The 129489-nt window shown below is 41.0% G+C and overlaps 1 protein-coding gene and 1 long non-coding RNA gene across 2 annotated transcripts; one reads left to right on the forward strand and one right to left on the reverse strand.

Annotated features, from left to right (window-relative positions):
- Window positions 1-3799: 3799 nt before the first annotated feature.
- Window positions 3800-117996, reverse strand: trabd2a (TraB domain containing 2A). Its single transcript, XM_015977009.3, has 7 exons — window positions 117764-117996; window positions 116252-116812; window positions 48236-48382; window positions 47658-47832; window positions 11532-11622; window positions 6272-6544; window positions 3800-4135 (listed from the first exon to the last, which is right to left on the reverse strand). The coding sequence occupies exons 1-7, from the start codon at window positions 117866-117868 to the stop codon at window positions 3943-3945; spliced, it is 1545 nt and encodes a 514-aa protein (XP_015832495.1). The 5' UTR covers window positions 117869-117996; the 3' UTR covers window positions 3800-3942.
- On the forward strand, window positions 101659-108067 carry LOC139070475 (uncharacterized). Its single transcript, XR_011520965.1, has 3 exons — window positions 101659-101754; window positions 103271-103430; window positions 107878-108067. It is a non-coding gene; the product is annotated as an uncharacterized lncRNA (long non-coding RNA).
- Window positions 117997-129489: the final 11493 nt, after the last annotated feature.

Consider the following 129489-nt stretch of genomic DNA (forward strand, 5'->3'; position numbering starts at 1 on the left):
CTGTCTCTGCTCTAGAACCTCACCGGAACCACCCGAACTCTGACCTTCCTCTCCACCTCCACCGTACAAAAATAAACCTTTTTACTTACCTTCTGTCTCTGTGTATGATTCTGCATGTCATGGGACAAAAAGTTACAACCCAACATGACAGAATGGGTGAATGACTGATTGTGTTGTAAAGTGCCTTGGGGGGTTCCAGGACTCTAGAAGGCACCATTTCAAATACAGGCCTTTTTTTTACCATTTAGTAAGAGATTAAGTTTATCTTAATGAATCTATAACTAACTCAACAGGTAAACTAGTAGCAGCACATCCCATGTCAGAGAGAGTAAAATATTATCAGCAGAGGGAGAATGTTTAGTGGTTAGCAGCAGTGTACCAGCCAATGCCACCCTCCATGAGGCTACCACAGCTCAGCAGAACACCATTGTAGCTTCTTCTAGGGAGAAAAACAATAAATAGCAAGAATTAATGCAATTACGAGAGAAATTGTAGAAGAAAGCAGTAGTGTGTGGAAAGTGGTCAGTATGTTCTCCAGCAGTCTAAGCCTATAGCAGCATAACTACAGAGATAACCTAGCCTTTTTAGATGGAGGCATGTTGGCGGCAGGGCAAGGGAGAGCTCTCTTTGCCGACTGCACACTCCACCTCCCTCTACTCCCCCACTTGTCCAGATCTGGGCTAACATCCTATTTTAACCATTGGCCCTATCAAATGAAAATGTTTCAAGCCTAATCTTAAAAGTTGACAAGGTGTCAGCCTCACGGACTAATGCTGGGAGCTGGTTCCACAATAGAGGAGCCTGATAGCTAAAAGATCTGCTTCCCATTCTATTTTAAGATATTCTGGGAGCCACCAGTAAACCTGCAGTCTGAGAGTGAAGTGCTCTGTTAGGAACATATGGAACAATCAGATCAGTGATGTATGATGTAGCTTGACTATTAAGAGCTTTATATGTGAGAAGGAGGATCTTAAAACGTATTCTGAATTTAACAGGCAGATGCTTCCAATCTTACTGTGTTTAAAACTCACCTGAAGACTCACTTTTTTAACTGTTTAACATGGGATGTGAATGACATGTCATGGTCAAAGACAACACCAAGGTTCCTTACTTTGTTCTCAGAGACTAATTTAATGCCATTGAGATCAGGTGATTGACTAAGCAGTTTTCTTTTCTGAAGTTCTGGTCCAAAGCTGAGAACTTCAGTCGTCTCTTGATTTAAAAGCAACAAGATTACAGTCATCCAATTTTTTATGTCTTCAATACAAGACTGTAATCTACTTAGGTTTATCAGGGTTTATGAATAAATATAACTGAGTATCATCAGCAAAACAGTGGAAGTTTATCCCATGCTGTCTAAAGCCTGCCACACACGACATGCAGACAGGGGGCTGCCATCTTGGAATCATGTGATCAGAGAACTCGCTTTGATTGGCCACTAGAATAGCCCAGCTCAGCCAGCAGCTCACATAGTGCGCATACGGTGAGTTTCTACCCCCCGTGAGGCGGAAAATATTTGACTGGTCAGATTTTCGGCTCAGCGTCTCATGAGGCGGAAAACTCTGTGAAAATCAGGCACACACAGCGAGCAATATGCTGAGCAAACGGTCATTCGAGGCCGTTTGCTCAGCAGATTGCTCTTGTATGCGGCAAGCTTAATGATTTTACCAATTGGAAGCATATGGTAAAAGGAATTGGCCCAAGCACTGAACTCTGTGGTACTCCACAAGTAACCCTAGAGTATAAAGATTTGCCATGTACATTAACAAAATTAAATCTGTCAGACAGGTAGGATTTAAACCAGCATAGTGTAGTTCCTTTGATCCCTACAATGTGGTCAAAGCCTTTCTAAAGGAACAATAATGTGATCGACTGTCTCAAAAGCAGCACTGAGATATAACAAGACTAGGACAGACACAAGATTCTTATTTGATGCCGTCAGTATATAATTTGTAACATATAACTTCATTTGAATCATTACTTTTAATTAAATTCAAAGTACAACACATGTGCAATCCAGGGCGTAAGGTAAAGCAGATTAGAAAATAGCTCTTTTAGCCTTATTCGCTTGCATTGATTTATCCGTTCTTCCAGAGACCCATGAGCCGACCAGAAAAGAAGACTTAGGCTCTCTACAGCAGCTTTAACAAACCATTCCTATAAAAACGTATGGAAGCCCATTTTTTACCACTCTGATAAAATAAATAAATAAAACAAGTATTTAACATTTATGAGATACAAGATTTTCTTTTTTTTTATCAGTGGCAGAAATGGGACTTTATACAGGGAGAGATTCATATGGTTGCCTGCATTAAAAATATTTCCCACTACAGGTTAAGCTATAGAATTATTTGTAAAATAAAAAACTGGTTTGTGGAATTTATAAAGGTGTCGTTTTTAAATCTGTGTTCCATAAATATGATGTAAAATTGTAACTGGAGCTGATTTAAGATGACAACAACACATTTTGGTCTTAAGTCTTGTCTCAGCTATTCTCTAAACAGAGGATATAACAGCAAGAGAGCCAAAAACTCCTCATCATAGCAAAAAATTCCAATGTGTACCTTCCTAAATAAAAAGGGAAGAAGTTGACTGCAAAACCTAAAAAAACTAAAAACATAAATAAAAATATGAACCTTTATAAATATTTTATTATCAATGCTACATTCATCATTCATGCCATAAATGAAAAATAAATGACCTAAAATACTAAGCTGTACACTGACTACCTTAAAAATCTTTCTGTATTTAAAACCATCTTTTTGGCTATTACCAAAATATTTTTAAAAATACACATTTGAATATTGTAATACAAAAATGGCATTTATAAAAAACCACTAAATGATCCATGTGGTTTACAGAAAACTAAGATAGTTAAATAATTTAAACAAGCAACCTTGTAGTGAAAAATACACAATAATAATGAAAAATAAAATTCAGAAATAAAACACGAGATGATAACACTGATTAAAAAAAAAGAGTTAAATACAATCAAATGTTCCAATCAGAACTTTAATTACAGTTAAACACCCGACTCGGACTACGGTGGTTAATTCCTCTTTCTTCCAAAAATATGCTGCGTGTCTATTTATATATTTATATAAACAACAATGCATTTGATAATTATACATTTTACAATTCTAAAATACATCTATAACATTTTTAACAGTATTTACAATTTCCCCAATTTTCCCAATGCAGCATAAAAACGTTGTTTATAAATGAAATAATAAATTACGTTTTGAAATACGTTCCTGTTTGGAATAAAAGGATGTAAGGACTGAGAGACAATCACACACACGCACGCACGCACGCACACACACACAATCTGATTCAAGTTGTTGTTTTAAAATTTTTTTTTATCAACATTGGTTTTAGTAAAACTTATGTTTGCTTTCACTGGAAAAAGAACATTTTGAAGTGTGTTTTTAGGAAGATTTTGGAAATTTTAGCTTCAGTGTCAAAAGCTTCCATGCAGCCACGCGACCTGATTACACAGAAGTTTTACATTTTACTACAGATGCAACTGAACTAGCCATTAGCTTGATTTCTATGAGCAGAGGAATTTCAGGAAGTGTTAGATGAGATTACATTTTAGATTTTTACACAAAAACACACTTCAAAATGGTAAAAATAGCCCAACAACAGAACAAAACATGTCTTTTTTTCCTTTCCTTATTTCTCCTATTATTTTGTGTGTTCATCAAACTCAAACCTACGTGTTCCAACAAGATATGTTGGTTTATTATTGCTCATCAAGGCCTCCGTTCACTTTCACTTCCAACAACAAACTTTATTCAAACAAACATTCCTGAAATAAACAATCCAACAGAATGTCTCCACAAGTTTTGAAGCCCCTCTTCAGGTTTCACAGAATGATGTAAAACTATCATCTGTCTGAGTTTAAAGTTAAAAGACTGACTTGTCCCAAACTATTTCCTGCTAGAGGACTGCAGTCCTGATGTGTGGGATCACGTTTAACAATGTGGGGAGGAAGATGAGTAAAACTGGTGAGGAAGAGATGTGTGCCGCAGACGTGGTGGGATGATGGTTGTGGACTTTATTTGGAGGCTGCACTGTGATGTAACCGTTGATGATGCGAACCAGCGGGGGAGGCGGAGATTGCACCATAGAGCTAAAAGAGGAAATGAGGAAAAAGTGTGAAAATTACAACTTTGTAACAAAATTCATTAGAAGAAACAACACATGCTATAGAGAAAGTACTGAGCAAAAGTTTTAATCCACCCTTTATTTCTTTGTGCTTTGTAGAAGCTCAAGCTTTTTAGACTTAGCTTGAGTTTTGACTCATTTCCTGTCCAGTCCTTGCATTTGATCATAGCAACATTAAAAATGAGGAAGACGGAGGACAAAATAGTCTAAATTATTTAAAGCAGAGATGGACATGTCTTAAATAAAGTGGGAAAAAAAATTCCAGGACTATTGATCAAGACAGCCTAAATATTTGCCCGGGCCCTCCTTGCCACATATAATAAGGAAGGACTTTATCATGTAATTAAATGTGAATAAAGTGGATACATTTAAATGTACCTGAGAATGTAAAAATAAAATGATCTAAAAAATGTTGTATTAATATGATGGGTTAGGGTTACCAAAAAGTCTAGTGTGTAGTACATTGTGTGCCTGCCAATTTTCTCTGATTATATATTTGGTGTTACAGAAATGCTATAGGACCACACTGATCCAGAAACAACAGTTGAATATTTAAAACAGTCTTTAACCAGACTTTTAATTTTCTCACTTTCTAAATTTAATTCACAGTGACGTCATGGATCTTTTCCAAGGGTTACTGGCTGACGGCCACACACCACACTACTTTGGACATAACTGACATTTAAAAAGAAAATTGTGCTAAACCACGTGACTGAAGCAGAAAGACAACTCTTATGAAGTGACTCTATGTAAACTAAAGCACCTGTGTGGCCATGCATTAAGTATAACCCAGAATCATGGCACTGCTTTGGCTTCTCTGGACTTGGCCGCCCTTCCAGACATTAAAACACACAAAGACATCCAGCCAGTGCACTCCGTAGCATGATCACCCAAACAGTCTGTTTCCTTTCTGTTTAAAACAGCGCCTTGCAGAAAGACAGAAAACATTTCTGCAGACATAATGTACACAAACGATCACAAACCTCCTCTGTTCTCTTTAGGAACAAATTACTTGGGTGGATTTTCATTTCCATCACTAATTAGAAATTATGCACATTTCATAAAAAAAACTTGCATGTTCACTCAGAGGCTAAAGGTCTTATATGAATAAAATCTGCTGTCAGATAATAGGAGCCGAAAGACCCACAGTTTGCTGAAGGTCTTATACGCTTCCTCTGACTTGGAAGGACTTTGAGGTACCTCAGTTCTTTTGGGCTGTAAAGCAATTTGGAGTCCTCTCACTGAAGAAGGCCCTATACAAGATTAGGTCATTTACATCCTAGGCTTCCATCCTGTGATAAATGATGGTAAATTGAAGAATTAAATGATTTCCTTCAAAACTCAATGAGAAAATGACCCATAATAAGTCTTTCTCCCACATGTTCTTTCAGTGTGACTTTTACATGCTCCTCTCTTTTGCTCCTCCTCAGGTTGTTCTAATCTACAATTCCACTTCATGTACCACAAATGAAACTGGAAGCCCTGAATTGCCCATAGGTGGGAATGAATGTGAGCTATTTATTGTCCTTGAGACAGCCCATTAAATGCTGAGACATCCTGATCAAGCAAAATGATTTTCATAAGTGAAAATAGACTGTAGAAGATGGAAGAACAAAGTCCTTTAGTCATCCTGACAACTCTTCTTCCTCTAAAGGTGGGCAGTTACCAAGAAAACAAAATCTCGCTGTTACAAAATACAGAGAGACATTTATATCAAGGCACTGGCCTTCCTTTTGTCTAAAAGGTGAGCTTGTTTTGTTATTCACCTGGCTCCTGCCTCGAGCTATTGTAAGAGCAAAGCTGGATTCTTAGTGGGATTTATCAGGTTGCTATTTTCAAACCCATCAGTTAGAACAGCTAGGAGCTAGTCTGGACTCATACTGCAATGCAAAATGGAAAAGTGTGTGTGTTACAACTGCAAGAGGAGTTTGGTGATTTGATATGGTGACTGTTTGAGCCTCAGGCGACCCACCAGGAAGTGTCAGTTTTAATCCAGAGCCAAGCAAATGATAAGCATTTCAAGTTACCCCTCCTTTGTCTTTATCATGTTCTTCAATGTTATTTATGAATTTCGGCAAGATCTCGCATCTCGTTTTCTTACCTCTCCTCTATGCGCACCCAGAGGTCATTAAAGTGTCGGTTCCGTTGTTTCTTCTGCTTATTTCGCCTCTTTTTTTTCAGCATTTTCCTTTGAGCTTTCTCCAGCAGATCCAAGCTATCTGGTGGAAGGAGCATGTGTGGTAAAAGATCCTCCTCCTGGCGATGCCCCTCATCCTCAGCCTTGTGTGGGAGCTCATGGAGGAAAGGCTCCAGGAGAGGGGATTCATCGTGGTGGTCCTCCAACACTGGAGAAGCAGGTCTGGAAGATAATCTCCTGGAGGACACATGAAAGGAGATGATTCCAAACGAGAAATAAAAGTGGAACTGCTTCCAGGGGGGAAGTTCATGTAACAAGTCTAAATGTGTTTATTACATGTTGTCAAATGAACATGAATGGTGCACCATTGTTCATATTGTTATTTATACAATTGTTGGTGAGGTGAGGCAGCTTGCCAAACTGATATCCAAATCCATAAAATGTTCATATCCTTCGTAAAATAGTGCATGTCGACCATCTAATGGAATACTCTACTGGAAAAGGGAACTAAAGGTGGTTTACTTGTTCATGATATCGCTTCACCTCTCATCAGAAATCCGTCTTTAGTTCTAAATGAATGGTTGAGAGTTGTGGTTTGAAAACTCGAATGAGGCCAAATTTCTACACTTGACAATAAGGTTCGATTTGGTAGTTGTGCATATTTATAATGATGGTAATAACTCAATCTGGAATGCTTCAGATAGCAAATCTATACTAAATATATAGAGGAACAGATCTAGTTTCTGGTCCGGCCTGGTCCCGCCCACGTATGGTTCACATCTGGGTAGCCTGGTTTTTTCCATGTTTTTCAACCCTCATTCCCAGGCGGGCTGCTTCGGGATGAACTGACCCAACACACCAACTGCTGACTGATTGCCCGGTTCAAATTCACATCTACCATAAGGAAAAGCCTCCGATTGGTGAGTCAAAATTAGCATGTGCAATTCATTATCATTCTGAATACTGAAGAGTAAACATCTCCTCTGACTTAAGCCGTCTCTCTGACTGAGATGTGCTGTGCCCACACACACACACACGCACACACACACGCACACACACACAAACACGCGTGTGTGCGCATGCAAGTACAGACACAGCGGTTTGGAAGCAATATCAGTCTCCACAAGCAACACTACTCATGTCCGCCATTCTTTAACTTTTGCCCCGCCCACAAGCTCGAAGATTTCCGCATTCCCAAGAAGTGTGTGTGAACAAACTATATCGGTGCAGGACCCGGACTGACACCACCCAGCCGGGACCAGACTGAGCCGGGCCAGATGTGGAAGTGGCTTTATTGTGAAAAGGTACTGATATTAAATGTAGCAATTCTTAAAAAATATATAGATCAGTGATACTCACTCCTGGTCCTGGAGGGCCGGTATCCAGCATGTTTTTGTTCTAGCTCTGCTTCAACACACCTGATTTCAATCAGCAGGTGACTAAAGCCGGGCGTACACTGTGTGACTTTTTTTACTTCTTTTGAGCCGATTTTCCAGTCGTGCGAGAATCCACGACATCAGGGCGAGTTTTGCGCTGAGCGGTCGTGTAGTGTACAGGGGGTTACGAGAGGCGATTAACACCACGTGACCAGCTGCCGATCAGCAGTCGTGAGGTCGCACGGACTTCTGGCGTGTTTAAAATTTCGCTCATCCCTCGTGAGGGTATCGCACTGTTGAAGCGGCGCTGCGAGCAGCTGTGACCCAAAATGTATCAGAACCGCTCACGGCGCATGCGCAATCCTGCATCAACACCACTCGCCCGCTATTTCCCTAATAATCGTTTTAATTTCTACACGTTTTTTTACTCACAAAGATTGTCAAGAAAGCGTGTTTGTCGTGTTCGTGTCAAATTAAACTGATCACAAAACACAGATTTACTTTCTTTATTTCGTTTTCCTCATCCAACCCCCATAAATCCCTGTGTCCTCCTGCAGCGCTCCTGAAGGACAACAGGCAAAACAAGACCAAAATGTCTGACGTGTTGTGTAAAAACTGCTATTTTTAACATATTTTTAGGTCCGACGTGTTGCTACCAGACGTACAGTGTGAGCAGTCAGGTCGCATCCGAGAACTGGGTCGTGCAGTGTGAGCGCCTGGCTCGTGAGATCTGCCCTGCGATGAAGTCGTACAGTTTGAGCTGAAGCTGAGTGCTACGAGTGAAAAAGTCACACAGTGTACGCCCGGCTTAACAGGCTTCTGAAGAGCCTGAAGAGCTGCTGCACAGGTGACAACCACCGAATTGGGTGTGTTGAAGTAGAGAAACAAGGAAAACATGCTGGATACCGGCTCTCCAGGACCAGGAGTGAGTACCACTGATATAGACCATAATAGCAAATCTCAAGATCTTCTTTTTTTGTTGTCTAAATTTCAAGGCCCTTTAATAAACACTATTTTAGGGATTAAAAAGTCCTGAAAATGGTTGGTTCATGTAACCATAACATCTCTTACAGTTTTTCTCAATTGTTTACACACATTTTCTGGTACTTGAGACACAATGACCACAACATGTAACCAATTCACCAACCTCCTTAACCAATTCTGCTAAACTACAAGCACAATTCCTGCTTTGAACTCAAATTGCAAATCTAAAACACACTTTTTTCAAAACACTACACACAATTCTCTGCTGTGGGCACAATGTTCATTCAGAAAATATCTTGCTTTCACAAGGAACACACTGCTATTCAAACATGCACACTGACTCATCACAAGGGCAAACACCCGTCACACAGTTTTACAATCAGCAATCAGAGCTTTAGCATAAAAGGGCAACATGTGAGCTCTTCTGTTTTGGAGCAATGGATGTCAACATTAGAAACAGAGACAGAGCCTGAGGAGTGAGAGTAAGGGAACATCACAATGTGTGCAGCGCTTAGCTACCATGGCATCATCCATCACCATGCTACACTTGGCCCCTACAACTCCGCTCATCTAATCACATTCCTGGACACCCTACACAACACACTCATTCCACCAGACCAGGTAGATGGTCCAGAACAGCCCAGGTACGTTGTCATTCAGGACAACGTAAGTTTCTACCGGGCTGCTGTGGTTTGTAACTGGTTCACTGGCCACCCACGCTTTTTAGTTGTTTATCTCCCTCCATATTCTCCATTCCTCAATCCCACTGAGGAATTTTTTTCTGCCTGGAGATGGAAGGTGTATGACCGACAGCCACAAACCCGTATACCTCTTCTCCAAGCTATGGAGGATGCATGTGGAGATATAGCAGCTGATTCTTTTCATGGCTGGAATCGCCATGCTAGGAGATATTTCCCCCGCTGCTTGGCCAGGGACAACAATGTATGTGATGTGGATGAGGTGCTGTGGCCAGACCGCAACAGAAGAGAGGATGCAGCATAGTTTTCTTTTTTACTGTAACTGTATACAGTAAATTCTTCTGTTGTATGTTGTTTGTGTGTGCAACTTTGTGTTGGTTGGGAATGGGATATACATTGTGTACAATGTTTTGTGGGAAAAATAAAATAATTTTAACCATGTATTTGTGTGTTCAGTGTAAAAACAATATTCTGAAATATTTTACAACACATGTATGTATATACTGTCTGTAGTAGGTGTAACACTGAACCAAAAAGGCTTTAGTCATTATGATGAATGGAGAAGTGCTTTCCATTCATCATAGTGTTTTACATTGAGCACATAAGTGTTCTGCTGGTTCTTATAAATATCTATTCATATGATGGTTTGTGTGTCATTTGACAACAAAATCACATTGTGAGGAGAAATAACATTGTTTTGACTGTGAAGTTTCATTTTGCAGGTTTTGTCCATTGTGTGTGTTTTTTTGGATTTGTGTGTAGAGTTCTGAGAATATGAGGCATGCTTTCAGAAAATGGGTGAAAACAATTGAGAAAAACTGTAATAGGTTTGATCAGTAGTTTGTGAAATGTTGCTTCTGATTCTTTGACTAGAATGTACTTTAAAGACACATCGATACAACAAAATGACTTTAAAATTTAACATTTCTGTCATGTATTCTCCCTTTTCCTGGAACCTGCTGGAGAAGCTTAAAAACAGACACACCCTTCCAGGAAGGAAGTTCTCTTTTTCTAACATTTACATCAGCCTGGCAACCCATGGGTTAGCTGCTGCTGATATTTTATGTGCTCTTATTTTGTAGTTTTGACTTTTAACTGTTTATGTTGGTTTATCTGTTTTATTTTCTCTCTGTACAGCACCTCGGTGGCATGTTTCGTGCGTGTTAGGTGCTTAATGAATGAAGGTGCAAAATCAGATAAAGCCTCAACAAAAGAGGAGGAAGTTCCTGAATGGAGGAGACAAGACCAGTTCCAGCTGATGTTAATTATACGTCACAAAAAAAAACAGATGCCAACCAAATGTTGAATGTTGATCAGCAAGATTCAGTTTCAAGCTCTGATTGTGTTAACCCTTAAAAAGTGTAAATATACAGTAAATGCCAGCTCACAATGCCATATCCAACCATGGGTTAGTGTGTGAAAGGTGATTCACTCCTTCCTTCGCTCACCAACAGGAACAAGAACACAGATCACAACCAAGATAGCCACCCGCGGCGTTTCATGGTCCATCGGCTGTCCTACATGCTCCTCAGCGGGAGGTATGGCCCATACTTAAGTTAGTCTTTTCAGCACTACTTCATTGGTGGCCATCTGGGATTTTCTCTCCACTTATCAGCTGTTCTATCTGTAATATGGAAGCAGTCCAAGATGTGTAAAAATGAAAGGCGTCACGAGACATTTTGTTTGCTGAAACTGAAAAATGTAAACATGAGATCTGGTTTAGAGATAGTCCATTGTACCAGCATCTGTTAGAAAAAAACAGATGGTATCTTGGATCTCAGTTGTTGGATTTAAATAGAATTTTTTGCTGTTTAACATTAACATCCAGAAAAGTGTTTGACAAATGCACCAAAATATCAGATCTTCGAGGATCTTGAGGTGAATGGATCAAAGCAAATGTCACCCTTGCCTGGCAGTGTTGACGTCCAACTAAAGGATCTAGAGCAGGGCTACTCAATTCCCGGCGTCGAGTGTTGGCATCCAGCACGTTTTGGTTTTAACCCTGCTTCCACACACCTGATTTCAGTCAGTGGGTGATTAACATGATTCTGCTGAGCCTGATGGGTTGCTGCACAGGTGATTCAACCCCTGAATCTAATCGAGGCCCGGAACTGAATAGCTCTGATCTAGAGCGTGTGTTTTAAGACATTTCATCAGTGAAATTACCTTCTTATGGGCTGTCCTGCAGGGGTGTGCTCCACATCGTAACCTTGGCGACGAAGGACATCGATGACTGTGTTGTTGCCAAGAAAATGACCTGCAGCCAAGAAAATTTAAACGGATGAGTCCCATTCTCCATTTCTAATGAGAATCTGTTACAAGGTAATGGAAACAGGACATTTAATATTAATCCAAAATAGCATCACAGGGATGGAAACAAAGGGGGACAAGGACATTGTTTCCTTTTTATATTGGTGTTTAAAACTTGGTTGTACTTGTTTCTCTGTTTGATGAGTTCAGCATGAGCCGGTCTGACCACGTTCGGGTTAAAACGCAACAAAAAAAATTCTAAACTTCTTCATCTATTTGACTTTATCACCTATTTCCCTGATTACCTTTCATCCATCCCTATCATATTAAGCCTTTATTCCCCTCTTTCTATTAGGATCTCTCCATTTTCTCCTCTTTACTTGTCTTTCACTTCCCCTCTACTCCACTTTCCGCTCTTTCTCGATGTGACCCTCTCAGTTAGGTGAAGTGGGGGCATTGAGGCTTCAGGTTGCCATGTCAAGAGGTCTCCATTCTTCCTCTCATTCTGACAAAGGGGAGCAGAGGCCCATTGTTTGGGCCTGCTCAGCCATGGCACCAGAGAGCTGTGTAAACAATGAGCCCCGGCACTTTAATCTGGCCCAAAGCTGTCGATAAAAGGAGGTTCGCCTACAAGCTCTGTGGACTCTGAGATGCTGCTCTGTGACTCGGACAAAATGCTGGCTGGATTAATGTCAGAATATGCAACAGGAATAGAAAATGGTCCCTGAATGAACCTCTAGCACCTGCACAATCAGCACCTCATGTACAAAACATGGCTCAGCTGCCTCCTTTTTTATTTAAATGTTGCTGTTTTGACTACTACTACTTTGACACTCTTGCTTCTTTTTGAAACTTTTATTCTTAAACCACACTTGGAATCTTTTTGTTTTGGGTAAGGCGAAGCAAAAAAAAAAAAAACTGTAAATAATCCAGAACCCCAAAACTATTTGTACATGAAGGAAAGCAGAAGGACGATCTTTATACCGTTAGAAACAGCTCTGCATGATTTATGCACATTTACATTGAGGGATTAAGGTGGGATAAATGGAGCTGTTCTGCACAATGTAGAGTTGCAGAGAGGTGGGAGGACTTTGAAACTTCAAAGAGAGACAGAAGTGCACACACACACACACTCACACACACACACACAAACACACATACATTCGTGTGCGTGCCAAAGTGGAACTATCATGGCCTTTTAAGGTCTTAGAGAAAGTTAAATATATTCCATAAAATTATTAATAACAACAATCACCACCACAGCAACAACAACCCATAATAATAATAATAATAATAATAATAATAATAAAGATAAATGACATTTTAAAAAATAAAATAAAAAGCATATGAAATAATTAATGATCAGTTTTTTTTTTACTTAAAATTTAAGCTGTACTTTGCATACCCTGCTTCAGTAACATGTTTAGCAGATGTTTTGTGGCTGGTACCTCACTTTAGGTTTCAATAAACTTTATTAACAAAAACAATGAAACTTTATTTTGATAAAAGAAACAGTGAGAAAAATTTGAGTTTGAAGTCTGAACTGAAAAAAAAAATCTGAAGAAATTATTGAAATTTGTTTATAAATGGGATAAAAATATTTGTTGCGCAGTTGGGTGAAACTTTTCTGGTTGTTTGCACTGGTCAGCACTGCTCTTAATGTAAATAATATTTATCATTTCATTAATAACTTGCAAAAAAAAAAAAGAACCTGCTTGCCAATCTACATCTCAACTACAGCTTCTGTTCCATTTATGGAGTAATGTAAACATATTAATCCTCTAAATTTGTCCAAGAGGTTTCACATCTATGCTCAATATCCACTGTGTCCTCTAAGTTTCACAGAGGGGAACGAGATGGTGGAGAATGGCCTGAAAGCCTTCATTCCGTCACGAAATTGTTGGATGTTGTAGCAGGTCCCAAAATGCAGGTAAATCCAGGAGGCAGCCAGGATGGTTCAAAAATCCAAAAGTGTATTTTAAAGAAGTGGTGTGGAGCAGGAACAAGAACATAAATACACGAGGAAGCAAGCAGGTTTCTCAATGACAAGGAACCTCACCTTGATGCCTTGGTCTAACCCTAACCCTAGTAAGGCTGAATGAATAAATCTAAGGGCACAACACATCTAGAATACAAGGGTCAAGGGTGAAGGACACACGAGGAGAAACTAAATGGATGCTGCAGGAGGCCAGGGAGAGGGGATATGGAAAGGACACAGGACATGACACATTCACTATGAACTCAGCATTTAGGAAAATCAAAGATTAGCTTGTGAGTTGCTTAGAGACGCCTCCTTTAAAATATTTTAACCAATTTTCCAAAGACAGATTTCATAAAGCACATAACTTTTACCTATAAACAAAATGCAACAGAACAGAAAATGATTTAAAAAAAAAAAAAATATATATATATATATATATATATATATATATATATATATATACATGCATTGACCCTAATGCTGAGGACAACCAAGTGTCTGGGGTAAAACAAACAAACAAACTAGCAAATAAACAGTTTTTTTTTACTAGTAATTTTCTTAGGTTACTATAAATGTTCCTAGCCCAGTCCAAAGGTGCTTTAAAGGTCCAGTTTAAGAAGCAGTTATGACAAGATAAACCTTTGGGGAATTCTTGGTAGAAAGGAATGTCCTGGCCCTAAAAGCATAGAGCACGTTCCACAACAAATAAAACTCCAGACTGACACATCTTTGTGCGTAAAGATGGTGGAACCATGCAAACTTACGGAAAGAAACCCAGCATTCAAGAAAGAGCAGCCTGTCTGGCTTAGCTTAGACAGCTGGGTTTACACATCGAAAAGTTGATCTTACACAAGCGTTGAATTTAATTTGCTTCTGGCAACATCTGGTAGCCAGTAGAGGCAACCCTTTTCTGAAACATCTGTAGATATGTAATATTCATGCTATAATGTCTGTGAGAAGACCATTGCTTTATTTGAAGTGAGAGATAATATTATTCTGTGGGTAGATCACTTAGATTCTCATGTTGAAAATGTTTAACACCACATGACAAGAGAAAATGTTTTAACAGTGGAAGAGAAACAACCAAGTGCCAATCAGATAACTTGTGTTTCTCAAAATGTCCCTAAAATATAGCTAGAGAAAACTTTAGTGCTTTGATTGGAAGATATAATAAAAAAAATCCGTTGTTTGCATTTATTATTTTAACTTGTTTTGATATTACAATCAGATATTGAAAGAAGCAGAAATCAGAAATTCAAGAAGCAGACAGGCAAAAAGAGGTTGTTTTATTTAGCAAAGGAAAGGGTTTCCAAGCACTAAGCCTTGTTGAACACCTAAAGTGACAAAACTGAAGCGAATCTCTTCAAGCAGGTTAGGGCTGGGCGATATACCGATATTTTTAAAATACCAATATAATTTTTAAACCAGATACAAGATGACTTCAAATCTTTGTACCGATATAACTGGTCAAACTGCTATGCTAGCGATTAGCCGCTATGTTAGCGATTAGCCACTATGCTAGCAATTAGCCGCTACGCTAGTGACATGTTGCTTTGTTTCTAAGTGGCTATTACATGTATTCTCACAAGTTTGCTCAATCTGAGAGCCTCTGGGTAAATGTGCTGCTCTGAACATTGCATTTGGCGTCGTGGTTTTTAATTATTTAGGGACGTTCAACGCCAACAGAGTTCTGTTTATCCATCCTGCTTGTGCGGAAAGATGAGCCAAACCCCTCCCTCCCCTGTGTAATCAGGAAACATCTACTGATAGCCAGAGTGGCGAAATGACCTCAAACGTATTGTAAGGGTTTGAATAGTAAACTATAGAGTTAATGTTTTATTTTGAAGGCGAGCTCAATGAGTGAGAAATGTTGTTCCAGTTCCATTTTTTTTTCCGCTCTTGTTTGCTATGCTAGTAAATACTCTGTTACGAGCAATTTTGTTGAAAAAGTGAAGTGTTTGTAAGGCATGGGTTACGGCGAAAGTAGCCTGAAAATAATAATCATGAAAGAGCAACCAGAGACTCTGAGTCATTACAGTATAATCGCTGATATGAGTAAATACTGTTAGACTCCAGCCATGTTTGCCCTGATAACAAAAAACTCCACGGTGCATGACCCATGTGATCTTCAGTAGATGCAATTACATCATCATTTTTTTTCCTCTGGACAAGAAATAAACAATATGGCCCACCTCTAGATGAAATTTGAATAATTTTACATTGATTATAATATATAATTAAAAAGTGCCTGTGGGGCATTTGATACACCTCTAGCTCTCAACTGTGTGTGTGTGTATTAGCAGACAGCTGTACCAGTGTGTCTAAAGCTCAAACTGGTAGAGAATAGGCATAAAGGTTAAAGTTTGACAAGAACTAATTCATTCTTATGCATTTAATCTACTGATTTATGTATATAATTTCTCAAGACAGCTTGAAGTGAGTTAACTTGTAAATCATTTATGGGGGTAAATATCGAGATATATATCGTATATCAAAATTCAGCTAAAAGATATCGAGATATAAGTGTTGGTCCATATCACCCAGCCCTAAAGCAGATCCAGAGTCAGCTATAATTAAAACCAAGAGTGCATCACACAGGAAAAAAAAACTTTTTAATCAGACAATAAAGATCAATTGAAATAGTCTTACTGTTTGTTCAAAATATGTTCAGGACTTACATATTAATCAAAATGCTGTTTCCCTTCTTTGTAGTACAGGTAAAGAAAATTAAAGTGAATAAATATAAAAAGTAAATAAGGATTTAAAAGTTTTAAGGTATCAACAAAGAAGTATAAGAATGAGCATAAAAGTCAAATGTCAGTGGCACAAGGGGGCAGTGAATAAAGTGTTGAGGTGCACCTAGTGCAGTAAACCCCAACTCCCTTTTCCAAAGGCTGTTATGTGGCATGTTTTAGTTATTTTCATAACCCAACACACTTGATTCTCCTGTTCCTCAGCACATCAAGCTCTGCAGAAGCTTGTTAATCACCTGCTGATTAAAATCAGGTGTGCTGAAGCAGAGAACACAGCTAACTTACTGGACACCACCTCTCGGGGGAAGGGAGTTGGGGATCACTGATCTAGACCAAATTGTAAAAAGTGAAAAAAGCTTCCGTTAGAAGCAGATTTGGTATTTGGTCTTTTTTTAGTGGCAGCTGGTGATTACAAGATTACAGTTTATTCATTAAGTTTAAAACTCAATTTAGTGACCCTCAAATTAAGACGTTTTCACCTTTTCCATAGAACTATTTTAACTTGATAAAAAACGCCTGCCATTTCTCCAGCTCTGTGAACACCAGATGAAAAGCGCTGTGGTTCTTGATCTTAAAACAACATCAAGTCACCATCATTAGAGCTGAGATTATTAGAACACATGGTACGCTTTAAATGGTGTTCCATTTCCATACACTTGAATATTTACATTGCAGCTTGTAACCAAGGCCAAAGCAGCAGTTCTCATAACATTACAGCATGCTGGATAAACAAACGCCATAGTCAGCACCAAGGAATCTCTGCCCAATAAAGCCTTTTCTTGCTGTTTATAATGTGCCCTGCTTGTGAGCTGGCCCTGGCAACCCATCATAACCACCACACTTTTGTTGAGGATAACAGAGGGATGTCCAGCATCATTATAGACATTTCCTAATAGTTTTAGGTAGAAACTTAATTTTTGAAAAATTCTAGGAAAAAGAAACATGATCATTGATAACATTCGGCTGTTAAAATAATTTCCCAGACTAAAGTAGACACATGCCTAGAATTCTACATTTCTAGGATGAAGAAAAAAAAATCACATTGTCTGCTAACAGTCATGTAAAACCGCGCTGTCATCAACTGTCAAGCAGGTTCAACCAACCATAAAAGCGACAGTCATGGCAAAGACAAATACGAAGAAAAATAAAAGGTCGTTCACAGGCATGAATAAAAAACAGCCCTTCTGGATTTTTCCAAGCAATGCCAGCTGTGTCTGGGAATAGGAGCTCTGCTTATGAGACCGTTTTTCCTATCTGTGGTTTAGTCATAAAATGATATGTCCTTGATGGACAAAAAATTCCTCCCTAATATTAAATCTAAAGCTCACCACTAATCAAGTGTCTGCATCTTTTTTGGAAAGCATGTGATGTTGTAGAAAACAGCCTTAAATGAGATCTAATATAGTTTATAATTGCTAGCAGGCCATTTTAGTGGGCCAATATTTAAGCAGAGCCTTTCACTCTTTTTTCACCATGAATGTACTGGTAATATAGCCAATACATCAGAATGTGCTAGTTTAAAACATATCATACATGCAAGGGCATTGTTTTTCTTTGTTGTTTGTGTTCCTATTTAAAAAAAACTTATTTTACTTTTTCTGTTACGTTTAAGTAGCCTGATGACTTTTGTTCCTTAACCCTCCTTTAGTTTTACTCTCATTATAAATAAAAGTGATTTTGCGGTATACTGGTATTTATTCACAAAAACTCATAAGTTAGTGTTTATTAGTGAGTTAATAGTTCCACATTGGTGTTTAGATGAGGAATAAACAATGGTCATTAGCCTGTTTGCATGGTTACTGAAACAAAAAAGTGAGGTTGTTTAGATCGTTTCTAAACTAGATATTGGATCCAAAATATTGACACCACAAAAAATATCGATATTTAGAACAAAATAATGAAAATAAAAAGTTAATCAGCAAAATCAAATGATAAAATGCCTAGAATGAATGTTTATTTTATTTTGTTAATAAATTGTTTAAAATAATGCGTAGGGATTTAAGAACATTTCGATACACTGAAATCTCTTAATATTCCGTGAGATATGATTCGATAGGATATGATTCTGATATTTTTAAAAGATAGATTTGAAAGATATTTTTAAATAAAATTTTTACAGAGGATTCAGATAGATGCAAACATTTGCTATATTCATTTTGGGTGGTGCAATTGAAACCCTGACTGCTAGGTGGAGGCAGTTTTTACCGTCTGACGGAACAAGATCTCGTGATGACACTGGATGAGTTTTCGGAATAAAATCCGGTATTAAAGGTGTATGTTTTTTATTGGTCAGTCTGAGTTTTTCATGCAGGCAGAACATGAAAATATTGTTCTACCCCATTTCCTGCATTAGCTTCTGATAGAAAATAAATGGTGAAACTCAAGGATTTGAAAAGCCTGACGGAACTACGTCACACTGTCACTTAACATTTATGGACTCACCCATTTTGACTTGCGACGGGATATGTGGTTGTTGTTTTAGCATCCAGGAAACAGCAGAGAAAGTTTTGACTAGTTGAAGCTAACCTTTAGCATTAGCAACTCCACCACACAGCTGAACTCCTTCAGGTGTGTGATATTCGTGGAGAAAAGACAAATGGGGTCAGTGTTAAGAATTGTGTTACAGTTAGCCAATCCAAGGCGAGATGTCCAAATATCAAGAATTAAGACTCCAAAACTCGCCACGTTTAGCTCAACTATGACCTTTCAGTTCTAACTCCTGAAACAGGTGCACCAAAGTTTTTTTTCCCCAAATGCACAACTTACAAGGTAATCATTCCTGCTAGAGACCACTGCAAATGTACTAGAAACATGAGTATGGTTGATCATTAGAAATAGCTAATATCGTCTGGCTTTTACTATTGCAAAATATCATACCGTCTCCCCAGCGTTGTGACATATATCACCAGATTATTGCCAATCCACAACACTAATAATAAGGTTTTGATAGAAAATGTTAGGATTAGTTGGTGTTTCCTGTACATGTTTAATGCATTTAAACCAACTAAAAACTGCACAAACCTCTAGACACAGGCACATCTCTAACATGGCCGAAGACCCAAAACATGAATGCAGCTAAAAATCTTTTGAATGACTCAAAAACCACAATTCAATTACTGCAAAGAAGCAGTTAATGTTATGTTATCTTCTACTTATCTTCCATATGTGCAAAGTAGCTAACTTGTGGTCTTTAGATGGTATTTAATGTTAATACATGTATGTCCCAAAAGGCACCATGATTCTTTACCACTGGAGGGAAAATCTTTCTTGAAAGTTAGCACTGCTGCCAAGAGTGGATTCAGAATGATGTAACAGTATGTTGTCATGTTGATTTAACTTTAATGGGGCTGGGTAACATGTCAGAAGCTAAATCTACAATATGTTTGTCTCGGTGAGTCCACATAGAAGTCCAGGATTTCAGCTTTGGTTCTCAGGAAAAACAAAAACAAAACAACTGGTCAATAAAAAAATATTAAAACCCAAAGTATGTTCAAACACCTGCATTTCTATGACTCAGAAGTTTGAAGCAGACTGAACTTAATGGACAATTTTCTTGTTTAGCAATACTATAGAAGCATTTGTTTAAAAAACGTATCAAGGAAATTTTAAAAAAGTCTAAATTCATTTAATAAGCAGGAAAAAAGACAACACACACACACACACACACACACACACATGCTCTAATGTCTAACAGAAAAACAAGGAAAAACCAAAACAACAAAGGAATGTAAAAGCTTTTTTCCTTTGTTTTAAGACAGACAGAAGCTAGAAAGATAAAGTTGATCCTATCTTTTTATCTATGTTGTCCAAAGTCTACGCAAAACAAGACGGCTTTAAGTTTGGCATACATCTTGTCCTTGGTGTCTGAAACTCTAGCCAATGAAGTGCTGTCTTTATAATCCTAACCATCAGAATTTGTTTTATTAAAAACAAAATGTGTCTGTGTTTGATTAGAGAACAAAGTTACTCAATTACCATCGACAGGTTTCCTAAGAGCAGACTGAGCAAATGTGGCTTTGAATTTTTGCCAAGGATAAATGAGACACAGGACACATAAGACGTCTGTGGCACAAGGTTGTTTTCTTAAAAGAAACCAACACTTAAAATTTGTGGTGGCACACACCAATTTGGAGCCACGTTAGGGATTACATCCGTCAGCCTGCACTACGCTATTTTTTCTGAGCGTGGCCTTCACTTTTTCCTTTTACTACCAGTAATTCATGTCGACTGAGTAACTCTTTCACAGCAATCAAAAAAATTTAAGGTTGAGATTTCAGTAATTGTGGGCAGATTTCGCAAAATAAGTTGGGATCTCTGCCAACTTTGCATGTTGCTGCAATGAAAGACTTGTTTTTTTCTCACTGACTGTTATTGAGTGAAAGCAAGTGCAACATGTTTTATACGCAGCTTAAGAGGGGAGGGTCGGTAATTACCCACCTGCCTGCATTCATTCAAACATAAAGGGTAGATTTGTAAGTAGGCATGAAGTGGAAATGTTTAGGCTAAGCCACCTAAACTTGCACAGACAAACTCTAATAGGGGTAGTTATTTCCAGCACTTAAATCAGTATTTCTAATTCAAGTACAAAGTGTCCTTGTCTGTAGTCATTTTCTAGGTGTGAGTCTGGCTTTACTAACACAGAAAAAGGGTAAAAATTAGAGAGCAACCTGATAGTAAATGATGGGAATGTGTGATGATCAGCCAAACAGAAACAGAGGCACGTCTGAAAGAGACAAGTTTAAAGATGTTTTCACATTGCAGTGTCCAAATTTGACATAGGATGTCATTCTTAATTGATTTTACATATTGCACCTTTAAGGAGTATTGCTTCAGTCGGGATTACACAATTTATGTTAGGGTCTCTAGGTGGAGAGGTCTGGCGGGTCAGACGTGGCCCACGGGCTGCCGGTTGAGGTTCACTGCTCTAGGGACTCCACACAAAATGGTCCGCTGAGCTGAGACAACCTTCTTTAATGGTTTTGTTTACATCATAGTGTCACCTTTCATTACCATAAATAATCAATATGCTTTCAGTTTACATGTGTATACATTTGTAAAATGTGATGTATGCACAGGGGATAATTCAAGACTTACATCCTGCAGGATGATTAATGGGGCAGAAATGTAGAATAACATTATTACTGCTGTATATAATTGTTTTTGGCTTTCCATGCATGTGTGTCTTTTCTTATCAGCAATCGTGTCTGCTGGATAATTCCCCATCTTTGGCCCAAATAAAACATGAACATTTATGAACAGACACAATGTAAAGGACAAATCTTAGGACTTCGAGCCAAAAGGTCTCTTTTCCGTACATCAGATAACAAAATGAAACACAGTCCTGAGTGAAACATGAAGAACAGATTGTCACTGCAGTTTTGAAAACCATATTCTTTTAAAGGGTGAGTTCTGAAGGTTTGGAAGAGTTTAAAAAATCACGGACATTTTTGTCTCTGCTGTTGACATACTGTGGTCTTAAGAATGTCCTCCTTTAGAATAACACCAAAACTCTGCAAGACTTGGATCTCGCTGAGAGTTCCTGCTTAGCCTTTTAACCGTCTCAGTCCAGGAAAAAGGATAGCAATGGGAGTCTGATGCCCTCTCACTTTTTAAAAAGCATTCCTCACTGTTGTTCCACCCAACCCATGTGGCTTAGAGTGAATTTTGTGCCTGTTTAGTTTGAGTAATCTGCAAGAGATCTTGTTGTTTTTTCTCATGGCCTGAATACAATCTGTGCTATTGGAGAGTTTTAAGTAAAAGCAGATCCACCGGATTGAGTCTTTTAAGTTCCTACTGGCTCTGTTTTGACTGTCATCCTATCTCTCTTTACTGCACGGTCAACAATATCCTCCTGACAGATTTTTGTAACACGGAACTAACAAGCTAACCTATTTTTGCACTTATTACTAATAAAAGTATTAAGAAAAACACAGAATTTCTTCAAATGATTTAATGATTGGAGGAGAAAATACAGTTTTGGTCTGAGGTTTAAATGTTCTCTTCATAAGTTTATCACTAATTTGAATAATTATTTCTCAGAGATTTTTTAAATCCCACACAGGGTCAGTTATAAACATATATCTCAATTAATATGTGACTGAATGTCTCTCAGGAAGTTGCTTCATCTTGAATTTTTCTTCTGTTGTATCTTGGACTAAAATTCTAAACATTTTCTTGGCATAATTAGCCTTTCTAAGGGTGTGGAACACTGAAAAACAATAGTTTAATAAATATTTCTGAAAATAATCGATCACTCTGTGTTTTTCATGCAGGCTGAACATGAAAATAGTCTCCTACACCTATCTCCTGCATTAGCTTCTGAGAGAAAATAAGACGGTGAAACTAGGACTTGAAAAGCCTGACTACTACTGACTATGTCACACTGTCTCTTAAAGTTTATGCACTCACTCATCTTGACTCACGACGGGAAAGGCTGTTGTTGGTTTATTGTTCAGGAAACGACAGAGAATGTCATAGTAGAAGCTAACCGTTAGCATTAGAAACTCCACCACACAGCAGAACTCCTTCAGGCTTTTGTTATGGAGACAAGACATCACTGTTGCAAAGCAAACAAAGCAAACAGTCAGTGGTGGAGGTGTTATCCAATCCAAGGCAAGATGTCCAAATAACAGGAAAAAAGACTCCAGATCCTGTCGTCTGAAGCTCTCCTCTTATCTGGCAATCTGTAAGTTCCTAAAATGGGTGCACCAGGGCTTTTTTTTTCCCAGAGTACAATTTACAAGGCATTCGTTCTACTTGAGACCACAGCAAATGTATTAATTAAACAAGTGTGCCATCATGGGCTCCACTTTTAGGCTTAGTTCACAGCATTGTGGAGCATTCTAAAGGGGTATCCCAGAAGCTTAATATTAGCCTGCTTTATCTGGTCAACAAAAGAAAAAATATTTATTTTGTTGTGTGTTTAAGTCATTGACCCAAATGTGTCCACGTTTCAACCAGCTTACCGATGATTTCGGGGAGTCTTTCATTTACTTTATGCAACACGCCAGTACCACAGCAACATGCAACCACTACCATGCTTGACAACGTCCTTAGGTCTGAAAGCCTCATCTGCCTTATCTTTCAAACATATTTTTGCCATTGGGTCCAAATTGTTCTCAGACAAAAGGGCGTCTGGCAGCTTGTTCTTTTAGACCAGTTTTTCTCAACCCTGGTCCTCAGCGCCCCACTGTCCTGCACATTTTCTATGTTGCCAGTTTTTCCCTGCTGCCACACATCTGACTTAAAAGAATGAGTAATCAACAGGCTCCTGCAGCACTTGATGTCATCCTAAGGAGGCAATGCAAATATGTGAACCAGGTGTGCTGTAGCGGAGACATGGAAAGCATGCAGGACAGGGGGGCACAGAGGGCCAGGGTTGAGAAACCCTGATAGGCAGATATGAACTTGAGATTATCTCTATTGGTGGTGAAGAAGACCTCCATCTTGGAAAACCCCTCCCACCCACTGCATTCCACTGTGGGGGGATGTGGACAGCTCCTTCAGTGGCAGACTGAGACATCCCAGATGTAAAACAGCACACAACCGTAGGTCATTCATCCTCTTTGTAATAAGTGTATAACTCCTCAGGTACACTGGCATTATCCTGGTATACAGTAACATCAGTGCAGTATTAAGTATGTGTTCAATACGTGTGCAATTCCAGATGTACATTAGTACATGTGTCCCTTATGATGCATAGTTATGGAAACATGTTTCCTTTTATTTGTTGTTTTTAGTGGTTAAAGGTTACAATAATAGCTTACTGCATTTGTGTGTTTATCCGTAATCCTATTAGCTTTTTCTTCCTTTTCTCTAAGTGTATGTGCTGCTGTAAGTGAATTTACCCACTGTGGAATCAATAAAGTCTGTTCTATTGGAATATGAGTTTCTTTCTTGGTTGGCATCCTCCCAATTCATGGTGATGCTATACTGGCTTCACTATAGACAGAGACACTGGTGCAGCATGTTCCAGCGATATAGTCTTGAGCTATCCCAGCCAAATACTTTTGGTCTGAAGGCGACATTTGTGGTCGTCTTCCATACTTTGGCCACAACTTTTCCAAACTGTGTGAATCTAAAATTTGTCGTAGGTCTTTGCTGACCCTTAGACTTTCCTCTTTGAGTATTGGTCAATCCAATGAATATCGTCAAACAAGTGTTTTTTTTTTGTCCTCCCATGGTCTAGCTTGAATACTTCTCCGTGTGACAATAAAAACTAAGGCCAACAACACAAATACTTACACACAGAGTACCACAATACTCCCTGCCGCAATAAAACAAAAAAGTACACTATTCAATAGCCCCACAGCAGGAGGAAAAAAATGGAGACTAAACCACAAATCATAGAAGTTGTGTTTTCTCTTGTCTGTTCATATCTTCATCCCCCCGTGGGCAGCGCATTGATCGTCCTCGTGTTTCATCTCCCAAAATGAAAGGGGACGGCTTCTTCATAACAATTCCCATTTCAAATCATCTATACATGCACCTCTGCTCGCAAGTTAAAGATATAATTTACCTTTCCTTTTCTCTTTCATATAGCAGTGGAGTGTTTCTGGACCAAATGAAAGTTAAGCCCCCAGGCAGACACATAAAGAGTCTTTTCCAGGTGGATAAGGAAATACTGCTGGGTTTGAATGAGGTCAAGGGTGAAGAGTTCAACTCTTTCAATAAATCACAGCAAGCTGTTGTGACAACTGAGGGGAGCGTGGGGTATATGAAATATGTCTTTGGAGAACAGAGAGTGGGGCCTCTGACCAAACGAGCAGAAGAAAAGGAACATGTTTGGGTGCTTTTCACTGAGCGGCGCAACAGGCAGTTAGTTATGTGAAGTGGCTGACAGGTTTATCTTCCTTTTATCCCCCTATAAAGAGGGATGGGGCGTACAGATGACCCATTACAGATACCCCTTACATCTTATCTTTCTGCTAGAAAGTTTGTCGTGGTTGTTATATACTATCTATCTATCTATCTATCTATCTATCTATCTATCTATCTATATATATAGTGTGTGTGTGTGTGTGTGTGTGTGTGTGTGTGTGTGTGTGTGTGTGTGTGTGTGTGTGTGTGTGTGTGTGTGTGTGTGTGTGTGTGTGTCTGGTCTGTATGTTAATGGTGTTGGATGACATGTGTGTACTCGTGTCAGCGACTACCCCAAACAGTTGTAAACTGGCTGTTTATGAGGGTGATGCTGTGGAAAAGCAGCACATTTTTTACTTCCACACCATCTGGTAAAAAAGAAAAAGTGAGAGGGAAGGAACTGTATTGATGTGGTGCTTTGGTGTGAAAACACTCAGGAGGGATTTGGGCCAAGTTTAGCCTTTAGATTTAGGACGGAATTTTAGCCTCAGGTAATAAATTTTAACTGAGCCTTTGATTTAACATCCCAGGGGTTTAAAAAAGTTAGTTAATGCACAAATATTCACATGCATGGTGTTATTTCTTCTGATTAGTCTTTACTAACTACATTTTTTCACGGGAGTACCAAAGTAATTGAGAAAGGTTTCATAAATGTAAAGTGCAGTATCTTTTTTAGTTGTAAATTATAATTAAAACATGACAGATTTTTTTACATCACATCATTCAAAATTTGAAAGTAGCTGAGGGGGGTCAGAAATGTCGCCAGATTTGTCGCTAGGTGCTGTTTTGAAAAAAAGTCGTTAAGGGGGTCTGAAAAGTCATTAGAAATGGCGACAAAGTCGCTAAGTTGGCAACACTAGTCGTGAAGCACCATTTTAGGGGTCTGAAGAGGATCATCAGGAACAGCATTTCATAGTTAAATGACTGTTGAAAGAATGTTTTACCTTACTTATCCCAACAAATCAGAACAGTGGTTTATTGGATAAAAATAGCACAATAAAGGTCATTTCGTTGCTGCTTTGTGAGTTAGAAGTGAACACGAGTGTATAACCAGATTTAGATCTTCTTGGATGCATTTTTAAATCCTAACTAGTTGACCCAGTTTCACTGCCAATCATTTATGTCTTTATCTCACATCTAATTAATGTTTTGCTGAAATATTCTCTGTATTCTGCATTTTTGCAACAATCAAGTTCTCTGCCTTGCTTCCAAACACTTCAGGTTGTTTGTAGAATTTCTATTCTAATAATTTGCACAAATAAATCCTAAATGATTGCATCATCTGATATATCTCCTATCTGTGATTTCTGTGTAATGTTCATGACTCAACGAAAAAGACCACGAGGCACCAACAAAGGTCTGACCACACAAGATTCTGGCAAAGCAAATAAACAAAAACAGAGGTGTTTAAGTGCTGGAAGACTGATTATTGACTGAGAACAGCTGAGCTGATGGACTGATGCAGGACAGGTGTGATCTAAATTGGCTGAGAAAACAATGAGCTGTAGCACATAACAAACTGATAACAGGATAAAACCACATGACATAACAACAAATGAGCATCATGGAAAATATGTTATTATTTACTGTAAAATGCCAGAGAAATAGTTATTGTGTGGATGTTCTGCAAACATGTTATATATTTATTTTTCCCTGTTTACAGTTAATAAGAGACTATCAATTGGCTTATGAATCAGGAGATTACAGATAGGAAAGGGTATTGAGATGGGAGCTGAAAAGGTCCAATCCAAGCTTCTAGCATTTCTTTTACCAGGCCATGTCATTAAAATCCCACGTTAAACAGGTTTCTAGGATTTCCTTTATCCATCTTTGGAATATTGCTAAGATTAGAAGCATCCTTTCCAGGAGTGATGCTGAAAAACTAGTTCATGCATTTATTACATCAAGACTGGATTACTATAATTCATTAATCTCAGGAAGTCCACAGAATGTAGTTAAAAGTCTTCAGCTTGTCCAAAATGCTGCAGCCAGAGTTCTGATGAGAATTAAAAAGAGAGATCATATCTCTCCTGTCTTAGCTTCCGTACATTGGCTACCTGTTAAATTCAGAATAGATTTTAAGATCCTTCTTCTCACATATAAAGCTCTTAATAATCAAGCTCCATCATAAATCAGTGATTTGATTGTTCCATACGTTCCTAACCGAGCACTTAGCTCTCAGACTGCAGGTTTACTGGTGGTTCGCAGAATATCTAAAATTAGGATGGGAGGCAGATCTTTTAGCTATCAGGCTCCTCTCTTGAGGAACCAACACCCAGCTTTAGTCCATGAGGCAGACACCTTGTCTACTTTCAAGACTAGGCTTAAAACATTTTTATTTGATAGGGCCTATGGTTAAGATCTGATGTTAGCCCAGATCTGAACAAGTGGGGGAGTAGAGGGAGGTGGAGTGTACAGTCGGTAAAGACTGCTCTGCCTCCTACATGCCTCCATCTAAAAGGCTAGGTTATCCAGAGCTATCTCTGTAGTTATGCTGCTATAGGCTTAGACTGCTGGAGGACATACTGACCACTTTCCACACAGTTCTCGATCCCCAGTGAGTCGTGGTGGATGGTTGCTTATACTGAGCCAGGATCCTCTGGAGGTTTCTTCCTCTTAAAAGGGAGTTTTCCTCTCCACTGTCGCTAAATGCTTGCTTAGTTTGAGGATTGCTGTAAAGTCACTGACACTAGTCAGTGACTTGATGCATTTTGCTGGGTTCCTTATATAGGAAACTTTTTAATGATTGGCTTAATGAACTGACCTGTATTGGAATGTTTACTATGTGAAGTGGCTTGAGACGACTCTTGTCATGATTTGGCGCTACATAAATAAACTTGAATTGAAAACTGAATAGCTGTTATACATTTAACAGTTTGTAGGTCTATAGCTAAAAAATAACCTAACTATGTATTCAGTTTGGAAGAACAATTACTATGTGAGTTGTTCAAGCACATGGTTGACCAGAAAATACATCGATCTGGGGGTATTCCAGAAAGCGAGTTTAGAACAGCTGGGATCTCCCGATAAATCCCTGCTTGACTAGCCCCTTGCCTCCTGGTTTACCTGGCTCCACAAACAATTCTCAGGTGAATTCAATCCCCTCTAATTCAAGTGAGGAGCGGGAAGCGAGGCTCATGCTCGTTCATAGGCAACCCCTGTTAATCGATGCTAAATAAATGAGAATGGAAGGAAAGGACAGAGCCTCGTTCTTCATTCAGACGGAGCAATAATTATTCATTCATGTCCATGAGAAGAAGAAGAAGAAAATATAATTTCTATAGCGCCTCTCAAGATAAAAATCACGAGGCGCTTCACAAAAAACAAAAAAAAAACAAAATTTAAATATAAAAAAGCATTTAGAAAATGTTTCAAAATATATTTAAAATGAGCAAAAATAGAAAATTGGGATTTAAAAGAAAAAAAATGTTAAGAAAGAGAGAGAGTGAATAGGAAAGAGGGAAATCAGTGGATCCTGGGGAAGGTGGAATAGGTGGGGAGAGCAGAATAAAGAGAGAGTGGTGAAGAAGGTCATACAAAAACCAGCTTGAACAAGTGAGTCTTCAGCTGCTTTTTGAAGGAGACCACTGAGTCCATTGATCTCAGGCTCAGGGGCAGACAGTTCCAGAGTCTGGGGGCCACAGCAGCAAATGATCTGTCACCTTTGGTCTTTAGCCTGGTGCGCTGCACAACCAGTAGGCTTTGATCACTGGACCTCAGGGACCTGCTGGGGGTGTAAGGACTAAGAAGATCACCAATGTAAGATGGTGCTTGTCCATGTAAGGCCCTATAGACCAGAACCAGGATCTTGAAATGAACCCTGAAGTTGACTGGCAGCCAGTGAAGCTGGAGGAGAAGCGGGGTGATGTGGGTGTATTTGGAGGACTTGGTCAGAAGCCGAGCACAGGTATTCTGAACCACCTGTAGACGGTTCAGGGAGGTTCTGCTCAGACACGTGAAAAGAGAGTTACAGTAGTCTAAGTGTGAGGAAATGAAGGTGTGGATAACTGTCTCAAGTTCAGAGTGGGACAGAATGGGACTCAGCTTAGCAATGTTCCTGAGATGGAAGAAAAAAGAGCAAACAAGAGAACTGACATGAGAATCCAGGGTGAGAACTGAGAATCCAGGGTGAGAACTGGGTCAAAGGTCACGCCAAGATTCCTGACAGAAGGTTTGGTGTGGGAAGCAAGCTGACCAAGAGAGTCTCTGACTTTGGGAACCAGCTATTCTGGGGCACAGATGAGGATCTCAGTCTTATCTTCATTCAGCTGAAGAAAGCTCCCAGCCATTCATGTTTTGATAGAGTCTAAGCAGGTGTGTAACAGCTGCAGCTTAGACATCTCATGGGGCTTAAAAGAGATGTACAGTTGGATGTCATCTGCATAAAGATGGTATGAGATTCCTTTGAAGGAGCTCAGGATGTGCTGAAGAGGAAGCAGACAGAGGAGGAAGAGAAGAGGCCACAGCACAGAACCTTGTGGGACACCATGAGTAAGAGAGGTGCTGGAGGACCTAAACTTGGAGACGGCCACAGAAAAGGAGCGCTCAGAGAGATAAGAGGAGAACCACTCCAGAGCAGATCCTGATAGGCCTATCCAGTCTCTCAGCCTATCCAGTAGCAGGTGATGGTCAACAGTGTCAAAGGCTGCAGTCAGGTCCAGCAGGACCAGAACAGAACAGTCCCCTGCATCACTGTGAGTCAGAAGGTCATTAGAGACCCTAAGAAGAGTTGTTTCAGTGTAATGAGCTCTACGAAAACCTGACTGGAAGCTATGTTATGTTCATCAAGAGCAGCTGTGAGTTGTTTAGCCACAACCTTTCCCAAGATCTTGGACATGAACGGAAGTTTAGAGATGGGTCTGAAGCTGCTATGGAGAGGGGGTCGAGACTCGGTTTTTTAAGAAGCGGGTGGATTACAGTGTTCTTAAAGTAAGCAGGGACCTGACCAGAAAGCAGAGAAGCATTAATTATAGAGAGAACGCTGGGACCGATGGACTGAAAAGCACTTTTAAACAAAGATGAGGGTAAGATGTCGAGGGGACATGCAGAGGTCTTCATAGAGTTAACTAGTTTGGTTAACTCAGGCAAAGAAACAGGAGCAAAGCTATCTAGGATGATGGGCCTGGTTGGAGTCAGGAGAGGCAGCGATAAGGCTGAAGGAGAGCTGCTAGATCTTACCTTATTGACTTTGTCCACAAAGAAACACAGAAAGTTCTCACAGTCTGCAACAGAGTGGATGGAGGCTGTAGGAGAGGCAGGAGAGACGATGCTGCTGATGGTGTTAAACAGCACCTTGGGGTTCCTTTTGCTTTGGGACACCAGGTTGGAGAAATAGGAAACCCTGGCGTCTCTGACTGCAGAGATAAAGGATGACAGAAGATCCTTTAGGTGCAGCAGATGGACGTGGAGTGGGTTTTCCTCCACAAACGCCCAATTTTTCTGCATTGGCGCTTCAGGCTGCGAAGGCTGTCATAAAACCAGGGAGTAGGGTTCACTGCAGGAACTGATCTGGTTCTGACAGGACAAATATTGTCCAGAATGGAGAGGCAGTGCTTGTTAAACTGAGAAGTTAAGGAATCTGGGTCGTTATCAGAAGAACAGGGTGGATCAAAAGCAGCAGAAAAATTGCTAGCTGTGCTCTCATTAAGAAAACGAGAACTAACCATACGGCGAGCAGGAGGTGGGGACGCAGAAACTGACAAGTTAAAGAAAATGCAATGGTGATCTGAAATATGAACGTCCTCAGGACAAACACTGTCAGCATTTAGACTCAGGGTAAAAACAAGGTCTAGAGTTTCCCCCCTGGTGTGTGTGGGGCCAGAAACATGCTGGGTAAAGCTGAAGGAGTCCATAAGACTGGAGAAATTCATGGCAAAGTGATCAGAAGGATCATCAACATGGATGTTGAAATCACCAACAATCACCAGTCTGGACAGCTTCACAGTGGAGGATAGAAAGTCACTAAACTCCTGAAGGAAAGAACTGTTTTGACCAGGTGGACGATAAACCACAGCACAGTAGAACAGGTCCTTACGCCCGACTTTAATCAGCGGCAGTTCAAAGGAAGCAAAGTGACCAGAGGTTGTAGAGCTACATGGAAGATGGTCTTTGAAAACAACAGCTAGGCCTCCACCACGACCAGAACCCCGGGGCTGGCTAAGAAAAGATTAACCACTCGGGCAGAGTTCAATCAGACCAGAATAATCAGATGTTTGCTTCCAAACCACGGTCAGAAACAGAAAATCCACGTTTTTAGAGAGAATTAAATCATTGAGCAGGAAGGACTTATTGCTAACAGAGCGGGTATTTAATAGAGCCATGCTGAGTGAGGTGGTGGAATCAGAAACTACAGAAACAGCTGGAGTTAGTGGACCTAAATTAGCAGGGTTAGATCCACGGTGTTTATAAAAACCACTTATGGAGGGAACAGGAGGAGAAACAACTGAGGAATGAGGATAAACAGACCTTAAAAAACTTGGACGGATGAACCGCGTCCCAACGCGGCCTGGCGGGAATGCGGAAGTGGCGCTCAAGTCACCAAACAAAGGACAAGAAGCTAGAAGATTGCGCCGATGTTTACTAGATAAACCACACTTTAAGAGAAGTCTTATTCTCACCTGGATTCCTGCTCGTTTACCTCTTTTCCTCCGACGTTTTCCCGGGACGGACAAACATTGCTGGAGGCGGGGAGCTCGGGACCGTCGATTGGTTCCGGGCCAGTGCGCTGCCACTCAGGTAAACAAACAGGATGGTACGTCCTCGGTGCGTCTTGGGCGATCGTGAACGAACGGAAGGACAAAAGAGTCTGGCGATCATAGGAGGTGGTAGCAGGGACATTACTGAAGAGGGTCACAGACAGGAGCAAGGTGGAAAAGAGGAGGTTAGTGGAGAAAAGTTTGAAAAAGTGGCCAGTGACTGCGGCTAAGCCAAGCACAGGCGCCATCTTGTTACCGACCGGAAGCGAGAGGACTACAAAGATATCAGAGCTAACATAGAGATCATGAGCTGTTTGAATACAGCTGTGTAGCCGGCGCTATTTAGTTAGTGCAGACTAAAGCTGATATATAATTATACTTATTAATAATGCTGACATCAGGAGCAACATCAGTGGAATGAAACGCTCCTGGCTGCAAATAAAGATTAATTACAACAATGTTAAGATGTAAATCCAATTAGGGCTCATGTTTACAAGTTTAAACTCCACATTTATTAATAATGTAGCCATCAAGAACAAAGCTGTAGCTGCTCCTATGGCTGTGGGCCAGTGGTGGCACTAAGTCACCACCTCGTATTTGCCAGCCACCAACAAGAAAAAGGTGAAGTCACTTGCCTCGTCTAATCAAAATCACAAAGCGTCAGTAAGCCTAGTTGATAGCAGGGCTGCAATTAACGACTATTTTAATAGTCACATACTATTGAAACGATTAGTCGACTAATCGGATAATTATTCAAATGCTCTTCAATTTAGCATGAGATCACTTTAATTATGTGAAAAATGATAATAAACACAAGAAAGATGGGTACTTCAATGGAAAATGCATATTTTATTGAACTTTGCTGCTGATGAACCAATTCATACTAAAAGTGAATGAAAACGCCCTGTCTAACACCAATTAGGCACAGTGTTCAGTCAGTAGACATAAATGCATAGATAAAATTAAAATACTTTAGTTAGGCACAGTCGGGCATAACATTAAATCTCTCTTTTTTAAAGCGAAAATACGTTTAAAAAATGTACAATGTACATCCAAAACAAAACGTATTGGCTTTCGTGTTATTTCAATCTTACCGAGGTGAGTCACTCTGTTTCATTCAACTGTCCGACGTGCTTTCTCTTTAAGTGTTCATGCATTACCAAGGTGCTGCCGTGACATGCAAGGACTGCTTTACAAATAATGCAGGTAATCTTTTTATTCGCCGAATCCAGGCTGAGTTGGACACTGCCATTTCTGTTAGTTGGCCTCAGCAGAGAAGCTATTGTGCATGTGTAACTCTCGGCAGAGATTGTAATGAAGTGAGATGCCTCACTCGGTCAGAAAAAATACGTCTGGCGACAACGTCAACAGTGACATTCATTGTCGACTATTGCGATTGTCAATATTCGTCAACAACATAGACGAATCGTTGCAGCCCTAGTTGCTGGCCTGCCACGAAGCAGTTTTGTTCTTCAGCATGTGTTACCATGGTGACTGGGAGGGCTTTCAGGCTAGCCATGTATACAGGACTGACTTAGGGGAGGTTACAAAGGCAATCTCACAAGAAAGCCTGGTTTTGGGAAAATCTTGTTTTCTGGAATACCCCCTGGTCTGAGAGAGCCCTGTGTACGTTATCATTTGTGAGTCAAACTGGACACTTGTTAATTATCAGTTAAATCAATTATTTAATACTATAATTTATGCTATATATATATATATATATAACATTGTTAATTTTAGTTTATGATTTTTGTTAAAAGGATGGACTTATGTGTGGTATGATTAGATTTATTGATTTGGCATATTTTAAAGCACGCTGCATGTTCTTTTGAACTTTTGGATGGTTACTACTGAATGTTTGAAAATGTTTTAATCCATCTGATAAAAATCGTTTTTTGGATGACTAATTTTCTCAAACAATTGGAACAAACAAAAAAGTAAAATAAAAAATGGATTTGGGAAAAATCAAAAAGCTATTTTAAAGTCAAATATTACAATTTACCCAACAGAAAGCTTATCATTTATTTATATTACTCATTTGCAGGTTCAAATCAATTCAATTCAAATTCAATTCAAAAATACTTCATTAATCCCAGAGGGAAATTGATTGCTGTAGTAGCTCAGAATAATAATAATAATCAAGTCGTCAAAGAGTTATTGTATATTACATTGGCTGTTGGCAGGAAGGATCTCCAGTAGCGGTCAGTGTTGCAGCGAAACTGAAGTAGCCTCCGACTGAAGACACTCTTCCGTTGTCGGACAGTCTTGTGAAGAGAATGCTCAGGGTTGTCCATAATTTTATTGATTCTCTGGAGAATCCTTCTTTGCATCATCTCCTCCAGTGGTTCCACAATCGTCCCCAGAACAGAACCAGCCTTTTTTATTAGGCTGTTGAGCCTTTCCAGGTCCCTGCTTCTGATGCTACTACGCCAACAGACGATGGCTGAAGAGATTACACTCTCAACAACAGACTTGTAGAAGATCCGCAGCATCTTGCTACAGACATTGAAGGGCCTAAGCATCCTCAAGAAGTGCAGTCTGCTGTGTCCCTTCTTGTAAACGGCTTCACTGTTCTTTCTCCAGTCCAGTCTGTTGTCCAGGTGAGCTCCAAGGTATTTGTATTCCTCAACCATCTCCACTTCTTCTCCCATGATGGAAACAGTGTTTGACTCCACCCTGTTTCTTCTGAAGTCTAAAATCATCTCCTTTGTTTTGTTCACGTTCAAGGTCAGATGATTGTTTCCACACCATGCCACAAAGCGCTCCACCAGCTCTCTGTACTCAGCTTCCTGTCCATCTCTGATACACCCGACAACTGCAGAGTCATCTGAGTATTTCTGTAGATGACAGGTCTCTGATTTGTACTGGAAGTCGGAGGTGTACAGGGTGAAAAGGGATGGTGAGAGTACAGTCCCCTGTGGTGCTCCAATGTTACTGATCGCCTGGTTTGATGTGCAGTTCTTCAGCCTCACAAACTGTGGTGTTTGTCAGGTAGTCTTTAATCCAGGCGATTGTTGAGGCCCCCACCTGTGTCTTCTGGAGTTTCTGGCAAAGTACATCAGGCTGGATTGTGTTAAATGCACTGGAGAAATGAAAGAACATGACCCTGACAGTGCTGCCTGCTTTGTCTAGATGACAGTGGGTTGGTTGAAGCAGCTGGATGATGGCATCTTCAACTCCAACTCCATGGCGATAAGCAAACTGCATCGAGTCCTGATATGTCCAAGTTTGCTTATTAGGGTGGACCAACAGGAGTCTCTCCAGGACCTTCATGATGTGGGATGTCAGGGCAACTGGTCTGTAGTCGTCACTGACTGATGGGTGAGTTTTCTTTGGAACTGGAACAAGGCAGGATGTCTTCCACAGGACTGGAACCTTCTCCTGGGCCAGGCTGAGGTTGAAGAGGTGCTGCAGAATCCCACAGAGCTGCTCTGCACAGGCCTTCAGTACTCTGGCGCTGACACCATCTGGACCTGCAGCCTTGTTCCTGTTCAGTCTCTCCAGCTGCCTCTTCACCTGACTTTTAGAGACATATAGGTGGGAGGGGGAGTTAAATTGGGCAGCAGCATCTCCTGCTGGAGGATGGGATGTCTGATTGGCTGGGGACAGGCAATGAGGATGCTGGGTTTGTTCCTGAACTGAACCTATTGAAGAACTTGTTCAGTTCATTGGCTGTCTATGCACAGGCTGCCATCTGTGCAATCCTTCCTCTGCTTGAAGCCTGTGATCTTCTTCATCCCTGACCGGACACCTCTGATATTGTTCCTCTGTAGTTTGTTCTCCAGATTCTTCCTGTATGCCTCCTTGCTGTCTCCGATCTTGATCTTCAGTTGCTTCTGTATACTCCTCAATAATTCCCTGTCTCCCTCCTTGAAGGCTTTTTTTCTCTCATTTAGCAGATTCTTCAGTTCACAGGTGATCCAGGGTTTGTTATTAGCAAAGCATCTCACTGTTCTGGTGGGTATGATGTTCCACACAGAAGTTTATATAGTCAGTGACACATCCAGTCATGGCATTGATGTCCTCTTCATATCCTTGGCAGAGAGTAATCCAATCTGTGGTCTCAAGACAACCCTGAAGGGCTTCTTCAGCGTCCTGTGACCATTTTCTCACAGTTATTCTTGTCACAGGTTGCCTCTGAACAAGTGGTTTGTATTCCGAGCAGAGAAAAACAAGATTGTGATCTGATTGTCCCAGAGAAGGTCTTGTTTTGGACATGTATGCATTCTTTACATTTGCATAACACAAATCCAATGTCTTGTTTTCTCTGGTGGAGCAGCTGACAAACTGTTGAAATGTTGGAAGTGTAGCAGAGAGCGAGGCATGATTAAAATCACCAGATATAGCCACAAATGCATTGGGGTGCTGGGTTTGTAAGGTTATGCACATATTTGGTTACATGCATTGAGAGACTTAAGTTCCTGCTTTATTCTCAAGTTCTTTATGTACTACATCTATAATAGCCCACACTTCACAGCTAAAAAAGTGCATCTGTTCTTTCCCGCTGCACCAAACAGCTCATTAACCAAAAAGTATTGACTGTAGAGAATTCCTACCAATCCAAACAGCAGAAGATCCAAAACCAACCCTTAATTGTCTGTGAAACCATTTAAAAAACAGTAACTGTTAGAGGCTGTTGACCACAAAGCCACAAACATTTAAATTTGTGGCTTTGAGCTAAGTTTGAAGAGAATCGTGGTGTGCTAAGCAGATTCAGGGAGCAAAAGCACAAATGTGCTCAGGTTCAGCCCCCGGAGAGACAAAAAAATCATTTTAGGGTGGAAAGAAAACCTTCAGCTAAATGCAAACACGTTATCCAACAGAACCAGAGTATGGCAGATTATGACGGGATCACGGGTGCAGACAGTGAACATAGATTAAATTACTCTGCCAGAGTTCGTTGTAATAATTGTTTTCATATGCCTTTCAAATAGGATGCTTATTCAACATTTTCTTTAATGCTGAGTAATGGGTGTGGAGGGATTTTCAGGAGGTATTTACTTAAAGGACTGCAGTGCACACTCCTTTAAAAATGTTATTTCAGTCAACCATGTCTCCCCTTTAACATTACTAAAGCATGCTGTGTAATATATCATTGAAAAGCCTTACAAGGTAGGCTATAGACTGTATATATTTTCCTACATTTTCTCAAAACAATCCGAGGGAGTCATCAAGGTTGATACCTTCTCCTAAGCAGTCTTTTGTTATGGTTTCTTATAAATAAACTAGATTGGACAACAGGTGCTAAATCATTCTCACGTTCCTGTAAGCAGATCTTATCTTCTCAGATTTACTCCTTCAATTTGTTCACATTTGTCTCTTCTCAGTAGCAGAGCTAAAATACTGCGGATGGCTGTTGTTTACTTGAAGACGGACAGATTTTTTTTTACAACGGTTTCAGAGATTTTGACTGATAAATGGGCAAAAAAATCAGCGATGCATGCCGTGTGCTAGAAAAAAGTCTTGGTATACTGAGAGGTAATTTTTAAAAGTATGTAGCGGCCCAATTAAAGCACTGACTATATTAATAACTATGGGTTACAGTTCTGCAAGGTGTGAAGGAGTGGTATGGGGGTACCGTTGCTGTGGATCTATCAGGTGTTAAAATCAAATCAGCCTACTGATGGCCTGGTGGGTGAAGCTGTTGGCCATCCATGTGGAGCTGGCTGGGAAGCTCTGGTATCTTTATTCCTGGGGGGAGGAGGCCGGATTGGAAAATTAAAGGGTAAGAGGAGTCATCAGCGATGCTGATGGCTCTGCAGGTGAGGCGGGTGTGGTAGAAGTAGGGATGGGTACCTTTGACATTTGAATCGATTCGGTACTAATTCCCGGTACCTAGGAATCTCTACCGGTACTTAACGGTACCAATTTTCGATACTTTTGAGTGTTTATTATTTTAATTCTCTTTTATAATTAAATATATATTTTTCTCAATATATAACAATATTTGATAAATATCACGATAAATAACATTCAACTGTTTGTATTTTAACATCATCCTTGTAGTTTTATAAGCTGATAATTAAACTGAAGCGAGCATCTTTACTGTGAATTAAATTTACTGTGCATCTTCAATCCTTTTGCAGTCCTTTTTCATTTGATTTTTCCTACTGGGAAGTTAGAATTTCCAAGGGTTAAGCAAATAACTGATAACAATGGTGGCAATGGAAGCTAACATATCAAGCTAACGTTATCTTAACAGTTTATTTAGCTGCTGGAGCAGATTTAAACGATGCCTCACACTTAGATCGTTGTCACTGGTTTAATCTTCACCCAATCACCCGTCGCATTTAGTAAAGTGAAGCCAAACTTTAGAGCGCGTTCATGTTCTTCTAGTCAGAAATTCGGAGTTCCGAGGAGAAAGCGAACGCACCATTGGCGAAACGGAAGCTAACATATCAAGCTAACGTTATCTTAAACATTTTATTTACCTACCAGAGCAGATTAAGATGAAGATGTCTCACTTAAGCCCTTTTCAGATAGACATTCTGGAACATTTGTGGACAATTCAATCCAGTTTTTAAGCGGAACTGTGTTTTCAGACACACCAGTTTTGTACCGGAACTTGTCCTTTCGGCTGCGTTCACACAGCAGGGAAAAGTTCCAGATGTCTGACGGCGGCGACGGGGGTGGTGTTGGGGGGTGGGGGGGGGGGGGGGGAATCGGACTCATGTTAAGAAGAAGAAGAAGGAGAAGAAAATATAATTTCTATAGCGCCTCTCAAGATAAAAATCACGAGGTGCTTAAGCATAATTCTGCGCACACGAAGACGCATAAGAGACCTGGATGATGAAGCTCAATGGTTAAAGGAATCACTGAAGCGGTGTAAAGCGCTCCGTCGCGCGTCTAGGCGGTACCGTAGGAGGCGAGCCGCCGTGGTTCGCCGCATGCTACAGCAGCGGGCTAGCTAGGTGCGCACAGCGTCCCCCGGTCCCCTCCTCCTCCCCCTCCCCCTTGTCCGGAACTCTACCTCACCAGTCTGAAGTAGCCACCCTGTCCATAACAAGTCCGGACCTGTTACTAGGGGCTTCGTCCGGATAAATTCCGGAACACGTTATCCGGATGTTTGTATTCAGACACAAAGGTCTTACGGACAGAGTCCGGAACATTTCCGTTTTTCATGGCCTGTCTGAAGGGGGCTTTAGATCGTTGTCGCTGGTTTCATCATCACCCAGTTACCCATCACATTTAGTGAAGTGGACCCAAGCTTTAGCGTTCGTTCTTTCTACCATGCTGCTCTGTTTACAACTGTCTCGCAGCGAGCGATGACATAACGCTCTTGCGCATGCGCAGCTGTCTTGGCAAGTTCTCGTTATGAAGGACGGGTACCGAAACGAGATACCGTTTGAAATGATGTGAATCGGTGCTCGGTCGGTACTATGGAATTCAGTCGGTACCTTAAAAAGTACCGAATTCGGTACCCATCCCTAGGTAGAAGTGCATTAGAAAGGGCAGAGGGGTGATGATGATTTTGCTGGCTGCATCCACTATGCGTTGCAGGGACTTCCTGTTGGAGGCCGTGCAGCCTCCGTACCACACAGAGATGCAGCTGGTGTGAATGCTCTTGATTTTACTCCCAGTAGAATGACATGATGGGGGCGGGGCATGTGTTCTTCTCAATTCATGGAGGAAATAGAGGCTTTCTTGGCCAGTGATGTGTTGTTTTCAGACCAGGAGAGGTCCTCCAAGATGTGCATCCCCAGGAGTTTACTCAAAGTCTGGATATTCCCAGTACATCCTCAAATGTGAGTAGTGCTTCAACATTCTTCTGTTGTTTTCCTTTAGTCCAAGGAGGTTGTTAGCAGTAGCTCAGGCTAGCTCTGGTTTGGGCTAGCGTTTTTTCTGCAGTTAGCATTACTGCAACCATTTTCTTTCAATGTAGCTGGAGTTGAAGTGGTCTGGGATTTGTAGATTTAAAGTGGTGTGTCTATGATGTTTGAAACCTGATTTTCTGAGAACGAACCATTTCTCTGGGCTCTGTGGCCATTACAACATTATTAATTAAGATAAGAAAGTGGGTCAGAGTCAAACAGTAAGGCTAGGTATACACGCAACAGAGGCAAACTACACAGGGCAAATTCCTAATTATCCACAAGTTGTGCCACATAAAATTAAAATATCTAAAAAAAAAAAAACTACTTCTCATATCTGTCATATTTGGGCATTTTGGCAGAGAAGAGATGAACCCAAATAGTTTGATCTGTAATACATGCTTGGTATGTAAATGTTGGGTCACTAAAGAAGTAAACATCAATACTGATATTTTCTGATATTACATTTTAAGGCCAACAGGGTTTTTCCTGTGTTCAAATTTGCGTGGTGGCCGCCTCCAGCTAATTTTGTGCTGCCCCAGGCTGATTTCACTCTGCCCCCAGCTATAGAGCTCCGGACCCCACGTGACTCTCAGTTAGTAGACGCCATTTTGGCAGGTAAAAAAAGGTAAACAAACACATGAACGTGAATGGGATCAGCTTGGATTTTACTTCGTCGGAGTTTACTTCACACTTTAAAACCGAAGAAATCATTTATATAGTCAGAAATTAAATAGACTAAACATCTCTGACCCTTACCGTGTCCCTGGGATACTTTTTAAAAACGCCAGAAGCTGTCGGAGCGGACTTCTTACTGGACCTGGCCGGGGAACCCCTTGGGATTCCCCCGGAGGAGGAGGCTCCGGCGGCTGGGTAGAGGGAAGTCAGGGCCTCTCGACGCTACTGCCCTCGCAACCCGACTCTGGATAAGCGGATGAAAATGGATGGATGGATGGACAAATAACAGATTTACACGTAAGTAGTTTGAATAGAGTGCTGTGCTGTTTGATTGTATGAACTGAACGCCAAGAGAAATCACTAGTTTGATTTTATTTTTCCGTGAATAAAATAAATATGTCAGGCAGGAGCGTCTCAGGATCTGTCTGAGATCTGTCTCGGTGAGACGGATAATAGCAATCCAAAGTGCTTTTTATGTGTGATCTGACACTTGATCAACCATTGCTTAAAAAGTAAATACAGCTTAGCCGGTTAATTGCTGTGATCATAAAACACGTAAACGGCAGCACGCAGAACTCACGAGGCAACGTTTTACGTGATGTTTACTTGTTGCTATGAGTAATAAGACAGAAAAAGCCACGCCAAAATAAGTTTAGGAAGCCCACTAAGAATCGTAATAAAAGCATTTAAAATAAATACCATACACAGTTGAGGAAACGCTGGTTTAAATACCTGATATGAAGCGGTCGCTGCATAAGTGAAATCCTTTACTCTCGGGGTCCCACAGTTTCATTTAAGCCTGGTCACTAGCGCGTTTTATTACAATGATCCAACGTTTGCGGCGCTCCGGATCTTGGGGAATCCTGTAGAAGGATCTTCCCTTGACTTGTCCCCATCTGTTCTGGCATCCTGGGGCACAACAGGAATCGACCATATTTCCCGTGTGAGATTTATGACAACAAATAGTCTAGCTGCGGGCTTCTGCCTGCCAAAATGGTGCCGTTTCGATTTGAACATGCTGGGAGAAGTGACGTCAACTCCCGGAGCTCTATATGGATGTTTTTTTAACTGCAGTTGCAGCATTGCACCACTAAGGGCATTGTATCAGCAGCGGTGCACCGAAAATCGCTAAAACCGCTGCAGAAGAAGAAGATCAAAAACTGCTTTTCTCGCTAGTTGGTACAAGTTTATGGTTGGTGCTACTGACGTCCTGATTTCCCCCCAGGCTCTTCCATATCAGAGCAGGGCTGTACAGTGTGACGAAAAAACCTGTCTGTGCGTGTCCGTCTATTTTTAAACATGGCATGCAACATCTTTGAATTACTATTTTCCCTGGAACTTTATTGAACAAAAGCAAGTTATGTGTAAGAAAAATGCTTTTTACTGGAGCACAGTGTGGTCATCTGGATGCAGTGGAGGAAAATAAAGGAACCAGCAAAGGCACAAAGGCAGAACCGGTCCAAAGTTTGGGATCAAAATTGCAGCTATACGCAGATCAGCTAATACTAAAGCTAACGGGTAGCAGTCTCACGATCAAGTGGCGCACAGAAAAATGTATGATGATGATCAAACTATGAAAGACTAAGCTCTACAAGCGGATGAAAAATCCCCACCATCCTGTTTATTCTGCATCCTGCAGTGCTACGGATCAGAACCGCTGCAGATACCAGTTACATTACTGCTCCAAGTCTGCTCCACACACAGGAGCAGGAAGTACGGCAAGCCGTTGTAGTATATAATTCACAAACGCTTCTATCTTTGAACATAATTTAAACTGGATTATTGCCAACCCGTACATAATAGACATGCCACCGTTACATTGTTAGCAAAATAAATTAAATGTTATTACCATTTACAATACAAATGCATGTTAATGAAATGCATTATATTTTACTGGACAGATTTATGTGTTATTTTGACTAAGATGAGTGTTATTAATACAAACTTAAAATGTAACTGAAATGTAGGTCATATATTTAAAAATATTTTTAACTATAATTATCAGATGGGAAAAAGGGAACTAAACACCAATCTAATGCATATTATTGAGCCTTTTATAATAAGAGTCTGTTATATCCGCCTGATAATTTTGTTTTATTTCATATTTTTTAGCAGCAAACCAGTTTTGTTTCACTTGAAACGTTGTCAAATTGAATACTCAATTAATCAACAGATGCTTAGATTAAAACACTTAATTAAAAAAATATTTTGCCTTTAAAGGGGCATTATGGAAGCCAAAACATGTATAGAAATAATAAATTTCTTCTTCATACATTGTCCTGCAATGCCCTGGTCCTGTAGAATGAGTCCTGGCATTTTTACTGTGATTGCCTGTTTTTCTGTAAAATCACAGAAAAAGAGAGCTGCTCGGGTCGAGTTGGCTGCTTCATGCGCATTCACGCTCAGGCATAGCCCGCAGCCTAGTGATGAACCTAGCTACATTTCTGAGGACCCTTAGCTACTTTCTTCTAGATATTTCCTCTAAATTAGAAACAAAATAGCCATTTTCGCTCCGAACCATTCTTTGAATGTTGTTTCAGCTGTCATCAAGGATTAAAATGTTACAGATACAAAAGACATCACTGGCACTTTAGCTCACCTAGTAAGACGTTGGACTCTCGTGCAGAAGACCCAGGTTCAATTCTAGATGTGAACATAGTTTATTTAGAGTTTATTTTTTACATTAATGGTATATTTTTTTACAGTAAGATGCCCAAATTTTTATTTGAGACTCACTGAACGGCATTGAATTCACAGATAAAAAAGATGTGGGTTCAACTTTCGTTTTGGAACAATTTTTCAAGCAATGGAAGGGCATGATCTGAGCATGCAGGGAGACTGACCCATCTTAAACCTTTGTCGGCTGTGCTGAAGAGAAAGGTACAGAACCAAATTATTTAATGAATTAGCTGCGCATTCTCCTGTCCTCTGTCCTCCGGGCCACACACACGCACGCACGGGACTGTCTCAGCTGTTATTTTCGTTAAGGAGTGTGCACGTACAGCCTGCGCGCCTCGTGCACGAGCCTACTATTGAAGCTGCCGTTACGCTTTTGGCCTGAGGGGGCAATCACAAGCATAAAAATTCAAAACTCCGTAAAGTCCCTTTAAAAAAGTGAGGCAGAGTAGGCATGTGCTGGCGTATGGTCAGGTTGGTACCCAAGGGCGTCAGTTTGTTTTCAGAATTGCTGGGGACAATAACCATACACTTGAGTGGGGTTTAAAAATTGCTGGGGACAATAAAGTAGGTGTCGGCGACTCTGTAGCCGCATGCGGCTCTTCCATCCATCTGATGCGCTCTCTTTGCTTGTAAAATAATGAATGGATATTTAAATAAAAAGCTTTATATTTTACTGCATTAATTTTACATCTGTATGCCAATTCTAAATGTAAAGATTGTCTGCGTAAACCTGAACAGGTCCAACCCAGTCTTACTGTGAGACTGGGTTGACGCATCACGCTTGTGCGTAATCATAGGCGCTTCCTGAGCTGAAGGATGTCAGATTCTGGGCTTCTCCTCAGACAGGTTCCTGGATGCGTCGCCACATTGGAGACAGGAACAAGCGCTATTCAGCCAAAGTTTCATAATCAGGTGTGGCAGTGTGAGTGTCCTGTCACAGTGTCCCGATAGATCATGCGCCCTGGCTACTTAGCCAACGGAATATCTCTTTGGCTGACTGGTTAGAGCATATGACTCTCACCCGGTAGTTTGGGGATCGAATCCCGCCCGGGCCCTCATTTCTCCATCTTGCCACATATTGACGGATAAACTCAAGGATGTTGGTTGTTTTGAAAGAATTACCCCGACGCACACTGATGCGCATGGATGAGCTGACATTTTAATACGCACATCGCAGAGGTAACTTGATTCCCATCAGAACATCAGAGCTTTATACTGGACACTGTGTTCAGTGCGGCTCGGCGCGCCCACGGTGGACAGTGGGCTGAAGATCTGTAGAGGGATTCGCAGCGCAGAACCCCGGTGCATGCGATACGATTTCCTCCCACTGAAGCGTTCTGGAAACCCGGTCTCTCTGAGGGATGTGTCACCTGGAAAAATGTTCTTTTTATGAAATTATGAAACTTTGGCAGAACAGCGCTTGTTCCCGTCTCTAATATGGAGACGCATGACGCGTAGAGACATTTGATCACGCACAAAGTTTATGTGGAGCAGAAGCGGCCGGGCCACGGCAGGTGAAACGTTCCTAGCCTACATGAAGTGAAACTGTTTAATTCTAACATTAATGTGTTACTGGACATGCTGGTCTGGTTGATTAGACCAGTGTTTGAAGTGGAAAACACACACACACACACACACACACACACACACACACACACACACACACACACACAAACCAATTAAAATAATGCTGATAGCATGGACTAGAAGACAGGTGATGGTTTACGTATTTAAATGATGATCAGGCTGCTGTAAAATGTAATCTCCATCCACATCCAGACACAATTATCCTCTATTCTTTCTCTATTTGCTCTGCTCTTGTCTGGGCTGACGGTGCACGCGGCGCACCTAACTAGAGGCTGATGCACATTTTACGCATTTGGAGAGGTGGGCTGGAAGCTTTGTTTTTACTGGAAGATGGTCCACTTAACGCACGGGTGTAGACTACATATTAATGACAAATGAATGAAAATTAAATTGTGAGTTTTTACTTCATATTTTATAAATAAAAATGACGGGGGAAAACATTTATGACGTCTTTTTAAACTAAATTTTCTAGCGCGACCTGCCTGCTTCACTTAAGTCACTGCTTATTAAGGTCCGTCCAGAATTACCGTGGCCCACCCAAAAATGAAAACCTGGCGCCGCGCCTGTTGTAAACCTCTGCAAATTGTTGTTCTTCACTTTATCAAACTCAGACTTTGTACAGCTAATGTCAAGATGTAAAATTATGAATTCAGTCGAGCTCTTCCGTCCCTCCCTCTCCTGCTCTCCTGGAAACCCGACATCGGCTGTCAGAAGCGGAGGTGAAGAAGGAGATGAGGCAAACAGAGTGAGTGCGACGTAAAGAAACCAGACTGGTGTGGAGGTGAGCAAAACAGCTGGAAAAGTGTGGGTGTTGAATCCCCCACGGGTGCGACGCCCATGCGAGCGACCGGTACCGGCTGCTGTCATGTTGTGAGCAGCGCTCTGCTGTCTGAGGGTAGGCCCCGCCCACAACGCTGCGGCCGCTGTGGCTCCCAGTGTTTTCTTTACTGTGGGAAACGGGTAATAATGGCTCTTTGATGGGAACAGGTTGCCGACCCCTGGTATAAGATCTGAGCTGGTAAAACAAAAATCCTCATCAGCAGGCTTTTTTAAAGTGGGGGGGACACAGCTGCCAATCACAAATTTTGCTGGGGACATGTCCCCGGCGTCCCCGGTTAAAATGACGCCTATGTTGGTACCACCTCTGCCTCAATTTGAGCCAGGAAAAACCCTGGCCAGTATTGACAAATATTATCTCTAGTAAATTTGGTTTTAAATACTTAGACACCTTTTTAAAATACCCCCCCCCCCCCCCCCACACACACACACACCTTTTGTTTTGCATAGACCTATTTAAAAATATGAATTGCCTTTGGACATATTCAAGGCTTTTGAGCCAGCTTCCATACACACAAATTGCCGAACCCTGATCTGCATCAAACCAGGCAGTTTGACAGGAAGTAAATTATCACAGATAAACATTTTTGTTAGGTTGTTGTGGTAATCAAGCTTACTGAAGGCAAAAGTGAAAGCCCACAGTAATTTTCCACATAGCATCAGTAAGGAATCTGCCGGCTAACCGTACACGCTAATGAGGATCATTCCTCGGGAAGAGAAATATGCTTAATATGCTTCTGCTCCAAACAGCAAAGCTCTAATTCCACTAACTCAAATCTAGAGATCTGACTGAAGAGATTTCAGGTAGCTACAGATTATCTAGATGTTGATGTGTTTCAATTAAAGAGATACAAGTCTATTTTTTTCCCAGAGTCTACTGGAGTAATTCACCCTGACACTTCAGTAGGAAATAATCAAGCCTTTAATCTGGCGAGACATCCATTTTTGTTGATTCAAAGGGACGAGAGATGGTTACTGATAAGTCCCACAGCTGATGGTAACAGGGAAGTGAATATGCTAACACAATGGGCTCCATTGTATTTTGTGGCTCTGTGTGTGTGTGTGTGTGTGTGTGTGTGTGTGTGTGTGTGTGTGTGTGTGTGTGTGTGTGTGTGTGTGTGTGTGTGTGTGTGTGTGTGTGTGTGCCCTCTGACCCTTCAGGGTATAATTAAGGACACATTTTACCGAGGTTGGTTTTGGGAATGACTTCTGGCTGGGGTCTGTGTGTGTGCATGTGTGCATGTGTGCGTGTGTGTGTGTTTACGCATATGCCTGTGTGTGTGTGGGTGGGGGTGCATGGACCCCAACATGCCCTATCCCATACCTTGTACATGTCGACCTAACTTGCCCTCAGTATGTCTAGAAGTAGTGCTTCTGGGCTGATTGGCCATATCAGTTTCACTCACCAGCTCACCCACATAAATACACACAGAAGCACACACCTTTTGAGACCAAGCCCTTGTAAAGGCACCTCCTTAGGGACATGCTGTGAAATGTACTCCTTGTTAGAATGTATGTGTGTGCGTGCGTGTGCGTGTGTCTGCTTTTCTTCAGCTGTTTCCTGTCAGCTCAGAGACCAACCGACTGAAAGTCTCTCGTCTTTCTAAGGTTTCACTGACTTTTCTCTTGGAAATGACCAGAGAAAATGATGATGATGGTGTCTGATATTATAAGGGCAGTAAATTAAGGCTTGACTTTATTTCTGCATCTATGTGCATGAACATCTGGGACATATGCTCGAGTTTCTATTTTGAGGTAAACTGGACCACAGCATTTTCATTCCTATCCATCAGGTAGTGATAAAGGTTGAGTTTGTTTAAAAAAAAACATTAAAATTTTTTAAATGTAGTTCAGTTTAACTCTGATCAAAGACGTTTGAGCAGAGAAACCTCTTGTGTTGAGAAACAATGGTGTTCCCTTTGCTTTGGTCAAACCTCAAAAAATGACAAGCTCATGCACCATGTCAATACCTGTGCAAACTGCTGGCAGTCAAGGTGTGTGTCAACATGTGTAAAACTGACCGAAGTATAAACATTTTCTGTGTTTGGTGACTTGCTGTTGTGGCCATCTTTATATGGATTAACTCCAAAGGTTAGTCAGTTGTAGACCCACTAAAAGGTTTTTATCACATTGGATATTTTGCAATAATCTGAAGCACCAACCTGCACCAAAGGCAAAGAAGAAGCTCTTTTCTGGGTGTTCCTCGAGCAGAGCCCAGACCCTCTTGCCCATCCTCTCATTCCTTTTGTAAATGAGCTCTTGTCGGAAGTAGCTGTCTATTTCCTGGGCAGTCTCCTGCTCGCTGGGTGGCAGTGTCACATTATTGAAGTTGGGGACCTTAATGCAGAGGTAGAGATTTGATCAGACCATCAGGATGGGGAAAAGTGCATTTAGATTTCGGTTAACAAATGAATCCAAAATTCTTATGGAATACGTTTTGAATGACTGATCACTCAAAAACTCAGCAGAGTGAAAACAAAAGCAGAAATGTTGGATCTAATGGGATTTCAGGCAACCTAGCAAAAGAGAGTTATGGGTGTGGGAGAGGCAAACAATTGTCAAAAGGTCAAGGGTGAAAGCAAAAGGTTAAGGGACATGTCAATTGGACAAACAAAAGGTGAAAGGGTCAAAAAGACTCAGCTTATTAAGAAGTGTGAATGTAAAGATGTGGGTACTGATAGAATGGGATGGGACAAGGCAGGATAGGGTCAGGGTTAGTATAGAATAGGGACTGACTCACCTGTGACGTATCGTGATTAAAGATGATGGAGTTGAGATCCCCACAGTTGTAGTGCCTGATGAGGTCCTCGGTCGTGTACGGGACCTGCAGGCTCCCTGCTCTCATAGACTCCTGCTGCAACAATGTCTGGTTCAGGGCAAAGATCACCTAGAATGAAATCAGCAGTTGGTCAGTACTTTGTTGTAAAGTGTTTCACCAAATCATCATCAAATGTGATCTGAATAATCTGGTTGGATTAGTTATGTCTGCACATGTGTGCAGTTCAATGGTTTAGTGTTTGTTTGTGGATGAGATGAATATTTTAAACTGCAGTAATAAGTAATGCTGACATTTCTGTTGCTAGGCAATGTTTCCACATACTTGCTTACTGCAGGGGTTCTCCTGAAAGTGCAATGATGAAAAATGTTCTGCTTAAACAGCAACAACTGTGAATATTGAAATGTGGGGGAAAAAAAAGGCTCCCAATGTGATTTGAATATTTTTCCACACTTTTTCTGCATTTTGACTTCATTGCAGGATGTCCTCTGCAGACTCCTGCAACTGGAAATATGAAGGTAGGTTTTCCTGAGAGAATGAACATTTGGACCAATTCACCTGGTGTGAGCCAATGGTGAAACATAAGGCCTCTGCCTGAGGGAATGGTAATGGAATAATTGAATTGGGTGTACTGGACTGACAGGTAAGATCGTAGCCCTAGATATAGACTTCACTGATTCATAGTATCTCTGTAGTCGTTGTATGTCTAGAGGTTTCAACAGAAAGTTCCCAAACATTTAACTGTTTCAGAACCAACCTATTTGGAAGAGGTAAAGCCACAGTTTTAGACTGTTGGGCTTTTTTCATGTTTAAAGAAAAAGGCCAAGAAAAAAGTGGCTAAATAAATTGTCTGCTAACTGATTTAAAGGTTAATATTTCAGCCAAAGTAAGCTGAATAGATGTTAAATGTTTTAAAGCTGAATAGATGTTAAATGTTTTAAAGCTGAATAGATGTTAAATGTTTTAAATAATGACGATACCAAAACTATTATTTTCCTGCTGAGACCCTCTTTGTTTTATTCCATAAGTTTGTAGCCTGAACAGCCATGCCAATGGTTCCTTATGGGAAGCAAAGGGCCATTCAAATAACCCCACCCCCTGAGAATTCTAATGGGCCGTTCCCATCTGTACCTGGTCGGCCCTGCCCGGATAGCTCCAGTCGGCCCCAGCCTGGCCCGGTTGATTCCACACATCCTTGCTTAGGTATGCAAGGAATACAGTCAGAGACACTTTCAGCTTCTAGGTAATCAGCATGATAATGAATGATAATGAATCGAGCATGCTTTAAACCAATGTGGGCTGATTCGACCCGCCAATCAGAGGCTTGCTGTAATGGAAGGTGTGGATTTGCTGTCAGCAGTGGGTGTCAGCCTGAAGCAGACCACCTCAGAAAGAGGGCTGAAAAACAGTCTTGTTGCACCCTGAAAAAAGGCAGGCCACCAAGATATGTAAGCAAGCTATGCTATCCGGGCCGGGCCGACCAGGTACCGATGGGAATGGCCCATAACTGAGCCAATCAGCGCTGAGTAGCGTACGTCACACACCGCTACGCCCAGTTTCTCATAAACAACAAAGATGGCGTCTGAAGCAGAGCTCGCTGCAGCTCTGTTCTAAATGACTTGAACATGTCTTTAAAACCACAACAAGAAGAAGCGCTAAAAGCCTTTCTTCTAAAGTGCGATGTTTGCGCGATTGCCAGATGCCTTTTTTGACTATAGCAAAAGAAAAAAAAACTTTTGCGTTGTGTGGTACAGTTGTCATTTCAGCCTTTTTTCTGATTGGTTATTTTTGAGCTGGCCGCTCATGGTGCTCTCTTTCTATCCAGACTCCTCTTCTGTGTAGAATAGACAGAGGGCGAGTATGGCTGGTCAGGCTAATAAGTTTAGTTTCTGTGAGAGAAAAAACTTCCAAAATACCCACCTAAAGTTGTACAGTCCACACACACAAACTGGAACAACCTTTCTCTCTTTCTCTTTCTTATTTGATTGAAGAGGAACATTTTCCTGTGTTCCTTATTTCTCAAAGGGAGCAACCAGTCAAAGGAAGATATGTTGTGTCAGCTGTGGAACAATGCAATTACTGTCTGTAAAATTGAACCATGTTTTAACAATTCTGTGTACATCTGTGTACAATATGTATTCATCTGCATGTGTATGGAGTCAAACAAACTCGGTTTTGTTACACAAACTGGCATGCCAATCAAGGAAAGCGACTGTTTTTCTTTTAAGTTCTGTTTTCTAAGGTGCAGTGATGACAATTCATCCTCTCGGCCGTCCATTTGTGGGATCCTCGGTGTAGCAAAGAAGAGGAGGGCAGCAAAGAGCAGATGCCTTCTTGTCACAGGACAAAGAAGCCCTCCGTCACCCTCTCCTCTACGCTCCCTCCAGCTTTCATGAGCCGCCCATCAAAGTGGCGCTCTGCATATGAAAAGGGCCCTGTCTTTATGCCACACAAATTAGCCTATCACCGCCCCTCCGTGGCTCATTTCACAAAAACACCCTCACATCTGTGCCACGTTCGTGAAGGAAGGCCCTCATCTGCAGGGTCTCCCCTTTTTCTACTCGCCATGCCTTTCAGCCCCTTAAATTATGATCATGAAGGGAGGAGGAGAAAGACGAGGAGGTGGGGGCAATGCAAGGGATCTGTAGTCTCTCTCTCTCTCTCTCTCTCTCTCTCTCTCTCTCTCTCCATATATATATATATATATATATATATATATATATATGTGTGTGTGTGTGTGTGTGTGTGTGTGTGTGTGTGTGTGGGGTGTGTGTGTGTGTGTGTGTGTGTGTGTGTGTGTGTGTGTGTATAGATGATAGATAGATAGATAGATAGATAGATAGATAGATAGATAGATAGATAGATAGATAGATAGATAGATAGATAGATAGATAGATAGATAGATAGATAGATAGATAGACAGATAGATATGCATGCATTTGAAAAATAAATATGTACAGGTTTAGCATAAAATAACTTAATTAGGAGGAATCTACTATTATCTATTTTTTGTGAGCATCTTTTTCTGTTGTGCACCGAGGGTCAGTGGGTGCATTTTCCCACTCGGCTTCTTTCATCGGGTCCCCGTTTCTTCCTCTCTTGCACTGCCGTTTCTTAACCCGCCCCCTCCGGCACACACACACAGGCGCATGGACACACCCCTAGTTGATATCAAAGCAAGCGGAGCCAATGAAAGTCAATAATTGTCCTTTGTCATGGAAATGTCCCCTCTTGTTGAAATGGAGTGGGGTGGGTGTGCACGTCTAGAGCAAACATCATCACAGTTAGATTCCCACATGTGGTGATTTGAAGTGTTCAGCGGCTCAGTTGAAAGCTCTCTCTATCTCTCGCCAGAGTGTGTTGGGTTAGTGTTGCTCAAAAAGATGGCTGAGCAACCTTTGTAGAATATCTTTAAGGAGCACACTGCATTAATTACAGTTGCTAAAATCAGTATTTAGGCCGAGGGCTGCAACTGCAAAAAGAAATGGCACATTTCATTTAGTGGATGTGGAGAAAGATCCAGACTTTTAAGGATTTAGGAAAGCATTTTCATCAATGCAGCCATTGCTGCAAAAACAAACATGAATGAGCCAATTAGAAGATGCCCAGAAGGAGTAATTGTGTAGTTCAACTGTGTAGCAGACTTTCTGAACAAGTCATTGAAAAAGATTTACTGAACAGGTAATCAAAGAAAAAGAATCAAACATATATGTGTTATAGTAAACAAGTTCCCCTAGGGTTTCATTTTCAGAGGGAAATCACTGATCATTGCCCATTCACGTTTCGTCTTTGTTGCAGAGTTTATATCTTCATGTCCTTCTACCAGCAGGTGCATTCCTACGGCGTTGTCAGATTCTGTAACTTCAGAGTGACCTGTTGATCTGTAATTTTGCAAGAGGTCTTCTAAACATGGACAGGATCATTAATTTGACACGGTATGAATGTAGAAAGTTGACTCATAAATAAATACCTTCTCATAGTATTGTAATAGGATGTCTGAAGTCTAATATAAGTAAAAACACAAGATCTGACTTAACTGATCCTAACAATGAAGATTGTGCTTACAGGTGTCCAATCTTGATCCTTGAGGTCCACCATATTGCCTTTTTAATAATTTCTCTGCCGCAACACATCTGAATATTTAAATTTCCTCTACAGCGCATCCTCAAGCTTCAAGGAACCCTAATAATCTATTGATTCAAATTTGTGGTGATAAAAGCAGGACTACTGACACCGCCCTATGTTTCAGCTGTTCCCCTGCTCTAACACACCTGATTCAGTGATTGAATCATCTCTACAGCATGTCCTCAAATTCTTCATGACTTTTACTCAACCTTTGACTCAACAGGTGTGTTGGTGCAGCGACACACAGAAATGCAGATCGTAGCTCTCAAACATAACAAGCATATTGTATAAGCATCTATTAAAGCATATTGACGTACCAACTGAAAAAAGCAGGTTAGGTTTCCAAAATAAGCAGCTCTGTTGACAAACCCATTAAAATCAGAGTCACGTGATGCTGATGATCTCAAACGAACCAGCAGTCATTCATCCATTGATCATAATTTACAGTCATAACTATATCATGCTACTTAATCATCACCCTATTGACAGCATGATAAGTTGGCTGATCAGTGAGTGGCTGATTTAAATGAGTACAAAATTCAAATCAGAAACACATTTTGTCTGTTAATACACAACTTTTGTATTCAAGCTACATTAGTGGCTGCACATGCTGTAATGTGAACAACATGTAAACACATGGGTAGCCTTCGGCGAGCTCAGGATTCTCTCATTTTAAGCTCTGGCACTGAATTAAAATCGTTTCGGTAACTTAAGTTCCAATTCAGTTTTAATGACATTCTAAAGAGGAGCATGTGTTTTTCTGCATGCAACAATCCTCCTGCGTGGGTGTTTTCCTTTGTCTCATGACTGATAGTATGTCCACATGTAAGAAGAAAACCATGTGTTGTAGCAAGTGTTTCAAAGGTTGGCCATTCACACGTGCGCGCGCGCGCGCACACACACACACACACAATAGTTAGGGAAAGAAGAGGAGAGCAATGATGTTTATAGAAATATGTCAGACCAAAAGTCAAACCGATGAGGCAGAAAACATGAACTAAAACCTGATTTGATCAGTGAGAGCTCGTGTCAGACTACCGACAGAGACAACAATCAGCTGAGATGGATACTCTCGTGATGTTATCAGTATCAGTGAAAGGTTCGTTGAAGCAGTCAGCCATAAAGCAAGTCCAATTAGGAGGACCGCAGCAGGACTCTTAAAAACGTCTGCAGTCTGATGAAGTTTCAGACGATTTGAAAATGAAATAAAGGAGACACAAGACAAAGCTGACTTTGCACTATTTGGTACAAAAGCACATTTATTTACTTTATTGTTATTTTTAGCTCATCTATTTGGAACCTGTAATACTTTATACGTCTGTGTATTTTTTGAGAAAAGTCATTAAATCTTATCAAACACAAAAAGGCTCTCATTCTCATATTGTTGCCAGTAATGGATTCTAGTATTCTCCCATTCTGTTTAGAAGAACTGTGAAATCAGATTTGTCTTTTTTAACAAAGGTCATATGAAAATGTTTATCAAAGATGGTGCTTGATCATTTAGCCCTTGGAGGAGGGTGGGAGATTTAACCTAATTTTAGATCAAAACATAAATGTCTCTGAATTGATTAAAATGTTGACATTTGTTGTTGGGTTTTTTAAAATTATTTTTGTGGTTATTAATGTGGTCAAGGGAAAACGATGGAACTATCAAGTCCACATCCACACCGGTTATGGAGAGCACCGGTGTGCAGTAAGCATGGAACATGAAGACAAAATGAACATTTAACACAACACAGACACAGATTGAGACCAGTGTAGTGTCAAAAAAAGGGTTTTCATCTGTGAAAGCAGTTTATGTTATATCAGTCGTTGTCATCGGAAGTGAGTCAGTTAGGGCTCATTGAAATATTTAGCTAATGTACCAAGTAGTCATAAACAGGGGGAGTGAGGGGGAAGCAAGAGGCATCAAAACTTATGATTCATTTTATAACCACATCTGAATCATAATCAAGTCAAAGGAGGAGCATAAAGATCATTACCCCATTTTACAAGTGACTATTAATCAAAACGTAAAGTTTTAGCTTCAAACCTCAACTGAGTTGTAGCTATGTTTGCGTCTTTGGAAGGTCAGTTGGCTGTGGCAGCCATTTTGAATATGGTTGAAGTGAACTAGATGTAGATGCATGTTTGATGATTCATCTCCTAAACTGTTCTAAGAATCTGTCCACTGGTTCATGAGACATGCAGCTAACGCTACACATAAAGCTAAAGTACAGGTGACACAGTAAAATGAGAATATGGTGCAAGAGTTCATTTATGTCAGTAACTCAACTGAAAGGTCAGGAATTAAGACTCATTACATACAAAGCCAAAAATCTGAAGCCTTAATTTGTTATACCTGTGATGATTATGGCTTACAGCTAATGCAAACCTGATTACAAATCTCAAATAAAATAGAATATTGTGGAAAGGTTCAAAATTCTAGACTCAAAGTGTCACACTCTAACCAGCTAATGAATGCAGAACACCTGCAAAGGCTTCTTAAGCCTTTAGATCAGGGGTGGGCAATCCTGGTCCTCGAGGGGTGCTACCTAGCATGTTGTTTTTCTTCTCTAAACCTGAATCCTGGATGAACCACCTTTTCAGCAGCTCATCAGGCTCTGCACCAGCCTGTTAATCACCAGCAGATTCAAACCAGGTGTGTTTAAGCAGAGTAACAACTAAAACCCGCTGAATAGCGGCCCTCAAGGAACCAAGATTGCCCTCTGCTTTAGATGGTTTGTCAGGCTAAGATGAATTCATGAAATAAATGGACTTTGGCAAAATTTTTTAATTCTTATACTTTCACCAGTAAACACACATGAAGACGTACAGAAGCACTAAGGCTAAGCAAAATTCACCTTATTTTTAGTTTTTGATGGGTGGCAAAAGGAACTAAGTGTTTTAAACTATACAGAATAAATGAAAACAGTGAAAGATGCTTTTAAAGTTGTTCCTTAGAATTTACTTAGTTTGAACATTTAAACTTCTGATTCCAAATTAGATACTGTAAAAACAAAGCTGACTTTAGAGCTACAGACATTCAATTTTAACAGTCCACAAACTTTATCCTGCATTGCCATCTTAAGATCGTTGAATCTAGAAACATATACAGATGTATCACGTCAATAAACATATTTTAGTGAAATGCTATATAATTTCTGTCCAACTGTAGATTGCAAAGACAAAAAGATGTGAATATTTTTTTCACATTTGGAAAGAATGCTCATGAGTACAGTAGCTTCAAAATACTTTTCATCTTATTCAGCAAGTGCATGTGCGCGCACGCGCACACACACACACACACACACACACACTCCTGTCAAACTGAGTTATCTGTATTGTTTCTGCACTCCATCCTCCCACCTTCTCCCTCATACTTGTCCTTTCTTCCTGGTCCTCTCATTCCCCCTTTTTCCACTCCTGTCATCCAGCATATTTTCCATAACTTACCATCCTCTCCACTTTCATTCACAAACTCATCCTTCCATCTTTCCTCTCCCTTTTGATCCCTTCATTCCCTCCCTTTCCTTCCATCCATCTTTCCCTCCCCTTTTCCCTTTCCTCCTTTGATCTTATATATCCCCTCTATCAGCCAGGTCTTTTAGGATTTGACCTCTGCATTCCTCGGGTCACTAATGACCTCCTTGCGGCGTGTGTAGGTTTCTGTGAATGTGAGAGTGTATACACCTGTACGAGATTAAGTCTGTTGCCTGTTTGTATGTGCATCTGTTCGTGTGTGTGTGTGTGTGTGTGTGTGTGTGTGTGTGTGTGTGTGTGTGTGTGTGTGTTTCATCATCATGGATTACAGCAGCTTCCACAGAGCTCTGAGTGGACCTTTGAAGATCGATTTATTAATATTTTCCAATACGATACAAAAGAAAGGAAGGATGGGGCTAATATTGGCTCTGTGTCACAGAAAGAAAGAAGTTTTTAAGCCACACTGTAGGAAGGAAACTCCATCCCCAGATATCCCATTCCTTTTTATTGTCAACAGTTCAATCTATGGATGGTGACAGGCACAATATTCTCCCAAAGCCAGTCAGCTGAAATATGTTTCTATGAAATTTCTTTCTTTCCAAACTGGGCCAGAGAAAGTGAGCTTCAACTAGAAAGGAAACTATTTCTAAAACATAATTTTATTCACTGTAGCTTGGCAAGGGGGACTTCAAGGAGGGGTGAACATGGTGCAGCCTGTTTACAAGGGGGTAGGAGGGATAGATCATTGGACTGGACCTTAAACTGTGGCTCTATCTGGTATTCATTTAATCTGGATATTCCAAGTACATTCATGAATGTGAGTACTCCCAACAATTATTTATTTTCTTTTTCTCCAACAAGCACTAGCAGTAGCTCAGGCTAGCAGTAGCACTAGCTGGTTGTCACGATGGTCGACTGGGTACGGGAGTTGAACTCGGTAAGGATGTTTGACGTCTGGATTATTCGGTAGAGAACTCTGATCAGGGGTTTCAATGAAACAATGACTGAGTGAAGAGCCGGTGCGGCGTCTTCCATATATAGGCTTGGGTGTGACTGGGAGAATGCCGGGAGTTCCCGCGAGGAGCTTGCTGGGAAATGTGGTCCAAGATGGAGGCCGGTTAGCTGGGAGAGGCCGGTTTGGGGGCTTGGGTTCTGACACTGGTGCTAGTGTTGTTCTGCGGTTAGTGTTACAACAACCAATATATAATATTTTCTTATCCGGCTCTCAGAGAGTTCAGACGCTTTTTCTTCAGCTCCCTTATCTGCTTCCCCAAGGCTCTCTGTCCTGTCTGCCTACAGAGCACTTCTCTGCATTTCTCCTGATATCACTACTTCTTTTTGGAAAATGGACTTAATTAACTGGTCATTCAACGCGATTGATAAGATTTTTTCTACGATGAGAACGGAGAAGGGGGCTCCCACCTGCCCTCAAGGGACATATGCACTCGATTTTTGGGAGGTCTGGCGAATCGTGTGCCTCTCTCAGTTGTCCATCGAGGACGTGGATGATTTGTGGATATTCAGCCTGATGATCACTGGATTTCTTCTGATTGGAGTGGGAGGATATCTGGTTTTCTGGACATTTGGGAAGACGGGAGCGATTGGAGTGCGACCCGCACCCACGGAATGTACCGCCCGTGCGGTGACCTCACAGACTGGGACGTTACTCGAGGTGAACCATAAGCTGGACAATGACCTCGCGGTGTTGCCTGTGTTAGAGCGCAAGATGGATGTCATCTCAGAGAGGGTCGCCAGACGGTGTGGGGATGTTTAGAACACATAATTGGCTTCACTGGTGGACATGAATGACCACTTAATAGACTCCAAGGCAGAGAGGAAAATTATCTCTGTCTGCCCTAAACAAAGTCTTGTTTATCCTTATCTGATGCCAAGGCAGGCTCCAAGGCTGCCATCAACACACCCCCACGAAACGAGGAAGGCCGACAGATGCTGTCCCCCCCCCCCCCACCCCCCCCCCCCACCCCCCGCCTTCAGATTGTTACTTCTGCTTCGAGGTCATCGACCTGCAGGAAACTCAATGCGCTCTCTGTCCCTCATTTCTCCCTCCCACCTGTTTGACTGCAGCTGGCTGAAGCGCCGTACTGGCAGCTCCCGTTGGAGGAATCAGGATCCCCCCCCCCCCCCCCCTATCGGAGCCTGTGATGTTTTGTAAATGTGATGTTCGTGCTTATATGTCTGAGGTGTTTTTTTGCGTAGTACAGCTACGCCCCTGTCGGGTGTAACTATGATATGCCTGTTTTTTCCCCTCCACCAACCTATCCTCATGTAATTCCTTTTCATCTATTAAGGTAGCGTGACTCATGTTGCGAATGACCGCAGTCACCAATTCTTGTCATCTGTCTTGCCCATGTATGTCTGATCTCTGATTTGTGTGTACTGAAACTCAATTTCGTTTCTCTGTATGTCTTGCACATGTGGTAAAAATGACAATAAATGACTTTGACTTTGATAATGATGGAATGGGCTGGGACATAAGGTGATGTGTCTAAAGCCTAGTTGATATGACTCCATCAAAATGTATGCATTCCAATGTCTCCAAGTGTCAGTGTTGTGAAGAAAGACATAGGGTGTGTCCAAATCCACGGGAAGGATGCTTGTAAGAGTGCGGTGATGTCACCACGCAGCGACGAGTACTGTCCGAATTCCAAGAATACTCATTCTCACGTCTTCAAACGCATCCTCGCTCCGCCCACGTTTCGAGGACGGGTCTGTTGTATCCTCACAGAACAAGGCTATCCCAGCATGCTTTGCGCGACAGCTGTGGATTTTCAACAGGCAGAGAAAATGGGGAGAGCTACGAAGTTTTAAACGTAAGTTTGTTAAGAGCTAGCCGTAGAAACCTTAAAAGCTTAAAGCGGTTCAGTTTATAGACATTTTTTGTTTGTATATTGGTTTTTTAAATTACATTTTAGGCAGAAATCAGCCCGAACAAGTTTGTTTCGCAGGTCCCAGTTATTCCCGTGTGTGTGTGGCGAATTAAACTTGTCATTTGTTTTAAGGACAACGGAGCAAAGAAGCGTTTTTATTAAGCTTAGAGGTGAAGAGTGAAGCTGTTTAAACACAACCACAGAAATTCTTCTGTGAAAAGTACTTTTACATTCAGGGATTTACACAGCTGACACGTTATAATGAAGTAAAAAAGTTTGTGTGAAGAATATAATTTTTATCTTCTCATGTGGATGAATGTAAAAATGTGTTTATTGCCTTTGTCACCTGCGATCTGATTTTCTCTGTAGGACTGCAGGTGTCCAGGGTCAGGAGAGGCTTTACCTGGTGGTCCTCCTGGGAGAGAGGCCTTCTACTGTCATCATGTTAATGTTATTTAGCTGTTTGATATTTGAACATGTTTATTAAAACAAAAACTAACTGATAACTCTTTCTGGTCATTTATTTTATCACAAGTTTTATTATTACAGATGTTTTTTGAACATGTTACATGAACATAAAATGAAAAGATGGTAAAGAGACAAGATTATTTATGATACGTTACACTTATTTACAGATCAAACCAGTATGGACCAGTTTTGTACAGTTAAAGCAGGATTAACCTGAGTGACTCTTCCTGGACCATTTATTTAAACTGAGTGAGCAGGAAGTCTTTAACAGTGCAGCTGGATCTGCTGCAGGAGGATCCAGACATGGATGGAGGGCTGGAGCAGACCCGTGGCTGGACGTTTCTGGCCAGAGGAACATCATACAGGATGGTAAAGAGACAAGATTATTTATGATACGTTACACTTATTTACAGATCACAACCAGTATGGACCAGTTTTGTACGGTTAAAGCAGGATTAACCTGAGTGACTCTTCCTGGACCATTTATTTAAACTGAGTGAGCAGGAAGTCTTTAACAGTGCAGCTGGATCTGCTGCAGGAGGATCCAGACGTGGATGGAGGGCTGGAGCAGACTCGTAGCTGGACGTTTCTGGCCAGAGGAACATCATACAGGACGGTCTGCAGAGAGCTTTGGGACGCTTCCTCTCACTGTCCACTCCGTTGTCCATCTACAGGGCCTGCTGGGCTGGCTCAGACGACGGCTGTTAATTCTCTGTGAATGACTTGCCTGTTAACAATAGTGGTGGTCTGCTGGTACCTCCTTCAGGACAGAGCACCACTGACCTCCTCCACACACATCTTCCTCATGCTCATCCTCCAGACCCACAACTTCACCAGCACCGATGCAGATGTGCAGCACAGTGCATGCTGACCTGTAATAGATTAAATAAGAGTTGTTGTTTTTTATAGAAACATGTAAAACAAAACATAACCTGCAGTACACTGGTTCTGTTCAGTTTAAAGAAAAACAGCAGGGAATAGTTAAATAAAAACTACAGAGAATTTACATTTTTAAGACAGATTTAATCATTATTAGGCTTAAGTTGAATAAACAAATGCACGATGAAAACACTTCAATGGTATTTCATTAAAAAGCCTATTTTTTTAAAGCATTTTACCCCCATTTGATGCAAAATAAGTTCTACGGTCCAATTTACATTAGAAAACATCCTACTGCATTCAACATTTATCATGCTTTTGGTTTATATTAATTACCTACATGATAATACTCTGTAGTAATGTGTTGTGTATGTTTAACAAGTTCCTTCTGTAGCTTAAAACATACATGAAACCATCTAAAGTTAACATGTAAGTCCTGAAAGCTTCTAGAATAAACAAAATTACTTTACCTGAAGATGGTTGTGAACAAACGCTGCTGATGGACGTGAAGCTGATGTATAGCTCCTTAATATTCCTGCTCCATTTTTGCTAGCTTTAGTATTTTTCCTTTGCGTGTAGCTGCCGTCACGGCTTTGACGGGACCTATGGGCCACCGTAGAGGTGAAGGCTAGACTGTCCAAATTTAGAGCCGCTGACTTCCGGTTTTAGCGGTCTTCAAGGACCCGGACTTGCTAGACCGGCGAGGACCCGTACTCATAAGCATCCTTCCTGTGGATTCGGACACACCCATAGTCCCTCCAACGTGTGGGTCTTCCTTTAGGTCCCCTCCCAGTTGGTCCTGACCAGATCCCCGAGCCACCTCAACTGGCTCCTCTCGACGTGGAGGAGCAGCGGGTCTACTACGAGCCCCTCCTTGATGACCGAGCTTCTCACCCAATCTCTGAGGGACAGCCCAGCCACACTGTGGAGAAAACTAATTTCAGCCACTTGGATCCGCAATCTCGTTCTTTCGATCACTACCCAAAGCTCATGACCACAGGTGAGGGTAGGAAAGTAGATCGACGGATAAATCAAGAGCTTTGCATTCTGGTTCAGCTCTCTTTTCATCACATCGGTACAACGCCCGCATCACAGCAGATGCAGCACCAATCCACCTATTGATCTCAAGCTCCATTTTTCCCTCACTTGTGAACAAGAACCCAAGATACTTAAACTCCACCACTTGGCAGGACCTCATCCCTGAACTGGAGGAGGCATTCTATCCTTTTCCAATTTAAGACTATGGTCTCAGATTTAGAGGAGCTGATTCTCATCCCAGCTGCTTCACACTTGGCTGCAAACTGCTCCAGCGAAAGCTGAAGATCACATTCTGATGAAGCCAACAGGACCACATCATCTGCAAAAAGCAGAAACCTGATCCTTGGGCCACCAAAACGGATGCCCTCCACACCTTGGCTGCACCTAGAAATCCTGTCCATACAAGTTATGAACAGAATCGGCCTTGGCAGAGTTCAACTATCACCGGAAACGAGCACGACTTACTGCCGGCAATGTAGACCGAGCTCTGACACCGGTCTCACAGGGACCTAACAGCCCGTATCAGAGGGCCTGGTACCCCAGACTCCCAGAGTACCCTCCACAGGGCTCCCCACGGGACACGGTCGAACGCCTCCTACAAATCCACAACACACATGTAGATTGGTTGGGCGAACTGCCACGAACCCTCCAAGACCCCAAGTGTGTAGAGCTGGTCCAGTGTTCCACGGCCAGGATGAAAACCACAATGTTCCTCCTGAATCAAAGGTTTGACAATCTAATGGTCCTTTCTCTCCAGAACCACTGAATAGACTTTACCAGGGAGGCTCAGGAGTGTGATCCCCCTGTAGTTGGAACACATTCTGCAGTTCCCCTTTTTAAATAGGGGAACCACCACCCTAGTTTGCCAATCCAGTGAAACTGCCCCTGATGTCCGCGCGATATTGCAGAGCTGCATCAACCATCACAGCCCCACAACATCCAGAGCCTTAAGGAACTCCGGGCAGATCTCATCCACCCCTGGAGCCTTGCCACTGAGGAGTTTTTTGACCACCTCGGTGACCTCGGCCCCTGAGATTGAAGAGTCCGTTTCAAAGTCCCCAGACTCTGCTTCCTCACTGGAAGACGTGCCAGTGGGAATGAGCAGGTCTTCAAGGGTATTTCATCCACAGATCTACAACATCTTGAGTAGAGGTTAGCAGCACAGCATCACCATTATAAACAGTGTTGGTAGGCACTGCTTTCCCCTTCTGAGATGCCGGTTGGTTGACCAGAATCTCCTGGAAGTCTTGCTCTATGGTCTCACTGAACTCCTCCCATACCCAGGCTTTTGCCTCTGCGACCACCCGAGCCGCATTCCGCTTGGACTGCCAGTACTGATCAGCTACCTCTGGAGTCCCACAGTCCAAAAAGACCTGATAGGACTCTATGAGCATCACTAAACTTAAAATGGTTTATTCTCTAAACTATTTCCTTTCTTATACTGTTTAAATAGCTTAAGATTGAAAATTACAGTTTTTGCCCATTGCTTGAACACATTTTGCAAAACTTGGCTCATTGTGCCAAAACTCTACACACAAGTAAACATAACGCAACACTGGGAAAATTACCATTCACATCTGTGTCAAATTGAAACTCGTCTATCAAAACCTAAACTCTGCTATCAAAACTTAACATTCCTTTGTCAAAATGAAACTATGACGACAAAATGATAACACACTTGCATCATGTGAATACACTTTCAGATTGGAAGCAACACACTAGAGTACTTTATGTAAAACAATGCAGTCTTTCATTCTCACTGTTTTTATTCTGTTCATCAGTTAGCTTTCTGTGAAGCTTAATGAAACACTGTGTTTGTTCACAATAAAGGTTTTCCCAACAATCAAAAATGAACGTACTGAAAGGTTACAAACAATATCAACTCAATACTGCACATCACAGTACTACAGTATACTTTACAGTACAGTACTCTACATGCAGTAACAAAAAAACACACTATTGTAAATAAAGGAAAAACTAGGTAATTGTGCATGAGTGGGATTATGGATCCTGCCGTCTGTTTGAGTCTGGCCACATGATCTCGTCAACATCACAAGCGATATTTTCTCCTGCTAAGCAACGGGGAAAATAGCTCCTTGTGTGGCGAACCCATGCCTCTTCCATTGCCTGACGAAGAAGCATGCGGGCATGTGGTTGGCGGTCATACACGCGCCATCTCCATGCGGAAACAAATTCCTCGATTAGGTTTAGAAATGGCGAGTAAGGGGGCAAGTAAACAACTTCAAATTGAGCATGGTTTGTGAACCAGTTCCGGACCAGAGCTGCCCAATGGAAACTAACATTATCCCAGACAATGACAAACCTGGGCTGCTCTGGTCTGTCCCGTACAACTGCATCATGAAGTGCATCTAGAAATGTGAGTATTTGTTGGGTATTGTAGGGACCTAGGTTGGCATGATGGTGTAGTAGCCCTCGAAGGCTTATGGCGGCACACAATGTGATGTTTCCCCCGCGCTGCCCCGGGACATGCACAATTGCCCTTTGGCCAATGATATTACGACCCCATCGTCTATTTTTAGTGAGGTTGAAGCCAGCCTCATCAATGTAAATCAATTCATGAGGCTGTGCAGCTCCATCCATGTCCAAGAGTGTCTGCAACAACAAAAAAAAAAAAAAAAAATACATAGAATGGATGGCTGGCATTACTCAAAACACACAACTACAGTACTACACGTACAGATCCCCCCCAATTTAGCATCAGTTTACAGCTGAGCAGCAAGTATAATCAGCTTAGTACTTAATTTACATTTTATTATGTTGTCATGAAGGGGCATTTCCCATTGAAGACTATAGATCACACTAACAACTGTGAAGCCAGCGGCCATGACACAAACCACACTTCTTCATCTTAAGCTTGTAAAGGTCATCCAGGTCATGGTCATCCAAAATGCTTCAAACAAAGGCAACCGGACTCTTTTGGTTCCTTGAAGACGGTTAACTTCTCGTCCATCTTCATCTCCTTCCTACTGTGTGAGTTCACTTTGTCTCAGTTCAAAACCCACCTCCCTCTCCCCCGCTGTCCTGGTCTCCCCCTCACGCTCTGTAAAAACATTCTTGCAGGGTGCATTTACCTTGGTGCCCGGACGCAGCCAAATATTTAGGCTGTCAAAGGGAATCAGCCTCAAACCAAATGGCTCAAGGATTGCTAGTGTGTGTGTGTGTGTGTGTGTGTGTGTGTGTGTGTGTGTGTGTGTGTGTGTGTGTGTGTGTGTGTGTGTGTGTGTGTGTGTGTGTGTGTGTGTGTGTGTGCACGCGCGCGCACTTGGGACTGTTGTGATTGAGATGCCAACTTATGAAACCCCCAACTCTTTCCTGCTTCTCTAGACCATGAGCATGTTGCTGATAATTGACAGCAAAAGTATTATTAATGAAAATGTACTGTTTTGATGTTGTTAGTGATCAGAGTAACGAAAGTTCAATCCCAGTAGGTGTTTATTGGTGAATCCTAACACTATCCTTATCTAACACTTTATAAAGTAGCAAAATCAGCTAAACCACTTGTCTTTCCACACTCACTGCCACTACTGAAGGTAAATGATTGTGATCGATGGTGAACACAGTCTTCCACAGCAGGTTTACCCTTTCTCTGTCTCTATCCATCACTTCTTCTTTTACTTTCTCTTGCCCTTGCAAAAGGCACAGCAACCACCTAGCCGCAGAGTCCATCCATCCGCTAGCAACTACACGTGTATCCTACAAACACAGCAAGCCACAAAGAAAACAGCTATCAATCTCAACGCCTGTCCGTTGCCCAGAAGAACACAGCGACTTCCAAGTCAGCAGGAATCAAGACAAACACAGGCAGTACACTACAGCTGCAAACTCTTAGTTCAGGGTTAAAGCCAGATTATCCTCTTTGCTGCACATGACAGGTTGAGACGTCAGCGTTGGGGTTATCTAGATTTGCTATACTGGCTGCATTTGTCCTCTTGAACAGCAGGTGTCAGTATTGAGAAAATAATGTAAGATTGAGACTGGAAGACATTGCACTAGAAGAATGATATGTTTAACCCTTTATAAGGCACACATTGCAGTAGTTTAAAATTTCAAGCCCATGGTGTTATTGTGGCATATAGCTAGTTTTTCTTCTGTTGTTACACATTTCAAAAATGTTTCTTTTCATACAGGAAATCACAGAAAACTAAGTGATCAAATACGGATTCAGGCCCTGTTCTGGTGGAAACCAAATTAAAAAAACAAGCATGAACAAACTAAATAAATCTACATTTTTAAAAATGTAGATAATGATAAGACAATGATATAGCACCATTTACAACATAATATCACTGTAGATTAATACAGAGTATATCACTATTATTTTACTACAATATAATATATTCTTTATAAAACTGAATACTGTGGAATATTTTTGAAAGTTACTGAACAATAGAAACTGTTTCGGATCAAATATAGTTTATTAAAATATTTTAGAATCTTATACACTGAAGGATCTGCCTCAATGTCATCTTCCTCCTCATCATCATCATCACTAATGGTGAGATTGGCTGGCACAATAACTGTCCTCCTCCATTTTCCATAGAAATTTTAGTTTACAACAGCAAAATATATTCAATATTATAATTGTTATTGTTACTGTTACCATCAGATGACACAAAAAACAATAGAATTTACCTAAAAATATGCATAATTTCTTTTACTTGTTCAGGGTATATGATCAAATATGGCAGCTATGATTCTCATATGATTTTACCAACTACATTGATTTTAACATTTACAACACATATATCCTTATTTAGAACAACTAGTCAACCTTGTGATGTGAGAGTTGCATAAACCTAGCATTGATAGTGTCAGAGATCACGAGGAGAGACTGAGCTGCAGTGAGGCAGTTTTAAGGTTGTGCAGACACACCAATATTTGGCGCTTCACAGAACCGTGCTGACTGGTCGAACGGCGCCATGGCACCAACTGGTACTAGCTTGATCTCTGAGCACTGGCTGGGTGAAATCCTGTAATTCTATGAGTCCGTGAAAAGTCACACCAACATCATTTATTAAGTGAGTGGTAGTGTCTAAATATAGACGCTGGCCCCATAAAATGCAATTGTGGTTTCATCTTTGGTGCTTTCATTTTTTGTAATTTTTGGTGTTTTTCTAATTAGGGCTGCAGCTATCGAATATTTTTGTAATCGAGTACTCTATCGAATATTTTATCGATTAATCAAGTACTCGAATAAATGACCCTTTTGTGTTTGTAAACCATTTTATCAAATAGCATGTTATAAAATATGAAACACCTCTTAAAATGAACAAGCAATTGCAAGTTATTCTTCAAGTTTTATTCATAAGTAGTTTTCAAAACTTCAGCACTTCAACTTTACTTCACAGTAAACAAATGCCTGAGCAAAAAATAAGGATACAACCTGAGCCGATTTTCTCCTCATGTGAGAATCTACTAGCCTGCTAGCCAGACAAAAACTAGGAGGATAACTGTTGAAGTAGCACAGCGAGCGGCTGCGGCCCAAACAGCACCAGAACCGCTCACGGCGCATGCGCAAACATGGCTCACCAGCTGTTTCCCTATTAACACACGTCCATTTTAATTTCTACACTTTTTTTCTCACACAATGAAAAGCATTGTCGAGAAAGCATGTTTGCCGTGATTATGTAAATTATACTGATCACAAAACATTTATTTACTTTATTTTGTTTTCCTCTCATAAATACCCGTGTCCTCCTGCTGCAATCCCGAGGGACAACAGACATCAATAACAACACAATAAAAAGTCAGACGTGTTGTGTAAAAACTGCTATTTTTAGCACATTTTAGGTCCGACGTGTTGCTAGCAGACGTACGGTGTGAGCTGAAACTGACTGCTACAAACGAAAAAGTTGTACAGTGTCCGCAGAATATATAGAAATACAGGCTAAAATGCATTATCTTGTAGAGGCTCCGAGTCCGCTTGCAGAAGAGACATTTACATGTGGATGTTTCCTGGTCAGGTTGCAGCATGGAGGATGTGGTGTTGTGGTAGGCTAAATCCATTTTACAGTATTTACACTGGACTACGTTTTCCGCCTTACGAAGTGAAAAATGGTCCCGCACCTTTGACATTTTCTGTCTTTTTCACACTCCACCGGGGTCCATGTTGTCCGCCATGGCTTAAGAGAAAGTTAAGTTACATTCGCTACTCGCGTGTGCATTCAGTACAGTGTGTACGTGCATCACTTATGAAGTGTCTGGGTGAAACATGACCCTGGGTGATTGCAAAGCTATGAATTAATTAAATATGAATTAAACAAAGCCTCGAGGCAGAGAATTTGACTCGAGGCTTTCTTGTACTTGAATTATTCGAGGTACTCGAGGAATCGTTTCAGACCTATTTCTAATATAAATTTACTTTCTTGGAGTAGTGGACAGCAATGTTTCCTTAAAGCAAAAAGGTTGTAGGACAGAGCTGCACAAGGCATGGTAAGATTAAAAACCTGAATTAAAGCGTCACTGCAATTTTAGACAGAAGAAAAATCTATTTGTTTCACAAACCTGCAGACTCAATTTGTGTTTCTAATTTTTAAAAAGTTCTGAATTTAACGAGTTACAACATCAAGTTTTTCCTGATATGATAAACAAAATGTCTCATTGTGGAGGATAGTGGGGTACAATTTTGTTCTCAGCATTGGAACACAAAAATAGCAGAGAGCAGGACCAAAAATATCCCTCCAACTTTTGATTCCACAGAAATCAGAAAGATGTAGCAGGAAACAAAAACCCACAGTGCTGTTTGAGTATCTGCGATTCCCTTAAACCACTGGCACAACACAGATGTAGACACCGCAAGCAAGACTAACTTAAAGGGTCACGCACAGATACTCATTCATATTATTAAACATGTAAACACACACAGACAGATTGCTTTATTTGTCTTGTTCTAAAACATAACACCAAACACACTTTTTATTTTTTTTTTACCTTTAATGCTCCAAAGTTGCACGTTGCACTCATTCGAAATAATCTACGAAATGGAAAATGGGAGCTGGTATCCAGACCATCTGAGAAATAGATCTGGCTATTGTGCTGACGGACTGATCAGCAAAGGAGACAAAGAGACAGACGAAGATAAACAAAGAGTGAAAAACAGCTTTGAGAAACAAACATTTGGAGGAAAGAGGAAACGGTGGCCGCAAGCTAAGAAATGAGGGACTCTGATAAAGAGGTGAAAGTGAAAAGAGGGAAAATGAGAGAGAGAGAGAGAGAGAGGAGAGAGAGAGGGAGAGAGAGAGAGAGAGAGGAGAGAGAGAGAGAGAGAGAGAGAGAGGGGAGAGAGAGAGAGAGAGAGAGAGGAGAGAGAGAGAGGAGAGAGGAGAGAGAGAGAGAGAGAGAGAGAGAGAGAGAGAGAGAGGAGAGAGAGAGAGGAGAGAGGAGAGAGAGAGAGAGAGAGAGAGAGAGAGAGAGAGAGAGAGAGAGAGAGAGAGATGCAGACATCTGCCGTGACCCGCAGTTTCGCCACAGACGTATAAACAGTCAACAAAATATGAAAAACTTTCAAATTGTTCTCAGACATGCATCCATTTGCATTCATTGTGGATCAGCACACATAAATGCTATCATGTCATGTAAGGTTATGACCGAAATAGAAATTGACGAAGCCACACCGCAACACCCCCCCCCCCCTCCCCCCCTTCCAAAAAATAACATAAAAAAGAAGAATAAGACAACATATGACACTGTTTTAGTCTGGAGAAGAAGTCCTGGAGACAGAGAAGAAGATGCAGGACTTTTTAAAGTATATCCATTTACTTGTTAATCAAATCAAAAGTCGGCTGAAGTTTTAAAATGTGCTGGTTGTGTTTAATGAAACAAGTATTCCAGATGAAACCGATATGTGGAGTTTCTGATCTTTATAAGAACCTTTAGTTCCACTATGATAAATGACCTGCACTTGTATAGCGCCTCTCAGAGTAAGGACTCCAAAGCGCTTTACACTGCAGTGTATCACTCATCCGTTCACACACACATTCACACACTGATGGTGATGAGCTACGATGTAGCCACAGCTGCCCTGGGGCACACTGACAGAGCACTGAAATAGCAACAACAAGCAACATGTTTGAATTTTGCACTTTCAAGGAAATGCTGTTATTGCAAAACACCAGGCTTGCAGTCAGTGTGACAAATGTACATTCATCAAAAACAATAACTGGGGACTCCGTAGTTGGATCTGATTGTTTTGAGTTTTATTATGAAAGCTGGGATTGAAGCATACAGGAGGAATAATGCTTCCAAGATTTGACTTTTATTACAGATCAGTCTACTGTGGGATGGACACCTTATCAGATATACTGATAGTGTCTTCGGATAAGAAATGCAAGCCCTGCGTAAAGATTCTTGTTTTTGTTTTAGTTGTTTGTCACCACTCAGGGCAAATTTCTACTTCACAAGTCATGCCAAATGAACTAAAATATCTCAAAAACTGAACCTTAGATATGTTATAACGTTACGTTTTGAGAAAGAGGAGGAGAGTTTAAGTCTCTGGTATTTAAAAGTGGTGAGAATGTAATGGTAGACCGATAATATCGGACATCCCTTTTTATGACTGAATTAAAACCTCTACCATGGCTTTCCCCCTCAGCACAGAGCTGAAACCAAGAAACCAGGAAACCTGTTCCTGAAAAAGAACAGCATCATGGATTTTAATTGTAACCATTCACATTTACAAACATGTTTACAGTAGAGGACGTGCTACGGTGAGCTGAGGGGAAGAGGTGTGCACCTAGTTACTCATTTAACATTGTGAAAACAACTTTTCAGGACGTGTTTTGGTGCAGGACTGACAGGAACCGCAGGAAAATGCATGAAAACATGAACACAGAAAAAGTTCAACCAATCATTACCTATCACTGACATTATCCAACTATCACACATGAAAACGCATGAGAATGAGCAGCATTGTTATATGCTGGGATGTAAGAAAAAGGCAACAGTTAGACATCTTTATCTTTCAGGAGGAGCTTTCGTTTTGCACCAATCAGTCTAGATTTATATATGGACCAGTCACAACTCCTTACATCAACCTGGGGTCACCATTGATTAAGAGAAGCCCTACTCTGAAGAACAAGCTGTAAAAACTATGATAAATGTGATTTTAAGGACTGTGAACGACAACAATGCAGGTAGACTAAAGGCCAGAAATTCTCTGATGGCTACAAGGACCCTGAGGTTACGTTATCTTGAATTAAACATGATATTGGGTTGGATCACTTACAACACTAGCCTTGTGAACCAGACCAAATTCTTGCTTTGCAAAGTGTGGTCTAGGAACGCTCCACTTGTTACCTCCGCAGCCCCTAGCAGCATCCTGGCTGGCCAATCACAGCTCTCTAGAGGGGTTTCAAACAAATAGACAGCTGTGATTTGTCCATAATGGTGGGCCAATCATAGCTCTCTATGCGCTTTGTGAACCAATCACAGCGCTTTATCTGCTTTATGGGCCAATCAGGGCCCTCTATTCGTCTGGTGGGTGGGATGATGCAACAGAGTGGAAAAAGATGGCGACAGCTCGTTCAAAATGGCTTTTACATCAATTTTGGACTATTTGGACTTGGGCTTTATTAAAATCAGGAGCAGATATATGTATTTAAGTAATTTTTTTAAAGAAAAAAAGATGTATTTTCACCATCTTCAACAGCGGACTGCCTCGTTTATCGACATGCATTGTGGTGAGTATGTCACGTTGTTCATTGTCCAGTAGCGTGTGGAGATCGTTTGAAAGACAGCGGTAGAACCCGCCCCACGACCGAGAGCCGTCAATGGAGTGCTGCCAGACTAAATAATACATTTATTTAGTCTGGTTTGCCAGGCTATTACAACACAGTTCTTTATAGAAAAGAACAGTACACTAATGTTTACATTCACACATATTTACATTTGTTCTGTTGTACACATACGTAATCAAATTTGCTTACAGATTTAATGTGCAAGAAACAAAGAGAAGAATGTGCACGACTACCGTAACTACAACAAACCTCTTGGCACTACATGTTTAAAATAACGATTAAATGTTAAAGGGCTTATTAGTGGATGTTAAAAGGATTAGTTATCTTTAAAAAACAAAAGTCAATCTGTTTCTACTTTGTTACATAGAAAGATTTGACTTGAATGCTCAAAATGCTCTTAAGAGATGGTCAGACATTCAGATAGATGCACCAGATGTGAAAACACTGCCACACACACCACAGGTTTATAAAACACGCCTTCCTGTCCCATCTGAATAAATCCAAAATAAGTCTGAGCAACAGACCATCACATTCCCAGCAGTGTTTAGAACAACATCTGTCCCTCATCCAAGAGGCAACAAGTATTAATCAAAAGGAGCCTTCCACTATGAAGATCTTATCAAAACTGTGCTAGAGTAAGTGATATCAGACTGCTCTTTAATTTTAAATGCAGATTAGCAAGAACTTAAATCACATGTTAATGGAATAAAGTTAAAGTTTAAAGGGACTGCTGCTTGTTAAAATTCTGAATCTGAACAGAATTCTTGTAATCATATTAACCTGATTACATAAATGGATCTGCACAAATTAAGTTTTTCTTTTTTCTTTAGTGACAGAAAGATGAGGAAGGCGGGATTGGGAAGGTGATTAGAAAGGTTTGAAAAATAAACCTATAGGGCAGGGGTAATCAATTAGATTTTTGTTGGGCGAATTTGTCATAAGGCTTGTCCCAGTGGCCCACTCATTTCCATGTACTCCATCTCTTGTATTCTACCATTGTCTTTTATTTTTGGTCAGTATGCATGCGATTCAGAGATGTTATAGCTTTCCAAGTGCAAATCACACAACTTTGCTGGTGGTTTAGAGTCTGTGTGTTTGTTTTTGTCTGTTGATCCCGAGTCTGGTGGATATTCATGATCAAAGTTGGCGTGAGTCATCTTGATTTGCCTCTGCACATATAATCTATCTATTGAGTAAATGGTGTGAGGGACAAGTCACATGGGTTGTTCCTTAGCATTTTGTATGTGTACAAGCACCCTGTGTGAGCTCAGCTGAAGAAGCTTCAGATGACAAATGATATTTGGAGGTCTCTCCTCTGATTGGTTGCTTTGCATCGTTGATGTTTTATCTCCACAAATAACACAATCCTGAATGAGTTCTGCTGTGTAGTGGAGTTTCTAATGCTAATAGTTAAGTTCTGCATGCTGAGACATTCTTTGCTGTTTGCTGGATGCCAAACCAACAACATTCCCCGTCACAAGTCAAGATGGGTGAGTCCATGAATGTTAAAGGGGCATTATGGAAGTTTGACAGCCAAAACATGTATAGAAATAATAAATGTCTTCTTAACACATTCTCCTGCAGTGCCCTGGTCCTGTAGAATGAGCCCTGGCATTTTTACTGTGATTGCCTATTTTTCTGTAAAATCACAGATAAAGAGAGCTGCTCGGGTCAAGCAGACTGCTTCATGCGCTTTCACGCTCAGGCATAGCCCTCCAAACCGTTCTTTGAACGTTGTTTCAGCTGTCATCAAGGATATAAATGTTACCGATACAAAACACTTCACTGGCCCTTTAGCTCGCCTAGTACGTCATTGGACTTTCGTGCAAAAAACCTGGGTTTGAGTCTGGATGTGAACACAGTTTTTTAGAGTTTATTTTTTACATTAATGGTATATTTTTTGCAGTAATATGCCCAAATTTTTATTTGAGACTCGCCGAACGGAATTGAATTCACAGATAAAAAAGATGTGGGTTCAAATTTCATTTTGGAACAATTTTTCAAGCAAGGGAAGGGAATTAACTGAGCATGCAGGAGGACTGACCCATCTTAAACCTTTGTTGGCTGTGCTGAAGAGAAAGGTACAGAACCAAATTATTTAATTAATTAGCTGTGCGCTCTCCTTTCCTCTGTCCTCCGGGCCACACACACACACACACACACACACACACACACACACACACACAATGGACTGTCTCAGCTGTTATTTTCATTAAGGAGTGTGCACGTACAGCATGCGGGGCTCGTGCACGAGCCTACTATTGAAGCTGCCGTTACGCTTTTGGCCTGAGGGGGCAATCGCGAGCATAAAAATTAAAAACTCTGTAAAGTCCCTTTAAAGGCACACTTAGCAGTTTTGGCTTGCATTTAGCAGCCCCTAGTGTCCGTTTGTAGAACTGAAAGCAAAACGTATCGCCTTGCTATGCGTTAGTCTTTTCAACACCTTAATCTAAAAGCTGAAATGTCTCCCAAACTTCCTTTTTGTCAACAGGAGTGATTTATCACTAAATTAAGTGAACGTGTGTAGATTTGTCAGGCTTTTTAAATCCTAGAGTTTCACCTATTCTCACTCAGACGCTAATGCAGGAGGTGTAGGAGACAACTTTCGTGTTCGGCCTGCATGGAAAAACTCAGAGTGACAGATTATAATCAGAAATAATATTTAATAGTGTTTTTTCAGCATTCCAAACTTTAAATGCAAAGACAAAACAGTTGGGATATAATCTAATGATTACACTGCACTTTGACGTCTGTCTGACCGTTCCAGGGTGGCTGTGGCTACATAGTAGCATACCATCACCTGCAGTGTGAATGTGAGAGTGCGTGAATAATGGAAAGCACCTTGGGTGCCTTTAAATACGCTATATGAATCCAATCCATTATTATTATTTAGGTTATAAAAGGAGATGCAATAGTATGATCTGTCTGGACTGCTTATAATTATTAACCCTATAATTTTTAAGTAGATGGGGAACCCCTGATATTGGATGCAACTGATTTTTGGGAACATTGATAAAGTGATTCATCACAATACTTCACAGAATGGCATCTGCACTGTTCCTACACTGTAAAAAAAACTTAGATTTTACGGTAGAACTCCAGCAGCTGAAGTTGCTGGAATGGTACGTGCAAAACTTTTTTTTCTTTAACGGTATGAAGGTATTTTTACTGTTTTTACAGTTAGAAATGGTACTGAAGTCAGTATTCTACTGTAGAAAAAATGTTATTACGTAAAAAAACCTTTGTTTTATCATTAAATGAACATGAAAATAATAAATAAAATACAATTTGCGTCACTAAAATCAAAAAATTTTCACACAAAAAAATTTCATTGGGTTTTCCTCATTACATTGAATAAATTCATAGAATGAAATAACTAATTAACTGCCATTAAGGTCATAACCGGCTATAATGGCTTTGCCTGCTTAATTGCTGTTCATGTCTTTCAACTACACGTGTGTAAAACTGTAGCAGTCAAAAGTGTTGAGTCAGTAATGACGTCAGTATAAAACAGCAGAACAACCTTTACGTGCATTCACGAGTCAGGTCAAGAACAGACACTTCCGTCTGACTAATGGTTCAGCCAGATCTCACCTAAATGCCGCTAAGCACACTTGGACACGCGACGTAAACTCCTTACACGATTACCAGCAATTAAAAGCTGTATTTTTTTCAATAAATAAATGTGAAAGTCATAGTGTTTCAGCACTGTCAACTTTAAGAACATTTTCCATTAAAAATGATGTACGAGTGTTTCACAGTAGTATTATGTATCTTTTACAAAGAAAAAAAACAGTTTTAGATCATTTTATAGTTGACAGGTTTTTCCTGTCATGGTTTTACGGTTTACCACTATTAAATTTACGGCTATTTTTTTTTTTACAGTGTATAAAAAGGATTCAGCCACATGGCCTACAATAAATGTGCCCTCATTTAAAAAAAGGCAAAGTCACTAACATGTGGATTCTCCCTCACTGGTGAGCACTGACCCAAGTGTCAGAAAGCTGCTTTGCGGTATAAGTTAAAAATCCTGTTTAAGTATAAGGAGAGTATTCATGAGCCTCCTGTTGAAGATTTGGAAAAGCAGCAAGACATTTGCCTGTCTGAGTCCCAGTCAGGTCAAAACATCTGCGAAGCCTCACAAACCTTCCTGTGTGGTGCTCACCTGTGAAATTCCACTAAAGCCACAAAAATGCGGACTGGGCCCAGAGACACACAAGTGGAGTTTATGGTCAGGTTGGCTCAGAAACTATTTAGTTCTGACCAAAATGTGTCGTTTTATGGGTTTATTAAAGTAATTTTGTTTGTGGAATCATTCAAATCTACCACATGTTTTCGGAGTTAGGTCATTTTAAATATTTGTTCTTCCTCTAAAGAGTTTGATCAACATTAAAGAAAATTTCTTTGCAGCTAAATGAAAGCCAAAAAGAGGATAGGATACCTCACACCAAACTAAGAAATGTCATCCATCTGTCATTTTTCTAACTGCAAATAAAAACGGTTGATTCCAATACTTTTTTAAGTGGCTTTTTAACAAAAGCGTTCAACACTCTGTGAGGAAGCAGAAACTAATCATTCTTGCTGCTGGAGCTAGCAGACAAGTTTGGGATTATGATGTTTGGATTAAGTCCAATCAGGTTGGGGTCATTTCTATAAACTATAGAGGGGATGGGTTTAATACAGACCTGCTACAATTTGCACCAAATCTCAAAAAGCATTAGTGTATCAGGCAAAATGTATGAGATGTCAGGACACAGGGGCTTAGGATTTATCTGAAAACTAAATTCTAATTTTAAAGACCAAGTTCAATTTATTTTTTCACCACATTTATTGTGGACTCTAGTGGGAATGAATGCCTTCTGTGTCAGTCGCTGAATGTAAAAAAGCTCTGGCTCTCCTGTTTCAGGAAGTAGAAGTGAGCCAGAGGAGAGGTGTGCAGAGAATGACAGGATGTGGAGTCTTTATTTCCTGAAATTCGACATCTTGCCTCTGATTGGCTAACAGCAACGTGATTCTACCACTGACTCTGTTTGCTTTGCAACGCTGATGTTCTGTCTCCACAAATAACACAAGTCTGGAGGAGTTCTGCCATGTTGTGGAGATGGTAATGTTAATGGTTAGCATTTTACTAGCAGAGATGTGCTCTGCTCTCTTCTGGACGCTAAACCCACAGCAGCCTTCCCCATTGTGAGTCCAGATGGGTGAGTCAATGAATGCCAACTTGACATTATGATTGGGATTTCTAGTTTGAATGTTTCCCAGTCTATCTTCTATTGACAGGTTTTCTGGCAGCCTCACCAGTGATGTGTCGATTGCGCATGGACTGGGTCAGAGCCATTTGGAGTAAGCAGCAGTCTAAAAGAGTTTTTTATGGTGCAAATGTCATACAGTCAGGTTACGAGGATTGTTAGTCATAACTGTGGTGCTTTTTTATGTTAAAAGTAATTAGCAAAGGATCCTAATTATGTCTAAAAGTTTGAAATTAACTCATATGTGGAAGTTGGTTGCCAACCCTTCTCCCACATCTGACTCATGGGGAAGAGGATTTCAATGAGCTTCCTGACAAACGTCACAATTGTAGCAACATGACAGCAAGTTCCTGTGACCCATGCAAGGAAATTAAGAATCCTCAAAAACTATATTTGGTAACCTGCCTGGAGGATGCCATTTACGTTTTGGTCACCCATATTCTCAGCCTAGCGAAATAACATTTTACATCATAGTAAGTTTCTGAATCCTGCTTTTCTTTAGGCCCTTCACACAGAATCAGTTTCCCAATGTAACAAGGCCCGTTTCCACTATCGGAACGTTCAAGTAATTTTACCAAACCTTATAGTCATGCATGTATCTGCTTGTCACCGAGACGTCTTGAAAAGACCATTTTAGTGACCAACCAAGTACCTGAACTGGGGTATGTACTTGAAAATGGTCCAGTTGAGTTGCTGGGTGGGACTTCTTGTTAACTCGTGCTTATTGGTTGTACGTCAGTAGAAACTGACATTACCAAAAAACAGCCTTTGCAAAATTGGAAGAGTTGCTGGTGAAGCAGAATGGAAGTAGAAGAAAATAAGCAGCGTGCTTTACATCGTTTCTAAACTGTCAACACTGAAAATTGCTGTAGTTTATGCCACTCACAGCACTTTTTTGGTCATTGAACACCACATTTAAGTCACACAGCCGCTCTCCCTGTTCCCTGAATGGACACAGCGTACTTTGACAGAATTAAACCTGATATGTTATCATTGCCGGTGGACACCTCTTGGCGCTGATCAGTGACATCACTCACAACTGAAATGGTTGCTGACATCTCAGCAAAGTTCAGTTTTGTAGCTGAGAGGACCAAGCCAGCATCAATTCTCTGTCACCTTACCCCCTCCCAGAAATCCCAAATCCCCTATGGCTCTTGGTACCCTCAAATCTCTCCCCCCTCATGTTGTGGTGGTGGTGTTGTACTTCTATTTAATGCTGATTTAGCTCAGACAGAGCTAAGAGACCTCATTAAGCTCTCAAAAAAGGAGCCTTCTTCAGTTTGTCTTATTATTAAAGAAAAACTGAATAACCTTGTAAGATTAATTCAAACTGTATTCATATTTGTCAACACCAAAGCCAACTTTACTATATAATGAGCAAGTATTGGCTTTTTAAGTACCATTCAAATTCAGCCTGGACTGGTATTAGCTTGGTAAAACAATGATGGTGTTAACCACATTCAGCCCGCAAACATCTTTACACGACAATAGAAAAGTTGGAAGGGCGCCATAGAAATTGAAATGTGCATCATGTAGAAACTTTACTGCTCTGATGAATATCTTACTTTAACTTTAATTTGGGGGGAGGCTGTTAATTACAATGTGAATGCTGAGCTTTCCTAAGGCAGCTGTATGAAAGCACTTTATCCATGAGCTGTTTATCCCCAGTTTCAACATCGGTGGATGGAAACCCTGCTAAACCCTGCTAACTCGTCCTTTCCTGACCAAGTCATCCAAGCACACCCACATCACCCCGCTTCTCCAGCTTCACTGGCTGCCAGTCAACTTCAGGGTTCATTTCAAGATCCTGGTTCTGGTCTATAGGGCCCTACATGGACAAGCACCATCATACATTGGTGATCTTCTTAGTCCCTACACCCCCAGCAGGTCCCTGAGGTCCAGTGATTAAAGCCTACTGGTTGTGCAGCGCACCAGGCTAAAGACCAAAGGTGACAGATCATTTGCTGCTGTGGCCCCCAGACTCTGTAACTCTCTCCCCCTGAGCCCGAGACCTGTGGACTCAGTGGACTCATTTAAAAAGCAGCTGAAGACTCACTTGTTCAAGCTGGCTTTTGTGTGACCTTCATCACCATCTCCTTGTTCTGCTTTCCCTACCTATTCCACCTTCCTCAGGATCCACTGATTTCCCTCTTTCCTATTCTCTCTCTCTCTTTCTTTACATTTTTAAATCACAATTGTCTATTTTTTGCTCATTTAAAATACATTTTAATCATTTTCTAAATTCTTTTTTATATTTTTACATTTTTTGTTTTTGTGAAGTGCCTCATGATTTTTATCTTGAGAGGCTCTATAGAAATGATCTTTTCTTCTTCTTCTTCTAAAACAAACAGCAGTGGAGATATCTGCTGTTTCATCAGTAATTACAGTCAGGACAGCTTCACTGGCATTAAGTCCAACTCGTCCTTAGAAAAATCACACCAGTTAAATAAACTATAAGGTACAATTTTTAGAGTGTTATAACTTGTTTTTGTTGTATTCCTGCTCCAGCAATCCTAAATTAATTCCATGTTGAGTATGTCATAAAATTCTCGGCCGTAGTGACCAGCTCAGACATCACCCCTCCTCCTCCTCTCCTCCAGGTTGCTGATGAGCACAGCTGAGCTGAGTCCCACTGATGACCCACACATGGGATAAAATGCAAACAAAAAATGCATCCACGCAAAGATGGCGCTCGTGCGGGTGCACGCTGCGAGCTGCTTGTCCTCTTTATGCAGTGGTACCTTGCTTTTTACTGGCTTTTATTGGCGTTTTATTGGCTTTTATGCATTTTTGTTGTCTCTGATGCTTTTTTTGAATGGTGTGGATCCTCTGCTGACATACGATCGAGCTGCGCTGCTGAGGCTTCGTCCTTCCGTTGATGTAGCGGGCTGCGCGCGCTGGGAACCTCGCTGGGAACCTCACGGATGGTGCTGCTGGTTGGACTGCCCGTGTGCTCTCTCCCCCCAAGCTGTGATGTGTCGGCCCTCTGTCCGCCCCAGCTCGAGAAGGAAGCATTGGAGAAGATGGGAAAAGAGAGGTAGCCAGCGCGTGAGACGTTGGCCTGGATCCCTGAAGAAGCGGCTGGCCTGATTCGGCCCAGATTCTGACCCGGTGGTTCCGAGATGTCTCTTGGATTACTCGGCGCCCTGCAGAGGGAACTTGGCCGGCTCTGAGGGTGAACTGGCACCGCGCCACGGCCGATCGGCTCGAAGATCTCGCCAGACTGGGGTTTGCTGGGAGAATCTGCGCTCGGTTACGGGCACAGAGTTAAAGGAGACTGTGCTCGGGCGCGATCTCGGTGCTGCAGCCCCGCCGCAGACCCGGTTTGGTCTGGTCAATGCCAGGTCTGTGCTGAACAAAACTTTTATACTTTGTGACTTTTTTATTCAGCATGACTTGGGTTTTCTCTGCATCTGTGAGTCATGGATCCTGTTTGGTGACTCAAGCGCCCTGCTGGAGCTGGCACCACCTGGCTGCTCCTGTTTTAATATCCCCAGATCACGGGGCAGAGGTGGAGGGCTGGTTGTTGTTTTTAAATCCAGCTTTCCTTGTAAACAGCTTCCACCCACCATGTCATTTTCTTCCTTCGAACTGTGCTTATTTGAACTGTGCATCTCCCCCCGCCTGCTCGTTGTGCTGATTTATCGCCCTCCAAAGACTGACTCTAACTTCCTTAATGATTTCTGTGATCTTGTGGCAGACTGCATCCCAAAATATGACTATGTCCTGTTTTTTGGTGATTTTAACATCCATATCTGCTGTCCTGAAAATGTGCTTGCTAAAGATTTTTTTTATTTGCTAGATTCATTCAATTTGACTCAATGGGTATCGTCCCCTACTCATGCCAGGGGTCACACCCTGGACCTGGTTCTCTCTCATGGTCTACCCATCATGAACCTTGTGACTTTGCTTCCTGTGTTCTCTGACCACTCTCCTATACTTTGTGATGTTACGTTGCCATGTCCTGTCCCTGTGTGTGAAGCTCCCGCTACTAGGTTCAGAGCCCTGGAGGCAGAAACTACTTCAAAGTTTGTGGACTGTATGTCTGTAAGGTTAGAGACCTTTAACCCTGATCCATCTAACACTGAACACTATTCACAACACTTTGATTTACTTTGTAATCAGGTCCTGGATGTGGTTGCCCATCTCAAACTTTGCAAGTCTAGGCCTAGGAGGGAGCCTTGGCTCTCTGATGTCACACGGGCTTGTGGACGGACATGTAGATCCTCTGAGAGAAAGTGGAAAAAGGATGGCCTACAGGTCTTGCGTGAGTTGTTCAGAGCATTTCTGGTTGTTTATCAGGATGCTGTGAAGGCTGCCAGAACGGCCTATTTTGCAGACATCATTGAAACAAACTCCAAGAATCCCAAGATGCTCTACAAAACACTAAACTCTGTTCTGGTGTATCAGGAGACTAGCTTCATGTCTCCTACAGCTGCTGGAAACTCTGAAGCTTTTCACAGATTCTTTGTTGATAAAGTATCAGGCATTAGAGCAGCTATTTCCGGTAACTTTATTGACACTGTTCCAGTTTCTCCATCACCACCCACCCTGAGCTCCCTCAATAATATTTCATATTCTGAGCTGAGTAAGCTTGTTGCAAGGCAGAAGCCATCTGGCTCTCCACTTGACGTTCTGCAGCCTCGTCTCTGGAAGGCTGCCTTTCCGTGTCTTGGCCCTTCACTTGGTCACATTATCAATGGGAGCCTCAGCACAGGTGTGGTCCCAGCTGCTTTGAAAGCAGCAGTTGTTCGGCCGACCCTGAAGAAACCTGGTGCAGATGTCTCTGTGATCGCAAATTACAGGCCTATCTCTACCCTGCCTTTTACATCAAAACTGCTTGAGAAAGTCATTTATCAGCAGCTGGTCTCACATTTAGCCGACTCTGATCTGTTTGAGGTTTTCCAATCAGGGTTCAGGTCTGGCCATAGCACAGAGTCAGCTCTACTGAGGGTCTTAAATGACATCTATCTTTCACTAGATCAGGGTAAATCTGTGGTGCTTCTGTTGTTAGACCTAACAGCAGCCTTCGACACAGTTGACCACGCGATTCTACTTGATCGCTTGGAACGATGGGTTGGGATCAAAGGGTCTGCTCTGGATTGGTTTAGATCATATCTCCACGACGGGACATTCTGCGTTAAACTGGGTGATGTTTTTTCTTCTTGGAGGGGCTCCGCTAGGGGGTCCCGCAGGGATCGATCCTTGGTCCTCTTTTGTTTGCTATTTATCTGCTGCCTCTGGAGTCAATCTTTCGTAAACATGGCCTATCATTCTATCTCTATGCTGACGATTGCCAGATTTACTCTCCATTGTGTCAGGGGAAAGATCACTCTATCCAGTCCTTTGTGTCCTGTATTAACGAGGTGAAGTCTTGGCTAATGGCCAACTATCTGCATCTGAATGAGGGAAAGACAGAGCTCATTGTTTTTCATCCCAACAGCAGGAATGTGGGTCGTTATGTAGATCTTGGCCCTCTTTCTCCCTACTCAAAACCAGTTGTTACCAGTTTGGGAGTGAAAATTGATGCTGGACTTAAATTTGAGGCTCACATCAACTCAGTGATCCGGTCCAGTTTCTTTCACCTGAGACGCCTTGCAAATATCAAGCCTATGCTGTCAAGAGCCCACCTGGTGCAGATACTGTATGCCTTTGTTATTTCTAGGCTTGATTACTGCAACTCTCTTTATTCAGGGTTGTGTCAGTCATCACTGCGTCGCCAACAGGTTGTGCAGAACAGCGCAGCAAGGTTCCTGACTGGGACCAGGAAACTGGACCACATCAGTCCGGTTCTTGCCTCCCTGCACTGGCTTCCGGTTTGCTATCGTGCACAATTCAAAATCCTCGTCTTTGTTTACAATTTCTTCCAGGGTGATGGTCTCTCCTGAACAAACATTCCCCATCACGCGCTCTGCGCTCCTCTGACCAAGGCCTGCTCGCTGTCCCTCGTTCTAGGTGTTGTACTCGCGGGGACCGGGCTTTCTCAGTCCTAGCACCGTCACTCTGGAACCAGTTGCCACCCTCAGTTAGGCTGTCCCCATCTCTGCCAGGCTTTAAGAGTCGTCTAAAAACACACCTTCTCCGCTTGGCGTTTCCTGAACATGTTTGATTCGGCCCTCTTTTACGTTGAATTTCTTTTACAGTTTTCATTGGTTCAATCTTGTTTCACCTGTTTTTGTAATTTGTATTTTGTAATTTGAATTGCTTTTATTTTTTATTTATTCAATATATTTGTACTTCTACTGTACCATGTTCAGAGCCTTGGGCTTCCTGACAGGGTTGCAGAAGGCGCTTTATGAATAAAGCTTTGATTGATTTGATTGATAAAAGGCTGTGCCATCCAGCAGTCTGGGAGAAGCAGGGTAGGGGTTCAGCTGTCCTCCAGGCCTCAGACAGAGGGTGTTTCTCAATGCCATGGAACCTCGCCTTGATGTCTTGGCCCCGCCCCAGTTGCCAAGGAGATACGTCATCAGGAGCTGCCAAGACGTGTTCCAATGTTCATGTTCTACCGAGGCGTGTGTTCTCTGTTTGTTAGCCATTTAGCTAGCTGAGCAAGGATACATGGGAGGTGTCTTGTAGCCTAGCCTTGGTCAAAAATTACCCAGAATAAAATGCAGTATTTTCAAAAGGATGGCGGATCAGAAGCCGGCAGCTACTTTGGGTACAACTTTCAAGTTTAAAAGTAAGACAACTAATTTAATATGTTTTTTTAGATCCAAAGAAGTTATCTATGGTTGGTAGTTGCAGCTTCGGTGGCTAGCGGGTAACTTGCTTATATATACACAATATTAAAAGTAAAAGACTCGTTATATATTTATATTGAAACTTAAACCTATAAAATATAATGTTATCTCTCGTGTCACGTGACGTTATGTGACCGCTGTAGAAGCCGCTGTCCCATGATGCAAGTCTGTTCCATTTGACCGTTTTCTAGTAAAAAGTGACCTTTCTCAGCAAAGCTTCTAAAAAGGCTCTTTTTTCTAAATGTGAACCTCTGACGTAACCAAAGGGAGTTAGAACCTACAGGTGCTGCCTCAGCTCAGTGTGGAGAGTGGCTAGTTTTAGGGTAGAGAGGTCATGTTAACCAGTCAGTGTGTGTGTTTACTAGTTTTGGGTTGTGTTCATGTTGATAAACTATAGTTAATGAAGGTACTTCCAACTCCAGCCTGTCTGGACATCGAATCCACGGGTTTCCAGATAAGAGAAACAACGCCTCTATCTCCGAGCCTGAGGGCGTTTTATGCAGCTGAAAAGACGGACTTCTGTAGCCCACATCGGTTGGTACCGGGACAGAGAGGTCCACGCTGGGCTCCAGAGACCCGTGTTGGGGTTTAAAAAACTGAAATGCAGATTTCTGGAGCTCAGCTCACCATCAGAACCTGGTCAGAACCAACCACCAGAAGAGATACGCGGCTCAGCAGGCCAGTTGGTTTTCGGGTCGGAACCGGATTAGAACCGCCGCCCGGACAACCAGGAGAAGATCATGTGCAGCTTTTAAAAATACCAACTGGACTGGCTCGCTGGTTTTTGGGTCGGGTCCAGCTCACAGAAGCCCACATGAGCTCCAGAACCGGATGACAGGCATCTCTCTAAGCTCAACTATGTTAGGTGAACCGATATTAACGAGTATGAGACCGCTGACAGACGCTCATTAGTATCAATTAACTGACCAATACTATTTTAACTGTCTGGTACATGATAGTAATCTGTATTATATTTTAATGTTAGCACACGAGTTTAAGCTAGCATCGTGAACTCACCTGCTGCCCCCCGCTGCTTCTCCTTCTCAATCTCTCTACTTTGGCCGATGGTTTCTCCCTCTGGTTTGTCTCTGCTCTCTGGGGCAAGCAGCAAACTCATAACTTTATGGTTTTAGTCCATCATAAGTATAATTACAAACATTTAAAGTTTCCTCTCTGTCAGAGTCCATATATTTCTCTGGATTAAGTTTACAGGACTCCCTCAGCTGACGTCACTTGGTTTGGCCCCCCCAAAAAAACTCACAAAAATGACTCTAAAAGCCTAAATAATTCATGTATTGGGTAAAAAAAACTTTAAAAACGAGTTTCTGTTATGTTTCTCTAAACATTGGTTCATGGGAGTCTCTAACCTGCAATTTGCTCTTTAAGTTGACCGAGTTATGGTCTTAATGATCTTGATTTTGTTATTTTAAAGGTTAACTCTAGTTTTAGACACTTTTATAAACTTTAGTTTTTTTAAACACCTTCTGTTATGGTAAACATTTTAACCAGGTGTTTTAATGCTAACCTTTTTGTTGTCATTAGGTTTATGATGCCCGCCATCTGTTTGCACACTCGTTTTTAGAACCTTTTATGACAAATAAACACATTTTAAATTCCACTATCATATTTCTTATGTCACCCCCTCCTTCACATTTTAACATCTTCTGTCGGGGTCATAACAATCATGACACCTCCCTCTGTTGCACCAAGGCGTAATATGCATTCACAAGTCCAGTGTTGCTGTAATAATACCACCAAATGTGGTATCAGGAATGCTACAAAATTCTCACAACCCCATGCCGCCACGGCACATTCATAAGAAGTTAAAGCTAGTATTATCATGTTTTCATCACTAATCAGCCCATATTTAAGTTACAGGGTTCAGCACCTGCTGAATAAATGATAAAATAATGAACAGGAAAAACCCAGTGATGTATTTGGCTCTCACGTTTGTGCAGTAAAAAATTTAGTACATTTTCAAAATATTCTGTGGTATGTTAAACTTCTTGAAAAAAAATCATATTGCTTGCAATAATTGGTAAACACATTTTGAGGGATACATACTTAAGATGAATTATGACTGTATTAAACCCTTAGAAGTGTTAAAACCTTTTGTTGTAGCAATTAGCATCAAACTGCACATGTTCCCTGCTTTCTTTTGCATTTTTGTGTTTTTTTAAGCTTTCATAGTTAATGCAGTCTAAAGCATAAGACACTGGTGCATGCACAATGTTGCAACTATGAGCTTGAACACATTTGCATGCCCCACCGTTAAGCATAGAGAGACAAGCTATTGAATCTCTTTTGGAGCTGCGGGATCTTGTGTTACACAACCAGGAAAGGCCCGAGGCAATCTCCACAAGCCAAACTCCAATCCGAGGGCAAGTATCACCGTGCGTGCTTTTAAGGATCTAAGCTCTTTTTCTTGGCACACAGTCGGCTCCAGCCAGCCAGCGGGATCACATTCCGTTTTAAATCAAACTTACTAAAAAAATGAATGATGCAAGCTGTTGGGCTTACTTACACGAGAATGTAATGTCAAATTTGTTTGATTATTCCATTTTTATGGGGCAAACAGCAGCAACAAAAAGTAGGAAAATAAATATTTTGAATGCAGACGATTAAGTAAAGCTAATAAATAATGGAATTATAAACATTTAAATGGTAAATGGCTTGTATTTGATATAGCTCCTTCTAGAGTCCTGGAACCCCCCAAGGCGCTTTACAACACAATCAGTCATTCACCCATTCACACACACATTCACACAGTGGTGGGGATGAGCTACAATGTAGCCACAGCTGCCCTGGGGCACACTGACAGAGGCGAGGCTGCCGAGCACTGGCGCCACCGGTCCCTCCGACCACCACCAGCAGGCAATGTGGGTTAAGTGTCTTGCCCAAGGACACAACGACAGCGACAGACTGAACGGGGCTCGAACCTGCAACCTTCCGATTACGGGGCGAGCACTTAACTCCTGTGCCACCGTCACCTCCCATTTAAGGAAATATATTCAGATTATTCAGCTTGACACTTGAATATATATATATATATATAAATCTCAACCATTATGGGTTTAACAATCAGAATTCAGAACTGATAGTTTAGTCTATTTTACTTTTATTTTAAACATTGATTACTTCCTAAAATGTTTTAGAGGGAAAATAATGTTTAACACATAGAGGAGTTTCACTAGCCTGGCAAGCCAGACTAAATAAATGTATTATTTGCAAAGCAAGAATTTGGTCTAGTTCACTAGGCTAGAGTTTCACAGCTTTGTCCCTGGTGTTGTGTATCCAGACAGATGGTGTTTAAGGAAATGCCAGACATCTAATATGGGATCAACAGCAGAGAATCAGTGGAAAACAAGCACTAGATGAGAGCAGGAAGTGGGGAAAATGTAATCACAGAACTGAATATGAACATTAACACACACTCATGAAGTAAAAACACGCATTCAATCCCAGGCATTAACTCTTGAAAATGTGCAGAGAAACACACGCGTGCACGGAAACATTCATCCACTCAAAAAATAATAAACTGCAATTATACGGACAGATACACACCACACAAATATGTCTGTAATTACACATGGAAACTCTACTCCCTTTGATCAAAGAAGACTGAGGCAAAACTACAAATGACCAACAAATCACTGAACATTCTAGAGGCAAAAACATCAGTAAATACGAATCCTCTCAGAGTAAGGATAAAATATGCAGTTCCACCACAACGCGTGAGCAGGACTTTATCATAAATGATCTTACCTAATCCCCTTCCTAAAATCCGAAGAACAGATGCTTTCCTGGTTGTAAGAAACTACACATTTCCTGTTAAAATCTCATATTGTGAAATTTTCTTGGCATTTGACATTAAAAAAAACTTTTATATTTGGATAATAAATTAAGCCAAGAGAAAAGTTTGGCTGTGCAAACTTCCATTTGAAGGTTACCCTAATTATGGGGTAATAAACTGAAACTGCAGGTTGAAATTTATTGCTGTATTTGTCATTTCTTTGGATGGGTGACAGTGCAGTTCATCTTTGCAGGCCTACTGAATCAACACATTGGATACCTTTGGATATGTCCAGCAATGAAACAAAATCAAATTTGTTGTCCTTTTCTTACTGATTGATGCTATTTTGCTAGAAAATTACTTTTATCTCATTCAGTCATTCAGTGGTACAGCTTCTTAAAGGGACATGAACATTGCCAACCTACACACATTTTTTTCATTTTTTCAATTATCAATTTATTGACATGGGAAATTTTATCACGATAAGAGCCAGACATTTCGATAATGAAAAATGTTCTATTTATGGCAATAAAATAGAACATTGTTCATTATCGTAATGTCTGGCCCTTATCGTGATAAATTTTCCCATGTCAATAAATTGATAATTGAAAAAATTAAAAAATGTGTGTAGGTTGGCAACGTTCATGTCCCATTAAGAAGCTGTACCACCTTGAGTCACGTAAAAATGTGACTTGACGTAATACACTTGACAGCCCCAGCTAGTGGACAACTTTTGTTTCTGCACAGTACCTATCAGAATGAGCCATATCAGGGCTCTGTCACCCTAAGAAAACAAAAAGGCAATGGCCACTCCCAACAACCCCACTCAGGCTGCTATAAGCTGAAAAGCTCCTATATCCGGGAGTGACTCGGACTGGTTCCAGTGCTACTCCGGTGTCGACAGGCTAAAGGTTGGTTTATGCTTGACGTGTCCGCGAGGTCCGCGCGGCGAAATTGCGTCATTTTAACAACCACGCCCCTCCACCGCATGTCTGCACGGCCCAAAATTTCCGCAACGCGCACCTAGGAAAATTTCTAACCACGCGGACGGACGGACACGGAAAAACATGGCGGACCGGCAAGAACTAGTATGGTAGAGGTTCGTAAATACAGACATTTGTATGATTCAGTTCTCAGAGATCACCGGGATCAACATGTTGTTAATAATTCTTGGAGAGAAATAGCTCGCACTGTCGGAAAAGACGAGGACGCTGTTAAAAATGCTGAAATGCCATGTCGTAAACAGTAATTTCTACTTCTACTAGAGTGTTGTGTTGGATTCATGCCGTAGAGCTCCATGCTGCCCCGTTCAGTTTGGGAGAATATTGGCTCACCGCAGAGACGAGCCACACGAACCATAAACGATGCGAGTTGTGAAGCGCGTTCCATCCGCGAGCCGCATCACCGCGCGGAAAGTGAATGCGTCAAGCATAAACCAAGCTTAAAGGGGTTTCTATGCTAATTTCCCCAGTTGTGATGTCACAATCAAGGATTTTTTGAAACAGCTATTGTTAGGCACACAATTCTTTTGAACAAACATTGGCAAGAAAAGGAAGAATATTTTTGTGTTTTTTTAATCAAGTTTGGGGTGTTTATAGATGCAGTAGAGACCAACTTGGCAGCCTTGAAGAATGCTAATAATAACAATAATAGTAAATTTTACTTATAATGCACTTTACATTACAGAGGTAATCTCAAAGTGCTAAAGGATGTTATATTGAAAAAATCACCACAATTATTTTTTCAGTGAAACTATGATCACAGTTATCACAATTAACATAACACCATAACTGTTTTTTGGAAGTTAGTGAAGAATGCAACCTTTATCCTTATGCTAAAACAACACCACAAGGTGAGCGTAACAAAATATTTGTGCTAAATAACATTTCTGTCCATATTTTCATTAGTTTCTGCTATTTTACATTGGACAGTTTAGCATTTCCCAGTTCTAAATTAACAACATTTATCTGATTGAAATGGTTGATTAAAGGAGCCTATAATAAAAGCCCAAGCAGTTCTAATCTGATGAGGTAGCCAACCAGAACAAGCCTGCAAAAAATGTTTTTATTTAGAAACCATGCTACACCGGCAAAAAAATAAATACTTTAAAAAAAAAAAAAACCTCAGCCACCACTTTTTTCCTCTATTTTATACTCCCGTAATTCACTGTTGCCCCACCGAGGTGTGCTAGGCTACTTCTTCTGAACTGGGCTTGAACTAATTTCATTATTTGGTTCTTTTCTCAACACAAACTAATATAGATTTGTTATCAACTTTCTTTCTGACAAGGTAAGTAACAAATCTCTATTACTCTGTGTTCAGAAAAGAACCAAATGATTGAACTGGATAACCAACACAGAACAAACTTAAAGATGGGCTTGAACTATAAGGCATGCTAAAGATTGTAAATAACGACAAATAAAAAAAAAAAGAAAAGACAATTTCAGATGCTACTTTCCCCTTTGTTTAGTACTTGTGTCGCTCTCTGCTGCTTTAGCTCTCGAATGCAGTGGACCCACGTGATTAGGCGACGTAGGAAGTACAAATGTATGTTTGGTTTTGTTTGCAAACATTCATTTGTCACAAAAATAAACGAAAATATTTAATCACGGAAATTAAAACTGCTGCAAAATAAATGAAAACATATTAATAATGTTAAGGTTAGTAGTTAGTAGTGGTAATAGTTTCCAGGTAATTTTTTTCATGTTTTCATACAGAAACACTTTTTAAGCCATCGGAACAACATCTAATTCAAAACATCACTTGTGCTTGACCACAGCGGTATTTGTCCCACCACAATATGCTTTGTCATCAGATAGTTTCTGTGCTATGAGTATTCTGTCTGTTCTTGACTGACCTCTGATACTGAAAAATCTGTTTAAAAAGTTTGACAATGCTGGTGATGCTGACAAAAATTGCACTTGTACAGAAAGAAACTGTGAGAACATGTGAACTAATGCAAATCGACTAAACCAGCAGATTCATGCATAGCAATGTGAATCTGGTTAATGCTCAGTGTCGTACAACCTTTGGTTTACATGTAACAGCATCCTGGTAATTTAGGCAGTGATGATAAAGAACTAAAAAGGAAAAGCAAAAGTATAACGAGAACTAAACTGCTCCATTGAAAGTAAAAACACCATCTTTCAAATGCTGGCAAGTTTGTCTAAAGTTCTAAATGTGGGTTTTGTTTGGATTTCAACAGACCTTGTGTTGTATAAACGCTGCTGATCCAGAGCCTTGTCGCCTGTCAGATGGAATCAAAAGGAAATGCCACATCTGAGGTTTGGAGGTTGTCAAACAGAGGTAACGTCATGATAACTTTAATGGAGATGGAGTCGCGCCTTCCTCCCTTAATGGGTCCTCCTCACTGATCTTAGTCTGTATCTCAAGTCTCCTTGTTCTACTGCTCGTGAATGGACTTCAAACATTCCTTCTCTGCTCTCACAGACGTACACTGAGACCTACATTCATCACATTTCCATGCACCATTACTCCTGATGGGAGGAAAGAAACAACACTTTCATTAGCGGGTCTGCGCCACTGAGGTGTGGAATGTCCTTTGGGTTTCCAGCAGCAGTGATGGAGAAAGCCAGCCTTCATGCAGCTATTGTTGTCCTGAAAAAGCTCACTTAGTGTAATGGGCAAGGCTGAGTCCATGCTTCAAAGGACGAGGGGCACCGTGCAAGAATAAGAGCAGTCATGCTTAGCCAGATTAGAGAACTGACAAAAGAAAGTAAAATTCTTTGTGATTTGATAATAATGAGCTAAAGGGGCTTAATCTGTATTGACAAGAAGACTTGAAAATTAACACATTGCTTATAAGTGAAAAACCGGATAAAAAAATATAAAATGTTGTGTTTTTATATTCATCCAAAGCTTATTTGTGATCATAAAAATTGCTTGGAATCGCACGTAATTGTGCATTGTTTTCTGGGATGTGGTAGACAGGTCGATGGCCTTACAAATGTAAAAAAACACTTTGCAGAGAAGAAGCAGATTTGGGATAAAGAAAGTGTAAACAACACATTAAAATCCCAAAAAGGATGCAAAATACACAGGGGTATGTTAAATAGGGAAGCAGGGGCCTGAATATGGACAATATTAGCATCACAAATGGTTTGAATCCATATGAAAGACCCAAGACCGACGCACTGATGACAACTTGTTTCTGCCGCAGTTCTGCATAACGGATATTTTCGGATTTTTTGTTTGTGGTGTGAGCAAATGTAAACATCTGGATGACAGGTAAATGTTTCATTTGCTGTTTTTTCTAGTAAAACTATCAAAATGGTCATCCCACAGAAGAAGTGTAGCAGAAGTTGTATTGTGTGTCAGTGCACCTGCATTAGCTTACCAGTATGTGTGTGAATCTAAGTGTGTTGTGTGTTTGCAAGTCACAGTTGAATGAAAGGAACGATGTATAAAAAAACATGTACACCATCTGTAACCAGAGTGAAAATACTTCGTATGGTGATGTTTGGTTGCAGATCCATGTTGTTGCTCTCTGTGGTTAAGCATCCAAGCAGGAAAACTGTGAAAAGTTAGCCCATTTTCCTCCTTTTTCCTGATGATGACATGTTGCATCCCACAACACAGCAACAATTTACAATGGCTGCATAATAGAACCAATCAAGTAAATTACAGATTAAATTAAACCGCAAGAACGAGACTGAGCATGCTGTTGTTAGTAACAAGTAAAGACTTAAAGCCGCCAACATGGCGTCAGTGGATCAAAACAAAACGTAAATGCAAAAACGTTGAACCTACGTTCCATTATCTACCTTCAACATTTCATAATGATCAATAGCTTCTGATCAATGAGCCTGCTTCTGAGTGTCTAAAGATTGTTTTAAGTCTGCTTTGATTGCTTGTACATGACAGTCTTTTATGTCTGTTTTTATCTTGTTTTTATCTTGTTTGTTTTTATCTTATCAGTTGGTCTTTGGTGTAAAGCTAATTGTGTGTCTATTGCTGTGGCTTCTTGGCCACATCGTCTTTGTAAATAAGAATGGGTTCTCAATTGACTCATCTGATAAAATTAATTAATTAATTAATTATTGTTTGATAAGCACTTTCCGGTTATATTTGTAATTAAGCCAAATCAAAAAGCAGTCTAACATTTGTCAGAAACTTTTGGAACTTAATTTCACTTCAACCCCAAAACCTTCCAATGGTGCAGTCACCTAACCAACTAAGGCTTCTGAAACTACACTATCATCCAAGCTGCTGGAAGCAAGCAAGTAGGCGGTATGTATTTTGGAGTTTGCACTTTAATGAGCCTTATATGGAAGCTTTTAACTGCTTTAGTACATCAAATATTTAAATTTTTCTCTAAAAATGGTTTTGTGCCAGATAGAAAAATAGCCAGTGGAAAGATTTCAGAGGCTATCACAAAGCAGAGCTACGCATCTCCATTTGTAGCTTGATTCAACATCTTTCTCAGTCAGAAATAGCGGCCGAGGCAGCAGCGCTGTTTCATCAAGTGTGTCGTTCACTCAACACTCTCTGTCTGGACATCTTACAGTTGAGCTGAGTCAAAAGGCTCCAGACACTGGCTTTTTCAACTTCCGGACAAAACAATAAGAAAGAGGTTTACTGGGAATATGAAGACAGCAGGGGGAAGGCAGCCGCTAAGTTGCTGATGATTGAAATGAAGTGTGAAAATTGTGGCATTCAAAGTTGTGTTTTGGCACAAAGTCAGGATAGAGGTTATTTATGTGGAACAGTGGAGTTAGTTGAGCCTTCTGCAAACCAATAAATCAATCAAAATTGCAACAATTCAAGGTTGACTCGTTTTTAATATAAATATACTCACATGCCAATGCTACTGACCAATACTTCCTTTAATCCCCCCCCCCCCCCCCCTCCCTTAGTAGGGACTAAGAAGGTCACCAATGTATGATGGTGCTTGTCCATGTAAGGCCCTATAGACCAGAACCAGGATCTTGAAATGAACCCTGAAGTTGACTGGCAGCCAATGAAGCTGGAGGAGAAGCGGGGTGATGTGGGTGTGTTTGGAGGACTTGGTCAGAAGCCGAGCACAGGCATTCTGAACCACCTGTAGACGGTTCAGGGAGGTTCTGCTCAGACACGTGAAAAGAGAGTTGCAGTAGTCTAAGCGTGAGGAGATGAAGGTGTGGATAACTGTCTCAAGTTCAGAGTGGGACATAATGGGACTCAGCTTTGCAATGTTCCTGAGATGGAAGAAGGAAGAGCAAACAAGAGAACTGACATGAGAATCCAGGGTGAGAGCTGGGTCAAAGGTCATACCAAGACTCCTGACAGAGGGTTTGGTGTGAGAAGCAAGCTGACCAAGAGAGTCTCTGACTTTGGGAACCAGCTTGTCTGGGGGCACAGATGAGGATCTCAGTCTTATCTTCATTCAGCTGTAGAAAGCTCCCAGCCATCCAGGTTTTGATAAGAGTCTAAGCAGGTGTGTGACAGCTGCAACTTAGACATCTCATGGGGCTTAAAGGAGATACAGTTGGATGTCATCTGTGTAAAGATGGTAGGAGATTCCTTTGACGGAGCTCAGGATGTGCTGAAGAGGAAGCAGATAGAGGAGGAAGAGCAGAGGCCCCAACACAGACCCTTGTGGGACACCATGGGTAAGAGAGGTGGTGGAGGACCTAAAGACGGAGACGGCCACAGAAAAGGAACACTCAGAAAGATAAGAGGAGAACCACTCCAGAGCGGATCCTGATAGGCCTACCCAGTCTCTCAGCCCCTCCAGTAGCAGGTGATGGTCAACTGTGTCAAAGGCTGCAGTCAGGTCCAGCAGGACCAGAACAGAACAGTCCCCTGCATCACTGTGAGTCAGAAGGTCATTAGAGACCCTAAGAAGAGATGTTTCAGTAGAATGAGCTCTACGAAAACCTGACTGGAAGCTATCATAGATGTTATGTTCATCAAGAGCAGCTGTGAGTTGTTTAGCCACAACCTTTTCCAAGATCTTGGAGATGAAAGGAAGTTTAGAGATGGGTCTGATGCTGCTATGGAGAGAGGGGTCGAGACTCGGTTTTGTAAGGAGTGGGTGGGTTACAGCGTTCTTAAAGTAAGCAGGGACCTCACCAGAAACCAGAGAAGCATTAACTATAGAGAGCACGATGGGACCGATGGACTGAAAAGCACTTTTAAACAAAGATGAGGGTAAGATGTGGAGGGGGCATGCAGAGGTCTTCATAGAGTTAACTAGTTTGGTTAACTCAGGCAAAGAAACAGGAGCAAAGCTATCTAGGATGACGGGCCGGGTTGGAGTCGGGAGAGGCAGCGATAAGGCTGAAGGAGAGATACTAGATCTAACCTTATTAACTTTGTCCACAAAGAAAGACAGAAAGTTCTCACAGTCTGCAACAGAGTGGATGGAGGCTGTAGGAGAGGCAGGAGAGACGATGCTGTTGATGGTGTTAAACAGCACCTTGGGGTTCCCTTTGCTCTGGGACACCAGGTTGGAAAAATAGGAAACTCTCGCATCTCTGACTGCAGAGTTAAAGGATGTCATAAGATCCTTTAGGTGCAGCAGATGGACATGGAGATGGGGTTTCTTCCACAAGCGCTCACTTTTTCTGCATTGGCGCTTCAGGCTGCGAAGGCTTCAGTAGGCTGAGTAGGGTTCACTGCAGGAACTGATCTGGTTCTGACAGGACAGATGTTGTCCAGAATGGAGAGGCAGTGCTCGTTAAACTGAGAAGTTAAGGAATCTGGGTCGTTATCAGAAGAACAGGGTGGATCAAAAGCAGCAGAAAAATTGCTAGCTGTGCTCTCATTAAGAAAACGAGAACTAACCATACGGCGAGCAGGAGGTGGGGACGCAGAAACTGACAAGTTAAAGAAAATGCAGTGGTGATCTGAAATATAAATGTCCTCAAGACAAACACTGTCAGCATTTAGACTCAGGTTAAAACAAGGTCTAGAGTGTGTCCCTGGTGTGTGTGGGGCCAGAAACATGCTGGGTAAAGCTGAAGGAGTTCATGAGGCTGGAGAAATTCATGGCAAAGTGATCAGAGGGATCATCAACATGGATGTTAAAGTCACCCACAATCGCCAGTCTGGACAGCTTCACAGTGGAGGATAGAAAGTCACTAAACTCCTGAAGGAAAGAACTGTTTGGACCAGGTGGACGATAAACCACAGCACAGTAGAACGGGTCCTTACGCCCGACTTTAATCAGCTGCAGTTCAAAGGAAGCAAAGTGACCAGAGGTTGTACAGCTACATGGAAGATGGTCTCTGAAAACAACAGTTAGGCCTCCACCACGACCAGAACCCCGGGGCTTGCTAAAGAATGAATAACCACTCGGGCAGAGTTCAATCAGACCAGAATAATCAGATGTTTGCTGCCAAACTTCAGTCAGAAACAGAAAATCCAGGTTTTTAGAGAGAATTAGATCATTGAGCAGGAAGGAATTATTGTTAACAGAGCGGGTGTTTAATAGAGCCATGCTGAGTGAGGTGGAGGAATCAGAAACTACAGACACAGCTGGAGTTAGTGGACGTAAATTAGCAGAGTTAGATCCACGGTGTTTATAAAAACCACTAATGGAGGGAACAGGAGGAAAAGCCACCAAAAAGTGAGGATAAACAGACCTTAAAAAACTAGGACGGAGAAACCGCAACGCAATGTGGCCTGGCGGGAATGCGGAAGTGGTGCTCAGGTCACCAAACAAAGGACAAGAAGCTAGAAGATCACGCCGATGTTTACTAGATAAACCACGCTTTAAGAGAAATCTTATTCTCACCTGGATTCCTGCTCGTTTACCTCTTTTCCTCCGACGTTTTCCCGGGACCGGATAAACATCGCTGGAGGTGTCCTGGTAGGAATCATTTGGCTCCGGGCCAGCACGCCGATCGGGTAAACAAACAGGAAGGTACGTCCTCGGTGCATCTTGGGCGATCATGAACGAACGGAAGGACAAAGGAGTCTGGCAATCATAGGAGATGGTAGCAGGGACACTATAGAAGAGGATCGCAGACAGGAGCAAGGTGGAAAACAGGAGGTTAGTGGAGAAAAGTTTGAAAAAGTGGCTGGTGACCGCGGCTAAGCCAAGCACAGGCGCCATCATGTTACCGACCAGAAGTCGAATTTGTCTCTAATGTGAATGCAAATTTTAAAATATGTTTTAAAAGCTTTTTATTTTATTTAAAGTCTAATTTGTATGTGAATGGGAGGTGTAAAAACAGCAAAAAGATTGGTTTAAGCAAAACTTCAGTGTTAAAACTATCTATTTAAGACTTTGCATTGCTACAAACAGTGTGAGGTTCATGAATGGATATTGTGGACATGCAGTTTTGATGTGTATCTTCTGCTGCTGGTATGTCTTGCCCTATTTCTGCTTTTTATGCTTATTTTAACCTTTTAATACATCGTTACAAGATGAATGTTTAGCCTTCACAAAGTGTGGAAGTGCACTTTATTTGGAAAGCATAACAAAATTACAGTACAGCATGCATGAAAAATGAATCTGATTAAATCAGTTCAATTACATAATATTGTGATTGTTTCAAATCTTTCAAAGTAAATGGATCAGAAGAGTCTCCTCTTGTTGATGATGTTTTGAGATCTAAATCTGCATTTAATTATTATCTATTTGTTCAAATAAAATCTGATTCATTAAATAATTAGATAAATAAAATCTGCATTTTGGCTCATTTCTTCATAATCACTTTAAAAATGTGATAAAAAGGTTTTAAAAGGGATGTTGTGTTAATGCATGAAAAAAGTATCTCATAGAGCTCCGGACCCCATGTGACTCTCAGTTAGTAGACACCATATAGAGCTCCGGACCCCACGTGACTCTCAGTTAGTGGACGCCATTTTGGCATGCAAAAAAGGTAAACAAACACGGATGTAACCATGAACATGAATGGGATCTGCTTGGATTTTAACTTCGTCGGAGTTTACTTCACACTTTAAAACAGAAGAAATCGTTTTATATAGTCAGAAATTAAATAGACTAAACATCTCCGACCCTTACCGTGCCCCTGGGATACTTTTTAAAAACGCCAGAAGCTGTCAGAGCGGCACAACACCGGACCTGGCCGGGGGAACCCCTTGGGATTCCCCCGGCCGGAGGAGCTGGGGAGAAGGTCTGGGACTCTCGACTCTACTGCCCGCTCCGACGCCAGAAGCTGTCGGAGTGGACTTCTTACCGGCACAGCACCGGACCTGACTGGGGAACCCCTTGGGATTTACCCGGAGGAGCTGGCTCCGGCGGCTGGGGAGAGGGAAGTCACGCTACTGCCCCCGCAACCCGACTCCGGATACGCGGATGAAAATGGATGGATGGACGGACAAATAACAGATTTACACGTAAGTAGTCTCGGTGAGACAGATAATAGCAATACAAAGTGCTTTTTATGTGTGATCTGACAATTGATCAACCATTGCTTAAAAATTAAATACAGCTTAGCCGGTTAATTGCTGTGATCATAAAACACGGAAACGGCAGCACGCAGAACTCACGAGGCAACGTTTTACGTGATGTTTACTTGTTGCTATGAGTAATAAGACAGAAAAAGCCACGCCACAATAAGTTTAGGAAGCCCACTAAGAATCGTAATAAAATTATTTAAAATAAATACCACACACAGTTGAGGAAACGTTGGTTTAAGTACCTGATATGAAGCGGTCGCTGCATAAGCGAAAACCTTTACTCTCGAGGTCCCACAGCTTCATTTTAGCCCGGTCACTAGTGCGTTTTATTACAATGATCCAACGTTTGCGGCGCTCCGGATCCGGGGAATCCTGTAGATGGCTCATTCCTTATGTCGTCCGTGTCTGTTCTGCATCCTGGGGCACAACAGGAATCTACCATATTTCCCGTTTGATTGAGTTTTCTGACAATATCAAATAGTCCAGCTGCCGGCTTCTGCATGCCAATATGGCGCCGTTTCGATTTGAACTGTTGCATGCCGGGAGAAGTGACGTCAACTCCCGGAGCTCTATTGGCAGGTAAAAGAAGCTAAACAAACACGGATCGTAAACATGAACGTGAACGGGATCGGCTTGGATTTTACTTCGTCTGAGTTTACTTCACACTTTAAAACCGAAGAAATCGTTTTATATAGTCAGAAATTAAATAGACTAAACATCGCCGACCCTTACCGTGCCCCTGGGATACTTTTTAAAAACGCCAGAAGCTGTCGGAGCGGACTTCTTACCGGACCTGGCCGGGGAACCCCTTGGGATTTACCCGGAGGAGCTGGCTCAGGTGGCTGGGGAGAGGGAAGTCTGGGCCTCTCGACGCTACTGCCCCCGTAACCCGACTCCGGATACGCGGATGAAAATGGATGGACAAATAACAGCCCTTACCAAAAAGAAGTACACTGAAGTATACTTGAAGTATACTAAAAATGAATACAGTATACTTCCAAGTTTACTTTCAATGTACTTATCAGAAGTATAGTTATCCGAGTACATTTTTTAAATACTACTAAGTATACTTTAATACATACTTACATTAAAGTTTACTTACATTTAGACTATACTTGTACTTGAAGTATATTTCACCAAGTAATGTATAAGTATACTTAATATATATATATATATATATATATATATATATATATATATATATATATATATATATACTTATATAATATAATATATATAAGTATATATATATAATATATATACTTATATATATAAAATATATAAGTATGTATATATATATATATATTTGGAACTTTTTATTTTTGAATTAGAACAACAACATTTACATGGAGATGCATTTGAATTTCTTCTTCCCTTCTCCAGGGCAGTATTTCCCTGAACAAAGTTCGAATTTCCTTGTGGCCATGAGATCTATCCAACTTAACCAAATCACCAATCAGTACATATAGTTCTGACAAGCTTTCTCTGTATTCATCTTATCTGCTCTCTACTACATTCTACATTTTACTTTGATCTAGCTAAATAACTCACCCAAAAGACAAAAATACATAAATAAAAAAATTAATAATAATAATTTTCACATGAGAGTACTATCTTTCTAACATTTGTTTTATAGGTTCCCAAATTTTTTCAAATTTCCCTAGTCCCAGTCATAGTCTTGCATTAAATTGTTCCATTTTGTAGACCTGTCTAACTCTGTCTCTCCACTGTGCCACCCTTGGGGGTTCTGTGTCCAGCCATAAAACTGTAATACACTTCTTGGCAGTCATAAGCAGAATTTTGATTAAGTATGTCTCCATTATGTGTGTAAGATAGCATTCCCAGTACAAACCATTTTAACTTAAATTGTAATTTCACCTTCAAGGTTCTTTCAATTTCTCCCTAACACCTTCCCAGAATGGTATGAATTTAGGGCAGTCCAAAAGTATATGTGAAAAGTCTCCCACTAGCCCGCATTTTCTCCAAAATAAATTTGAAACATTACTATTTAGACATGATAAGTGGAGTTTTAAAGTATATATATATATATATATATATATATATATATATATATATATATATATATATATATATATATATATATATATATATATATATATATATATATAATATAGAAGTATATATTATTCACATTCCATTCAAATTCCCTCCAAGACAGACTATTAGTTAGTTCATGGCCTGCTTCAAGTGTTTCCTCCCATTCCTCATCTGTTATCATTATGTTCACTTCCAGTTCCCATTTTTCTTTAATATCTGTATTCTTAACAATCAAATCCTGTTGCAAAGCTTTATATATTTTGAAATCAGTCCTTTTTTTTTTTACATGTCCTTTCTGTTTAACATCATAATCACTTCCTCCATATTAAGTTTATCCTTTTTTGAATCTTTGCCTTATTTTGAAATAACTAGTCAATTAAGTGTGAGTATTGAGTGGTACTGGACTTCTGTAAAAATAATTTTCATAGGGATGAAAAAAGTACTCTGTCTGCCTGTCCTAAATAACATATTAAGCATGAAATTACGAATTATTGTGAAATTACACGCACAGGAAGTGCTTTTATTTTGTAGCATTTGCTCAGTCGGCTCTCGAAGCTTCTCAGCAGACCGAGAAGAGCAAAGGTTGGAGGTGCATTTACCGTCGGAGGTCGCGCTTCTGTTCTGCATCTGCACTTGACAGTCACTGGTTCTGCACCACTGAGCTAAATGTAAGTAGCCACCATAAAAGTTGCTTAAATGTTTTAAATGTTTTTAAGACGGACATGGTGAATAATGTTGGCCATGTAGCAAGCTAAGTCATTGCATGAGTTAGCTGTGTTAACTTTGTGTGCGACTAAAGTATTAAATGAAATGAGCAGCGCTATCTCATTATTAAAGGTTAGCATTACTTTAGATACTTTTTTATTAGACTTCTAGAGACTTATTCCCTCCATTTTTGCCCCCTCCATCGTAATTTTTTAAACGTTCTGAGAAAAAAATAAAAGCGGGAGCTCAGCGCCACCAAGTCAAACTTAAACGTCCACTTATTAAAAGTAAATGAGCAGTGGTCTCTTGTACAGCAATGAAGAAATCAGTCTGTGTTGTAAACTATTTCCCCGTAGCACCCGTGCGATAGCTTTGCAAGCAGCCTGCTTTTTTTAACCGTAGAAGAGGATTGTGACCGCAAGAGACAAAGCGGTGCTGTATCTCGATGCTATGTTCCCTCCTTCCCTCCATTTTTGTCCCCTCCATAGTTTTTGTTAAAATGTGATGTTCTGAGGACAAAAAAAAAATGGTAAGTTCAGTTAGCTCACGGGAGTTTGTCAGTTTTTGTGAAAAGTTTTATTTAATACACACATAGACATCGACATTTTGTTAATGTTTTATCATCAAATTAAATAGTGCTCAGTTGCACATATCTTGAACCGCAGAACGCTGTTTCTATTAATTTCACAGTATTTTAGTGTTGTAATTGTGTCCTTACTGTACACTGTTACTCCAGATTCTTTTCTTTAAATGTTATGTTTTTAGCTTTGTGTGGATAAGTCAAATTACACTTGAATCTCCTCACATAGCTTCATATATAGTGGAGGACTGCCTAAATATTGCAGACTAACACAGACCTACCTTGTGATTCACAATGTTTGCTTTCTCTGTACTGATTATGCTTCCTGGTGTAGATGTGTAAATGTAGAGCATCTGCGTTCCTATGAGCTGTCAGCCACACCGGGAAGCCTGTCTATGAATCTGCAGTCAGACTTCAATGATCCAACCCCACTCTCTGCACACAAGATTGATGGCATGCTGCTGTTGACCCCCAAGAGGTTCATACAAGGGAGACCACTGGTGAGTAATTCTCACAATCTGCATTTTTGATGGCACATCCTAAATAACATGACTATATATGTATGTATGTATATATGTATACAGATTTGTCTTTTAAAACTGGTGAACATACAATTTACAGGTAATGCCTTTATGCTATGAGTATTAGAGCCACTGATAGAAAAAAAGTATAGAATTCTGAGAAAATAAGTCATAAATCTGAGTTTAATCTCAGAGTTCTGACTGGTACCTAATACAAAAAAAAAGGGAAATTGGGGAAGATTATGAGGGGGGATCAGAATTCTGACTTAAATCTTAAAATTCAGGCTTTTTTTTTGTTTGTTTGTTTTGATTTTTTTTAACAAAAAAATTCCTAAATAGATTTTTGTTTGTTTGGTTTTAGGTTTATGAAAAAAGTCAGAATTTTGACTTTAATCCCAGGATTTTGAAATTATCTGACTTCTTTTTCTCAATTCTTTTCTTTTTCTTCAGTGACTCTAATTAGGCAATAAGGCAGTTTTAGGGCCACTGAAGGAAACAATTGAATACTGAGATAAATGTCAGAATTCTGACTTTATTTATTTTATTTATTTTCAGATTTTTTTCTTCTTCAGTGGCCCTCATACCCCTCTGTATTATGTAATGTTAAACACTTCAAATTAACTTTTGAATTCAGCAGTTTATTATTGGATTTAGATGCAGATATCATTGTCTTGGAAAATTGGTCACAGCAGTTTGGCATTAAGTTTGATTAGTAAACTTGACAGTATTTACACTCTTAATCTTCTTAGGAATTGCATGATGTCCACACAAGGCGTACCACTGTTCTCCATGCCCATCCAGTCTATCTACGTGAGGAAACCTCTGGGTTTTTGAGGACATGTGTGGTAAGTCCCAGTATTGTAAATTTGAACAAATCATTCTATTTATTTATGCATAAAGACAACACAAGGACAACGCACATGAACATTTTGGAAAATGTGCCATTGTTTCAACTACAAACCTTTGGAAAGATGTTTAAGCCTGCCACACACGAGAGCAATCAGCTGAGCAAACGGCCTCGAATGACTGTTTGCTCAGCAGATTGCTCGCCATGTGCGCCTGATTTTCACTGAGTTTTCTGCCTCACGAAACGCTGAGGTGAATATCTGACCAGTTAGATATTTTCCGCCTCACAGGGGTAAAAACTCGCTGTGTGTGCACTACTGAGCTGCGCTGAAATATTCTAGTGGCCAATCAAAGCACTTTCTCCGCTCACATGACCCCAAGATGTATTCAGATGCAGCCCCTTACCCTGTCTGCGTGTCTGAAAAATAAACAAAACGGTACCTTGTGGATCGATGGGCCCACTGTTTCCATTACCCTTTCGGAAGGATTCTGGGTCTTCCAGGTGCATCTCTTGGAGTAAATTGGCATAAACTCCTTGCCTGGTCCATCTTTCCAGCTACTGTACCCATATTTTCCTAACCTTCAAATGCCGGTGGCGGCGACGTTTCATCAACAAAAAAGGATAGGTATTTCCTCCGTTTCCAGCTCTGTCTGTTTTGTTTCTTTTCTGACATGCAGACGGGGCTGCCATCTTGGGGTCATGTGAGCGGAGAACGTGCTTTGGTTGTCCACTAGATTATTTCAGCTCAACCAGTAGCTCGGTAATGCGCACACGGCGAGTTTTTACCCCTGTGAGGCGGAAAATATCTTAACTGGTCAGATATTCACCTCAGCGTCTCGTGAGGTGGAAAACTCTGTGAAAATCAGGCGCCTATGGCGAGGTATCTGCTGAGCAAGCGGTCATTCGAGGCCGTTTGCTCAGCAGATGGCCCTCGTGTGGCAGGCTTTAAGGCACTGAGAAAAATCAACAATCACTGCAAAGAATTCAAGTAGCTTTCATTAGCATAACACTGACACACACTGAAGCCATCTCACTTTATTCGTAAATGAGAGCACAAAGCAACAGAATGAACAGGAGTAGGGCTGGACGATATGGCCTAAAATCAATATCACGATATATTGAAGATCTCACCTCGATAACGATAAGTAGGCGATAACTACAGGAATGCGTAGCAACAATATTTGTCCACTAGATGGAGCTGTCTCATGTATTACATTGACTAAAATTTTACATGACTCAAGGTGCTACAGCTTCTTAAAGGGATATAAATGTGGCCAACTTACACATCTTTTCATTTTTTTATTATCAAATTTATTGACATGGGAAAATGATCTGGATGAGAGACAAGAACTTGGATAACGATAAATCTTTGACATGTTGCCCAGCCCTAAACAGGAGTCTATCAGACTGCATTTATTGTTATTTACATGACAATCTACTGAAATAAAAATGGCCACAGTCAGAGTTTCAGTTCAGATGTGATTAGTGTATGATCTCCCTTTCATTTTTGTAAGGATGATACCAATGAGCCGGACCTCAGGGATGCAGCAGTTGTCCTCCTGACAACCATCACCGATGATGCAGAGAGTCCAGTTACGTACGACCCAGTGAGAATCTGTTATCCTAGAGGGTGATGTGATTGTCGACCTCTCCAGGCTTCCTGATGCCTTCCTGGTAATGTTCGGCCTCATCTATGCCTTACATCTAGATTATCCGAAGGGACTGACCAACGCATTTGAGTTCACGCAGAAAATCTTACTTGGTCTTGATGAGTCTAAACTATCACCCAAGCTGCAGAGTCAAAAATGACCTGATGTTACATGTGTAACTCAAAATCTGAAAGAGTGGTGGATTCAGATGGCTCACTCTGTTAGAGCATTGTCCACATCCACAATGTAATTTACTATTTGTCTGCTCTTTAATTGTTGATGTTAAAGTAACACACCACCATTTGGGCAAATATGTTCATTTTCCACTTCTCCTTGAGTTAACCCTCCCACTGTCCTAATGGGTAGGACCCCCGCGAGGAAAGTTGACCATTGAGCAGGGTTGATGGTTCATCCCTTGGGTCCACGTGACAGGGGTGAGGAGTGAGCACCACCTCACCCCTGTCACGTGGACCTCAAGGGATAAACCAATCAATCAATCAATCAATCAATCAACTTTATTGTCACTTCAGCCATATACGGTTTGTATACAGTGAGGCGAAACAACGTTCCTCCAGGACCAAGGTGCTACATGCAACATAAATTTACAACATGAAAAAATATAAGAAAAATAAACTATCTAATTAAGGACAGAACATGAGTGTGTTCGCGTGTTTGTGTACGTGCGTGTGTGTGTGTGAGTGTGTGTGCATGCATGCGTTTATCAGTCCAGTCCCTTTTCGTTGAGGAGACGAATGGCCTGTGGGAAGAAGCTGTTGCACAGTCTGGATGTGAGTGCTCGAATGCTTCGGTACCTTCTTCCAGATGGCAGGAGTGTGAAGAGTGTGTGAGAGGGGTGTGACCAGTCAGCCACAATGCTGGTGGCTTTGCGGATGCAGCGTGTGGTGTAGATGTCCTTGATTGAGGGGAGGGAGACTCCTATGATCTTCTCTGCTGTTTTCACTATCCGCTGTAGGGTTTTGCGGTCAGAGATTGCACAGTTCCCAAACCAGGCAGTGATACAGCAGCTCAGGATGCTCTCAATAGTTCCTCTGTAGAAGGTGGTTAGCATCATTGGTGGAAGCTGGGCCTTTCTCAGAAAGAAGAGACGCTGTTGGGATTTCTTGTACAGGAAGCTGGTGTTGAGGGACCAGGTGAGGTCTTTGTCCAGGTGAACTCCCAGGAATTTGATGTTGTTGACGATCTCCACAGAGGAGCCGTTGATGCTCAGTGGTGAGTGGTCACTCCGTATCCTCCTGAAGTCAACAACCATCTCTTTTGTCTTGTCAACATTCAGAGACAGGTTGTTGACCTTACACCAGTTTGTTAACCTCTGCACTTCATCTCTGTATGCTGACTCGTCGTTCTTGCTGATGAGACCCACCAAGGTTGTGTCATCAGCGAACTTAATGATGTAATTTGAACTGTGTGTTGCTACACAGTCATGAGTCAGCAGTGTGAACAGCAGAGGACTGAGCACACAGCCTTGTGGGGCCCCCGTGCTTAGTGTGGTGGTGCTGGAGGTGCAGTTCCCGATCCGTACTGACTGAGGCCTTCCAGTCAGAAAGTCCAGGATCCAGTTGCAGAGGGAGGTGTTCAGGCCCAACATGCTCAGTTTTCCGATCAGTTGCTGGGGGATGATCGTGTTGAATGCTGAGCTGAAATCTATGTACAGCATTCGAACATGTGTGTCCTTCTTGTCCAGGTGTGTGAGGGCAAGATGGAGTGCAGTGGAAATGGCGTCATCTGTTGAGCGGTTATGGCGGTATGCAAATTGCAGTGGGTCCAGTGAGGGGGGCAACAGGGTCTTGATGTGTGTCATGACTAGCCGCTCGAAGCACTTCATGATGGTGGGTGTAAGTGCAACAGGACGGTAGTCGTTGAGACAGGACACAGAAGATTTCTTGGGCACTGGGACGATGGTGGCGGCCTTAAAGCATGTGGGAACAACAGCACTGCTCAGAGAGATGTTGAAGATGTCGGTGAGAACATCCGCCAGCTGTTCAGCACATTCCTTTAGCACTCTGCCCGGGATGTTGTCTGGACCAGCAGCTTTACGTGGATTGACTCTGCGTAGAGTTTTCCTCACCTCTGCTGTAGTGAGACACAACACCTGGTCGTCCGGAGGAGGGATTGACTTCCTTGCTGCCACGTCGTTCTGCCTGTCGAACCGAGCGTAGAAGTTGTTCAGCGCATAAGGGAGGGAGCCGTCACCATCACAGGCAGGTGTTGTCGTCCTGTAGTTGGTGATGGCTTGTAGGCCCTGCCACATTCGCCGTGTGTCGCCGCTGTCCATGAAGTGCTTGTGGATCCTCTGGGCGTGTGCGCGCTTCGCCTCTCTAATGGCCCGAGATAGTTCATTTCTAGCTCTGCTAAGCGCCACCTTATCTCCCGCTTTGAAGGCAGAGTCTCTGGTTCTCAAAAGTGTGCACACTACCGCAGTAATCCACGGTTTCTGGTTGGGTCGTGAGATGATGGTCTTGGAGACAGTGACGTCATCGATGCATTTGCTGATGTAGCTCGACACCGATGACGTGTACTCCTCCAAGTCAGTAGAGTCGCCGTAAGTTGCAGCCTCCCTAAACATGTTCCAGTCAGTGCACTCAAAACAGTCTTGAAGAGCAGAGGTGGCTCCTGCCGGCCAGGTTTTCGCCTTCCTCAGAACCGGTTTTGCTCGCTTGACGAGTGGTCTGTATGCTGGAATTAGCATGACAGAGATGTGGTCTGAGTAGCCAAGGTGGGGGCGGGGCTCTGCCCGATATGCGCCGGGGATGTTTGTGTAAGCCAAATCCAGCGTGTTTACCCTTCTCGTTGCAAAGTCCACATACTGATGGAATCTAGGAAGCACTGATTTGAGATTTGCATGGTTGAAATCTCCAGCAACAATGAACAGTCCATCTGGGTGTGTGTTTTGCAGTTCGCTGATGTTTGTGTACAGTTCTCCTAACGCTTCCTTAGTGTTAGCGCCAGGTGGAATGTACACTCCGATAATGAAAACAGTGGTGAATTCCCGTGGTAAATAAAATGGTCTGCATCTGACAGTCACAAACTCCACCAGCGGTGAGCAATAGCGAGAAGCTAGCAGAGCGTTCTTGCACCATTTCTCGTTGACGTAAACACACAGGCCGCCACCGCGAGTCTTGCCGCACAGAGCTACGTTTCTGTCGGCTCGAAACGAGGCCATCCCGTCCAGCTGAATAGCGGCGTCCGGTACTCTGTCGCTGAGCCATGTCTCCGTGAAAATATAGACACAGCAGTCTCTGGCCTCACGCTGCGTAGCCTGCTGGAGTCGGATGTAGTCCAGTTTATTATCCAGGGAGCAGACGTTGGACAAGATGATGGACGGGAGAGCTGGCCGGCTAGGGTTTGTTTTTAGCCTGTGACAGATTCCCGCCCGCTTGCCGCGCTTACGCTTCCTCGCGCATCGCTTCCGATGTCCCCGCCTCCGGACGCCAGCATCAGGCAGCGATGAGGCATCGATGAGGCATCGAGGCCTGGTGCGCGGAGGCCTGGAGGCCTGGTGCACGGAGGCCTGGTGCGCGGAGGCCTGGTGCGCGGAGCAAGCCGAGTTCTCGTAGCGTTTCCCGCAGCTCCTCTTGGATATCGTTGTCCGGGTTTTGAAGGTAGCAAAGTGTCTGGCTGCTGTATGTACAGGCACCAGTACCGACGATATCCATAGTAAAAAATAAGAAAAATAAGATAAGATAAAAAACCATGATACACAAAAACGTAGGCACCATTTGGCTCCGGAGTGGCCGCTGCGTGCTACTGCCGCGCCGCCATCTTAAGTCCTTAACCATCAACCCTGCTCAATGGTCAACTTTCCTCGCGGGGTCACCCATAAAGACAGTGGGAGGAACAGTTGAGTTTTACCTTTTCTCTGTTCGTCCAGCCGTTCTGAGTCTGGCAACTCTCATTTGTGGCTTTAGTTTAGTGTGAATAATTGAATCGGATTAGCCCATTAGCATCTAATGCTAATAGGCTAATCCGATTCAATACTCAACTGGTTTTATGCCAAATGGCATAAAGTACTCACTGACTTACTTGATAGTGGTTAGTGTAATTCATATTTTGTTAATGTTGAATTGATGTGCATCCTGATGTTGCTTTAAACCACCTACTCAAAGAAAGACTACACACTGCTGTTGTCCAGTTTTCAAAAGTGTGCGTTTGTAATTGTTTCTTTCAAATTTTGTTTTATTTTCTGTTTGAGTTGGCTTAATCAGTAACTTTAATTTGATCATAATTTGAAAATATATTTAATATAAACTCCAAATATTTAAGTTTATTTATGGTCTGATATACTAAAATATCTGAGTTTATAAACTCAGAAAATATGAGGCAACTGATTGCCTTACATTTTTTGAGTTCTGCCTACTTATTCGGGTTTACAGTGTACGAACTGTAAAGATTTTGTGGTGTCAGAGTGCACCTAACAGTTCAAGTGTTCATTTTTTTGCTTTGTGTGTTCACAGGGCATGCTCAGTTGAAGTTTCCATCTCTGCGCGTTCAAGATGTAAGAAAAATAATACGAAAGAAATGCAACAATGAAAACTTCAAAAAGGCATCAACAACCAAGCAAGTGGATCCATAAAATGGACTGATTTTTTTAAAGGCATTTTTAAAAAGTCTTTCAAAATGGACAGAATTAACGCGTCATGTTCAGAACAGTTTACGTTCTCATCTTTGATTAATCCTGGTAAACAGGTCTGTTTTTGTTCTGTTCTAATTCTCTCTGTTTAATAAATTTAAACAAAATGACTTAGCTATTTTATTAATTTTTTTTTCTCTGCATAAAGACGAAGTATCAGTAAATAGTGGAAATTAAATGTATTGGTAGTAGCAAATAGCAGATGTTAAATGTTACTTGCAGTATGTGTTTATAGAAAAAATAGAGATACTTAAATGTACTAAAAGAATATTACGTCAAGTTTACTGTAAAGTGTACTTTCAAAACTGTAAGTATACTCAATTATATAAGAAGTACACTACAAGTAAACATATATTATTACTTTAAGTATAATTTTAAGTATACATTCAAAGTGAAAAGTATACTCAATTATTTCAGAAGTACACTACAAGTAAACTTATAATGTTACTTAAAGTTTATTTTTAAGTATACTTTCAAGGGCAAAAGTTTACTCAATTTTATTAGCAGTAAACTTATACTGTTACTTTTAAGTATACTTTCAATGAGAAAAGTATACTCAACTATATCAGGAGTACACTACAAGTAAACGTATATTGTTACTTTTAAGTAAACTTCCAAGGAGAAAAGTGTACTCAATTATATCAGAAGTACACTACAAGTAAACTTATAAGTATACTTCCAAGGAGAAAAGTATACTCAACTATATCAGGAGTACACTACAAGTAAACTCATATTGTTACTTTTAAGTATACTTCCAAGGAGAAAAGTATACTCAATTATATCAGAAGTACACTACAAGTAAACTTATAAGTATACTTTCAAGGAGAAAAGTATACTCAACTATATCAGGAGTACACTACAAGTAAACTTATATTGTTACTTTTGAGTATACTTCCAAGGAGAAAAGTATACTCAATTATATCAGAAGTACACTACAAGTAAACTTATAAGTATACTTTCAAGGAGAAAAGTATACTCAACTATATCAGGAGTACACTACAAGTAAACTTATATTGTTACTTTTAAGTATACTTCTAAGGAGAAAAGTATACTCAATTATATCAGAAGTAAACTTATAAGTATACTTTCAAGGAGAAAAGTATACTCAATTATATCTGAAGTACACTCCAAGTACACTTGTGAGGTTACTTTAAGTATACTTTCAAAGAGAAAAGTATACTCAATTATATCAGAAGTACACTACAAATAAACTTAAATTATTACTTTGAAGTATACTTGTAGTATACTTCAAGTATACTTTTAGCGGCCCAATTTAGTCCCAAGGAGTATACTTTGAAGTAAACTTTAAGAACAAGTATGCAAATAAACTTCTGTACACTTAAGTATACTTGAAATTAGATACTTAAAGTATACTTCTTTTTCGTAAGGGAGATTTACAGGTAAGTAGTTTAAATAGAGTGCTGTGCTGTTTGAATGTATAAACTGAACGCCAAGAGAAATCACTAGTTTGATTGTTTTCCGTGAATAAAATAAATATGTCAGGCAGGAGCGTCTCAGGATCTGTCTGAGAGTTGTCTCGGTGAGACTAATAATAGCAATCCAAAGTTATTTTTGTGTGTGATCTGACAATTGATCAACCATTGTTTAAAAATTAAATACAGCTTAGCTGGTTAATTGCTGTGATCATAAAACACGGAAATGGCAGCACGCAGAACTCACGAGGCAACGTTTTACGTGATGTTTACTTGTTGCTATGAGTAATAAGACAAAAAAAGCCACGCCAAAATAAGTTTAGGAAGCCCACTAAGAATCGTAATAAAAGCATTTGAAATAAATACCACACACAGTTGAGGAAACGTTGGTTTAAGTACCTGATATGAAGTGGTCGCTGCATAAGCGAAAACCTTTCTTCTCTGGATCCCACAGTTTCATTTTAGCCCGGTCACTAGCGCGTTTTATTACAATGATCCAACGTTTGTGGCGCTCCGGATCTTGGGGAATCCTGTAGATGGCTCATTCCTTATGTCGTCCGTGTCTGTTCTGCATCCTGGGGCACAACTGGAATCTACCATATTTCCTGTCTGATTGAGTTTTCTGACAATAACAAATAGTCCAGCCGCGGGCTTCTACCTGCCAAGATGGCGCCGTTTCGATTTGAACTGTTGAATGCCAGGAGAAGTGACGTCAACTGCCGGAGTTCTATACTCAACAGCACTTTCAGTGAAAAACTCTTTTTCTACTGTTATTCCTGTTATTTCCTCATTAGCGACATCCACTGTTTAGGATGAGAAGTGCAGCAACCCCTTTATGAACCGTAAGCTTCATCTGCATGAAAATTATCTAAGAATTAACAATGAAAACACTTTTTGATGCTAATATACCTTTAATGTATCAAACGACTAGAAAAGTTTCAAGATGTCAGCCACAGACCAGAGATGTGACACCACGCCAAACATTTTCTTCCGAGAGTTAAATGTTACAATGTTTAACATATTTCTACATGACTAATTCTGTCTGCTTAATTGTGACAAAAAGTGACAATTACTATAATCCTAATTTTTACCATGCTAGTAAAAGTGCTTTAGGGTGACTTGTTGAGGGTCTTTTTAGAAAGGACATAATTTAAAAGATTCTCAGTGTTACAGAGTAAACTGACTCATATTTTTCATTCATTTGCAGTGGTCTCTAGTAGGAATGATTGCCTTGTAAGTCATACTCTGGGGAAAAAAGCTCAGGTGCGCCTTTTTCACTAGAAGTGAGCCAGATCAGAGCTGAACACGACAGGATTTGGAGCCTTATTTCCTGATATGTTTGTTTATTTATTTGGCAGACACTTTAATCCAAAGCAACGTGCAATTATTAACCTATAGGGCATGTGGTGATCTGTGGGAAACTGGAGTACCTGGAGGGAACTCAGGCATGCATGGGGAGAATATGCAACTCCACGCAGAAAGACCACAACCCGGTTTTGAACCTGCAACCTTCTTGCTGCGAGGCAACAGTGCTAACAACTGCGCCACCTTGCAGCCCAATATTTGGACATCTCGCCTATGAATGGGTAACAGCAACATGACTCTACTACTGATTCCATTTGTTTTGCAATATTGATGTTTTATCTCCCCAAATAGCACAAGCCTGTAGAAGTTCTGCTGTGTGGTGGAGTTGCTAATGCTAACAGTTAGCTTCTACTAACTGAGACATTCTCTGCTGTTTCCTGGACGCTTCCCCATTGTGAGTCAAGCTGGGTGAGTCCATGCATGTGTGATGTAGATCTGTCAGGATTTTCAAATCCGAGAGTTTCATTGTCAATCAGAAGCTAATGCAGAAGACAGGTAGGGCTGCCACGATTAGTTGACGCGTAATGACGACATCGCCAACAAAATAGTCGACGATTAATTTAATAGTCTACGCATCATTTATTGTATGAGCATTTTTTTAAATCTCGCCTGCTGTGGCATGTTCTGCAATTGCTTCCTGTCTCTCTGCTCAACGCACATGCGCACTTGTCGCCATCCGTGACAGCCACTGCTTACATATGTCGAGGCACATGTGCAGTACTCCCACTCCAGCTCAGCATTTGTATCAGAATCACCGGAGAAATAACACATCATGATGAGTCGGCAACGGAGCTCAAAGGTTTGGGAGCATTTTAGTAAAACAACTGAGAAGCAAGTAGAGTGCAAACTCTGTAAGGTGAAACTCTTGTTTCACGGGGGCACATTGGCAACGCACGAGCATCTTAAAAGGAAGCATGTGACGGCGGAGAACGAAGGGGGTTGCCTCTGTAAGTTTACCTTTTGTTAGCTGCTAGCATCATAGGTGTAGCAACAACTGTAGTGATGGCGATTACATGTTTAGAACACGTATTTGCTCTAATGTTACAAATGCTAATGATTTATTTGATCCCGCTACGCTACAGTGCTAAAAGAGAGCGCTCTTGTTCTACAATGGACAAGTTTCTTACAAGATCAAAAACGTGCAACCCGCAACAAGCCAACGTCCTGACCGAGGCCATTTTGAACATGTTGGTAACGGACATGAGACCCCGGTCCATGGTTAGCGATCAAGCTTTTAAAGATATGATCAAGAAGTTCAACCCAGAACAGTATCGCAACTATTTACCAGGCCAATCACATTTCACCACCAAGATGGCAAGGAAATACAAAACAACTCTCGAAAAGGTGTGTATATCCGCACGCGCGCGTGTGTGTGTGTGGTGTGTGTGTGTGTGTGTGACTGAACGCATGACACATGATTAGTCGACTAATAAAATAGTCTTTTAAGGCAGCCCTAGAGGTGGAGGAGACTGTTTTCATATTCATGCATGATAAACTCAGTGATCGATAATTTAAAAAAACAGTAAAAAATGGTTTCTCAGTGAAGCTCCTCTTTAAGGTTAATGATTAGGGATGATTCTTTTAACTCCTGGTTACATGAGCACCGTGGCTTCACAGCGACTGCTGTCCCTGATCATCTTCACTGTGCCCAAAAATGTCACTAAGGGGCAGGCAAGTGAACAAGGAAACTCCAGTGAGTTCTGCAGAACAGGACTTCTTTTTGTGGTGATTTCGGTTTTTAGGATCCATTTTTCTACAACAGCAAAAATGTGGGAAAGCTAGTGGCTGCATGTTTATACAGCTGATTATGGATATACCTTTCTCCACTTTCATATGTTGTGGGGGGAGAGATAAAAGAAGCCTCTGTTGTACAAAAATATACATAATCTGAATTTCTACATCTGGACTGTGTTATTTTTCAAAGTGGAAAATTTCTGGAGATGTAACTCTTTCTCTCAGAGAATAATTATTTGACTCTGTGTTGATCAAAACAAATCTACAGACACAAAAATTGAACCCACAAGCTGCATCATGCAGCACCAAATAACCTGGCTTTCATTTGCAACAGATTCAGACTGAAATAATTATGGAGCATCACCTGGATGCACTCATCTGGGGTAGTGATTACAAACACATCAATCATTTTCACTCCCCTTTTTAACAAGCTGATGCCAAATGCTCATCATTCCAGTGTGAGGAATGTTACTTTTAAAAAGTAATTAGTTATAGTTACTGATTACTTTGTCAAAAAAGTAACTCAGTTACTTACCGAGTTACGAGATTATAAAAGTAAATAACTACCAAGAAAAATAACTACTTAGTTACTTTTTCCATTAAAGAATGCAAGAAAAATGGGTTCCCCTCTTAATTAAACTTACTTAATTTACTATAAACTAGTGAAATATAAATGACTAATGACTGGAACATAATAAAATGTATGTCCAAATGTATTTTATAAACCTGAATTGTTTAAATAAATAAGCACTTAACAGGAGGAACTACTAACAGGAGCATTACACTTATCTAGACTATTGAACGGTCACTGTGTGATATTTAACAAGAGCCCAATCAGCTCAAATTTATAATTGCAAATGGAAACACCTGTAAAGGTTCCTGAGCCTTTAATTTGTCTCTCAGTCTAGTTAAATTACAGAAATAAATGTAATTTTGCTCAGTATTTTAATTTTTCCAGCTTCACATCTAGTAATGGTTAAATAAATAAATAAAATCCTTTAAAATGACACTAGAAGAGGCACAAACCTGATGGAGGACTTACATTTACTAACTTGGGTCAGACCCAAACACAGAAGAGCTAAAGATGGGTGGTAAAGACACACAGGTAGTTCTAATAACACCTGAGCTCCATGACATTTGAGACTGATGCATCAGTGTTACAACGGGACTAAAGACATGATCAGAAACAGGTTACAGATGGACGATCTAGGAAGGTAGAAGATCGTGACATCTGAGCGGTGAACAGGTGAGCGGACCTTCGGGATGTCCCGCTGTCACGCCAAGAAGGGCACGGCCAACACATTCTCACACGCAAAGCGTCAAAATATGATGCGTGTGACCAAGCCTCAATATGACGATTCGGGATGCCCCAGTGCGTCAGGAGAGGACGCATTGAGGATGTATTGTCCCAGAGCATTGGTGTCCGACGCCCGCGGTGAGACGGACATTAGAGCGACTTGTGAACTAATTAACCTTCCCCTCACCCCCATTCTAACCTTAACTCAGCTGAGTTACTGAGTTAAGGTTAGGGTTGGGGTGAAGGGAAGGTTAAATCGTGTAATAATGTCCGTGTGATCGCGGGTGTCAAATACGGACGCCAGCGGTGCCACGTGTCCCTGATCGTCCTCTCCTGACGTGCTGGGGCATCCCAAATCATCATATATTGAGGCTTGGTCACACGCGTCATATTTTGACGCTTTGGGGGCTGCAGATCCACACCTGCAGCCGTAGATATTCATCACGTCTTCCTCGTTCTTCACGGGCCGTGATGCGCTTGGATGAAAACATCTGCCTCTTTAGCTCCTGATCAGCTGATGACAGCTTCAACACACCGCTCTGCTTAATGCACGCATTTTCTTATCAGTAACAGAAACGACGTTTTGATTAAAAAAAGACTGTAATTAGTTAGATTGCTCGTTACTGAAAGACAACTTTTTTTAGTAACGTGGTTATTTTAAACGGCGTTATTTCCATCACTGCTCAATAACTGAGACAGTGAGAACACTGAGGGTCTCCGCCCACCCGGCTAATCATCATCATGTTTAAGTGCGTTACCGATACCTCTCTCTCCCTGGCTGCAGCTGAAGTGTGGCGGTCAGAAAGCCTCACACTGTTGCTCAACATTCGGCAAGCACATAGTAATGCACAACTTCCATCCCCAGTAACGGTAACGGCGTTGCAACAGTGGGAAAAGTGATTCGATTATTCCGTTACCTCAAAAAGAACGCTGTTAGTAACGCAGTTATTTTAAACGGCGTTATTCCCATCACTGCATCATTCAAACATTAAGTCAACTACAACATATTTTAGTGCCAAGATCTCACTAAAGCAGGCACTGAAAGTAAATCTACCCAAAAACTAAATTCTAAAAATATGTTTGAATAAGTTTAAAATTCAAATACCATAATAACCTTAATATTAATCTTATACTTAAAAATATATATATATATATATATATATATATATATATATATATATATATATATATTAATTAATTGTCTGAAAATCAACACAAAATTGGATTTTAACTAACTAAGCATTCATTTGGACTGTGTAGGTTCAAACATTTAACCAGGAACATAACTTTTCCCATGTTTCATGTTTTCTTGATAACAGTTACAGAAGACCTCATAAAACTGGGGTTTTGTTTGGGAAACTTAAAAACAAAGTAAATTTTTCATTCTGTGAATTCTGAACATGGTCTTCAGTTGGTAAAGGGTAGAATGCCTTACACGGCGAGTATTTACCCCCCGTGAGATGGAACATATCAAACCGGTCAGATATTCACCTCAGCGTCTCGTGAGGCAGAAAACTCAGTGAAAGTCAGGCACACACAGCAAGGTATCTGCTGAGCAAACGGTCATTTGAGGCCATTTGCTCAGCAGTTTGCTTTCGTGTGCGACAGGCTTTAGAGATAGGATGAGAAGCTCTGTCATACGAGAGGAGCTTGTAGTAGACCTGCTGCTCCTCCACATCAAGAGGAGCCAGTTGAGGTGGCTCGGGCATCTGGTTAGGATGCCACCCTGGTGAGGTTTTCCGGGCATGTCCAACCGAGAGGAGACCTAAAGGAAGACCCAGGACACACAGGCCAGGGAACGCCTTGGGATTCCCCCTGAAGGAGCTGGCCCAGGTGACTGGGGAGAGGGAAGATGGGCCTCCCTGCTTAGGCTGCTGCCCCCACGACTGAACTCCGGATAAACGGAAGACAATGGATGGATGGGTGAAATCTGAACATTTGCTTTGGAGGAGCAGTATGAGTTTGATTCTTGGTTTGTTAAGGCCCTCGTGCATGTTTTTTTGTTGTTTCCGTCTACTGCTCAGACCAAAATCATGCATGTTAGCAAAAACTGGTGATTTTAAATTGACCACAAGCCAGGCTCCTGGTGAACTACAAACATTTGCAATAGTATTTTCTTAAAGGTATGTGTCTATCTGGCGATCACAACCCAGATCCCGTTTTTGGCCCAAACCTTCACATGCTCCTATTGTTAGATGCAGGACTGGACAAAAAAAAAAAAAACACGTAAAAAGTTTAAAGAAAACGTTTAAGGACCTTCAGAAAGCCTCTATTGATCAAAACTACTTAAATGTTGTAAGAAGGCCTGGGAAGCAGAAAAACACCTGAGACGATGCAGCAGAGAAACAGGAAGCTCATGTCAAACTCACCTGGGAGAAATTGAGCCCGTTGAGCGGGTGACATTGCTCTTCGACTTTTTCAACTGCTCCTGTCTTCTTCCTCATCCTCTCTGCTTCCTGAGCCAGATACAGGTCTAGCACTGGCACCCCCCGTGTCTTGATGTCTGCCTCTGTTAATGAGTTCACCATCAGCATCACCCAAACGGGCCGCTTCCGCTCCCAGTTCCCCGCAATAGCATTGAAGAGGTAGTCGGCGTAGAGCCCCTTCCCTCTCTGATCTGGTGTCATCCAAGAAGGCATCATGAGTTTGACGTACTCTAGGTGTCTTTTAAGTCTCCTGTAGATGTCTCTGGGCAGGACGTCCTGCAGGTTTTCACCCTGAGGGAGCAGCTGGCAGCTGGTCAGGGCTGAGATAGTGTAAGGGTCTGTCAAGTCCAACTCAAAGTACACAATGTGGCTCTCCTGGAAGGCCTGCTTGGAATTTTCTGGGATGAAATCCCAAACGCGTGTGTAAGGAACGTGGATTGTGCCATAGAAATATGAGGGGGGGTCCCGTTTGATCGTCCACAGGAAAGAATTTAGGTCGGTTTGCTGTGGAGAGAAAAATAAAGTGACTGAGGTGGGGGTGACACTTGTAAATCACACGTTCTCTACTTGTCAAGAGCCCATAAAGAGTCAGCTTGGTCCAGCATGAGGAAAATAAAAAAGCATCTAATCAAAATCAACTTTTTAGAAATGTTTGTTGGATTTCCTCTTTATTGCACAGGCACTTCGGGTCCAAACAACCAGCCATAAACACATAAAAGCATTTAAACGGAGCAAAGACGGTTGGATTTACTGTAACTTTACAACCAACAGTGGCCTTGTCTGACACCAAACACCTCTTTGTCTGCAGGAGACTTGTTTGTTAGACCACTAACTGACTGATAATGACTTATTAACAGGCCACTTAGAACCCAAGTGTCAAAGAAACAATACAAACAGGGGACTGCCGGGGCTGTTGTCCTGTCTTGCAGTTGCTACTGACAAATTAAATGGATGCATATTCAAAAAAGAAGCTGTTGGAAGGCCTACTTAGGAAAAAAGTAAAAAAAATGAGACAATCTGTTTTTAACAATTTTCATGAAGCTGTTAAATAGAAAAATAATTGTTCAAATAGTATGATTGTTCATTTATTAAAATTCTTTACATTTGAGTGTAGAAATGAATTTTCCTCAAGATTACATGGACTAAGTAGAAAGCAATAACCATAATAAGTTATTAACAGCAGCAGTTACAGAAACAGATAAAGAAAAAAAAGATTTTTCTTTAGCTAATGATACATTGACATAAAAAATATGTTGAATAATGTTAATGATGCAATCAAAGGTAGATCAGCAAGCTGTCCAGGGGGGAAAAAACGGGTGAATGTAATTTTAAAGTTTCTTTTCTGGCATAAACTTCATTACGTTTCTATAAAATACAAGAAAACAAGTGTCACAATAGCAGCATGGATGATTTAACAAGTGCGCCCACTCTGCTTTGGAGTTTTAAATCACTTACTTTCCTGTTCAGCTCGCAGCTGTGGGAGTCCTTCAACCTCCACTGCTCTGCTCTGACCAACAGAATCACACACAACTGGATGACTGCGCTCAAAGTGTCCCGCATCGTAGCTCTCCAGACTCTGCAGCGTGTTTGCAACAACTTTTCCCCCCAACACAGAAAGCATGCAGCAGGTCCTATTTCCACAGCTCAGTCTCCATGCGGTCGCGTAAAACCAGCTGACAAGTATCCGAAAAGCCGCCGGACAGAGTCATGCTGGCTGGAGCCTCCCGGACGCGACGCTGCTGCTGCTTCACGTGTTTTGAGGTAGGAAGAGGTGGCACACATTCATCCTCCTCTTCCTTCTTTAGAATGAATCATTTCAGCAGGAAAAATTAAAAAACGAGTGCGCAAAAGTTGCCAGTGAGTTTGATCCAACTTAGCGGCGCGTAAAACCGGAATAAAAGTGAGGAGAGCAGGGATCCTGAGCCAGAAAAGTAACGAAGAGTCGCTTCAACCAGAGAAAAGTTACAAAAACAAACGTCTCTGCGGTCTGCCAGGTCTCCAGCGTTTTGCACGTCTCCGGTGCATGTGTGCGGTTTAGTGTGAAAGTATGAGCCTCCCCCTTTGGTTTGTCTGTACCATCACCCCCCAACACCACCCCACCCCCTCCGATTCAACACCTTCCGCCTCTCTCTGTTCCTGTCACTGTTACATTTTATGAGTTCAAGTGTGACTTTCTTTTTTAAAATTTATTTTAACAATTTCACTCATTCACTTAGCACCAGCTCCACTGATGGGATCTGTTGTTGTCGCCCTGCAGGAGGCCTAAGGACAATCAGGAATACCAGCAGCGGAGATTCCCTGGATAGATTACCGTCCCCTCCCATGTGAACGACTCTACAAACTGCAGGAATTAGCATGAGAAAACCTGCAATAACACTGTTTTATTCTGGTCTGCGTGAGGACAGGCGCAGAAATGCACCCTTTTAGTGGTGAATAAAGGGGCAGGGACGCTCATTTGATCACATAAAAAGTTTTAAACAAGTTGACCAATGATTTTTTTAACGGATGCTCTCATATTCATAAATGGGTACCGGACAAAGTTCTCAAGCAGGATTTGACTCATTATAAATCAGTTTTCACAAAATTATGCCCCTTCCCTTTATGTTTCCTGAGTCCTGGTTCATTAGGAGTCAACTCTGTAGATGTCTCAGACGTCTGAGTAAACAATTCTGGATGTGATGCAAGACTTCACAGCCTTTTATTTCCTTTGCTTACTGATGTTTGCAGACTGTGAATGTCAAGGGGACAACTCTGACTTTTAGAGCAAAATCAGCTGACTGACAGTTTAACTCAACAGACTGCATACGGTTACAATCCATTTGACATCTACTTGGTACACAGAGCTTCAAAATATTCATTGTTGTGGATCTGTTAATGACGTGAGGTGGATTTTGTCATGAGAATCCAGTTAAAGCTCCCCCTAGTGGAAACTGTGTTTCGGTCAAGGAAACACAGTCAAGCCAAAAGACTGCTTTAGGGTTTTGGTCACATTGTGCCACGTTCACCCTTAGAGCAATAAGATAATAAGAGACACTGATCATCTTCAAATTTCAACACTATTGGATGTGCTTCGTGTTTTTTTTTCATGTCTGTACCTGAACTGAGATTAATAAATAAATATTCATAAAACTTAATCGCTCATTTGGATTTTTTTTTGTTACTTAAAAACCCCAAAATGCAAAAAGATTAAGACTAATAATAATAATAACTTTTATGATTCTGCACTTTGAGGTAATTCTTTCAAGCTGCTAGAAGACCCCCCCCCCCCCCCCAAATGATGTGTGTGTGTTGACAACAATCTACTTTTGATGTGCAAGACTAAAAATATCACCATCTGTGCATCAATAGCTGAACACAAACCTGGTTTTCATCTCCTCATGCTATCATGATATGTAGAGCTGTTAAGCCACAGACAGTGTGTGTGTGTGTGTGCGTGCGTGCGTGTGTGTGTGTGTGTGTGTGTGTGTGTGTGTGTGTGTGTGTGTGTGTGTGTGCTCCAAAATAGGCATTGAAATAACAAAATATAAGAAAAAATGACCTTTCTGTTTCTACAGACGTTTTAATGTTATCTCTCTAGTTGTATGAAAGGAAGTCGGTTTGAACCCTGTAAAGGTTTTCCGATGCCCCCATGTCAATACTTCCATGGTCCATCTCTACATTTCCACTTTAAAGTAGCTCTGTTTGTGGACATCAAACAGCACTTGTCCTCTGAGGGTTCCTGAGCAAACATCTAAATCTGCCTTTTTAGGGGAGTCTTCAAAAGGATTTTGCAATATGGAAATGACCACATATGCTTCATCTATGGGTGGTGGAGGCGTTTGATGCTGCAGGTGACTTGTTCTTACTCTCTTTGTCTGTTATACTATAATAAAGGGACAAAGTGTTCAGAATAGGATTGAAAAATAAAACAAATGTGGAACAGTAAATGTAAAGAGATCACACGCTGGAGGAAAGCTGGACTTTGTGCCAGCTGGGATCAGAGAGAGTGATTTCCTCTTCTACATGTGTAGGGAATGCTAAATAGCCTTTACAGTAGACCACACAGTAGTACTTGTTTTTTTTATTTGGCCTGTAGGAAAAGGCTATGTCTGTAACATAGCCTTTTCCTATGTCTCTCTTCAGGATCTAAGCTTTTCAGACTCTGGAAGAGAGGTAGATGGATACGTGGAATGGTTTCTGAGTCTGGAGACACTATTTCTTTTTCAAATTTGCTAATATTAAAATGTGCTGGTTAATGTGTCTCCTGAAAAACCCTGAATGATCTGGTGCACCATGCATATGCCTAAATAAAGACTTCTGACCGGGATGCATGGAAATATGACCTTTGTTTATGCCATTTATTTAGCACATAACTTAAAGGCCATGTTTACTTGTTTTCCACTACATTTACAGGTGGTCTAGATAAAAATGAATGCCTTGTGAGTTGATGTTTTATCTCATCCCAAATGTCAACACATTCTCACACCCTAGCGAAAAATGAGGACTATTTTCACATTTAACCTCCATGTGAAGCTCAGAGTGACCATACCATACCATACCATACCGTATTTATTTGTAAAGCACATTTTAACCATAGTGTGTCAGCTGACCAAAATGCTGGACAAGGAAGAGGCAGCAGAAATGACAAAAATACTACAAAATTAAAATTCCACGATAAATAGTAAGTAAAAACAAAGATTTAAAACATAAAACACCTAAAACCTGATCATAAAGCAAGGCAGTATAAAATACACAGCAATGAAATAAAACATAGAAGTCAAACCAAACAATTAAAAATAGGTTAAGGCACAAAATAGAGCACAAGAAAAACAATAAAATAAACGCCCAATAGAAGGATTTCACCGAATGAAAGTCTGTTTGAAGTGATCTGACTTCAGTTGTGGAAGCCAGGCACACTGATCATATTTCAAATATAACAAGTAAAATATAACAAGTAAATAAAGGGTTTTTCTGTTAACTTTCCATTTAAAGGAAGAACCTTTATAACTGTCAGAAGCTGAACGTCGGCAGGCAGGGCAATTGCTTAGGGCCCCCACTGTCCACACCTTGGGGGCACCCCTGGGGCCAAATCAGTGAGTGCGTTTACATGCAGCCAGTAACCCTTTAAAACCCGAATATTCACAATGACCCGGTTCCGCACGGCCATGTAAACACCGCCAAAAACCCGGATATGCTCATAACCGGGTTTTTAAAAACCCAGTTACTACACCTGGGGTAACCCTTTTCTAACCCGAATGTTTGTTCGTGTAAACGCATATCTGGATATCCCCATCAAAGTGTGTGTTTTGTGCATGCTCTGTTCGCAAGGAATCTTGGTCTTTTGAGTAGCGAGACGTCTTGTATGCGCCAGAACACCGGAAGTAAACAACAAGTTGGGAGCAACATGGCGAGTCGCGGCACAGCACCACACTTTTGGAGTGACGAGGAAACCTGTCTTCATCGGTCTGGTGAAAAGTATGAACATTATGTCTTTTGTTGACGGCCGAAAGTACAGAGACGGCGAAATATGACGCATATTGCATCCGGACGTAGTCCATACGTCCTGACGCTACCCCAACGTCCGCATTTAAATCGGGTTATGCAAGTTAGGGGTAACTCTTTCTATTTATGCTTGTAAACGGGTTATTCTGATCAACTCAGAAACCCGAATACCGACCTTAACCCGATCATAACCCGGATATTGGCTGCATGTAAACATAGTCACTGTGTATCTTTAGTCTTGGCTGTCTCATTGGGTTCATGAAGCCAAAGTGTTACCATCAGACCAAAGGACAGCGTCTTCTGATGCAATCTGATAGGCCAACTACTCTTCACCCAGTGGCGTGTCGAGATCTTTTAAAATGGGGTGGCCCAGGTGAGGCACTACTTTGTGCATATGTGGCACCAGTGGTTATGCTTTTTTGTTTTACCACAAGCCTTTTGTGGACAATGAAAAGCCTATTTAAAGGGAATTCATTGTGGTGACACCTGGGGTGGCCATTCAGATTCCAAGTGTGGTATGTACTACCCCAGGCCGCACCCTGGATATGCCCCTGTCCTCACCTGGTCAGAAGATTTCATTTAAGTCTCATTTGAGGAGCCAGACGACAATAGAAGAAAGCTGAGGAGGAGTAGAAGCATATGGACTGTATTAAACACTGGCATTAGCTCACACACGTCTGTACATACACCGTTAGTTACACTATACCACATGTGCTTCGAGCAGTCCGACTGTTTAAGTCTGTACATGTTTGAGTTGGTAACAGTCACACAAGCCACATAAACAGAAAAACAGATTTTTTTATACCTTAAACCAAACAAGAAAAGCCTTTATTAATGTTTCAACCCAAAATAAAACAATCCAGGCCATCAAACATTCTTTAAACTGTAAAAAAAGAATAAAGTAATAGATTACAACAAACGTACAAAAGAGTATCTAACATTCTTGGTCTCTGTCCTTTAAATAAAGAGAGTTAATGCTCAAGGTTTCATATTATACGCTTTACGTTTTGTCCGTCACTTTAGATTAAATCAAAGGTCTTAACCTTCATGTTTTATTTGCATGTGTTTCTATCCAAATCAGCCAACTTAGTGAAACTTGATCGTTGCATGATTTCAAGCATAATGCTGTTTCCCAGTTGTTAAACATAATGGGATGATCGATTTGGCTAAAATTAAATGGTAAAAGGTCAGAAGGCCTGGAAGCTTGAGTTAAATGCATTTCACAAGTAGCCTAGTGAACTAGACCAAATTCTTTTTTGCAAAGTTATAAATAATACATTTATTTAGTCTGGCTAGCCAGGCTCTTTCACAAGTACAACCAGCCTGCAAATGCAAGAAAAAAACAGCTTCATGTATGAAATTAATTATTTACGAGTGAAATTCATTCTTTTTTTCCAGGACACATGGAATAGTCGACTAAGGAATATTACAACAATTACAACAAAGTGAAACATGGCAGACAACATCTGATCCTATGAGGTAGCTTCCTGCAAGAGGAAGCTTTGCTAATTTCTCTGAAGTCAAACACAATGTTGTTTACACAAACCCTGCTGGGTTACCTTGTATGGGATATGTAATACAAATATATCTCACTTTGTAATTTCAGAGAATAAAGACTTCTGTAAATGTTTGGAACTGGAGCTAAAACCTCTCCTGTGACATGATTGTCTGGTTAAACGTTCAAACGTGTTTCTGGTAGTTTTAATGGGCTGGAAGGAAGAAAAAGAGCTGGCATTTATCTTCTAAAATCCCATACATTTTGTTTCAGGGAAAAAAGCAGCTACACAAATGTCTTGTGTATGAAAAGAATAATCCAGTATGTCTGTTTTTGTGCTGCTTACAGTAACCCCCTATCTATTGTCATCTTCAGCTTCCCAACCAAAGCGGGCAAACTTTCCAAATGGCTCAGCTACAATAAGATTTTTGCTTCGTCTGTCCAGTTTTAGCAGGAAAACAAACCACATAATTGTTGTTTCTGATACCCACGACACAGTGAATTATCTAGTTCTTGTAAACATCGATAGTTTTGCGACTCAAAAACAAACATGACATAAATGGGAAGTGGCACACCGAACAGAAAGAGGCCTGCCTGCACAGGGAGCTGTGATGGAAGTGGGCGAGTGACTGAGGCGTTAGTCACAGCATCAAAGGAAAATGATGTCCGGGATTAAAAACATTTACTGGAATCCCGAGTGTCCCGATGACTCCGTGGTCAGACGTGCATACCATGTGTGCTTAATCCAACACTTTTCCCAAGTTTATGTCCTCAATTATCTCACCACTACCTTCTTCCTGCTCATGTCCGACTCTTTGATTTTTGTTTTCACATCTCTGTTGGATGGAAGGAAAAATCTGTACAGGTATAAAGTTACAAGAATTAAAATTTAACTTCCTCTTCAATTTACAATTCAAATATGGTATACTTATTATTAATTTAAATAAAACACCAGGTAAGGACAACATGTTTCTGTGTCGATTTGGTGTAAACGTTATTTTCATGGTTTCTTGGAGTTACTGAAATATTTATGAAATGTTAACTTCAAGATCATCCATCCATTCATCCATTCATCAATCCATCCTCCTGGGTTTGTCTAGAAGAGGAGAAAAGTGTACTTAAAAATCACATAATGGTCTTTTTTTTTTTACTTCTACTCCACCCTCAATTTCCAACCCTAACCAAGACGTTTTACATCTTTGTGTTCATATCCGTATTTGATTTTGCTAGACAAAATCATTTCTTTTTCACATTCCCAAGTGAAAATTTGATGTCACAATGATTCTAATACATAGTTGTCCCACTGGATCCACATTGTAATCCATTGATCTGAGCCATTTTGGGGTTATTGAACAGCTTTATAATTACAGAACTGAAGCTATAATACAAGATGGTAGGTGACAGAAGGCATCTGTTTAGCATTAGAGCTGCAGCAGACACTAGTGCCAGAGTGTTTTCCCTCAGGTGTGAGGTCTTTCTTCAGTAACAGCTACATTTGAATTCCAGCTCTTTCTCCAGGGATCGGAGCAGCAGATATTCAGCAAGCTGTCAGAACAGAGGGAGGTTTAGCAGAAAAAGTAATTGCCGAACTTTCTTGGCCGCATTTGAAAGCCACAAAAATACACTGAATCATTTCAAACTCATATTTCTTTGGGAAAAAAGTGCACTCCTCTGTCACTTTTTCAGTCTGTCGACTGTCACACATATAAGAGTAATTAGTCCCACATTTAGAGATGAGTTACAACATCACTTTTTAATGGATGCACCATAATGCTTCAACACAATCAGTCCAAGGGCGTTAGACAAAAGAGTTGTTGCTCAAGGTTCACCTGTAGGCCAAACAGATTTGTAAAATAAGCTCTTAATTATCAGACCTGATGCTTAAATTGTTTAATTTGCTAAACATTAAGTGTAAATATTAGGATTTTTATGACAGCACAGATTTGTGTAAGCTCATTTAGCTGCTGGACAAACATTTGCTGTTTTGTATTTAGGTTTCTTCTGGGGTTTGAATTGCAGTAATGTAGTTTCATGTACTTTTAAATGTAATGACTACAAACACATACGTTCAGACTAGCTTACCAGGAAATATTTTTGAAGGGGTTGGTGAAACGAAAATAACGGTGTGGATAATTACAGGAAAAATTTTGTTGATGTGATTTTGGTGCTGATGACTGGAAACCATAAACATGTATAGATCTTTTTTATTTAAAATGTTTTGCTGAGTAAATATTTTAAAGAGCAAGTCACCCCAAATCAACATTTTTTGCTGATAAACTCCATAAATGAGTGTTTAACCCTCTCAGGCTCAAAATAAATTTTAATAAAAGGATGAACAACTAAGTCCTTCAGCGGTACTTCTGAGTTTAAAAATGCTCATGAAATACGTACGTGGAGTAACCAGGTAGGTAGGTTTTAACGTTGCAAATCTGCAACGCCTGCAACCAGAGGGTTAATTGTGATGTAGACACGTGTATAATTTGGCACTTTAGTGCATCTTAGTCAAAATTAAATATTTGCATAAAACTGTCAGTGTTGCGCCATCGTCAGGTAAAAACTCTACACTACATTTGAATTTAAATCTGCCACTGCTATTGGCCAAGAGGTACACATGAAGTTAGCTGTACTTTGTGTTGTCAAAATGCTGTTGTGAGCCTGTTAGTATGTATTTGTTAGCACCTCCACCCTCTCGGTCTGCCAGGACCAGGGGCAGATTTAGGACTGAAGGAGATCCGGGGCTTAGCACACGCACACACGTGCACACACACACGCGCGCGTACACACACACAACACGCACTAGTCAACATCATGTATATTTGTCTTGTACCACATAATTTTTAATCTGAAGCTACATATTAAGCATATTCAGGGCAGAGTATTGTTCCTGTTAGTGTTTAGTGTGAGATGATAGTAAACATTCCCTTTCTTTCTCCAACCACTTTACCTGATAAGCTAACTTTAGGCAAACCAGCAGCACAACAAATATTTTCAAATAAGACTCACAAACCTGAGTCAGCACCAGTCTCATCAAAGCTGGGGTTCTGTCGTTGTACTTTTTGTCTAAAACAACGTCCTTATGTCCATCTTCACTCATGCGTTTCAGGCAGAGACTGTAGAAGAAGCAAGGCACTGCAGAAGAAGCCAATAATCCCTAGCTGCGGATGTAGCCCCGGCCAAACACGCCCCGACAAAACACGCCCCCCTGTTGAGCTACTCCCGAGCTCAATAACGGCGGCCCTCCCAGCGAACAACACAACTGAAATAAAATAAAGAAATAGTAGTAATGTAATTAACCAGACAGGACTCCAGGTTTATATATGAATGTATGGATTTTTTTGGCCATCCCCAGTGAGATTATTTTTGTTTCTTGCATACACACATATCTGAATCGATTCTAGGAAATGTTCAGTGACACACACACATATATATATATATATATATATATATATATATATATATATATATATATTACCAATTTAAGCCGTTCTATGGCGACAGCTTCTGGCAATGGACGTGACGTGGTGTCCGACCAATATTTGCTGGGATGCTTTCTGTTGAACTACACATGTAATTGTCAAAAAACAATTTCACATGTAACAGTGGGCATGTACAAATATATCTGAATTAACTTTAGGGAAAAGTTAGGTTACAATTTATTTTTACCTGTCCTTCCAAGACCATTTTTTATCGTGGACACCACATTACTGTCAGACTAATATTTCCTGGATGCTATACACGCAACTATTTGTCAAAAAACTATAATACATGTAAATGTCGACATGTAAAAATATATCTGAATGGCTTTAAAGGGAATTTTCTGTTACATGTTTTAACAAATTTTACACGTCTGAGCAGGACAATTTCAGGGCTACCACATTGCCGTCGTGAGTTTGCTGCTTATTAGATGAGGAGTCATAAACGGTCAAATAAATAGCCTATTGTTACGTTTATTTTGGCCAAAAGGCTTGCATGTAGCCCATTAAAAATTATATTAAAAAATTTGCGTCCATGACGTCTTCCCCCACTGCCAATAATACTTCATTTTATATAAAACTGTTTCAGAAAAAAATTACGATTGCGCTATCTATCAAACTATGTCTTAAACGTTCAAATTTCTAGTACAAAATCTTCGCAAGTTGTAAAAATATAAATCTGTCTTTACCTGAACCGTCATTTCCATCTCTTGCAACACGCATGCGAGTTCTCGTCTTCATACATGCACGTGTGTTTTGTACATGGGGGCGTGTTTGGACGGGGGCGTGTTTGGCCGGGGCGTGTTTGGCTGGGGCTACTTCCGCAGCTAGACCTTGCTCGAAGAAGCCGGTTGCTGAAGGGCTTCTTCAGTGGTGGAGGGTCAGGCAGGCTGTATACAAACTACTGCCAGCTGCTCCCTCTCTGTTGGACTTTGGTACTGCATGTTACTTCCGCGCTTTAGAACCGGGGCTTTTCATAAAACATCCGGGGCTTGAGCCCAAGTAGCCGGGCCTCACCCCGCCCCTGGCCAGGTCATTTGTTGCATTTTTCAAACATGAAGTGGAAGGAGTAAGTTTCTTGAAGGGGTGACTTACTCTTTAAATACAACTCATAGCTAAGGTTTTTTGAAGTGTATTAGAAAAAAAATATTAGCAATAAATGTAAAATGTTTCTGTTGTCTTACTTGAATGTCAGAATGTTCAAAACGGTTCATGTAAATGTAATCTGCACATTTTCTTACCATCATGATTCTCACTCTGTGACGAGACTACAGTTGAAGCCTGGGGGTCTTCTGCAGGTGCCCTGAAGAGCGTATCTGCTCCTGCTTCACCGTGTGGCAGCTGCTCTACCTTAGAGAAGACAGCTCTGCAGAGTGTTTCAAATGCTAAACAGAGCAGGGCATGGGCCCAATTTTTCCATTCGCACTCAAATGCACCTGTCCTGATGATTTTCAAACTCAACCCAAGACCCGGGGATGGAAACAATACACTGATTAGGCTATCTTCATGATGACTGACCAGTAGAAAGTTTTTTTTTACAGATTTGAATTTGTCTTACTTAAAGAACCGTCCACAACTCACCTCAATCCAGTTTTGCTTTTGTGTCATCTATTTAGGTGTTTTGTTGCTAGCTAACATAACTTTTTTTTCTTTGACGTTAAAATCGCCTAACCTGAATGGTGGGGCTTCACAGATAGGTCAGGAATGTTTTCATTTTAATATTCATAAACAATGATTTATGGATTTATTTTCTCACCTCCAACCTGAAATTTCACCCAAAACCGTATTTGTGAAATTTCATTTATGTATTGTTCCAATCGTGAAACAAATTTTGAGCGGGTCATCCACACAGAATCCTGTAGGAGGCAGAAAACAGCCTCTACTGTTAAAAATATTCCCACCCAGCTAGCAAATATAATGTTTATTTTCCTCCACTCACAGGAGGTTAGAGCGTCCCAAAGCTATTGAGTTCTGCTGTAGTGGTACAACACAGATGCTTCCATGTCTGCATCTGTCTTGTGCAATTGTTTCAATTTGTATAATTTATGTAACGTGTCTTGCTACCAGTGTTTTTTAATTATTATTTTTTTACTTCATTTAATTATTCTGATTATTTTAGTTCGGATTCAACTTTGATCGCTCTAGTCTAATCTCTTTACTGCTGACCTGGACTTTGAATCGCAGCTTCATAGCATGTGGAACCACAAATGGAATGACAAAAAAAGAATCTTGAACTACATTACAGGTGCTGGCCAGTAAATTAGAATATCATCAAAAGGTTGAAAATATTTCAGTAATTCCATTCAAAACGTGAAACTTGTACATTATATTCATGCAATGCACACAGACCAATGTATTTCCAATGTTCATTACATTTAAATTTGATATTCATAAGTGACAACTAATGAAAACTCCAAATTTGGTATCTCAAAAAATTAGAATATTCTGAAAAGGCTGAATATAGAAGACACCTGCTGCCACTCTAATCAGCTGATTTACTCAAAACACCTGCAAAGGCCTTTAAAAGGTCCCTCAGTCTTGTTTTGAAGGCACCACAATCATGGGGAAGACTTCTGACTTAACAGCTGTCCAAAAGACAATCATTGACACCTTGCACAAGGAGGGCAAGACACAAAAGGTGATTGCTAAAGAAGCTGGCTGTTCGCAGAGCTCTGTGTCCAAGCACATTAACAGACAGGCGAAGGGACGAAAAAAATGTGGTAGAAAAAAGT

Source organism: Nothobranchius furzeri, chromosome 6, assembly GCF_043380555.1.
Source record: "Nothobranchius furzeri strain GRZ-AD chromosome 6, NfurGRZ-RIMD1, whole genome shotgun sequence".
In the NCBI taxonomy this organism is placed as follows: Eukaryota; Metazoa; Chordata; class Actinopteri; order Cyprinodontiformes; family Nothobranchiidae; genus Nothobranchius; species Nothobranchius furzeri.

Excerpts from the sequence above, each read along its gene's own strand:
- trabd2a (XM_015977009.3), bottom strand. The coding sequence starts at position 117,868 with ATGCGGGACACTTTGAGCGCAGTCATCCAGTTGTGTGTGATTCTGTTG. Across the intron at positions 48,383-116,251 it reads ACGGGCTCAATTTCTCCCAG|GTGATCTTTGCCCTGAACCA; the intron begins GTGAGTTTGACA and ends ATTTCATTCTAG. Across the intron at positions 4,136-6,271 it reads TGGGTGCGCATAGAGGAGAG|CTCTATGGTGCAATCTCCGC; the intron begins GTAAGAAAACGA and ends TTCCTCTTTTAG.